Source organism: Microtus oregoni, unplaced genomic scaffold (genome assembly GCF_018167655.1).
Source record: "Microtus oregoni isolate MIOR12 unplaced genomic scaffold, Mior012 000005F_ref0000423, whole genome shotgun sequence".
NCBI classification, from domain to species: Eukaryota; Metazoa; Chordata; class Mammalia; order Rodentia; family Cricetidae; genus Microtus; species Microtus oregoni.
The window spans coordinates 22,517,694-22,652,763 of NW_024543064.1; the positions used below are offsets into that span (position 1 = coordinate 22,517,694).

Sequence of the window (135,070 nt, forward strand, 5' to 3'; positions counted from 1 at the left end):
TTCCCAAAGCCATCTCTCAGGCCCAGGATGGTTCTACTCTGGGGTCCCCATTTGTAGTGCAGCTGACTCCGGTTCATCTTCAGCATTTCAGCTGAGGCCTCACTCCTTGACCCTTGGTCACCCTCGGTGTCCCTTCTCTGGTGCATCCCAACCTTCGCTACCTCCATGATAGCTCGTTCAAGAACATCCTTTGCCTTTGTTTCCTGAAGGAGACTGGGAGCCCTGTGAGGACACTGAAGGAAGTCAGGACAGGAACTCCAACAGGAGGGGAACCTGGAGGCAGGAGCTGATGCAGAGGCCTTGGAGGGGTGCTGCTTACTAGATTGTTCCCCATGGCTTGCTCTCAACCTGCTTTCTTACGGAACCCAGGGCAACCAACCCAGGGATGGTCCTACCCACAATGGGCTGGGCTCTCCCCCTCAATCACTAGTTAAGAAAATGATCTACAGGTTTGCCAACAACCTGATCTTAGGGAGGCATTTTCTCATTGGGGTCCCTTCCTCTCAGATGACATTAACATAAAGTTGACATAAAATTAGCCAGCACCTGGGTCCCTTTCCAACCCTGGGTCTCAATAGGTCCCTTTTCTTTCTGAAGCCTGAGGTTCTCAGAAGGAGGCAACCCAACTGGACAAGCAGAGCAAGAGGTTCAGAACTAGGGCGGACATGGGGTGGGGGTGGGGCCTGCAGACGGTATCATGAGGGATGACTAACAGAGGCTTAGAGGAAACTGTGGAAAAGATGGAGCAGGACTCACAATGAAAAGGACAGCCATGACTCAGAGCCCAGCCACATTTCCTGAGTGTGAAGGCCGGATCCTGGTCAGGCCTGGAGGGAGGACTGGCAGATACGCTGGGAAGAGGGCACTGGGCAGTTCCCCGGCTCTAAATCAAGGCCAGGCAGGGGCTGTGGGTCTTGCCCTCTGACGATGAGAAACTGAAAGCCTTAGGAACATTTCTTTCATGATTTGGCTGAATGTTAAGCCCGATAACTCCCTCATGTTGGAGGGCAGAATCTGCTCACTAATTATAGCTTCTGGGACATTTTCTGTCACTAACCAATTCTTTAAACCAGCTGGGTGTCTGACGATTCCATTCAGTTATGGCTTGAACCACGTGGGACTATCACAGACCCCACCGGTGAAGGGCTCAGTCTCACAAGCTAGCACCCCTGCGAGAGACCAGTCCCAAACCTCTGTCTATCCTTTGTCCTGCTGGTGGACAAGCTGTCCATGGGGGCTCCCATGTCCCCCTCCTCACATGCCACAATTTGCTAGAGTTGACTTGCAGAACCCTGGCAGGTACTAGACTTACATGTGCTGGTCTATTATAAAGGATTCCAATGAATGGACAGATAAAAAGAGGTACCTAGGGTGGGATCTGATGGGGTCCTTGGTGCGGGCTTTTCTGTCTCTATAGGGTTGGTCTGCTCAGTCCGTGTTCATCACTTGGAAGAGCCAAAAGGAGCTCTTTGCTCAAGGCTTTGCAGATACCCCATCTCCAGTGGGTGAGGCTAAAGGTTCCAACCTGCTGATCATTTGACCTTTCTGATGACTGGCCCTCTTCTGAAACTACCCAGGGGCCGCCCTAGCACCTAGGACAGCTCTGGGAGGACAGAAAGATGCTTAGTGACTATCAAAAGATGTCTCTGGATACAGCCTCCCAGTACATCCCTTGTGGGAGTTTGAATGTCATTGGCTCCCATAATCTCATAGGGAGTGGCAGTATGAGGAGGTGTGGCTTTGTTGGAACAGGTGTGGTCTTGATGGAGGAAGTGTGTCACTGTGGGGGTGGGCTTTGAGGTCTCGTATCTGCTCAAGCCACGCCCAGTATCTCAGTTCACTTCTGGTTGTCTTCTGGTCAAGATGTAGAATTTTCAGCCGGGCGGTGGTGGCGCATGCCTTTAATCCCAGCATTCGGGAGGCAGAGGCAGGCGGATCTCTGTGAGTTTGAGACCAGCCTGCTCTACAGAGCTAGTTCCAGGATAGGCTCCAAAAGCCACAGAGAAACCCTGTCTTGAAAAACCAAAAAAAAAAAAAAGATGTAGAATTTTCAGCTTCTCCAGTATCATGTCTGCCAGCATGCTGCTATGTCCCGCCTTGATGATAACAGACTAAACCTCTGAAACTATAAGCTACCCAATTAAATGTTTTCCTTGTAAGCGCTGCCATGGTCATGGTGTCTCTTCACAGCAATAAAACCCTAAGACACCCCTCTAGGGCTGGAGAGATGGCTTAGAGGTTAAGAGCACTGGCTGCTCTTCTAGAGGTTCTGAGTTCAATTCCCAGCAACCACATGGTGGCTCACAACCATCTGTAATGAGATCTGGTGCCTTCTTCTGGGGTGCAGGTACTCATGCAGGCAGAACACTGTATACATAATAAATAAATGTTAAAAAAAAGAGAGAGGAAGTGCATTGTAAGCAACTTCCAAAATTCTAGAAATGATAGAGACATCTCGCTGCCTGGACAATCACCCAAAGTTCTTTTGTACCATTGGTGTATCCATCTTCAGCCTACAGGGCCATAGTATTCAGCAAACTTTTCCACAAAGCAATGGTGCCAAATGTAGTAAAGAAGCCATTTGTTGGTTCCTGGCAGCTAAGCCCAGAAATAATCACATAGAAACCATATTATTTAAATCACTGCTTGGCCCATTAGCTCTAGCTTCTTATTGGGTAAGTTTTACATATTAATTTAACCCATTTCTATTAATCTGTGTATTGCCACATGGCTGTGGCTTACCGGCTAAAATTCCAGCATCTGTCTCCTGCGGGGCTACAGGGCTTCTCCCTGACTCTGCCTCCTTTCTCCCAGCATTCAGTTTAGTTTCCCCACCTACCTAAGTTCTGCTCTGCACAGGCCTAAGACAGTTCTTTATTAACCAATGGTATTCACAGCATACAGAGGGGAATCCCACATTACCCTAATCCTAGCTCTCCAATGGAGGAGCCAAGATGATCGCAAATTCAGAGCTGATCTGGATTACACAGAATCAGCCTTACAGAGCACCTAAATGGGGTCCAGGGCTGTAGCTCAGTTGATAAGTGTTTGCTTTAGCATGCACGAAGTGCTGGGTTCAGTCCCTAGCATCACATAAAGCAGGGTTCAGCAATGCATGCTTCTAATCCCAGCTCTCTGGAGATGGAGGCAGGAGGATCAGACATTCAAAGCATCCTCTGTTATACAGCTAATGAGAGACCAGCCTGGAGTACATGTGACCTTGTCTCAAAGGGTGTGGGGGAGGCTGGTGAGTTAGATGAGTAGGAAAAGGTACCCATCTTTAAGCCTGACAACCTGAGATTGAACCTTGGTACCCATATGTTGGGAGTGGAGATCTGACTCCTGCAAGTTGTCTTCGTGTAAGCACACACACATGCACACATAAAGAATAAATACACGCTGAGAAAAAAAATCCAGAAAACTAAATAGATGGACTTGGTGACACTTACTTGTCTCAGCCCTTGAAAAACTAAAAACAGGAGGATTGAGTGGAGTTTGGGTCCAGCCTGCGCTAAATAGTGACTTCCAATCCAGCCTGGGCTATAAAGGGTAACCCTGCTTCAAATAACACCAAATAAAAATTTAAATGTAAGTAAAGGACATTCCTGATGTTAAAATGCGTGTCTAGCATGTACAAGGGCCAAGGTTCCATCATCGGAACAAACCAAAGATCCCGCTATCATTTAAGAGCCTGAAAGGCTTTAGTGGATTCAATGCCAGCCACTAAAGAATAAACTGAAACCAGGCGGTTGCGGCACACACCTTTAATCTCAGTGCTCCGGGGGCAGAGGCAGGTGGATCTCAGGGAGTTCAAGGCCAGCCTGGTCTATGAAGTGAGTTCCAGGACAACCAGGACTATTACACGGTGAAACTCTGCCTCAAAAAACAAATCAGGGGGCTGGAGAGATGGCTCAGTGGTTAAGAGCATTGCCTGCTCTTCCAAAGGTCCTGAGTTCAATTCCCGGCAACCACATGGTGGCTCACAACCATCTGGAATGAGGTCTGGTGCCCTCTTCTGGCCTGCAGACATACACACAGACAGAATATTGTATACATAATAAATAAATAAATATTAAAAAAAAAACAAAAAAAAAAAAACAAATCAAAACCAACCAACCAACCAACAATAAAAACAAAAACCCAAACAAACCCAATCAAATTATTACACCTCAGTAGCTGGCTCTATAGTGGAATCATATTAAAAAAAAAGAAAGAAAGAAAGAAAGACATGGGGTGGGATGGAGGACAGGGCAGGGCTGTACAGAGATGGAAGGTCAGGATCCTAAGTGGTGCTGCAGAAGTGACCTCTTCCGGGCTGTGGAGCCCCGAGTCTCCCCGAGTCTCCCGCACAGAATCTGCTGACAGCTGAGACAAATCTCCTCTCCCACCAGCCCTGGGAGGACACATGGGCTTTCAGCTCAAGTAGGCCCTGAGACCAGCTGAGCAGGGACATTGAGGGATGAGGTGAGGCCCTCTCCCAGCAGCCCCGCACTGCTGCTGAGCCTTCATCGTGCTGCACCGAGCTGTCCCAGGGCCAAGAGCAGAAAGCCAGCAGATGGAGTCAGCTCAGGCCAGGCCCTCTCTGATGGGATTCCCGTTCCCTGCTGGCTGGCCACTGCGTGTCATTTTCTGTCACCAGGTGTCTGTTCTTAGCAGTCTGTCGGAGCCTGAGATGGCCATCATAGGCTCTCAGGAAAAGCACTGAGTGCCAGCACTGAGAAGGCCCGGATGGCTCCCTGAACAGTTCTATCTGAGAGCATTTGAACACCCAGGGCCTTTTCAGGGGGTTATTTGACATAAAGTTCCATAGTCTGCCGGGCAGAGATGACCATGCGCTTCTATGGCTAAGCTCCTGAATTTATGTCCAACCAGGGGCTTTGATAGACGTTCTAGAGCTCACGTAGCACAGGGGAGAAGCCAGTGGCTTTCTAGCAAGACAGTGGATAACAGGGTGTTGTGTGTGTGTGTAGGGGGGGGTTGCCGGTTTTATGCTGCCCTCTGGTGTAGTTACAGGACGGCCAGCACCAGTGTTCTCAGCTTTGATTGTCCATTGGAGCCGCCTAAGGAGCTTTCCTGAGGCCCATGGCCAAGATTCAAGTTCAGTTGGTCTGGAGCTCAGCCTGAGTCTGGGCTTTTAAAGGCTCCCCGGGTGATTCCAGTGTGCATTCAAGACGAGAAGCAGCCATTAAAGTCCACACTGCGGTGTCTGGAAAGGATCCAGCTGGGTTAAAAGCCGGCTGCCCTCGTACTACTAGCGGGATGATCTTGGGTAAGTAACTTCCCTTCTTTGAACTTATTGCTGCTTCATGGGATAATGCAACGCACAGCGTTGAGCCTCAAAGGCCAGCGGATGGTGATAGAGTAAACAGGAAAAGCCTCTGCAGTGGCCCTTGGAAGGATCAGAAAGATTAGCGCTTTCTGAATACAGTGCTTCTCAAAGGTAAAGCAGCTCCACCAGGATGCTGCGGGCTGGGAAATTTATTTCAGCTGAACGCTTGCCTAGCATATGAAGTCCGAGGTTCAATTACCAGCATTACAAAGAAATTACAGATTGTTGAACATCACCTTCTCCTTAAGCTGCTGCTGCTTCTTCTTCCTTCCTTCCTTCCTTCCTTCCTTCCTCCTCCTCCTCCTCCTTTTTTTAGACAGGATTTCTTTGTGTATCCTTGGCTGTTCTGGAACTCACTCTGTAGACCAGGCTGGTCTTGAACTCACAGAGATCCTCCTGCCTCTGCTTTCTGAGTGCTGGGATTAAAGGTATGTGCCACCACTGCCTGGCCTTTAGAATTTGCATTTTTAAGAAGTTCTGACTGTTGCTGCTGTTGCTGGCCCAGGAAAGCCCACTTTTAGAATCACTGCCCTATGGTTATAAAATACTTCATAGCAGGGCTGGAGAGATGATGGCTCAGTGGTTAAGAGCACTGATTGTTTTTCCATAGGACCTGGGTTCAATTCCCAGCACCCATATGGAGACCAGTTCCAGGGGATCTGATATGATACCTTCACACCAATGCACATAAAATAAATTTAAATAAATTATTTAAAAATATTTGCATAGCTGGGCGATGGTGGCGCACGCCTTTAATCCCAGCACTCGGAAGGCAGAGGCAGGTGGATCTCTGTAAGTTCGAGACCATCCTGGTCTACAGAGCTAGTTCCAGGACAGGCTCCAAAGCCACAGAGAAACCCTGTCTCGAAAAACCAAAAAAAAAAAAAAAAAAAAATTTGCATAGCATTCCTGAAGCCCCGACTTCAATCACCTCTATGGAAACAAAATGAATAAAAGACGCGGAGAAACCCTCTCTTGGAAAACCAAAAGAATGAATGAATTTCACTGTTCTAGAGCAGGTTTTCTCAACAGCATCACGAATGACTTTCTGGAGCAGCAAATTCTCTGTGTGGCCTTGGTCTCTGCTAGACACCCACAGGGATCTTCAAGCTCCATCAAATGTCCCTTAAGGGACAAAATTGACCCAAGTTAAAGAATAATGCAAGAGGGCTGGAGAGATGGCTCAGAGGTTAAGATCACTGACTGCTCTTCCAAAGGTCCTGAGTTCAATTCCCAGCAACCACATGGTGGCTCACAACCATCTGTAATGGGGTCTGGTGCCCTCTTCTGGCATGCGAGCATACATGGAAGGAATGTTGTATACATAATAAATAAATAAAAAAAAAAAAGAATAATGCAAGAGTCCAGATGAGCTTCAGAGTGGAATGAGAAAATACCTGAAGCGTAGTCTGGTCCAGCCCAGGGCTCAATACAGAGGGTAGGGGTTCACCCAGGATGCGGTCAGAGGTCATTATATGTGCGAGGTAGCTGATGAGAACACGGGCCTTTACTTGGTCCCACAGAAAGAGGGTCCAGCACACTTTGGCCTGGGATGTTAGCTGTCCAGTTGGTGCTAGGGATCAAACCCAGCAAACCCATCCAAAATTCTCTGGAAGGAACAGTCCTGTCAAACCAAGTTTCCGACAGTGTTCCCCTAAGGCTCAACTTCTCACAGCCGACATTGCTCAGGAATTCTTTTCTTACCTCTGCCTCCCCACCTCTACCCCTTTTGGGAAGAAGCAGACTCTGGCCTATTGGTTAGCAAATACTGTTTTGATTTTTTTTTTTCAGTTTTTCACGACAGAGTTTCTCTGTAGCCCCAGCCATCCTAGAATTCACTGGGTAGACCAGGTTGGCCTTGAACTCACTGAGATCTGCCTGCTTCTGCCCCCAAGTGTAGGGATTAAATGTGTGCCTCACCCAGCTTGTAAATTCTGTGGCTTTGATGTGAAGAAACAACTGGCAGCTGGCCCTGGGTAAGTCAGCTCTGCCTGTCATCTGACTACACGGGACAAAGGATGACTGGGTCTCCCTTTGGGGACTCATCCCTGGCTGAGGTCACTGCCATCACCGGGGATTCTCTTCTCTCTCTCCCCCTGGAAAGCGCCAACTGTCTCTGAGCAACCAGGGGAAGTAGGGAAGGAAGACAGAGGCAACCCGTGCTCTCATGAGCTGTTTGCAAACCAGCTGTGGGGGCACTGGGGACAGACGGTACGGGGGCCACGGGCTAGAAGAAATAATTGTGCCGATGTGCGTTTGTGTGCAGAAAAAAATGACTTAAAAACCCACCTCCCTCACAATTCAGCTCACAAAAAGCCACCCAGTGAAAAAGAAGTTTGGCTTTAAGTGCCCGCAGTATTAAGTGCCGAGACTGAAGTCATAAAGGGAAATTAACTGAAAGCCAGAGATGCCATTACTCATTCGGGAGCAATCTATCTCTCCCAAAGTGAGGAGACAATTTTCACCCCCTGGAGATGTTTTATGCTTAAATCTTTATTCCCAGGCTAGGGCTTCTGTTCTCTTCAATCCTAAGTGGTATGGCCATTTCCTGCTAATGGCTCCTACTCAGCCCCGTAAGAACTAGGAAGGACTGAAGGGGCTGAGGAAAACACCCTCAGCCTCCGAGCCCTTCCACCCTCAGTCACCACTGACTCTTCAAGGGACTGGGAGGCCTTTGAGAGCACAGTGCCAGAGTCAGGTGACATGGCTCCATGGGGAAAGGCGTTGCTAAGCCTGACAAATGGGGTTCAACCCAAGGGATCCACATGGCCAGAGAGAGCCAACTCCAGGTTACTCTCTGACCTCCACATGTGCGTAGTGGTGACTCATGGAAAGGTGGATGCAATCAACTCCACTAACCTGTCCCCTTCACACGTGACACAGCACAGGTCCCCACACATACACAGCATGCTTACACACACAGTGGGGTGAGAAGGGGCTGGACTGAGGCATGTGGATCTGGTGTTAATAAGGGTTAAAGAGGGCTGGAGGATGACACTGCGGCTAAGAGCATTTGCTGTCTTTGAGTTTGGATCCCAGCACCCACACCAGGTACCTCACAACTGTGTAACTACAGCTCTCCCAGGATCCGATGCCACCTCTGGCCTTTGTGGGTACTGCATGCACGTGAAGCACATACATACCATACATACATATATACATACATACACATAAACAGACACATACACATAGACTAAAAATTAAAGGCCTGGAGAGATGGCTCAGAGGTTAAGAGCTCTGCCTGCTCTTCCAGAGGACCTGAGTTCAATTCCCAGCAACCACGTGGTGGCTCACAACCATCTGTAATGAGATCTGGTGCCCTCTTCTGGTCTGCAGGTACACACACAGGCAGAACACTATACACAAGAAATAAATCTTTTTTAAAAAAATCATATTTAAAAAGGGGTGTTAAAAAGCTAGTTGTAGGCTGGAGAGATGGCTCAGTAGTTATGAGCACTGACTGCTCTTCCAGAGGACCCAGGTTCAATCCCGGCATCCACATGGCAGCTCACACCTATCCATAGTTCTAGTTCCAGGGGATCCAAATCCCTTGCACAAACATACACGCAAGCAAAACACTGGTGCACGTAAAATAAAAACAAATTATTTAAAAAAAAAGCTACTTGTGATTTCTGAGGAATGAAGATCAGGCTGAAGACATTCGGGACCACGTTTCTCCTGGAGAAGGTCATTATAGCCATATAGGTAATTAATTAGTGCCAGGCCAGATGACAGCCACCATTCCTTTCTGAGACACACGCCCCTGCGTAGTGAGTTCCTTTCTTCCACTTTGTTACTGTTTTGAGGCAGGGTTTCTCGTGTCTGTCACGCTGTGAGGGTTCATGCCAGTTAGCCTGTGAGCATCTGGACAATCCCCATCCCCAGCTCTCATCTCGGTGTGCCAGTGTTTGGGATTATAAATGAGTCCCACCGCACCTGGATTTTTAGTTTTTTTTTTTTAATATTTATTTATTTATTATGTATACAATATTCTGTCTGTATGCCTGAAGGCCAGTTGAGGGCGCCAGACGTCTTTACAGATGGTTGTGAGCCACCATGTGGTTGCGGGGAATTGAACTCAGGACCTTTGGAAGAGCAGGCAATGCTCTTAACCACTGAGCCATCTCTCCAGCCCCCCGCACCTGGATTTTTATTCAGTTTCTAGCACCCGAACTCAGGCTGGCCTCCAACTAGCTATGTAGCAGAGGATGTCCTGTCTCTGGATTCCAAGGGCTGGGATTACAGTTGCGTGCCCTGTCCTGATAGCACAGTACACACAGTACTCTGTATGGTAAAGGCTCAAAGTAATGAAACCAGGTTCATGTTGTTTACCGCTCCCCCCCACCCCCCGCCATCTTTCCCAAATATGTCAGACGAGGGGATTCTTTAAACTCAGAGTATGTCAAGTCTGTGAAACACACCTTGGGGGACTTCACTCTACAGGCTCAAGTATGCGAAGTTTCCACGCTATGGGATTTGCTGCCCCTGTCTCCAAGCACACTTCTCTGGCTTCTGAGACACCCCCACCCCCTCAGGTTTGTGTCTGGTTTTAGACAGCCCTCCTTGTTTGCTGTCCATACGCAAGCATAACCACAGCATCCAGGATGCTTCTTTGTTCTCTCACAGGCACGATAAATAGCTTCCCCCCTGTGTTTCCAGTGTGCTTTACTCAAACTTCATTCACTGTATTAAAAGTAATTGCTCTGAGAGCTTTACTATCCTGCTGGCTTCTTCATTAATAAGTTAAATAAATCTCGGGCATGTGCTCAGTTAAAAAAGAAAGTAGTTTATTTCCAACAATATTTTCTACTGGTTTGTGCACTTCTCATGAGGGCAAGGACAAGACCTTTCCCATCTCTGTCCTCAGCAATGATGACTTTGCCTGTCACATAACAGGGCTTGGTGGTGTTGAATGACTATGTTCTAAACCCACAGCAGCATCCTCTTTGACTTATGAGAAATATGATTTAAGTTCATGAGCCCAAAGTCTAAGCCAAACATGCCCAGAATTATTGAAGATAAGAAGACTTTTGCTTTGAGATAGAAGGTTAAAAAAATATACATTCTACTTCCTTGGGGCAGATGGATTCATTAGTGCCTGTCTGTGTGCTGGACAGTCAACCAGAGACCCAAGGGAGGGAGGAACCTGTCTTAGTAGAAGGCACATGACAGCGTTTCTCAACATCCCTGTCAGATCAGCAAAGTCAGACAGGTAAACAGGATCATAAAGAGCCTCAGAAAATGCCACGGTCAAAGCCTAGGAAAACACCCATCTCCCACTTGGGCTGCTCATGAAGCTGCATTCTGGCCAAGGGCCCCGACTGGGGCTGCCACAGCTCTGGTTCCCCAGGAGCCCCGAGCACAGGACTGCTGCTAAGGAAAGGGCTTTGGGCAGGAGGCAGAGCAGACAGACCCAGAGCCAGGCCCTTCTGGACCTCATTCATCACGTTCTGGACGCTGTGCTCGTAATTACAGGAAAGTATCTGCTACTGATAATTACACCTTGTCATTTTCACAATAGTGAGGAAACCTACAACAGAAGGGGGTGGGGGACTCCAAGTAAACAGAGTCACTGAAGAGCAGGTGGATCGTATCTACCAGACATATACTCCTCTGACTTACAGCAATCAAGCCTCAGAGAAAAGACAGCAAGAAATAAGAAATCTAAGCCACAAGGTTCTTGTAAAAAGGTTATCTATTTGGATTTTTAATACAAAATGACTCAAACAAGAAAGAAAAATATCATACAAGCCAGTTATTCAATTTAAAATAAACAGAAAACAAATTCAACAAATTTCAACTGACATTCCCTGTCTCCAGCATAGGTTAAAAAACAGGAGACCTCAAACCAATGTTTGTCCCTCTGAAGAAGTCTTATTTTTTTTTTTAAGAAAAAGAAACCAATCCCTGAAATGTGGCAGGTAGTACCAGAGGCCACAGCTGTTCTGTAAATGGGGTACAAATGGTTGCTGGAGTACGACCATCACCTCCAGCTGCTTGCTAGTGACGGTCATCTGAAGGCAGGTCAGCTTGGACACCATATGACTCTGGTCATAATGTAGCATGAGCCTCAGGTCACACAGCCGGGGAGCCTTCCATCCTAAATCTTCACTGAATCTCACCCATATACAGCCTCTTGTCACTGGATGCTGAGAGGACTAAGGGAAAAAGAACAAGACAGGAGAAGTGAAGGCTTGGGAACCCTTGGAGCTCAAGGGCCCTGTGTCAAAAGACAACTGTGACATGTAAGAGCATTTGGTTTTAGCTTGAATTCTCCTAAACACACACACAGGAAATTGCAGCCTGGCTTTTCAATCCAAGCCCCCTTGAAGCCCCAAGGATGGCTATGCTATGGGAACCTCATGCTCTTCTAAGTCAGACACACAAGGTGCAGGAGTATGCACATGTTTTTGGGCTGAGGCTTTCTCAGACAAGGTTCTCAGTCTCTTTATTCACTGGGCTGACCTAGAGCTTGTGATGTAGACTGGCTAGCCGCAAACCTCTAGGAATCCTCCTGCTTCTACCAACCCAGGGTGGGATTACAAGTGTCCATCCACTCAGTCAATATGCTTCTGCTTGGTTTTTTAAAATCTATATATACTCCTGGAGAAAGGTAACATGTTCTTTCTTTAAATTTAAAGCTTAACTAATCAAATTTATTATAATTTTAATCTACACATTCACAAGTCATTCTTGTCTACAGTCTCTGCCACTCCAAGAGAGTAAATTATGGAGAGAACCTGAACTGAGAATGTCATAAGAACTCAGTCTTTTAGGCAGCCTTTTCTGAGGTGAGAACTGAAGCCAACCATCATCTAGGACTGCAATTCCAAGATTGGCCTATAGATGGCAGCAACCCCCGGAAGATGCCTGCATTCCCTTTAGGCCTGTTAGCACCCCACTTAAATGCAGAGTAAACTTTTCTGAAATAAACTCCAACACTACTACTGTTTCATACTGACTCTCCCTGAGATCTCTTCCTGTGGTTTATGTGCTGGGTTCCTCCGAAGAGCCCAGTATTTGGGAAACTCAGGTAGGAAGATTCCCTCAAGTATGAGATCAGCAGGGGTTACACAATGAACACCAGCCAAGCCAAGGCTACATAGTAAGATCCTAGCTGGAAAAAACACACTTTTAGTTTTGCCTGGTGGTGGTGGAGAACACCTTTAATCCCAGCCCTTGAAAGGCAGAGGCAGGCACATCTCTGAGTTCGAGGCCAGCCTGGTTTACAGAGCTCCAGGAGAGCCAGGACTACACAGAGAAAACTGTTTGGAGGCTGGAGGCTGGGGGCGTTTCCAATTTCATCCGAATCTTAGTGTAATAAGAAAACCCTAGGTTGCTTTAGCACTGGCATCCCCCTTTATGCTGACAACTGCCTTCTCTTATGGCCAGCTCCCCACCCCAAAAACAAAAACACCAGACCAAACCAAACCAAAATAACAACAACAACAAAAACCCAACTCCCCACAAAAAACAAACAAAAAACCCCAAACCCATGAAAACCCCACACCAAAATACCTCAAAACCCAAATTAGCACTGGATTCATACAACAGCCCTGCCTGCCTCTGTCCCTCAAGTCCCAGGGAGAGAGGCTGCTTTCTCTTCTGTAGCAGTCAGGGCAGATGTGGACTTACTGACAGGCTCATCAGGGTGGAACGCCACTTCATTGATGGAGCCAGCATGGCCAGGCAGCTTATACAGGATCCTCCTGCTCGTAGTATCCCACACGTACACAAACCTGCAAGGGGCCATAACGACAAGTGCAGATCCCTTAGAGGTCGGTGAGGACACTGGGTATCGAAGTGAAATGGGAATGTTTGTTTATTGAACTATACTCTGGGTTTTAGAAACTAAGACTCTACCAAGTAAATAAAGACTATCTGGTGGCCGAGCGGTGGTGGTGCACGCCTTTAATCCCAGCACTTGGGAGGCAGAGGCAGGCGGATCTCTGTGAGTTCAAGACCAGCCTGGTCTACAAGAGCTAGTTCCAGGACAGGCTCCAAAACCACAGAGAAACCCTGTCTCGAAAAACCAAAAAAAAAAAAAAAGAATATCTGGTGGCTGAAAACCAACCAAATCCTGAAATTATAGAAACATAAACATATCCATGTTACTGGTACAGCTTGCTCGTAATAAGCTGCAAACGCAGAGGTAGGGGAAAGCCACAAACCTAGGTATACTTTTATACTTTTACTCTAAGACCCACACAAGCTAGGCACGGTATGTATACCTGCAATCCTGCCATGGGAATAGGCCAGCCCAGGATATGCTGTGAGATGTTCCAGACCCTCTACCTGTTGGGGACTGTGGACCACCAGGCCCCGAATTTCTTGTAAACAACTTGTTTTCCTCTGCTCTGAGCAGCCTGCAGCTGCTCTGAACACGAGACCCTGATGGCAGGGGAGTGGGTTTTGGTGAGTCTGCAGCTGAAAGATATCAAGAGCTGGGGCGTGGCCAGAGCCCTATATAAGCTGCCCCTGAGCTCAATAAAGTTTTTTGTTTTTTTTTGAGACAGGTTTCTCAGTAGCTTTGGAGCCTGGCCTGGAACTAGCGCTTATAGACTAGGCTGGCCTCAAACTCAGAGATCCGCCTGCCTCTGCCTCCCAAGTGCTGGGATTAAAGGTGTGCGCCACCATTGCGCGGCTAAAGTGGGCATTCTTCTTTAAAAAATATTTATTTATTTATTTAATATGTATACAATTAATGTGTATGCCTGCAGGCCAGAAGATGGCACCAGACCTCATCACAGATGGTTGTGAGCCACCATGTGGTTGTTGGGAATTGAACTCAGGACCTTTGGAAGAGCAGGCAATGCTCTTAACCTCTGAGCCATCTCTCCAGCCCTAAAGTGGGCATTCTTGTATCAAGGATGAACCATGTCCCCATGTCTCTGTCTGTCTGTGTGCGTGTGTTTTTAAGTCTACAGCACGGTTCCCAGCTCACGTACCGTCTCATAGTGCAGGCGCTACATCTACCCTCTAAGTAAACAAGGCTTATTAATTATACCTCACACCCTCATAGTCTAGGCTCAAGAGCAAATGAGTAAAAGCTCTTGAGTAGTTGGGCATATTGGTGCACACCTATAGACCCAGCGCTTGGGAGGAGCAGACAGAAGAAGTCAAAACCATCCTTGGCTACAGCAAATTGTTCTAGACAGGAGGCAGAACCCTACCCTTCTCTGCCTCTTAGCTGGTGCTCATGCCCTCTTTTCTGTCATGCACAAACCACTATCCCTCGTGCCCACCAAGGGCAGAGTGGAAGGCTGACAGCACTGGAATCAGAGAAGCTGGGATGACCTCCAGGGCAGATTCACTAGCTAAGTAATCAGACAACTGTGATGAGGAATCTCTGCCAACCAATTAACTTTAAGAGGAGGGACCAAGTTAGGGTGTGGCTTTCTGGGACCTGGTGCGCCCTCTCTGTGAGGTTTCCTCGCAGCATATCCGAGTTTGGATTTCTTGTTCCTATTTCATGAGTTTGCCCCTTACAATAAATAAATATATAACTGTTCTATCTTTTAGCTACCTTGTTTATTTCTCGAACCAAGATAATTCAACACAACTGCTTCCTTTTTCTTTTATAGTGATGGAGAAAAAGTGAATTTAAAGCTTACTGAGAAAAATAAGAATATATGCAAAGTATCTGGCACACAGAACTAATGACTGCTGTTATTATTATGAGTACATGTGTTATAAAGCTAGAGTCACATGAAATCAGCAGCCTGGCTAGTGTCTGAACAGGGCTGTGGAGGGTTAAGTGCACACAAGGAAGTGATCTATCTGTAGGCAGAAAGGGGAAATCTGCCAAAGCCAGACTCAGCTGGAAAGCGGGTTTCTGAGGTGGATATTATCTCTCAAGTACACAGAAGCTGACAGAAGCCTGGATCTCCAAGGGTTTACTTTAAGGCCTCACTCTTCATGGATGCCAATTACATGCTAAATTTAGAGGGTTCCTTGTCCTCTCCACATTTGGGCATGTCAACATTTGGTAGAAACCAGGTTACTTATGTAATAGAACTGCTTGCTTACTTCAGGCTAACTGTCGAGGTGGACTGTGAAATCCTGCCCAGCCCAACAGAGTGGATAGGCCTTGCTTCTGACCAAGCCATGCATCCTCATGTAAGGAATGGTGAGAAGGAAGGGGAATGAGAGGACACTGTAAAATGGAAAATGTGTGCCGGGCATTGTGGTTCATCATCCCTTTAGTCCTAGCATTTGGGAGGCAGAGGCAGAGGCAGGTGGCTCTCTCCGAGTTCCAGTTCAGCCTGGTCTACAAAGAGAGTTCCAGGACAGCCAGACCTACACAGAGAAACCATGTCTTGAAAAACAAAACAAAGACACAATTCGGGGCTGGAGAGATGTGGGTCAGTGGCTAGAAACACAGGCTGCTCTTCTAGAGGACTAGGGCTTGATTCTTAGCACCCAGATGTGGCTTACAACCATCTCTAATTCCAGATTCAGGGAATCCAACATCCTCTTCTGGTTTCTACAGGCACCTGACATACCAGTGGTCCACAGACATTCATGAAGGCAAGACACCCATATAGGTAGATATGGCTAGATAAATGCTTTAAAAATCTTTCAAAAAAGATAAATAAATCTAAAACAATTAAAAAAAGATACAATTATAAGGGGAAACATACCATCTCTACAGAAAATGATACAAAAATACTAAGAATGCTTTCCACTCTGTGAGAATGCAAACTTCTTGTACTTTTGTTTTTAAAAAGACAGAGTCTCGCTATACTCGCCAGGACAGTCTCAAATTCTGACCCTGGATTAGTCTCCTGAGTGCTGGGTTACAGGCAAGCACCAGGCAAGGCTCCTTGGACTATTTCCTAAGTTTCTGTGTGTCTGTTTTGTTTTGTTTTTTCTTAAAATATTTATTTATTTATTATGTATACAATATTCTGTCTGTATGCCTGAAGGCCAGAAGAGGGCGCCAGACCTCTTTACAGATGGTTGTGAGCCACCATGTGGTTGCTGGGAATTGAACTCAGGACCTTTGGAAGAGCAGGCAATGCTCTTAACCACTGAGCCATCTCTCCAGCCCCTGTTTTGTTTTTTTTGAATGTGCCCTAGGCATGAAACAGCTTTGGCCACTAAGTCAGGCCTCTAGCTAGGATGAACAAAGGACTGCTACCTGCTCTGCCCTGGCTGATGTGGGAACAACACCACCAGGGAGACGTCTCTGCCCATTGCCAGGGGGTAGGGTTAAGTTTTCTTTATCTTAATAATAGAAAATCTCTGAGATTCTTCATGGTAGCTTTTTAAACCTCTGAGACTCAAACCATTAATATAGCACTCTTTCCCTTAGCTATCCACTTGCCCCAAACACCCTGAATACTTGTCCAGTTTTCCTGACATTAAATTTGATCGGGAAAAAAAAATGACTTAAAAATTTCCAAGCATGGCCGGGCGGTGGTGGCGCACGCCTTTAATCCCAGCACTCGGGAGGCAAGGCAGGCGGATCTCTGTGAGTTCGAGACCAGCCTGGTCTACAAGAGCTAGTTCCAGGACAGGCTCCAAAACTACATGAGAAATCCCATCTCGAAAAACAAAAAACCAAAATAAAACAAAACACACAAAAAAGCAAACAAACAAACAAACAAACAAAAAAAAAAGAAAGAAATCCAAACACAAGCCAGATCAGGTGTAGTGGTGCTTTAAACTCAAGTACTTGGGAGGCAGATGCATCTTTGTGAGTTCAAGGGTGGTCTGGTCTACAGAGTAACTTCCAAGACTAAGTAAGAGCTACATATGGAGATCACATTCTGAAAAAACAAAACCAAAGAAGTTTTTAAGCATGTCTCCATAGGGAATCCTAAACTGTGCTGAAAGCTATGAGCCAGGGCAGAACCCTGCTTACATGCCCCTACCACGAGTCTCCAGAGTTCCCACAAGCCCAGTGTCCTTGGCCCTCAGATTCCCTACTCCACCTGATTTCCTCCCAAGTACACATCACCAGGGACAATTAAAAACAACAGCATCTGATGGTGAATTCTCTCCCTTCTCTCCCTCATAACATATGGCCCTGAACCAGTTTAAATTCACATGTAAAAAAGTCCTGGTTTATTAATTTGGCGGAAACATCAGCCCATTTTGCTTAGCAATGCTGGTACTTTCCACTGAGCTCAGATATGACTCTAAATCATCATCCGTACTGGCAGCTATGACCAGATGCTGGGCTGAAACAAAGGCGTGTGGCCAGAGCACTATATAAGCTGCCCCTGAGTTGGTTTTCTTGTATCAAGGGTGACCCGTGTCCATGTCTCTTTCTGTCTGTCTCTGTGCGTGTTTTTAAATCTCCAGGCCCAATTCCCGGCTTGCGTACCGACCTGTAGTGGCACGGAGCTACAGGAGTAGTACTGTAGAGAGTAGAGTGGACGCTGTGCTTTACAGGGCACCCCTTAGTCACGTGGGTAAAGACGCCTGTTGTCTTCACACCCACACTTTAAATGCGAGACCCGAACAGCCACATCATTCTCTACCTTACTCCAGGAGCCCTTACCTGTCCGCTGAGCCAGCAGCTATCTTGCTTCCATCAGGTGACCAAGAACACCGCAGGAGGTTCTGTAAGGAGAGGGATGTACAAGACAGTTAATAGGCCAAACTCCTCTTGCTATACTAGGAGTCAATTGACTTTAAATTTTCTACTAGGCTTTGAGTGTCTCCCCAGAACAAATATCAGCTAATATATTAATCCCTGCTCAGAACAGCATGCTTTGTAATTTTACTTATTCTTCTTTAAATACTTATCTCATTATTCTATGTGTATTATTTTAGGTGTTTGGTCTGCAGGTATGCCTGAGGTATGCCTGGTCACTGAGGAAGCCAGAAGAGGGCATCACATCTCCTGGGAATGGAGTTACAGACAACTGTGAGCTACCAGGCGTTTGCTGGGAGTCAAGCCCTGGTCCTCTGCAACCTCTGCAAGAGCAACCAGTGCTCTTAACTGCTGAGTCAATTCTCCAGCCTGCTTTGTAATTTTATACCACACAAAAAACTAGATGCAGAAATGCTTAACCTACAGTTATTAAGAACAAACCTGGCAACAAAAATTTGTTCTGTCTTTAAACAAAGGCTCCCTTTGCTCCACTTATCTTGATCCTCATTAAAACGTTTTAAAATTTAATCTTTTTTTTTTTAAATTCTTTTGCTTTATCTTGAAGAAAAAAAAACCCAAACCCAACAAAAATAAGATTTGATTTATAGGGTAAAACAATCTCAGTGAACTCTCAAAAGAAAATCATTAATCTCTTTTAAGAAACTCAATGCTAAAAAAAAAAAAAGCAGCTTCCAAAAGAGCTGATCAGATACTTGAGGATTTGAGAAAAATTCTCTTGGACTCAGGCCATCGTGATTACAAGGGGAATGGGTATGAACCCACAGCTCTAACAGCAGGTATCTGGTAACAGCAATGGGAGTCGGGGTCCACAGACACTGATTTACAGGGTTGAGATTCCTAAGGAATAAAAGGCCAGGATGCCCTGTTAGGGAGGGAGGCATTGAAGTCACAAGTCCTACAAACTTTGAGGCAGATGCGGAGCCTGCTCCTGGAAGAGCACAGGGACGCTGAGGCAGAAGAGAGGGCAGCTTCGATGATGATGGTTACCAGACTTCACTCATTCTCAGAGGGCCAACAACTCTTCACCCTTTAGCATCACTAAATAAATGTTTCTTCAGAGCAAATGGACAGGTACCAACCCCGTGGCAGTTGCCACTCACCTTCTCAAAGTTGTGCACATTTCCTTGAAATATCTTCACACATCTTTCTTTGGGAGCAAAGGGCCGGACATCCCAGACACGCACTACAAAGCAAAGCCAAGCCAATCAAACAACAAACATAACTACAAGCCAGCAGCTTCCATGTCAGTAACAAATACTGTCTCCTGGTTAAGGAGGTCCAACATGACATAATACTAATTACTAAGGTTCTTTTTGACTTCTTCCTTTTTTTTTTTTTGAGACAGGATTTTTCTGTTTAACAGCCCTGACTGTCTGGCAATTCACTCTGTAGACCATGCTGGTTTCGAACTCACTGAGATCCGCTGGCCTCTGCCTCCCAAGTGCTGGGGTTAAAGGCGTGTGCCACCACCACCCGGCAGATAAGGCTCTTTCACTCTTCCAGTGGGGTCACCAATGATCATCTTCCTCATTAAGCTGAGGGCACAGAGGAAGGAGAGCCAAGGACATAGAAACTGCAACGATGTAGTTAAATCTTCCTGTGTTTGTCTGCCTTTCACACACACACCCCACAGGCATTTTGGGGGGAGAGTGAGACAGATCATAAAACATACAAAATAAAAAAATATTTTCCAAATGATTCCTCTGCCAATTCAGAATTACATCCAGCAAAGTTTCAATATGACAATGATTTTGTTTAATCTAAAAAATTTTTTTGGAGGCTTGAGAGATGGCTTAGCGGTTAAGAGCACAAATTCTTGCACGGGACCTCAGATCAGTTCCCAGAACCCATATGGTGACTCACAACCAACCACCTGTAACCCCAGTTCCAGGAGAGCCAATGCCCCTGAGGGCACCAGCATGTACAGTTCATACACACACACACACACACACACACACACACACACACACACAGGCAAAACATTCATATACATTAAATAAACTTTTTTGTGTGTGTGTGTATGCAATGTGCGTGCATGCTTAGTGTGCATTCATGCTTGGATACCAGTGGCTAACCTTTTTCTCTTTCTTTCTTTTCTTCCTTTTTTTCGTTTTTGAGACAGGGTCTCATTTTATAGCCTTCCTGGGTCTGGGACTCTCTATGTAGATTACTCAGGCTGATTTTGAACTCCCAGAGATCACCCTGCCTCTGCTTCCCAAGTGCTGGGATTAAAAGTATGAACTACCATGCTCAGTTTTTACCTTATTTTTTGAAACAGGGTTCACTAAGTCTAGCACTCACCGATTGGCCAGTGAGCTCCATCCTAGGGTCACAGATGTCTGGATTTTACATATGTCCTTTATTAACTGGGCCATCTCCCCACTCATAAGAATCTAAACACCACTGACTGCTGTGATGCGCATCTGCAAAGACTCAACCTTTCCTTCAATTTGACGGGTGCTCTGACAGTCTAAACTTGAATAATATAGCAAGAAACCTCCACAATGAGAATCAGGACACACGATACTCTCCTCATGATATCCACATGTCCACCTCCAGGATATAGGAACACCCCCATCCACAGGGCACACAAAACTGCCCCCCAACCCCAGGACATACAATACTGTCCCCAACCTCAGGACATATGAACACTGTCGCCATCCTAAGGTCCTGGGGATTTAATCCAGGCTCTCACATATGCTAGGTGAACGTTCTACCACACATTCTTGCCTTGGAAAACAGAAACTCTGAATCTAATTTTGTAATGGTAATGCCAGGTTAAAATGAGACTATGTCTTGGCTTCCTGTTCTGTAAAACTAAGAAAAACAACAACAAAAACATCAGTTGTTTTTTTTTTTTTTGGATACAGTCTTGTGTAGCCCAAGCTGACCTTGAATATGCAGCTGAGGTAAACTTTATTTTTCTTCCTTTTTAAAAATTATTTATTTTTAGTACATTGGTGTTTTGCCTGCATGTATGTCTGTATTAGGGTGTCAGATTCCCTAGAATTGGTTACAGACAGCTGTGAGCTGCCATGTGGGGAATTGAACCTGGGTCCTCTGGAAGAGCAGCCAGTTCTCTTAACTTCTGAGTCATCTCTCTAGCTCCCTTTTTTTTAAAAATATTTATTTATTTATTTATTTATTAAGCATACAATGTACTGCTGGCAAGGAAGGCACCAGGTCTCATTACAGATAGTTGTGAGCCACCATGTGGTTGCTAGGAATTGAACTTCGGACCTCTGGAAGAGTAGTCAGTGCTCTTACCCTCTGAGCCACCTCTCCAGCCCCTCTTTTTTTTTTTTTCAACACAGAGTTTCTCTTTGTAGACCTGGCTGTCCTTGAACTCAGAGATTTGCCTGCCTCTGCTACTATCACTAGCCTTTAGGTGGATCTCTGTGAGTTAAAGGCCAGCCTGGTCCACAGAGTGAGTTTTAGGACAGGCTCCAAAGTTACAGAGAAACCCTGTCTTAACAAAATAAAACAAACAAACAAACAAACAAATAAATGCTTCATTTGGTGCCTCACATCAGGTGCTATGTGTATTGAGTCTTTCTCTGTCCCACAGCCAGCTCCCAAATCATAACAAAGAGACTTCTTATTAACCATGAAGGCTAGGCTAATACGTTAGGCTTGTTTCTAAGTGGCTTTCATAACTTAACCCACTTCTATTAATCTATGTGCTGCCCCAAAGCTCGATTACCTCATCTAAGCATCATCCTGCTTTCCTGCTTCCTCCTCTTCTGCCATCTCCGCCCTTCTTCCCAGAGTTCCCTTTGCCCGGAAAATCCTGCCTGGCTACAGGCTGTTTAGCATTTTTTAAACCAATCACAGTGACACTTCATCATGGTGTACAGAAAGACTACTGCACAACAGCAAGGGAAAATCCAGCCCTCTACCATTTTACCTACATAGGAATGCCTGAATCCCAGGGAGGAGAAACTCTGTGTGTACAATCGTTCAGACTACACAGGAGCTTTGGGATTAGAGTCCTGGATTCTAGATCACCTCACCTCAACTGTCTTCTAGCTGACAGTGAAATGTCAGCCTCCCTTTGTCCTGGACTTTCATCTAGTCTAATATACACTTCCCTCTAATCCTTCTGTGTGGCTGGAGATTGTGCCCAGGGCTGCATGCATGCTAGACAAGCACTCTCCCACTGATTTATCCCCCAGACTCCTGATCAAAATAATTTTTTTTTTTTTTTTTTTTGGTTTTTCAAGACAGAGTTTCTCTGTGGTTTTGGAGCCAGTCTTGGAACTAGCTCTTGTAGACCAGGCTGGTCTTGAACTCACAGAGATCCGCCTGCCTCTGCCTCTCAAGTGTTGGGATTAAAGGCGTGCGCCACCACCGCCCGGCTGTGATCAAAATATTTTTTAAAATATTTATTTATTACGTATACAATATTCTGTCTGTGTGTGTATGCCTGCAGGCCAGAAGAGGGCACCAGACCCCATTACAGATGGTTGTGAGCCACCATGTGGTTGCTGGGAATTGAACTCAGGACCTTTGAAAGAGCAGGCAATGCTCTTAACCTCTGAGCCATCTCTCCAGCCCCTGATCAAAATATTTTTAACAGCCGGGCGGTGGTGGCGCACGCCTTTAATCCCAGCACTCGGGAGGCAGAAGCAGGCGGATCTCTGTGAGTTCGAGGGCAGCCTGGTCTACAAGAGCTAGTTCCAGGACAGGAACCAAAAGCTACGGAGAAACCCTGTCTCGAAAAATCAAAAAAAAAAAAAAAAATTTTTTTAACAGCTTTATTTATCTAGTGTGTGCAGGTGAGGGAAGGAGATTGAGCGAATAAGTGAGGGAGCGCACGTGCTGTGGGATGCATATGAAAGTCTGAGGACAACTATGGGAACTGACACTCTCCTTCTTCCCCGCACCCCAAGACAGGGTTTCTCTTTGTAGCCCTGGCTGTCCTCAAACTCTGAGATCAGCCTGCCTCTGCCTCCCAAGTGCTGGGTTAAAGGTATGTGCCACCACTGCCCAGCTGACTCTTTCCTTTCAGTACGGAGTCCTAGGAGCAAGCTCAAATAATCTAGTCTAAACATAGGTAGCTTAATTAGCTGAGCTATATCACCACTTCCCAATACACATTACTTAATACTAACTCCTGTGGTGATATTTTGTCTGTGGTCTGACAGCTTTCTGAAGATCAGAATGTGGAGCTAGTCATACTAGTTAGCCGTAGAGGCCAGGCAGTGCCCAGCACACACCTTTAACCCAGAGGGAGCTCTGTGAGTTCAAGGCCACCCTGGGCTACACAGGATTGAATCTGTCTAAAAGAGAAACAGAGCTCAAATAAAGGGGATCCCAGCACTTGGGAGATGGAGACAGGAAGGGAAATGGCTGGGCAGAGAGAGGAATATAAGGTGGGAAGAGATAGGAGTTCAGAGTATTCAGTCCGAGGATTTGTAGAGGCAGGATCTTGCCCCCTTCGGTCTGAGGATTCAGCGGTAAAGTCTCTCTAGTGGCTGGCTCCGTTACTTCTCTGATTTTTCTTTACGCTGATATCTGACTCCAGATTTTTATTATTAAGACTAATTAGAATCTGTGCTACAACCCCCACCCCCACTTTTACGGTCAACAGACACTAGTCCCAGAATATCTTTGTTCTCCAAAGTTACCTGTATTGTCCATTGCATTGGACAAGAGATAAGATCCCTCAGAACTTAAACTCAAGCCAGTTACAGAATCTGCATGGCCTCTCATGGTGTAGGTTAATTTGTTTTGACGCAGGTCCCAAACCTGTAACAACACAAAACTGCACTCAGGATTCAAACTGAAAACTAGCAGAGAAATGCCAGGTGTGGTGGCAGAAGCAGGCAGATCTTTGTGGGTTCAAGGCCAGTCTGGTCTACAGAGCCAGTTCCAGCACAAATAAGGTCACAGCAACAAGCAAATGAAAAAGCCAAACACATCAGAGTCTAGAGAGATGACACAGAGATTAAGAGTATTTGTTGTTCTTGTGTAAGATCTGGGTTTGGTTTCCAGCATTTACATGGTGGTTCACAACTGTAATTCTAGCTGCAGGGGAACAAGTGCCCCCTTCTGACCGCTGGCACCTGGCACACATGTGCTGCACATATATGTGCACATGCAAGCAAAATACTCATACACATCAAATAAAGTGAAAAATAAAAAAATAAAAAGAAAGAAAAATAACTATATAAACCAGATGACAGGCTTACTGGTCTATGTCTAATTTGAGTACTCAGGAGGCAGATGAGGAAGGATTTTAAACCCGAGGTCAGCTTGAATAACAGAGTTCTAGACTAACTTGGCTATGAGACCATCTCAAAAAAATCATAAAGGCCAGGCGGTGGTGGTACATGACTTTATTCCCAGAACTCGGGAGGCAGAGGCAGACAGATCTCTGAGTTTGAGGCCAGCATGGTCTACAGGATGAGTTTTAGGGCAGCCAGGACTATACAAAGTAACCCTATCTTAGAAAGAAAGAAAGAAAGAAAGAAAGAGAGCCAACGGCACCCCTGAATTTTAGCACTTGGGAGGAGAAGCAGGAAGATCAGAAGTTTAAAGATACCCTTAGCTATATAGTGCATTTGAAGCCAGAGGTCTCAAAACTAAAAATTAAAAAAAAAAGTAGACAAAGCTAATTACAGTGATGTATGTATATGAGAACATCACTAGAGACAGGCAGGATTGCTGCAAGTGCCAGGCCAAGCAGGGACACAAACAAAACAAAATGAAAACAAAGCCCAAGATCATATATAGTAAACACGAAACTGGAAAACAGTTAAGATTTTTCATCTTATGTTATAATATGTATATAGAAACAATGCGTATGTACTTACGTATGTATGTAGGTATGTATGTATGTTTAGAAAAAAGAAAATGAAAAGCGTATTTATGCAAAGAGCCCTTTGAGCCTCCTCTGGAAGACAAACACAAGAGTATCTGTCTAGGAGTTCTGCCCTTTGTTGTTTGTTCATCGTTCAAGTTCAAGTCCAGAGCTTTGAGTGCTACCATTGATGACATCACCAGCATATTTTCTGTCCCTTTGTCTTTTATACTTTTAGTAATGCTAGAGATTGAACGTAGGGCCTCAAGCACACTAGGTAAGTGCTCTGCCGTTCTGAAAGATTACAAATAGGAATGTTTTGAATATGCCTGGTACATGGCAGGCTCTAAATACTATTGAGCAAGTTCCTAAAAATAACTCTAAAGCCAAAATATAAAAAATTTACATAATAGGCGATTAAGCAAATATGTAATAATAAACATTATCAGGAACAGAAATAGTCTGGATGTCAAAAGGAAAAAGATTAGCAATTTTGTGAAAGTCACTGGTATTATAAAAAACTTCATTTAATACTGCCATGTAATTTTTCTAAATAAATAAAATATCTGATGTCCTCTAAAGCATGGCATTTTTTAATATTCAGAAAGGAGTTAGGTGCATGCACTGATGTGAAAATTTGAATACTAGGGCTGGAGAAGTGGCTTGGTGGTTAAGAGAACTTCCTGCTCCAGAGTAGCTGATGCATAGTAACCTTGTTCACCCACAGTGGGTGGCTAACAACTAACATTAACTCAGCTCCAAGGGACCAGACACCCTCTTCTGCCTCCTAAAGGATGTACACACATGCCCCTAAGAACAAAACAAAACAAAACCCCACTTTGAATGGATCAGATACTCTCTTCTGCTTCCTAAAGGATGTTATATACACACACACACACCTTAAAAAACCCCACTTTGAATGTCTAAATACATGCCTACAATGCCAGCATTCAGAAAATTAAGATGGAAGGATGATAAGTTTGAGAACCTACCGCCCAAACAAACAAAACAAGCCAGGTGTGGTGGTACACACCTTTAATCTCAGCATCAGGAGGCAGAGGAATACCTGTGAGTTCAAGGTCAACCAGAGCTACATATACAAAACAAGAGAACTCCAAACCAAGACTTATTTTAGAAAAATGAAGGCTGCAGGGTTATGAGAATCAGGACACTTTCCAAAAACATAGGAAAGAATATTTTAGAATACAGAGCTAAATTTAACTACAGTATTCATGGGGCTATATTTATGTTTCTCATATCTGAGATAAGTTCAAATTTCAGAGTAAAACTGGTATATATTAACATACAATGGCTAGGATTTATTCTCTGCAGAGACCCCGCCCTAAGAGGAGGGATCATACACGCCTCTGAGAAGACAGTAAACTACACTACACAGGGACCAGGTAGACCTTCGGACTACATTGCACTGTGATGCACAGAAGGCCCAGCAGCAGCATCCAGACTGTTTGTGTTAAGAACCCTTCTTTCGGTCTGTCTGACCTGTGGTGAAGACAGGAGAATCAAATTCTCACAATTAAAAAGAAGTTAGTTCCCCAAAAGCTACACACTCATATGTCCCCAACATCCTGGAAAAGGAGCTACAGGACAAAGAGTTCAATGGTTGATAGACATCGGAGATGGGGCTTGGCACAGAGGGCAGCTCTGGGTGGCAGCGGGTGGCTGTCAGCAGCACGACCTCTGCTCTGGAAAGCACTGTACTAACTGTTAAGAGTGATGAAGCTGGCTGGGGGGTGTTGGTGAAGGCCTTCAATCCCAGCACTCGGGAGGCAGAGGCAGGCGGATTTCTGTGAGTTAAAGGCCAGCCTGGTCTACAGAGAGAGTTCCAGGACAGACTCCAAAGCTACAGAGAAACCCTGTCTCATTAAAGCAAAAAGCTAAAAACAATCGTCAGTGTCTTCTGTTGGGTGAGAAGGTTCAGCAGATAAATGTATTTGCTACCAAGACCAACAGCATGAGTTCAACCCCTGGGACTCATAGGACAGGAGAGAACTGATTGCAAATTCTTTTCTGACCTCCACTCACAGAAATAAATGTAATTAAAAATGAATAAACAAATACCTAGTCAGGGCCTAACTACACTCTGTATTCTTTATTTGAGAAAGGGTCTGTGTGTAGCTCCAACTGTCCTGGAACTGACTCTATAGACCAGGCTGGCCTTGAACTCATAGTGATTTGCCTGTCTCTGCCTCCAGAGTGCTGGGATTAAAGTCGTATGCCACCAAACCTGGCCATATTCTGTATTTTCACAGCTCCCCTCTACCCATGGATTGCATATATCCATCTGGCCCTTGATGGCATTTATATGAGCCGATATATATTTATATGTAACCTTTGATTTAGGAAGTAATCAGAAAAAGACAAAAAAAAGTAAGTTTCAGGTCACTATCTTCTTTTTAGTTGGCATTAAGTGCCAATCTTGTACAATCTCAAAACATGTAGAAAGATTAGCTTCTGATACACGAATGGTAAATATAAATATAAACAACCATACCTTGATATCATTGTCTATTCCACCAGAGATAATCTGATCGCTTGTGTCATTGAAGGTCACAGCCAGCACCTGGTAAGTGTTCTGAAATGTCTGGATAGCTGCTTTCTTGCGGATGTCCCACAGCTGAAGAAAACAGGCAGCATCAGTAACATCCTTCTCAGGAGCAATCACACAGAACACCCCCACACCTACCGTCAAAGCAAAGGAAACACCGGGCTCTTGCTACTGCTCAGCAGTTCAGCTATTCCCCACCTCAAACTTGCTCACTCAAACTCCAAGTTTAGGGCATCAAATTACGAAACAGCTGAGTTTGCCTACAAGGCTACACACCTGTTGATAAGCTTTAAAATAAACAGGATGGGGTTGGAGAGATGGCTCAGTGACTAGAGTACTGGTCGCAAGCCTGATGACCTGAATGACAGCAGAGAACTGACTCCCCATGCTGTCCTCTGGCCTCCACATGCTCATCACGGTGTGCACATAAACAAACAGGTGAAATTTAAAAAAGGAAGGAAGGTGCCAGCGAGATGACTCAATTGATCAAGTATCTGCTAGATACCTGAGTACCTAGTTCAGATAGATCCCCAGCACCCACGAAAAAACTGGCACAGCATATGCCAGTTTACCTACAAGTCTAGTGCTGGGGAGGAGGAGCCTGGCTTACATAGTGATTTCCAGGACTGTCAAGGCTACATAGAGAGCCTGTTTCAAAAAGTAAATAGAATAAAAAAAAAAATCAAAGCAAAACCAAAAGCCACAAACAAAACACTGTTGCTCATTAGAATAATGATATTTTTTAGGGACAGGGCCTCACTATATAGCTCTAGTTACCCTGGAACTCGCCATGTAACCCAGGCTGCCATGCCTACAATCTCAGCATCCAGGAGGCTGAGGTAGGCAGATCACTTTCAATTTCAGGCTGGTCTGTACTACACAGTAAGTCCCTGACTGGAAACCAATCAACGCACCAACCAACCCCAACAAAAAGAGCCAGGCACTGTAGCACACATCAGGAGATCAGCTTGGCAACATGGTAAGACTCAAGTCTCAAAACACACACCTGAAATTCCAGCATCCAGGAGGCTTAGACAGGAGGCACAAAAGTTCTGAGAAGAGGCTTGTCTACACTGGAGGTCTGTGTCTCAAAAAACTAAACCAAAAAAACCCCCCATGAGTTCTTTATCTTCCTGATTCCCCCGCAACAAGCACCATGACCACAGAAATGTAGCACCACATTCATCTGCGAAAAAAAGTACATGTTGTAGTGTGTGCCTGTGATGTACAGTCATAGTATGTGTGTAGTGTGTGCCTGTGATGTACAGTCATGTATGTGTATAGTGTGCGCCTGTGATGTACAGTCATGTACGTGTGTAGTGTGCGCCTGTGATGTACAGTCATGTATGTGTGATATAAAAATCTTATGAATGTGGTTGTGGGAGTTGAAGGCTAACATGTGCCTCCTCCCCCTTACATATTGAAGTGGGGTGTGGAATATTTCTTTACACTGTGTGAATATATGTCACTGTGATTCGTTTAATAAAGAAGGTGACTGGTCAATAGCTGGACAGGATAAGGTTAGGGGGAGAGCCAAACAGAATGATGGGAAGAAGAGCGGAGTTGGCGGAGTCAGGAGTCACCACCATATGCAGAGAGAACCAAGAAGAGCACTAAGCTACGTGGTGAAGTGTAGATAAGAAATATGGGTTAAGATGTGAGGAAAAGAATGGGTTAAAATAATTGTAAGTTAGCTAGTAACAAGCCTGAGCTACTGGCCAAGCATTTATAATGAATATTAAGTCACTTCCACCTACAGTGGGGTCTCTAACTAAACCTGGAGTTTGTCATTTCAGCTAGTCTCACTAGCCAGCTTGTTCCATGGATTCCCTGTCTCTACTGCCAGTGCACTAGGATTACAGTAGGCCACCAGGCCCACCATCTTTTTCACTTGGGTAGTAGGTACTTTTTTTTTTTTTTGGTTTTTCGAGACAGGGTTTCTCTGTGGTTTTGGAGCCTGTCCTGGAACTAGCTCTTGTAGACCAGGCTTGGTCTCGAACTCACAGAGATCCGCCTGCCTCTGCCTCTCAAGTGCTGGGATTAAAGGCATGCGCCACCACCGCCCAGCTTCACTTGGGTAGTAGGGAATCTAAACTCTGGTCCCCATGCTTGGACAAAAAGCACTTTACCCCTGCCTGAAAAAAATGAGACTGTTTTACCACGTGGCATTAATGTTAAGTTAAATTGGTACACTGTAGTGTACTTGAGGAAAGTGGACTCCAGGAGAGGAGAGGTTCTCTTTTGTCTCCTTCAAACCCTAGTCCAGGATCAAGCTGGCTCTGTAACAGGGAGACAGGGAAACAGCAGCAGCTAAGGGACTTAAATCCCATGCCTTTGAGAACTGCTAGAAGGTAACCAGTTCCAAAAGAGTCACTATGATCCCACGACACAAAAGTGCCTGCAGTGGGAGTGAGAAGCCAGGGAGAAAGCTCAGTGTGGCACTCCGGCAGAGTGCCTCTACTTCCCCAGCTGATTTCTGCTGGGTGGTTTTTTGTTTGTTTTTTCCCCAAGACAAGGTTTCTCTATTATAGCCCTAGCTGTACTGCAACTAGCTCTTGTAGACCAGGATGGCCTTGCACTCAGAGATCATCTGCCTCTGCCTCCCAAGTGCTGGGATTAAAGGCGTGTGCCACCAATGCCTTGCTTCTGCTGGGTGTTTGTGTGAACTCTGATTTGATACTGTTACCTTTGTCTGCTTTCTCAAGCAGGCTACTTCTGGCATCTCTGCTGCCCATTAGAAACTAATTTGAGGATGTTTTGCTATTTGCACTACTTTCTATTTGTTCTTTTATACTTGCTTGCTCTGTGCTTAATAAATTCACTCATTCAAAACCAAGGTATAGCTGCCATAGATCACTCTCCACACTGCACAGAAAAGTAGCCCAGGCTGGCCTCAAATTTGAGACTTCCCCCAGACACTGAGATTGTAGCTTGTCTCATTTTTATTTGTAGGGAATGTCCAGAGACACAGACAGCCTAGAAGCTGCCAGGGGCTGGAATATAGGAAGGAAACAAGAATGACTTCACTGGTTTCTTTGGGCATGAGGAGATGTCTGGGTATCAAAGTCACTTTAATTTTGATTTATTTAAGTGACAGAGCCTGAACCAAGGACCCTGTGCATGCTAGGCAAGGGTAACACTGAGTTACAGCCCCTGTCTAGCTTTTTAAGATTTCAGTGGTGAATTTAGATTTTATCTTAAGTAAAAGAATCTACAGGAGAGTCACCTGAGCAAAGGGTGCTTCCCTTTTCTTTTTAAACAGACACTAGCTGAGCAACCTCCAGAACACACCCAGACATCCCACCTACCCCTGCTCAGGGACATTACAGGTGCAGTTCACTCTCTCCTTCGGCCCCGAGGACACAGGCCTTCACCTGGACACTTCCAGATCTGGAAGCCAAGGCCTTGATAATTCAGCTTCCACATATACGATGAAACTTTGTCTCAACAGATAATCTTTACACAGATCAAAACAATCTTTGTCCCTTATTTTTGAGGCAGAGATTCACTATTTAGCCCAGGCTAGTCTGAAACTCACCATTTTCTTGCCTCAGCCTCCTGTGGACTGGGATTACAGGCGTGTGCCTCAACGCTTGGCGCCAATCTAAAAAGGTATGGTAGCCACTTAAAGCTTGATTAAAATAATTAAAAAATTTTTGAAATAATCACAAACTTCCTGAACAGTTGGAAAAGAATTTTTTCTTTTTCCCTAAAATCATTTTAGACTGAGTGCTGACTAGTGCCTCATCTCCCCAGCACCTCCTAATGTTTGTCCACACAGATGTTTCCTTGGCGCACCATCAACAGGAAGAAACCACCAAGACTCGTGTTTGCCAAGGCACTCAAACACCACTCAAGCTTAACCACTACCCACTGATCCTTTTCAAAAAGACACCAAAATTCAGTTTGGAATTCTGTGTTAAATTTGTCATGTCTTTTTAGTCTCTTTCAGATTTTGCTTGAGCTCTGTGACCCTGGCACTTGTAAAAACCACAGGAATGCTTCTCTCTGCGCTTGCATTTGTCTGGCATTGCATCAGCGAGACTGAAGGTTTATCTTTGGTAGGGGTATCACAGAAATAGTAACATCAGGCACTAGCGAACAGCTCACAATTCTGTCTCATTACTGATAACATTCAGTTGCAGCATTTGCCCAGAAATTTTTGTACAAGATGTTCTAAGCGCATCTTAAAGTACTTTTCTGGACCAGGCCTAATGTAAGAGCCTTAGCTTTGTTTAGTGGCAAATGATATTTAAAGACCAAGACATAATTAAAAATAAATAAATAAATAAATAAACAAATAGATAAATAAATAAATAAATAAATGTCAGGTGTGGTGGCGCTTGCCTTTAATCCCAGCACCCAGAAAGCAGAGGCAGGTGGATCTGAGTTCCAGGCCAGTCTGGCCTACAAGAGAGTTCCAGGACAGTGAAGGCGACACAGAGAAACTTTGTTTCAAAAAACAAGATATGAAGCTGGGATATGGCTTAGAGCTGAGCACTTCCCTAGCATGCTTGATGCCCTGAGTGATTCCCGGTAGATCAAATAGGGTTTTCTAAGCCTTCTCAGTATAAAGCTATGCAATATGTGTAAATTTCAGAACATAAATGCCTGTAAACACACAGATCCCCTCTCCCCGCTTTTGTGTTTTTGAAACAAAGTCTGATGTATCCTAGGCTGGCCTCAAATTGGCCAAGTACCTGATGATGACCTACAATTCTGATCCTTCTATGTTCATCTCCCACATGCTAGGGATTACCTGGTTTATGTTGTGCAGGGAACACATGGTGGGCAAGCCCCACACCAACTGCAGTATATCCCTAGTCCCATGTCCACTCCCGCAACATACCAAGTGATATTGAATCACTCAAGTTCTGCATCTTACCCAAAATGTTTTTCCTGAAATAAGGACTTAGTTTAGATTATCAGCTTATAAATCAAAAATGAGAGCTCACACCGATTCTTCTTATCTGAACCCAGCATTACAAGACTCGTTTAGTTTTCTCCCCATTTTTGTGTTGAAAACTCCATTTTCACGAGAGTAAGAAATCTTATGATACTAAATACTTTTACTTAGTTGCTTAGGCTCCCTATAACTGATTTTCCAAATTATCTTTAATCCTTTACCTTCGTGGGTATTTTCCTTCCTTCCATTGTGCTCTCACCCCCATTTTGGTTGGCCTTATGAGTGTATGAGTATGAACATGGTATAAGGATATACATGTACGGGGGCTGGAGAGATGGCTCAGTGGTTAAGAGCATTGCCTGCTCTCCCAAAGGTCCTGAGTTCAATTCCCAGCAACCACATGGTGGCTCACAACCATCTGTAAAGAGGTCTGGCGCCCTCTTCTGGCCTTCAGGCATACAGACATAATAAATAAATTAAAAAAAAAAGATATACATGTACAAAAGTCTCACAATGAAACGCACGAATCAGTTCATACTATGAAGCATGCCTTGGGGATCACTTGATTGATGTATTTAGTTTTTTGTCTTGAAATAGAGTCTTGCTAGGCAGCTCAGGCCATTCTCTGAATTCAACAATGCTCTGGGAATTTTTATTGTTATTATCTGTCTTTTGAGATTGTCTCACTACACAGCCAAGGTTGGCCAGAACACCGGCTCTACTGTGGGTGTTTTTAGTAGGTTCTTCAGGTGATCTTAACACAGATAGCTCGGAAATCATCACACTAAATGATCTGTAAGATCCCATCCTAGGCCACTGAGAGCATTTGCTGAGCTTCTTAGACATCTGCGACTTCACAGCAACCTTGTAAGACTCTTATACTACTGTCACAATTCGAAAGGTTAAGAAAATGCACCAGGTAGTGGTGGCACACGAGGCCAGCCTGGTTCACTAAGGGAGTTCCAGGACAACCAGGGCTATACAGAGAAACCTTTTCTCAAAGTAAAAAAAAAAAAAAAAAAAAAAAGATTAAGGAAGCGAAGCTCAGAGATTGAACTGCTCAAAGACACACAATCCGTAGCTGAGCCATGAATCAAATCCTCGCCGTCCATTAATTCCAAGTAGCAGTACATTCTATGGTTCTAATAGAATTTTGTAGGGCATTATTTCAACTGGTAAAATTCGAGGGGGCTGGAGAGATGGCTCAAGTGGTTAAGAGCATTGCCTGCTCTTCCAAAGGTCCTGAGTTCAATTCCCAGCAACCACATGGTGGCTCATAACCATCTGTAATGAGGTCTGGTGCCCTCTTCTGGCCTGCAGATATACTACACACAGACAGAATATTGTGTACATAATAAATAAATAAATATTTAAAAAAAAATTCGAAGTATGCTTTGGAAAATGAGTTAAAACTAAGAGAAGAGCACAATATCGGTAGAAAGACAGGCTAGAGTTTACATCATGCCAACTCAACTGCAGCACAGACAGACAATACCTACCTTAACTGTGCCGTCATCGCTGCCAGTGCAGACGAGCTGGGGGCCCCGCCGGGCTGGGTAACAGGAGTTCACAAAGGACGTATGCCCCTTCAGCCTCTTCACCCTCTCGCCTGTTTCACTATCCCACACAGCCACCGTCTTATCTGTCGATGCTGAGAAGAGCATGCTAGAAGAACATAATAGATATGAGACAAACGCTAGGGGCTGGAGACAGCTCAGTGGTTAAGAGCACGGGCTGCTCTTCCAGAGGACCTGGGTGTGATTCCCAGCACCCAGATAAAGGCCCACAACGAGCTCTAACTCTATTTCCAGAGGATCTGATGCCTCTTTTGGTCTCCACAGGTACTACATGCATGTGGTACACAGACACACAGGCAAAATAACATAAATAAACAAGATAAATCTCAAAAAAGGAAAAAAAGGGGGGGGGTATGACAAAAATCTCTTTCTCACTTGCCAAAATGCGTCAGATTTGTCCCGAACACTGCCTGCTGCACTGTGAATTTAGCTCATGAACCCAGGGTGCCTCCCTCGTCCTGCTGTTGGCAATTCTATTCACCTTCTGGATTCACAATCAGGTTGATCCACACTACACAACCAATATAGCAGCTTTTTCAATCAATCTTTTCCTTCTTTGTGATATACCTGGATACCAAACCCTCTCACACAGAAGTATTTAAGTTCTTCCTGCTGAGGTGGAGGAGAGGCTGATTGTAAAAATTCTAGATTTAAGAGCTGAGTAATTCCAACGCTTTGCTCTGTCTCTGGGAATGATTTCTAAGTTAAACTTGATCTTATAATGCCCTCTTTTCCCTTTGATACAGGGCGGTGTTATGTAGACCAAGCAGGTCTTGAACTCAAGATACTCCTGCTCTATCACTGCCCGAGAACTGAGATTGGAGCACGTGCAACAGTGCCCATGATAATGCTGAAGAAAAATTCTACTTTATGCAAACAGGCGTGGAGCTTACACGTTCATGTCATATATGTGCGATGTTCAGAGGGCAGAAGAGGGAGCACTGGATGCTCTGCAGCCAAAGTTACTGAGAGCCACTGGCCAGAATGTGGACACTGGGAGCTGAACCTGGGTCCTCTGTAAGATCAGCAAGTGCTCTGTGATGATTTGAATGAAAATGGTTCCCACAGGCTCATAAGGAATGGCAGTATTAGGAGGCGTGGCCTTGTTGGAGTAAGTGTGTCACGGGGTGGGCTTTGAAGTTTTATATGCTCAAACCAGGTTCAGGATCATTCTCTCTTTCTGCTGCCTGCTGACCTAGATGTAGAACTCTCAGACACCTCTCCAGCACCGTGTCTGCCCCTGTGGCCACCACAACAGTAATGGACTAAATCTCTGAACTGTAAGCCAGCCCCAATTAAACGTTTCCCTTTATAGAGTTGTTATGGTTGTTGGGCAATGGTGGTGCACACCTTTAATCCCAGGACTCAGGTGGCAGAGGCAGAGGCAGAGGCAGTTTGAGCCCAGTCTGATCTACCTACAGTCCCTTGTAATGCTTTCTTAATTTAAAATGTTAATGATGAAACACTAAAATTTGAGAACAGAAATGTAAAACAAGCCAGGTGCAGTGCCATATATCTATAATATCAATTATTCAGGAGCTGAGGCAGGAGGACTGCAAATTCAAACTCAGCCTGAATAAATTACCAAGATTCAAAGAAAACAAAACAGGGTCTTTGGAGATGGCTTATCTGTTACAAGAACCAGAGTTCAAAGCCCCATGTAAAACACTGAATATGTCCATGCATACCTGTAACCCCAGCTCTTTGGTGGGGCAGAGACAGGAGGATCATTGGGGTTTGCTGCTCACCAGCCTAGCTCTAGACTCAGTGAGAGACCTTGTCTCAAGATACTAAAATACAGGGTGGGAGGAGGGGGAGGGACATGGGAGGCTGGGAGGAGGCTGAAAATTTTTTTTCCTTTTCTCAATAAAAAAAAAAAAAAATTAAAAAAAAAAGATACTAAAATACAGATTAAAGCAGACACCCGATGTTCCTCTTTGTCCTCAAATGGACACACACACAGGCACTTCACCCCTAAAATGATACCATATACAATTACTATAATGTATTTCTTAGAATACAGGGATATAAACAAGTGACAATAAAACATCTTGAAAAAGAAGAAAGAAGGAACGATTATGGCAGGATGAGATTGCTCAGAGAGTAAAGGTGTCCACTGCCAAGTCTGCTCGGTGATGACCCACAATATAGAAAAAACCGACGCCCAAAAGCTGGCTGCTGACCTCAACAACTGTGTCACATGTAGTCATAATACACTATTTAAAATGTAATTAAAGAAAAAAAGAAAATTAGCTTGGTTCAATCTTCAGTGCCATAAAAAAGAAAGCTATCAAAATATGTAACAATAAGATTGACTTGGTGTAACTAAATATCTGTAGCACACACACACACACACACACATATCCTAAAATTACACAATATTAATTTTTATAACATTTGGTAGGTTAAAGCAAAAAAAAAGTCAGTAGACAAGATTGTAAGCTTAGTTTACATTATGGATATGCTAAAACTCAACAATTTTGGTAGAAAAGGACTTTAGCAAAGCATATAACAAACAGTAATTGGAGAGGTAAAAATATGAGTACTTTTTCCATCTACTTGCCTTTTTTGTTTGTGTTTTTAACATAGCTTATTACTTTCCTGTGAGATCTCTTAGCAAATACAGGCACTTGCCTGACTCCAAAATCCATATAAAGGCAAACAAGGAAAACTAGCTCCACAAAGCTGTCCTGACCCCTACACACGTACCCCTCACAGAAACATCACGTGCACACACAATAACAGGTAAATTTTTTTTTCTTTTCTTTCTTTCTTCCTTCCTTTTTTTTTTTTTTTTTGGAATGAGACAGGACCTTACTATGTAGCTCTGGCTGCCCTGGAAATCACTATGTAGAGCAGCTGGCCTTGAACTTAGAGATCTGCCTGCCTTTGCCTCCTGAAAGCTGGCACATGCTACTATCCCTGCAATAAAAATTTTAAAGAGCCAATTTCAAATTACACTTGCCTTATGGCAGTGGTGGTGTAATGCCTTTAGTCCTAGCACTTGGAGGAAGAGGCAGGTAGATCTCCATGAGTTTGAGGCCAGCTTGGTCTACAGTGATATTTCCAGGACAGCCAGGGCTACACACACACACACACACACACACACACACACACCCTGTCTGAAAAAACAAACACCCTCCCTCCCCCAAAATTGGCTTTACGTCTTATAAAAACAAAAAACCCCACTGGTCTGAGTACTGGCATATTACAAGATAAACGATGATGAGCTTTCAATGGTCTACTGCATTGTCCATGAAGGCCTTAAAATTGTGATCCTCCTACCTCAGCTTCCTCAGTGCTGATGTTATGGGAGTACACCAAACGCCTCACCAAAACGTAGCAGTTTTTGACTGGATCTCCCAAGAGATGAAACTCAGGGCTGAAGGGTAAAGACATTAAGCAGTAGTATGGGAAGCCATCGTCAACCTATTATGCAGAACACTCACCTGCCATCTGTGTTATAATGCAGTTCCATCACTGCGCCACTGTGTCCCTTCAATGTAGCATAGTTATCACAGTCACCATAGACATTCCACAATACTGTTAAGAGGAAAAAAAAACCCATCACCAGGCAGAGAATGGCTAATATAAAATAATCAGAAAAATACTTCTGAAATTATAAGACCATAGAACAACACTGGCTCTACCAATGAGACCAAATCTCGCTACGCTAAAATTGCTGTGTGCATGCGGTCACTCAGGTATGTATGTGCATGAGTGCACACGTATGGAATGCCGAGGACAACTGTGGCTGCTGTTGATTAGGCATCATCTACCTTTTCCCTTTTGAGACAGACTCTCTTCACGCCCAGGAACTTGCCTAGCAGACTAGGCTGGCCAGCTGATGGGCCCCAGGGGTCCACACCTGTCTACCGCCGAGGATGAAAGCACAACCACGCTACCTGGCTTTCTACTACCCTGCTCTGTATGAGTTCTGCAAACTGAACTCAGGTCCTAACTGACTGAGCTTTGTTTTCTCAGCCTTAACTTATTAGACAAGATTTGTTTATTTTTATTTCATGTGTTTGAGTGTTTTGCCTACAAATATGTATATGCATCGTATGCATGCCTGCCTATGAAGGCCAGAAGAGGGAGCTGGATCCTGGGGATTTGAAGTTAGAGATGGCTTTGAGCTGCCACGTAGTTACTGGGAACCGAACTTGAGCCCTCTACAAGAGCAATAACTACACTTAACTGCTGAAATATCTTTCCAAAACCCTCAGGTTTAATTTTTAAAAAGTTAGTACTTTTTCTTATATGCTCAGAGTCTGCAGACAGCCTGAAAAAGGAATCATTGAGCTATATCACCTCAGCTTCATTTTTCTATTTATTTTTTTTAAAAAGGTTTATTATTTATTGATGTGTCTGGAAGTGTGCATGCTAAGACACCATCAGAGGTCTGAAGAGAGCACTGGATCCCCTGAACCTGTATTATAGGAGTTACGAGCCACTTGATGTGGCTGGGAACTGAACTCAGGTCCTCTGGAAGAGCAGCAGTGCTCTTTTCGCCTTTTTTTCCCCCAAGACACGGTTTTTGTGTTCCCTGACTGTTCTGGAACTCACTCTGTAGACCAGGGTGGCCTCAAATTCAAAGATCTACCTACCTCTGCGTCCTGAGTGCCGGGACTAAAGGCACGGCCACTCCCTGCTAACAAATGTTCTTAACTGGTGAGCCATCTCTCCAGATTGTACTTGTTTTTTTCAAACATGGGCATTCCTAATGAGTGGCTGAGAACCTGGTAGCAGATGATTTAAGTGAGTCACCACTTGAGGATCCAATCTTTCTCCCTCATACACTAGGATCCTGGGTATGGATTAAGGTCTCATGTTTTTATGAGTAGAGAAGTTCTCTTTCCTCTTAACTTTCAGGCCTGTAATCCCAACACTTGGGAGGCGGAGGCAGGAGGATTAGAAGTTCCAAATTTATTCTCACTACGTAGCCAATTTGAGGACAGCTGGGGCTACACGAGAGTAATGGAGGAGGGAGAAGAGAGAGACTATATAACTCCAACCAAAGCAATCTACTTTCCAATTAGCAGCATGTTTCTTCTTATTTACCATATGGACCTACATACGGCTTGACCTGAATGACTGCTCAATATTTTGACACCTGTTTTAGCATGCTATCACTATAATTTAACTTGCATATTTAGACTGATGCTTGATGCCTTACATAGCACCCAAAATTAAAAACAACAACAACAACAACAAAACATTATTTAGAGAGAACAGTAACTCCAGAGTCAAAAGCTGTGCCTTACATATGAGTCGGTCAAATCCTGACGATGCCAAGGTGGATCCATTGGGGTGAAACTTGCAGCAGTACACTTCTCCTTCGTGTCCCGAGAGCAGCATGATTGGGGCTTGCAGGGACGAACACCTCGGAGGCCCCTAAACCAAAGACAAGTGTGATCCGTCACTGTACACAGGCAAAGGAAGCTGTAAAGTTGGAGCAGCGCATTTCATTTGGGTTAGGGAATGGCACCTCTGCTCACAGAACTCCCACCTCTCACTATAAAATCCCTTGGACATTCCAGTGTATGCCCACCATACTACTCTCTTCCCTAACTCTGCTTCTGTTCCACAGTCAACTGTTGACTGCTGAATCATGCTTGACCTCATTTATGCCTCAGAATCTTGGCATGAAAAGATGTCTCCCATAGAGCTCTCCTCCTAGTGACTCCTTTTAAATACTCATCCCAGAGTCTGTTTGTTGTTGTTTATCAAGACAATTTCTCATTATAGTCTTGGCCGTCCTGGAACTCACTCTGTAGACCAGGCTGGCCTTGAATTTACAGAGATCAGCCTCCCGAGTGCTGGGATTAAAGGCGGGCGCCACCACCGCTCGGCAAGTCTGTCTTTAACACTCACACTCAAGTAGCAGCCACCTCCCCCGCCTTCCAGCCTTCCATCGGGCCCACAGCACTCCGCCAAAGCCCCATCACTACCTGACCTTACCTTCCTCGTGCCATTGCTGACATGCTTCTTTTTCCCCAAAGAAATGAAGCTCCGGGAGTGCAGGAAGAACATTTCCCAGACTCCAGCTCACCCAACTAGCCTTTGAAAAACCCTGCATGGTACAACTTATTATACAAAATAGATTTTTGGGGTGTGAGCAGGGTTTTGATATACAGTCCAGGCTAGCCTTAAATTTTCAGTCCTCCTGAGTGCTGGTATTAAAGTGTGTATCGCTATGCTTGCTTTGGAAAAGTAGTTTCTGATTATCGTTCTGGACACTAAAACTAGGTTTGGAAATTCTTCCAACTCTGGGCTGACAACCTTACTTGTCAAATAAGAGTAAGTGTACTACTAATAATCCTGAAATCTCGTTGGTAGATTCCAGTATACTAACTTATTTTTATTATCATGTATTAACTATACAAAGTAATGGGTTTCATTATGAAATATCCATAAATGCAAATAATGTACCACAATCATACTCATCCAGCATATTTATTCAAAAAATAGTACATGTGGGCCACAGAGATGGCTCAGTGGTTAAGAGCACTTACTGCTCTTCCAAAGAATCTGGGTTCGGCTCCCAGCACCCACGGTAAGCAGTTTTCACGTGACTTGTAGCTCCAGGTTCAGAGGATCCAACAATCTCTTCTGGCCCATGAGGGAATCCACACGCACGGGATAGACGCGCATACAGATACACACACACAGATAAAAATAAATCTAATGTGTTTAGGTACCGGAGAAAGAGAACTCAATAAAACCATGGACCTTGCATTCTAGTGGAAAAAGAGTGAAGGGAAGAGAAACAAAACAAACAAGTCAAACACCTCACGTTGTGCGCAATGGACAGAAGTAATATGGGTTCCAGAGCAGGGTGTTTCAACTGAAAGTACAGTGGCCAGGAAAGCCCCACTGAGAAACTGGTATCTGAACAAAAACTTGAAAGAGCCAACAGTTAACCACGTGGGCATTTGGAGTAACACCCCAGCAAACACAACAGTAACAACAAAATGTAAGGACTCATACGTCGGTGCTACTTGAGCATGACATGCTAGAAAACTGGTCGATGAGCATGGTAAAGAGGGGAATTATTACAGAGAATTTGACATTTTTTTTTAACTTCAGAACTAAACAGAAATCCAACAGAATGTTTTCACCAGATAATCATGTGATTTAATGTTGTGATGATTCCTCTGGCTACTGGATTAATTACTGATCCTTAATTCAAAGACAAAACCAGAAACACTAATTGAGCCCCACCTGCAATGATGCCAGATGACATAAAGATGGTTTGACTAGGAGGTAAGGATTGTGGTTACGTAGTTCTTTTTTTTTTAAAATTTCAACAGAGTTCTGCTATAATAGCCTATATTGGTTTAAAACCCTTGATCCTCCTGCCTCAGCTTGAGTGATTATAAATTTATGTGTCCAACTTTTTATTTATTTACTTTGGAGACAGGGGGATCTTGCTATGTTAACATCCTGCTATTTTAAAAACTAAGTTAGTATACTGGAATCTACCAAGGAGATTTCAGGATTATTAGTAGTACACTTACTCTTATTTGACAAGTAAGATTGTCAGCCAAGAGTTGCAGCCTGGCCTCCAATTCCTTCACTCAAAATTTTGTCAACCTTCTGGGAAGATACAACTACAGCCTCACGCCACTAACTTTATTTATATATTTTAAGGACCACACCAGCAGACTTTAAAGAGTTGCGGCAGGAGGCACATTTATTTTCTTCTCTGAACCTCATAGGGAAGTATGATCACTCTTTTACAAGACATGCCGTTAGGAGTACAGGTTCCAACTCAAAGAAGTCTGTTTTCCCCATTTGCAAAATAACAGTTCCTTTTAGGCTGTTACCAAGATTAATGGAAATTTCACATGCAAAACATCTAACACAAGAGTCAACGGATGGCTGGGCGGTGGTGGCGCACACCTTTAATCCCAGCACTCGAGAGGCAGAGGCAGGTGGATCTCTGAGAGTTCGAGGCCAGCCTGGTCTACAAGAGCTAGTTCCAGGACAGGTTGCAAAGCTACAGAGAAACCCTGTCTCAAACAAACAAACAAACAACCAAAAAAGAGCCAACGGATGTTAATTACTGTTAGTAATGCAAATTCAGAGAAAGAGAAAAGTAAATTGTACCAGGTAGCAAAGCGAGCCTGTCTCATTCATTTCCCTTGCTTCCCCTCTCACTCACTCACGCACTCATTCACTCACTCACTTATCTATCCATTTTCCAAACTTTTCTGAATGTTTCATTCACCCATTCTGCAAACTTTTCTGAATGTTTATTTGATGCTGAATCCCTGAAGATTTAGGATGCGGAAGTTTGGATCTTGATTTTGAGGACAAGTGTTTAAAATGGTTTAGTGCTACTTCACAGGGTGACTGAAAGGCTGAAAACAGGCGTCCAACAAGGAAACACATATGAAACAGACGCAGAACACAGAGCAACTTTACAATCCTGCTTGGACATCAGGTTCAATGTCTTTCCGTTCCCGCTGCGCCGGTACGGTCCGTGGCGAGAGGAGTGGAGGGCCAAGTCGGGATGCCTCCCACTTACCGCTTGTAGCAAAGCTCCCGGAGTCGCCTGCTGCTGTCCGGCTCCGGGGCCGGACCCCGCCGCTCCCAACAGCAACTCATGCCGCGGCCGCTTGACAGGAACCAGTGGTAGCTCCGGGCCTTTGCGCTTCGGCTGCTCGATCATGGCGGTAACCACTATCCTCGGAGCCGCCACTGACCGCGCCGCCGGTCGCAGGCACCGGGCGATTGGTTCCAACTGAGTTCTTCCTCCAGAACTTCCGGGGAGGAACAACCAATCGGCTTCCATTATTTCCTTCTGCAACGCCCTCTGAATACGCTCTTGCGATTGGTCCCTTCATGGTGACGCCACGAGGGCTCGACTCTGGGATTGGAGCGCGGAGCTGGAGTCCCTCCTAGGCGCGCCGTGCATTGTGGGTTGGGAACGCGCTGAGCAGGTTCGGCACTCCTGGCGATGCTGCGGCTCCCGGGCTAGGAGCCGGCGCGGAGTGAGTGTGTGGGGAACGAGGCGGGTGGCTGTTCCAGTGTGGAAACTGCGACTAGGTGCTAGGCCTGAGCCTGTCCTTCTCAGCTGACGGCCTTGCCATGGGGGTGGGGGTGGGTCCCCGGAAAGAGTAGTCCCTTGGCAGGCTAGAGCGGAGCTTTAGGATCTCTGGCCGCCGGACTCGAACCCTAAGGCCGCTGTCCCTTGACAGCTGCTCTGGACAACGCCGCTTTTGCGTCCAGGGCTGTGCTAGCGTTCCCCGGGACTGATGCCCGACTCCCGGCCTCCCTGCTTCAGTGCCGGGTTTGGTTGAGGAGGCGGACTTAGTTTATATCACCGGTTCAGCCTTCTTTTTTAAGGGCTGAATTAAACAGAAAGCGGTGGAGGAAATATCCGATGGCTCCTCCAAAGTACAATTTTGTTGAGAAATCTAAGATTCATGCTTGTGTATCGGGCCTTCTCGTAAGTGGTACAGTGATATTTATTGTGCAGATCGTTGAGGAGACACTGAAGAAACATGGTCCCGAACCTCGGGACTTTAGGGTCTCTTGGGGTGTGTGTGGCAAACATGTTAAACAAATTTCACCAGCTGATTGGAAGACTTAAGAGAGCGATTAGTTATGAGTAACTAATAAGGCTGAAGGGTTCTCAGAGGAAAAGATGTCCGAGCTGTTGCTCTCTGATGGGACATTTCTAAACGGGAAGAGAGGAAGGCAGGACGTTCTGCACAGAACAGCCTGTGCGGTGGTGCCCTATCATTTGGGAAAATGACTAAGAATCACAAAGAGCCAATGTGCTGAGAGAAAGCTTGAAGGGGGTATGGTATGAGATGAACCTGGAAGTCATGAAGATTTGCAGGAATTTGTAGCGTTAACTTTAAAATTAATAGGAAAGCAGCGAAAGTTTTGTCTCCCCTCCAGGGTGCGGAATGTGGGGGAGGAGATGGTTCATTCCTTCAGCCTTAATGGTGTTGAGATTGGAGAGATGAGGAGAGGTTTACTGGAGACCACGATGTGGGAATGCACAGTAGTTCTGATCTTCCATGCCAGTGAGAACCAAGCTGGAGATGAGACTGAAGACAGTTTAACAGTATCTCGGACAGCTGGGAAGGAAATGACATAGGATTTGGTGATGGACTGGATACAAGAGAGGATTATGGTCTTAATGCCAGCACTGGAGGCTGATACAGGAGCATGGCTACAAAACCAAGCCTAGCCTGGGCAACGCTATGGTTTCCAACCCGTACCAGGCTGCTGGAGTGACACGTTTTGTCCCTCTCCCCACATTGCATGGGGACTCAGATATGCTTCATGCCTGGGATACCAGCACAGGGGAGTAGAGTTTGAGTTGAAGCCAGCCTGGGGTACATAGCGGTAGTCTTTTTTCCTTTTTGATGTTTTTAAAAATTTATTTGTGTGTGTGAGTGTTCTGTCTGGTTTCATGTCAGCTTGACAGAAGATAAGGTCATCTGAAGGGAGGGAATCTCAATTGAGAAAATGCCTCATAGACAAGTTTTTAGGGCATTCTCCCCCCGCCCCCCCATAGGGTATCACTCTGTAGCTTTGTCTGCCCTGGAATTCACTATGTAGATCAGGCTGGCCTTGAACTCAGAGATCCACCTGCCTTTGCCTCCTGAGTGCACATACGTATATGTATTTGTACCTCATGAATGCCTGGTCCTAGCAGCAGTCTGAGAAGGCATTGGGTTTCTTATGAATGATTGTGAGCCACCTAGAAACCCAAACCCTAAGTCCTCTGAGAGAGTAATGTGTACTCTCAACCTCTGAGCCCTCTCTAGCCCTTACATAGTGAGATTCTAGCTTTACAAAGCCAGGGCCTGGGGATGTAACCTCTGCTCAGTCCTTAGTACTGCAAAAAGAAAAACAAGATCCCCCCCCTCCAAAAAAAAAAAAAACAAACCAAGCTTTAGGCAGAGTTTGGGTTGCACACCTTTAATCCCTGCACTCAGGAGGCAGAGGCAGTGGGTAGCTGTGAGTTTGAAGCTAGTGTGGTCTACATAGAGTTCCAGGATAGCCAGGGCTACTTAGAATTTGTCAGAAAGAAAAGAAAGCTTTAGATGATGGTTCTTCATACTCTTACTTAGAATTTTTTGTGTTTTAGAATTATCATTTTATGTGTATGAATGTTTTTCCCAAATGTATGTATGTGCTTCATACATGTGCCTGAAGATTTCAGAAAAAGGCATCAGATCCCCTGGGACTGGAGTTACATACTGTGAGCCAGCAAGTGGGTGCTGGGAATAGAACCTGGCTCCACTAGAAGAGCAGCCAGTGCTCCTACCCACTAAAGCTGTCTCTCCAGCCCTCGTCACTCTCTCACAGCCTAGTTCTGCAGAAACAGCTTAGCTCTGTTTCCTCAGGGATCGCTCCTTCCATGGCTGTGTGGAGAGAAACTTTGAAACAGGAGGAATTACTGTGTCTGCCCTCATTTTAGATGTCCCAGTGCTATTACAGATTCTATATTCACTAATTAGTTTTCCAAATGTTGTAGGGATTAATGAAGGTCTCTTAATAGAACCATAGAGTTAAAATTACTAACACCTGTCCTGGCATGTGAGCCAAGGGATGCTGGGTAAGAAGAAGGGCAAGTCTGGGGATGAGACCACCCAGCTGGAAATAAGAGAGGCGGGATTCAATCCGACTATAAAATTTAAAAATAACTTGTTTATAAGTCATTTCTCAAGAACAGACAGATTAGCTGCCATCCTATGTATTTTTATTTGTGTGTACATGTTTTGTGTGCAGGTGTGCATGCATATGTATGTATGGAGATTGATGTCTGCTTTATTGAGACAGTATTTCTCACTACATGTGATACTCACTGATTCACCTAGATACTAGGCACCGTGCCCCAGGGACCCTCCTGCCTCTGCCTTGCAGGTGCTGGAGTGCTGGCATGACAAGCCTGCATATTTGTGCCTACCTTCTTTGCTTGGGTGCTGGGGATGATGAAACTTAGGTTCTCATAATTGCATGGCAAGCACTTTATGCCCGAGCCGTCTCACCAGCCCCTAGGGTGTATATTTTAAGTTTAAAAAGCCCACAGAGGGTCTGGGAACAGCTTTCTTGCTGCTCTTCCAGAGGACCAGGGTTCAGTTCCCGGCACCCACACTGGGTGGCTCATAACCAATTTTAACTCCAGCTCCCGGGGATCTGATGCTCTCTTCTAGTTTTTGTGGCACCTGCACAAACATACATAAAATAAAAGAGAGATAAATTTTCCTTTTTTACTGTATTACCTTGATTGGCTTAGAGCTCAGTATGTAGGCCAAGCTGACTTCAAACTCAGAGAGCTACCTGCCTCTGCCTCCCAAGAGCTGGGATTAAAGGCTTCTCTTTTTAATATTTTTCAGATTTATGTCTAGCATACTGACCAAGATCATTAGACTCTGGGATCAAATAAATTTGACCGTTGCTAGGTTTGTTTGTGTGTTTGTTTCTGACAAGGTCTCACTCTGTATTTCAGGCTATCCTCGGACTTCCTGTTCTTTTTCCCCCACTTCAGTACTCAGACATGCTAAGCAAGTACTCTATTATTGAGCTATATCCCCTTCATAGGCCTCAGACTTTGTGTAGCCCAAGCTAGCCTCAAACTCATGATTGTCTTTTGCCTTAGGTCTCCCAAGTGCTGGGATTATTAAAATTACAGGCAGGAACCATTACACCCAGCTTCGTTGCTAGGTTTTCAGCCTAAGCTTAGCGATCTAAGCTTAGAAGCTTTTCATCATGCAAGTGCATGATCAGAATAGAACCTCTGTCTGGAGACATACTGTGTTCTTTTCTTATTACCGTTCTGACATGTGTGCCTTTTGTTTTGTTTTGTTTCTCAAGACATGGTTTCTCTGTGTAACCCTGGCTGTCCTGGAACTCACTCTATAGACCAGGCTGGCCTTAAATTCAGGGATCCATCTACCTTTGCCTCCCAAGTGTTGGGAGTAGAGGTGTGTTCACCATGTCTGGCTTTTGTTTTTTGTTTTTTTGAGACACAGTCTCAGTGTATAACCTTGGCTGGCTTGGGGTTATTATAGACCGGGCTGGCCTCAAACTCAGAGATCTACTTCTGCCTTCCAAATACTAGGATTAAAAACATCCCTCACCACTGGCTTCTTTCTGATGTTTTTCAGATCTAGGCACACATACTCTTTCTTCCAAAAGTTTTCCCCTGATAAACAAATAACAACAGTAGTGATAAAAAGAATGAAGCCACCCAGGTGTGATGGCCCATGCCTGTAGTAGTTATTTGGAAGGTTGAGGTAGGAAGAGTGCTTCATCTCAGGAGCTCGACAGTAATCTAGATGTAGCCTGGGCAATGTAATGAGACCTCATCTCAAAATAGTGGTGACGGGGTTAGGGAGGATGCAGTTCAGTGGTCAAGTCTTGCTTAGCCTGTGCAGAGTTCTAGATTTGTTATGTCTTACCATAAATGAACAAGCAACTATCCTGATCAAAGCCAAGCGTGGTAGCTCTGGCTTGTAATTCCAGCACCACGGAGGCAGGTGCACAAGTTCAAGGACAACCTGAGCTAGTTAGGAAAACTCTTGTCTCAAAAATCAAAAAACTAGACTAGGAAGATGGCTCAGCAGCTAAGGATATTTGCTGTGCAAGTGTGATGACGAGGGCCTGAGTTCAAAACCCCCAAGTCCACATAAAGAGCCAACTATGGCTACTTATGTGTATAAATCCCGTGCTGAGGGGAAGGAAGCAGGGCTTACTGGGGCTTGGTGACTGCTACCCTAGTTCTAGGTTCAGTGAGAGAGCCTGTCTCAAGGAAATAAGATGGAGAGTGATAGAGCAGGAACCTGACATCTCTGGCCTCCATGAACACATGTGGGCATGCACACTAATACATAGGCATGCCCATACACCACATGCAAATAAATATAAATAAAATGGAAGCAATGACAACATCCTAGATAAGCTAACCAAACAAACAAACAAAACTTCTACTTACCTGAAAATCCAATACCTTAATGACTTTGGTTAAGTAACAGGTCAGAAAGAAGGGCCATCCAGATTCCCAGATGCCACAAGTAGGATACTGAGATATGGATGAGAGTGCATGGTGTGTTCTAACAGCATTATTTTTTGCAAGTTATCCATGCAGACTGTTTGCACATTTCTTTGTGTTTCTGGGGATGACTTACAGTTTCATGCTGCATGTTAGGGAATTTCTCTGCCATTAACCCCCATATCCAGCCCCATTTGTTATTGTGTGTGTGTTATATGTATGTTCATACAAGTGTGTATGTGGGTGTACATGCGTGTGTGGAGGCCAAAGGTCAGTGTTTGTCTTCCTTGATTACTCATCACCTTATCTTGTTGTTTGTTTGAGACGGGTGTCATTATATATCTCTGGCTACCACAGAACTCTTTCTGTAGACCATGCTGGCCCCAAGGTCACAGAGATCTACCTGCCTCTGCTTCTGGGATTAAAGGTGTGCACCACCATTCCTGGCCCCTTTACCTTTTGGGACACAGTCACCCACTGTCTCAGTTTGGGTTTCTGTTTCTGTGAAGAGACACTATGACTGCAGAAACTCTTATAAAGGAAAATATTTATTTGGGACTGGCTTAATGGTTGAGAGGTTCAGTCCATTATCATGGTGCGAAGCATGGCAGCATGCAGCAGACATGGTGCTGGAGTAGGAACTGAGAATTCTACATCATGATCTGCAGGCAGCAGGAGAGAGGAGAGCCACTGAGCCTGGGCTTGAGCTTCTGAAACCTCGAAGCCCACCCCCAGTGACACACTTCTTCCAACAAGATCATACATACTCCATCAAAGCCATACCCGCTATAATGCCACTCCCTATTTGCCTATGGGGTCATTTTTATTCAAACCACCACACCCATTGTACCTAGAGCTCATCAGTCTATCTGGTGAGTAATCTCTTGGGATCCATTTGTCTGTCCCCTACCCCTGGGGTTACAGTCATGTACCTCTGTGCCTGGCTTACTGTGGATCTAAACTTAGGTCCTCGTGCCTGTGCCGTAGACTCTTTAATGGTTGAGTCATATCCCCAACCCCTCATTAATACAGATGTCTAATTGTTGTTTCTTTCTGAAAGGACGTTTGAATTAGCTTTAGCAGAAGAGAAATGGAGGAGCCGTAGAATATTAAGGATGAATTCAGGAAGGCCTGAGACCATGGAAAACTTGCCTGCACTCTATACTATTTTTCAAGGAGAGGTATGTTTTGCGCTTTGAAACTTCCGTTTTGGAGTGTGTTAGGAACATACTGAGGGAGGGAAGCACCGGGGTTATTCTCCTGTCTGCCTGGAACTATTTCGCATGGGAAGTCCACTGGACCCTCTAGTGCACATCTACCTTCCCTATGCTACAGACTTCTGTGTGCTTGATACCTTCATTTTGGTGCCTGAAAGCATCTCTAACTTAGATTTTAAACTTTTTTTAAACCCCACAAAATAGGTTTTTTCACCAGTCCTATTCCATTTTAGCAGATGGAATTGCTATCCATTTGGTGCTAAAGCTAGAAATCTGAAATCTGGCCATTGTGCTTGTTTCCATCCTTTGACTTGGTCTTGATTTTCTCTGTAGTTCCTCCGTGAGTCTTAATTTTATCTGCAGTCTGCATGCTTATTTATGCCTTTGCCACCCCTTAGTCCAAGCTCTTTATCTCGTGCTTGGCTCTGACTGGAATTTCTCACTTCTGTTGCAGCCTCTCTCCAATCTGTTCATGACACTACACTCAGAATAATATTTCAAAAACAGATCATAGCTAGGAATGTGACTGAGTTGGTAGAACGCTTGCCCAGCATGCAGGACGCCTTTGGGTCTGTCCCTAGCACCACGAAGACAGGGTGTGGTGATGCAGCCCTGCAATCCTAGCACTGAGGAGATGGAGGCAGGAGGATTAGAAATTCAAATTAGGATGTTAAGCTTGGTGGCAAGCACTGTACCTGCTAAGCTATTTGCCAGCCCTGATTTTGGTGAAGTTTGAGATTTTGATCCAGGGTCTCACTCTATAGTCTAGACTGGCCCCAAACTTACTTTGTAAGCAAGCCTTGGCCTCAATTATAGCAGTCTTCCTGTATCAGCCTTCCATGTGTTGGAATTACAAGCATGAATTACTATACTTGGCTGGGGTTGAATGTTTTCTCTGTCCCGCTGGCCCCCTGAAGTGGTTTCCTGCTCACGGGTTCCTACAGCCACTTGTGAAATAATACTCTGAGGCTTAATATCAATTACAATTGTTTGGCCAATGGCTCAGGCATATTACTGGCTAGTTCTCAAAATTAAAATAACCCTTTTCTATTAATCTGTGTATTAATGCCACATGGCCGTGACTTACCAGTGATGCCCTGGTATGTTACTCCTTTGGTGGTTACATGGTGTCTCCCTGACTCTGCCTTCTTTCTCTCTGTATCTTTGTTTGGATTTCTGGCTCTATTCTGCCTGGCTACTGTCTGAAACAGCTTTATTTATCAACCAATGAAAGAGACACATATTCACAGCATACAGGACATCCTACATCATCTTCCTTTTTTCTGTCTAATTAAAAATGGAAGATTTTAACTTTATTTTTTTAAATATTTATTTATTATGTATACAACATTCTGTCTGTGTGTCTGCCTGCAGGCCGGAAGAGGGCACCAGACCCCATTACAGATGGTTGTGAGCCACCATGTGGTTGCTGGGAATTGAACTCAGGACCTTTGGAAGAGCGGGCAATGCTCTTAACCTCTGAGCCATCTCTTCAGCCCAGGTTTTAACTTTAACATAGGAAAATTACATATAACAAAACAGGTATCAAGCAAGAATTACAGTTGCAATATCCAGTTTCTTTATATTTGACAAAATTAAAGAAAATACTCTGTCATCTATCTTATCTTTGTTAACCTAAAGTTTCATGTCTAATTTATCTTTTATCATAACTAAGGAAAGCTATAGTTATAACTATCTAGTCTTCAATACCGCCAAAGACCCCAGAAGAATATAATGTTACTTAAGTAAACTGGAAGTGCATTATAAGCAACTTTTAAAACTCTAGAAATGACAGAAATATCTGGACAGTCACCTACAGTTATTCTGTAATGTTGGGTCATCCATCTTTAGCCTATAGGCGTAGAGTGTCTACCAGACTTCTCAGTGAAACAGGAAATGTGAAACTGTCCCATCTGTATTTATAGTTTGCCAGTCAGTTTCCTCTGTGCCCTGCAGAATGTCTGGCAGACCCTTCCATGAAGCAGGAATCCTGAAGGACTGTCCCATCTTCAAATTCAGCACTCACTTTCCCATGGGTCCCGCTTATCCAGTTTATATAGCATACAGTCAAGCAGTGCAGGCAAGAGCAGTTTCTTGCCTAAATGGCTAGCCTTGCCCCACTGAAGGAAAACTCCATAATGAGTTTCTTCGATGCCCATCCTCTTTGAAGTAATTGCTGCTGCCAGGAGCACATGTGTCTCACTGTTGAGAAAAGTCTAAATCCTTAAAACATTTTAAATGCCATATTTTGTAGGTCTTTGAGTTTTTGAAGATTACCTATCCATCTGAAATATATCTCTGCATATCTAGAAAACCTAATTAACATGTCTATAAGTTTGACTATTATAGATGACTGGTACATTTTTAAATGAACTACATAAACATAATTATTTAAACAAGAGTAGAAATATACATATAGTATAGCAAAATTGATCTTAAATTTGTATCAATAAACCAAAATCCATACCAATGGAAAGTATTAATTTCTATATCATCCCCCTTGAACAAATCACTTAAAAGAAAAAACAAGCCAGGTGTGGTAGTGTACACCTTTAATCCTAGGGATGCAGGGGCAGGTGGATCTCTGAGTTTGAGATCAGCCTGGTCTACAGAGTGAGTTCATCCGCTAATATTTACATGGAGAACTAGTTGATTTTTTTTTTTAGCTTTATTTATTATATACAGTGTTTTGTCTGCATGTACACCTTCAGGCCAGAAGAGGGCGCAAGATCTCATTACAGATGGTTGTGAGCCATCATGTGGTTGCTGGAAATTGAACTCAGGACCTCTGGAAGAGCAGCCAGTGTTCTTAACCACTGAGCCATCTCTCCAGCCCAGTTACATTAAGACTGAAAATAAAGGCCAGATGTAGTGTCTCAACCTTTCATTCCAGCATTTGGGAGGTAGAGGAAGCCCAATCTCTGAGATCAAGGCCAGCCTGGTATACATAGTAAGTTCTAGGCCAGCTAGAGCTACACAGTAAGACCCTATCTTAAAAACAAATAAGCAAACAAGGAAAATTTAAAAAAAAATCAAACTCCTAAAGTGTGTTAGCACACACAGACACATGCACATGCATGTACACACACTCTATATCTCTGTAAAACGAATTCCTTTTAGAGGCTAAGAGACTCTTAGAAGCTAAGTAACCACCCAGTGATTAATGAATGACGAAGCTGGGGTTTGAATCTTCTGAGTTTGCTCACTGCTGGGGTTGTGCGCGTGCACTGAAACATATGGAGGAAGCAGCAGCTGCAAGAGAGCAGTGTTTTCAGTGGGTGGTAGTGGGTAGGTGGATGGCGGGTCAGGGTGTTTGCGTGCTTCTGTTACAGCATTTACACAGTAGTAGTTTCACGTCACTAGCTGCTTGTGATGGTTTATTGTGAGAATCCAGATTCTTTTAAAAAGACAGGTTAGGCATCTGTATTTTATAAGTTGGTTTTTGTTTCTTACTCTGGCTTGGTACCTGCCACACATAGCTGCTGTATAAATACTGGAATACGACTGTGCCTCCAGCTGGCAGGACGAGTTGTCCTTGAAGAATCTGGTCCAGCTTGTGTTCTAGGATTCGTCTTATGGGCTTAGTAGGGATGGTAGCAGTGTGCAGACTAAATGGAGGAGAAGCCAGTATCCATTGTCTTCTCATCCTCTGAGACCTCACTCCCAGTGTCTGTTAAACGTGGGAGTATGAGGATAGCAGTGGGAGCCAGGGTTTGTCATAGACTTGCCACAGACAAAGAAATGCTTGAGGGTGGTTAGTGTTGGTGAGGTAGAATGTCACTGGAGTACAGTTAAAGATGTCTGTTGTGTGCCTAGATGTGCTACTCTCTAACTTTGGACCAGGATCTCTGAGCCTCAGGTTCCTCATTGACATTATGAGGAGAACAAATTTCAAGGCCAGTGCAGGCTCTTGTCTAAAGATGGAAATTAATTTTACCCACGGCCTGAGTTTCAGCTGAGATAATTACTGAATTTCCCCTTTCTGCCCTCCTGAGTCATCTGAGTGACGATTCTTGGGACCCCAGGAAGACTGTATGCTCATCTAAGGCAGGTGCCATCCTGTTCATTTCATCTCTGACTGCACCCTAGGAGACACAGTGATGGAAGCACCTGGTGCTGGAAGTAGGCTAGAATACCTTTTCCTTACTCGAGAGTTGACTGTGTCTGTTCTGAAGCCCATTAACCTTCCCTTTTGGGAGAGGCAAAATTAAGGTCTGTTATTACCTCTAACGACGATAATGTGGCCCTGGAGCTTCAGGATTGAGAAGTTATTTTGTCTTAATTTACAGCAGCAAGGTGGTTTGAGCCCTAACTTCCAGATGTTGTTGTTAAGTTTTTCATATAACTATGCTCCTTAATAATGCCATGCAGTGTGTGATTGCTCAGCCTGTTTTGTGGTATCCTGGAGCAAATGTCAATCAAAGTGCCTTAGGTGAGACAGAAAGAAAACATTTGCTTTTATTTTTATTAAAAACAGAAAGTCTTGGGCTGGAAAATTGGTCCAGCGATTAGGAGCACTTGGCGTTCTTACAGAGGACACAGGTTCTTTCTGTGGTGACTACGAGGTGACAGATGATCATCTGTGGCTCCAGTTCTAGGTGACCAGTGTCCTCCTTTGACCTGTCAAGGCACCAGGCATGCGCGTACAGTGCATGTACATCAAGCAACACACCATTCCTAAAGTAATGTAAAATAATTTTTTAGAAAGGGAATTACTTCATGTGGGACCATTTTCACAGAGAACAAATTTTTTTGTGGACTTGGTTAAGTGCTTTCTATCTCTAGTCTTCTCTCATCTCATTTGAAAGATGACAGGCTGGGGCCAGCTAATGTCTTTGAAGTTGGACTCATGCTTACTCCCCATCCTCCTATTCCTCATGTTAGATCTGCAGGTGTGCGCCACTGTGCCTGGCTGGACCACTAATATCTAACATCTTTCTTTTTAAAAATATTTATCTTTATTTTGTGTATATGGGTGTTTGGTTTGCATGTTTCTGTGCCACAGGCCTGTAGTGCCCTTGCAGGCCTGAAGAGGGCACTGAATCTCCAGGAACTGAAGTTACAGATGGTTGTTACCCCCTGTGCTGGGAACAACAGCTGTTCCTAAACACTGGGGCATCTCTCCAGCCCCTTTAATATCTTTCTTAAAGCCCTTCTGGCTCCACCTTGTCATGGTTTGGTAATTGTACTATTTTTTTGTTTGCTTGTTTGTTTTTGTTTTGGAACTTTTTGATCCTTTCTTTCTCATAGCTTGTTCCTCCTCTGTATACCCCAGGAGTATAGAACTTTAGGTTTATAACCCTTCCTTCATGGTGTAGCATAGAGAATTAGTTCAGGTATCCTGTCCCTGTAAAAATGAGTAGAGAGGGGCCAGCAAGATAACTCAGTGGGTAATGGCACTTGACACCAAGCCTGACCACCAGAGTTTGATCCCTAAAATTAACTGATGGAAGGAGAAAACGAACTTCTCAGAGTTGTTTCCCGACCTCCATACACACGTGATATGGCACATGTGTACGCATAACACAAAATAAGTGGGTGTTTGTTTGTTTTAAATGCAACGGGCTGGAGAGATGGCTCAGTGGTTACGAGCACTGGCTGCTCTTCCAGAAGACTCAGGTCTGATTCCGAGCACCCACATGGTATCACACAACCATCTGTAATTCCAGTTTTATAGGATGTAATACTTGCTTCTAGTTTCTGTGGGCTCTGCAAGCACATGGTATACAGACATAGAAAACCTAAACCATACACGTAAAAGTAATAAGATGTTTCTTTTCTAAATGTGAATGTCTTTAATCCCAGCACTCAGGAAGCAGAGGCAGGCATATCTCTGGCCTACATCATGAGTTCCAGGCCAGCCAGAGCTACAGGGTGAGACCCTGCCCCAATAACACACAGAAAGCCAGTTATAGTGACTCGTGCATATATTCTAGCACATGGGATTCTGAGCCTGGGGATTGCCGTGAGTTTCAGGTCAGCCTGGGCTACAGTCTGAGACCCTGAATTGAAACAAAACACCAAAAATATAATAAATAAACAATGATAAATAAAGAGGAGAATGAAATTCTAAAAATATTTATACCATCTAATATTGAAGTGAGTAATACTGATGTTTGGTGAAGCAGGAGACTTGGGGCTCCAGGGACCCAAATTCTACCCCTAGCTTGGTTCTGCCAGTCTTAGTCTTCCTGTCCTTCATCATCTTGAGTTACAAGGCATCAAAAGTGACACACTGTTGAATGTGCGTCCTGTGCTAGACTCCAGTGCCAGGTACACAATGCTTATCTTTTGCTACCTATAACAGCAATTGGGAACAAATGGAGTTTGGGCCCCAGGTAGGAAATGGCAAAGTTAGGATTAGAAGCCACACCTGCCACTGCAAAGCCCTCACGCTTTCTCTTGTCTCCCCTGCAACATAGGATGTTCCCATTCCTAGTTGTTGCCAGGAGAAAACAGGATGTCAGACATTGCAGCTGTCACATTGCCTTTGGCCCTTACAGCTTCATCACGAGAAGGAATCCAGGAGCAACTCTGGTGAAAATTAAGAATGAGTTCAGATTCCAGGGCTGGTACTCAGGAGTTCTGGGCTGGGTTAGTCCCTCCGTGCATCCGCTTATTCTCTGTCGTATGTGAATGACAGTGTCAACTCTGTACAGTCATGAGGGGTTTTTGAAGTGTTTGTAGTGAATATGGAAATGTTAGTGAGCATCTTGTTGAGTCCTTTTGTTGTGATGAAGCTAAAACAGTGATTGCCTGAGGTGGAGGGATAAAAGGTTCTGGAAAGAACACAGTTTAACTTCATGCTCGGCCTTGTCCACACAGTGAGTTGGAGGCCAACCTGCATTACCTGAGATCCTCTGTCGAAAATATAAAGAGGAAAGATTGGTTCTCAGTTGTGCAACATTGATTTTTCATTTTGTCTTTATAGGTTGCTATGGTGACAGACTATGGAGCCTTTATCAAAATCCCAGGCTGTCGGAAGCAAGGTGGGAGCCCATAATGGGGAATTCAGCACTTCCATTGCACTCATTCCACTGTGGTCCCACCACATTCTCACTAGAGGACTTCAGGTTTTCAGATAGTCGCTGGCTTTACTTTATTTTCAGTGTAGCAGTAGGGATAAAGAGTTCTGTGTTCATGAGTTCTGTGCCTATGTGTGTAGGTGCACTGTACGTGTGCCTTGGTCTCAGGCTTACCAAGAGCACCTAACTGAGCACTAAATTGACGTTTGTTCTTAAAGACTGGAGAAGCATTTTAGCAGTATGTAGTGGCCCAGGCTTGTAATCCTAGCACCCAGGAAGTAGAGGAAGGAGGGATGCCACAAGTTAATGAGCAGCCAAAGACTTCATAGTGAGACTCTGTCTGTAAAAACAAACAACAGCAGGAAAAGGGAACTAAGGAAATGGCACTGAGAACCTGAGGAATTGAGCCCAAATCTCCAGAACCCACATCAAAAGCCAGGCACAGCATACATTCTTGTAAACCTAGCATTGGAGGGCAGAGACTGGCTAGCCGATCTAGCCTGAACTACAGGCACCTGTTCAGTGAGAGACCCTGACTCAGGGCACTGCAGCAGAGAGTGATAGAGTAAGACCCCTGATGACCTGCTGTGACCTCTGCATGCACATGTGCACCTGCACACAAACTGCCACACCACCATTGCAGTGGGTCTGAAACCAGCTGGGGCTACAAGACCCTGTCACAGAAACAAAAATCAGGGTCAGTGAGGTGGCTCAGTGGGTAAAGGCAACTGCCACCAAGCCCTCTGGAGGACTTGAGTCCAACATCCTGAATCCGCATGGTAGAAGTAGAGAATTGACCCTTGCAAGTTGTCTTCTGACCTCCATAAGTGCCCCACACACATAAAAATTAGTAAAAAACATGTAGTGTCGAAGGCCCCGCATTGGGCACCATCTGCCGAAGACCAGCTTCAGTGAAACTCATGTTCCAGGGTAGGAGCATGAGGATTAGAATATTAAGCAAAAGGAGCAGAGGTCTAAGAGAAATAAGAAGCAGAAACACAGAACAGCATTGGGAGAGGCCTTCAGTGCGTACTGAATCTGCTTTGATTATTTTCCACAGGCTTATATACTTCACTCCTAAAGGGAAGGAGGGAGGCCACGGACTTAATTAACATGATATAAGGAATAGACTTGAATGCACCAACTTTGCTCCTGGTGGAGCGTATCCACCTCTAACACGAAATGCTAACTAACCACACCCTAGGTCAGAATCTCTCCTGTGTAGCCACGGCTGTTGTCAGTAACTTTGAAAGCAAAAATAGGCTCAGACTTTCTGACTTCCAGTCAAGGTGGAGCAGACGCACATCTGTGGGTCCCCACAATGTATTAAAAACAAATCAGTAAAAACTCTAAAGCTGGGCATGGTAGCATACACTTTGACTCAGCATTCATGAAGCACAGGCCATCCAAGGTTACGTAGTGAGAGACCCTGTCTCAAAAAAATCAAACCACAAAAATGCATACATGAGACAAGGCAATCTCAATTTATTGACGTGGCAAGATTTCTAAATTACTAAGGATTTTCAAAACCAGCTTGTAGAGTATTTGTGTGAGGTGCCCCTCCCTTACCCTTTTGAAGAGGATGTACCCATGTCTCTGTATTTTAAGTGATTGTGTGTGTTCAGAAGACTGTTGAACAAACACCTCCCAGTGCCCTCCTGTGGTAGTTGACTTGCTGAGAAGAAGGCACAGGAGAGGGATTTTTCACTTCTTGGAGTCTTTATAGTTTTTTTCTGTCAGAAGGCTGTGTAGATCTGTGGCTCATAAAGCTGTGCCGTTAGCCTTGGAGCCCACTGTTCTGGGCATCCCATCCTCACAGTAAGTGGCTAACCAGTGCTTTTCAAGCTGGCAGTCAGCGGGCTCTAATTAAGTTCCTGTTTTATGCTGCCTGGGACTTAGTGAGGTGGAGCTCGCCCCACCCTCCAGGATCACACCTCTGTCTGTCTAGAGACAAATTTTCTTGTTAGTGTACTCCGTCATGGCCGCTAGTGCCAATTTTATGTGAGCCTTTATGTGACACTTTGGGGACTTTGTGGAGATGAAAAGCCTGCTACCTTTCAGCAGTCAGTTTTCACCTCGCTTGTGTCTGTTCCCTGTCAGATAATGCCTGTGATAGTGGCTGACAGCTTACATGTGGATCTGTCGGTCTGACAGCTGTGGCAGTCACAGCCAGAGCTCAGGGAGCCAGATAATGAGGAGGGAACTGGGGGCTTTAACTCTAGCATTTTGTGTAGGCTTTGTGGATAACTTGAGCGGTTGACTCCCCTACAGTGTGTCTAGCGTTGCAAGGGAGGATATCATTAGGTCCCATCGTGAAAGGATTGAGCAATGAAGTAGCTGTGGTCTGATCAGAATGTAATGCTTTAGTTTGGGGAGATGCTAATTTGAATTATTTTCTGAGAACTCTGTAACCACAGTTGAGTTGAAGACCTCTTCCTAATAGCCAGATCAAACTAAGTTTTCCATTATTTTCTTTTTTTGGTTTTTCAAGACAGACTTTCTCTGAAGCTTTGGAGCCTGTCTTGGAACTAGCTCTTGTAGACCAGGCTGGCCTCGAACTCACAGAGATCCGCCTGCCTCTGCCTCCCGAGTGCTGGGATTAAAGTCATGAACCATCACTGCCGGCCAAGTTTTCCCTCTTTTTTTTTTTTAACATTCATTTGTTTGTTCTGTGTATGCAAATGTGGCTTTGGGAACATGCCATAACTTTATGTCAAAAACAGAGTACAGCTGGGGATGCTCTCCGTCTGCCCTGTGGGTCCCAGGTTTGAACACAGGGCATCAGGCTCGGTGGCAAGCACCTTACCCACTGAAGCATCTTTCTGGCCCTGACCTTGGGTCTCTAGTGTTCCTCGGAGCACTGTATGTCCTAGTGGTAATGCTACAGATCTGTTTTCTTTAATTTTCTCACACATAAAATTCTCAAAATTTTCTAATTTTGCATTTCTCTGGACACCAACAAGATATCCAGCAACTTTCAGTTCAATTCTGACCTTATCAGCCCTGAATTAGTATCAGATCCCATAGTTAAAGGGGCTCTGTCCCACAAGATGGTCACCCCTCAGGTGCTCCTAAAGATGACCAGCCAGTTCTAATTTGGAGATTTCCATGACTGTTGTAATAGGAGCGGCGCGCTACGTTCCTGGCACCCGGCCGCACGCACGGCTAGCTTTATACCCAAAATAATTACACGGAAATTGTATTCTTTTGAACACTGCCTCGCCCATTAGTTCCAGCCTCTTATTGGCTAATTCTCACATCTCGATTAACCCATTTTTAATAATCTGTGTAGCTCCACGAGGTGTGGCTTATCAGGAAGATCTTAACCTGTGTCTGTGTCCAGTGGGAGAATCATGGCGACTGCCTGACTCGGCTTCTTTCTCCCAGCATTCTGTTCTGTCTACTCCGCCTACCTAATTTTCTGTCCTATCAAAGGGCCAGGGCAGTCTCTTTATTTAACCAATGAAATTAACACAAAACAGAAGACTCTCCCCATCACATGACCCTCTCCTTAAGTTTGGTAATTTACTAGAGTAAATTTACACCACTAGGTGTGGTGTATACCTGTAATTCCAGCACATGGGAAATAAAGGCAGAGGAATCAGAAATTTGGGCCAGCCTTGTCTACATAATAAATTGGAGGGCAGCCTGGGCTATCTGATACCCTGTTTTAAAAAACTGTTGAACAGAGCATGGTGTGGCACTCCTTTAATCCCAGTGCCACTCAGGAGGCAGAGGCAGACAGATCTCTAAGTGTGAGGTCAGCCTGAGCTGCATAATAAGTTCCAGGCCAGCCAAGGCTACATAGTAAGACTGTCTCAAACAAACAAAGGCCCAAACACCAAAGCAAAAGTTCACAGAAATCAGGAAAACAGTTTCCTTCCTGTTGCTGTTTGTGATGAGATGAGAAGAGTTCAGTAGCAAACAATGGAAGGGACACGTAGGACTGAGCCGAGTGGGGTGACCGTGTTGGTGCTCTCGATGTCTACCCAGCCTTGCACACTCCTCACCAGCCCCAGCACTACACAGATCTCTGCAGGGCTCCCTTGCTCCCCCATTCCCTAAGCAGGACTTCAATGGCTGGGGCTGAATGTCCCAACCTCTAATCACTTGATTCTTCCCGTGCATCCCCATCCCATCCAGAGACTGTCCAGGGACCTGCTGCTCTGTCACCGTATTAGCATGAACGCCAAAGGGGGATTCTTATAACTAGTAAAGGTGTTCCTGTTACTAGATAGTCATGTTTTGTGGGTTCTTTGTTGGAAACAAGGACAAAGACCAAAACAATACACACTCACATACATATACACTCACACTCACTCTTAAGCACACATATACACAGACCCAACACATATATACACACATACACATTCTATTCACACATACATTCAAATGTGTACTTTTTATTTTTATTGACATACATGGGATATCGGTGCACATGTGGAGGTCAGAGGACAGGTTTTGGGAGGCAGTTCTCTTTTTCCACCTTACGTTGTTTCTTATTTCTGGCTGGCTGCATCCTGTTAGCTTCCAGGCGACTCCAGTCTCTGCCTCCCATTGCATTGTGGGAGTGCTGGGATTACAGGTGCGAGCCGCTGCATTTTGGCCTTTTGTGTATGGGGTTCGGGGATGGAGCTCAGGTCCTCAAGCTTGTGCCATTTGTAATTTTGTGAGGCTAGATCTCACACTGCCTGCTAGGATGGCACTCACAGTGGTCAGCCTACATAGGCTACAAGGGATGTGTTTTTTGTTATGCGCTACCCCACCCAGCCAAATGTATTTCTATGTTTATGCTTGTGCACTCCAATTCAGGAGTTGCTGACTTTTTATTTTAACAATTAAGCGTAAAATAGCTATGCTGCTGGTGACTGTCATAGTAAACAGTGGAGCCTTACACACCTAGACGTGGGAGTAAATTAAAGCAGTGTGTAAGGCAGTGAGGGAGACAGCCTTGAATTCAGCTAGGTCATTCAGATACAGTGGACAGTTGATAAGACTTACTGCATAGACACATGAATTCAAGTCCCAGCTCTGCCATTTACTGGTTTCTTGACCTGGGCAAATCATTTGGTTTTTTTACTCTTAGTTTCTTCATCTGTGGAATGGAGATGATGTCTGTATTTTAGACTCTGGTTATTTGATTGACAGAACCGTCTTTCATTCTTCCTGGGATCTATTTTTGCCTGCAACATAGTGTTAGTAAGTGTTTGACTGTATTCTAATCCCAACAGATATAGGCATGAAGCAGTACTTTCTCTGCTTGTGTTATTGTCATGTGCTGGAGGTGATTCACAGAAAATTCTAGAGAAGGAATGTATAGACCCCAAAGATAAAGGAGAACTTTCATTTTGCCGGTTTGTTTTTTGTTTTTTTGCCATTTTATGCATCCTCTCCTGGATTGACAATTTCACCTTCTTGCTTTCTATACAGTTGAAGTCGTAAAGAGATTACTATTGAGCCTGAAGCAATGGGGAGAGCATCCTAAGGGGCGGCAGTAAGCTCTCTCTTACATAGTGATTGAGTAGTCAGCTCCTCCAGGTATCGGGGTTATGTTATTTTCTTCCTTTACTGACAGACATTCAGTTGGGACTCATTCTGTTTAAGTGTCATGTTGGGTTTATTGAACATGATGATGGATTTCATACGCCCTTTGGGCATTTGTGGCTCCATTTCAGAAATCCAGGCACAGCAGCAGAGAATAGAGCTCAGTGGTACAGTGCTTGCCTTGTACGCACAGGGCGTGGGATTCAGTCTCAGGAGAGCAAGTGAAACTGTGTGTCTCTGCATCTGGAGCATCTACTGGAGTAGAACGGCCAGAGTCCACTGCCCGTAGGCAAACCACTCTTTCTGCTTTTTAGTACAGAGGGTGCTGTATCTCAGTGATAGAAAATAGGGATATGTTTTATGGCGTGAGGGCACTGATAGGCTCGTTCAAATTCATTCCATTTCTGTTATAGTTGGTCCTGTGTCCATGGGCTGTGTTTATGGATTCAACCAACTTTGAATCAGAAGTATTTGGGTGTGTGTGGGGGTGCACAAAAGCCTAGATTGGAAGCACACTTTTACAATCCCAGTCCTGGGAACAGAGGCAGAAGGAGTATAGGTTTGAGGCCAGCCTGGGCCTCCATACGAGACAGGAACCATATATGTAAGGAGCATGTGAGATCTCTTCTTGTCCTTGTCCTAAACTACAGCTGTAGTGCCAGTCTCACCCTGCCAAGGCAGGTGTGGACAGGTGTTCCTTGCAGGCACTGAGGATTCTTATTTTTTCTTTTAGGGTTTTTGAGACAGGGTTTCTTTTGTGTAACAGCCCTGGTTGCCCTGGCTGTCCTGGAACTTTGTAGACCAGGCTAGCCTTGAACTCACAGAGACTCAGAGATTCGCCTACCTCTGCTTCCTGAGTGCTGGGATTAAAGGCCTGCGCCACCACTGCCTGGCTGGTTCTGAGTATTCTGACACAAATATAGCCTGTGTACCTGTCCGGGCTACTTTTCTTCTGCTATGCTAAGACACCATGACCAAGGCAGCTTATAGAAGAAAGAGTTTTTGGAGGCTTACAGTTTCAGAGGGTGAGTATAATCGTTTTAATTTGTTTCCAATTTTTCACTTTTTATACTGCCAGAAATGGCAGCCATCTCCTGGATCAAAAGCCTGTTGATAACGCTTGATGAGAGGAGGACACACTGTAACTGCCAGTGTTTCCTTGTAGCTTCCAGTAAGTAGACCTTTGGCTTTAGGGAAGAAGTACAATGCTCTGTCGGGTGTCTTAGGCACATTAATTTCCTTTACATTGTACATTAATGATGGAGGAATGAAATGAATTTCATTAATCTGAGGACTATTGTAGCCAAAACTGCCAAAGTGTGAGGTTTCCCTTTTCTTCGGGGATCTGAATTTCCTCTTCAAACTTTTCAGTTAGGCAAGACTGCTTATTACATCAGCATGGTTGGGGGATAAAACCCCAGATGCATGAGTTTTACTCAATTTGGAGATAACATGATGACCTAATTAAAAACTTAATTTATATCTATATATTTACATATTAAGCATTTTGGAGATAAAATACCGATCTGTAGAATCAACTCTCTTACATATGAGACCCATTGACCATGGATAAAGAAAACAATGGCTCCTAATAGGAGCTCCAAACAGAAGGGATAAATACATTGAATTTCAGGCTCATACAAACACTCATGTGTATGCACCCAAGTTTGTGAGAGAGGGCGCTGATTCTTCAGCAGCCAGATGAAGAAGTGCATGCTTCTCAGTTGAGGCAGCCTCACAAGTTTGAGGCTGGCTTAACCTGAATAGCAAGAATCTGTCTCAAAAATAAAACTAAAAAGGTCTCTCAAATTTCCTTGAGAGGGCAGTTATATTAGACACAATTCCTAGTTTATGTCTCAGAATAATTTATTTTCATTTTCTCCAAAAGGAAATCTCCAAATTTTCTTTATTATAAAATATTTAAAAATTAGTGAAAGAGTTCATCTATAATACTGTCTTCAATGAAACAAAAGCAACTTAGGAAGGATTTGTTTTGCTTTTTGGTTGTGGTAGTTTGAATATAATTGACCCCCATAATGTCATAGAAAGTGGCACTATTGGGGCTGGAGAGATGGCTCAGAGGTTAAGAGCACTGCCTGCTCTTCCAAAGGTCCTGAGTTCAATTCCCAGCAACCACATGGTGGCTCACAACCATCTGTAATGGGGTCTGGTGCCCTCTTCTGGCCTGCAAGCATACACACAGACAGAATATTGTATACATAATAAATAAATAAATATTTTTTTAAAAAAAATAAAATAAAAAAAAAAAGAAAGTGGCACTATTAGGAGGTGTGGTGGCTTTGTTGGAATAGGTTTGGTCTTGTTGGAGGAAGTGTGTGACTGTGTAGGTGCTATATATTCAAAATACCACCCAGTGTCTAGTCTCAAACTACTTCCTTGTTGCCTCTGAGTCAAGATATAAGGACTCTCAGCTCCAGCACCATATCTGCCTGCATGCCACCGTGTCTTACCATGATGATAATGGACTAAACCTCTGAAACTGTAAGTGAGCCACCACAATTAAATGTTTTCCTTTGTGAGAGTTGTGGTCAGCCAGGCATTAGTGGCACAGTCCTTTAATCCCAGTATTTGGGAGGCAGAGGCAGGTGGATCTCTGAGTTCGAGGCCACCCTGGTCTGCAGAGTTGGAATAGAAACCCTAACTAAGACATTAGTTTTTGGTTTTTTGAGACAGGATTTCTCTCTGTGTAGTAGCTCTGGCTGTCTAGAACTTGCTTTGTAGACCAGGCCATCCTCAAACTTCAAGACCCACCTGCCCTTTTCCTCCCAAGTGCTGGGATTAAAGGCGTGTACCACCACCACCCTGCCAGGAGATTATTTCAGTTTACAACTCCACCTTTGAACTCCAGCAGGACCCTGGAGGCCAGTATTGAAACTGAAGCCACGGAGGGGTGCTGCTCACTGGCTTGCTCCTCATGGCTTGCTCAGCCTGCTTTCTTATAGTGTCCAGGACCACCTGCCTGGGTAGAAGTCCCTCTTCCAAAGTGACTCTAGCTGGTGTTAAGCTGACATAAAACTAGCCAGCAGAGATACTACACCCATGGTCAGGGTTTTGGGCCAAACTATATAATTTTATGTTGTACTATTCTTAACATGGAAAACTCTAGATGTGCACAGAACTAGACAGATTTTACTACGAAATGAATCACTGGCACGTTTGACTGGCTCTCCTAGGTTGAAGTAATTGCTGTACTTGTGCTGAGTGTTAGGTTGCTTCTAAGTTCCCATCTGTATGCGTGTGCCACATGGCAGCATTTGTCTGTAGCCCCAGCTACTCGGGGCTCATGCAACTAGATGAGTCTGCTCCCTGGTCAAGATGAGCCTGGGTGCACAATCCAAATTGATTTCTTTAGGTCGGTTTCCTAGAAGTGGTTATAGAGACTGCTCGCCAGACTCCTGGTGCAAAGGGACAGACACATGGTTTGGGCCATTATGGCTGGGGACTTCTATTTCCATCCTTGGTTAGTGTCAGATGTGTCAGGTGTTTGTGTTATGTTTTGCTTTTAAAGAAAGGGTCTGCATATATAGCCCAGGCTGGCCTCAAGCTCCAGCCTCCCTCCCAGCTGCTTGGGTTACAGGTAGGTGCGACCCGACCTCAGTTATAACCCTAGGCTCTGTCTTCTTGGTTGCTTTACTTTCCTCTGACAGACTCTTGCCACCTGCTGGTCAAGATGGGTTTTGACAGCTTTTATAGTTGGAGTAGGATGAAGACATTGGTGGTTTCTTGTGTCTCTCCCTGAATCAGCCAGTTTCTATGGTCAGTAAGATGTAGGACCATGATTGACTGGACTCTATCTTGTGCCCACAGCTGGGGATTACCTTGGAATATAGAAAGAAGGTTGTTTTCTAAAGGAGTTCACCTTCAACAGTCAGGAAAGGGGTGATTTTTAATTACTATAAGGGACTGGAGAGATGGCTTGGCAGTAAAGAGCATGGATTGCTTTGTCAGAGGATCCAAGTTCAATTCCCAGTTGGTTGAGAAACAACTGAAATCCAGCTCCAGGAGATCTGACACCCTGGCCTCTGAGGGCACCTGCACTCATATCTACAGACACAATTTAAGAATAATTTAAGCCGGGCGGTGGTGGCGCACGCCTTTAATCCCAGCACTTGGGAGGCAGAGGCAGGCGGATCTCTGTGAGTTCGAGACCAGCCTGGTCTACAAGAGCTAGTTCCAGGACAGGCTCCAAAACCACAGAGAAACCCTGACTCGAAAAAACCAAAAAAAAAAGAAAAAGAAAAAAAAAAAAAGAATAATTTAGCCTTTAATCCCAGCACTCGGGAGGCAGAGGTAGGCGGATCTCTGTGAGTTCGAGACCAGCCTGGTCTACAAGAGCTAGTTCCAGGACAGGCTCCAAAACCACAGAGAAACCCTGTCTCGAAAAACCAAAAAAAAAAAAAAAAAAAAAAAAAAAAAAAAAAAAAAAGAATAATTTAAAATTGTTATTGTTGTTGTGATTTGTGTTTTGAGACAAGTCTCTATATACATAGCCCTAGCTGTTCTGGAACTCGCTATGTAGATGAGGCTGGCCTTGAACCAAAGAGATCCACTTACTTGTCTCTGCCTCTCAAGGGCTGGGATTAACGATGTGTGCCACTATGCCCAGATAAAGTTAAAACTATTTTAATTACATAATTTAAATTTTTTTATGGTGCTCAGATCAAACTCAGGACCTTATACATTTAGGCAAGTGTGTGTGCTGCTCCTACTCCTGTGCTCCTCCTACTGCTGTGCTCCTCCTACTGCTGTGCTCCTCCTACTGCTGTGCTGCTCCTACTCCTGTGCTCCTCCTACTGCTGTGCTCCTCCTACCTCTGTGCTATTTCTACCGCTGTGCTCCTCCTACTGCTGTGCTCCTCCTACTGCTGTGCTCCTCCTACTGCTGTGCTCCTCCTACTGCTCTGCTCTTTCTACTGCTGTGCTCCTCCTACTGCTGTGCTCCTCCTACTGCTGTGCTCCTCCTACTGCTATGCTTCTACTGCTGTGCTCCTCCTACTGCTGTGCTCCTCCTACTCCTGTGCTCCTCCTACTCCTGTGCTCCTCCTACTCCTGTGCTCCTCCTACTCCTGTGCTCCTCCTACTCCTGTGCTCCTCCTTCTGCTGTGCTCCTCCTACTCCTGTGCTCCTCCTACTGCTGTGCTCCTCCTACTGCTGTGCTCCTCCTACTCCTGTGCTCCTCCTACTCCTGTGCTCCTCCTACTGCTGTGCTCCTCCTTCTGCTGTGCTCCTCCTACTCCTGTGCTCCTCCTACTGCTGTGCTCCTCCTACTGCTGTGCTCCTCCTACTCCTGTGCTCCTCCTACTCCTGTGCTCCTCCTACTGCTGTGCTCTTCCTATTCCTGTGCTCCTCCTATTCCTGTGCTCCTCCTACTGCTGTGCTCCTCCTACTCCTGTGCTCCTCCTATTCCTGTGCTCCTCTATTCCTGTGCTCCTCCTACTCCTGTGCTCCTCCTATTCCTGTGCTCCTCCTACTCCTGTGCTCCTCCTACTCCTGTGCTCCTCCTACTGCTGTGCTCTTCCTATTCCTGTGCTCCTCCTATTCCTGTGCTCCTCCTACTGCTGTGCTCCTCCTACTCCTGTGCTCCTCCTATTCCTGTGCTCCTCCTACTCCTGTGCTCCTCCTATTCCTGTGCTCCTCCTATTCCTGTGCTCCTCCTACTCCTGTGCTCCTCCTATTCCTGTGCTCCTCCTATTCCTGTGCTCCTCCTACTGCTGTGCTCCTCCTACTGCTGTGCTATTTCTACTGCTGTGCTCCTCCTATTCCTGTGCTCCTCCTACTCCTGTGCTCCTCCTACTGCTGTGCTATTTCTACTCCTGTGCTCCTCCTATTCCTGTGCTCCTCCTACTGCTGTGCTCCTCCTACTCCTGTGCTCCTCCTATTCCTGTGCTCCTCCTACTCCTGTGCTCCTCCTATTCCTGTGCTCTTCCTATTCCTGTGCTCCTCCTACTCCTGTGCTCCTCCTATTCCTGTGCTCCTCCTATTCCTGTGCTCCTCCTACTGCTGTGCTCCTCCTACTGCTGTGCTATTTCTACTGCTGTGCTCCTCCTATTCCTGTGCTCCTCCTACTCCTGTGCTCCTCCTACTGCTGTGCTATTTCTACTCCTGTGCTCTTCCTATTCCTGTGCTCCTCCTACTGCTGTGCTCCTCCTACTGCTGTGCTCCTCCTACTCCTGTGCTCCTCCTATTCCTGTGCTCCTCTATTCCTGTGCTCCTCCTACTCCTGTGCTCCTCCTATTCCTGTGCTCCTCCTACTCCTGTGCTCCTCCTACTCCTGTGCTCCTCCTACTCCTGTGCTCCTCCTACTGCTGTGCTCCTCCTACTCCTGTGCTCCTCCTATTCCTGTGCTCCTCCTACTCCTGTGCTCCTCCTATTCCTGTGCTCCTCCTATTCCTGTGCTCCTCCTACTCCTGTGCTCCTCCTATTCCTGTGCTCCTCCTATTCCTGTGCTCCTCCTACTGCTGTGCTCCTCCTACTGCTGTGCTATTTCTACTGCTGTGCTCCTCCTATTCCTGTGCTCCTCCTACTCCTGTGCTCCTCCTACTGCTGTGCTATTTCTACTCCTGTGCTCCTCCTATTCCTGTGCTCCTCCTACTGCTGTGCTCCTACTGCTGTGCTCCTCCTACTGCTGTGCTCCTCCTACTCCTGTGCTCCTCCTACTCCTGTACTCCTCCTACTCCTGTACTCCTCCTTCTGCTGTGCTCCTCCTACTGCTGTGCTCCTCCTACTGCTGTGCTCCTCCTATTCCTGTGCTCCTCCTACTGCTGTGCTCCTCCTATTCCTGTGCTCCTCCTACTCCTGTACTCCTCCTTCTGCTGTGCTCCTCCTACTCCTATACTCCTACTGCTGTACTCCTCCTACTGCTGTGCTCCTCCTACTCCTGTGCTCCTCCTATTCCCGTGCTCCTCCTATTCCCGTGCTCCTCCTATTCCCGTGCTCCTCCTATTCCCGTGCTCCTCCTACTCCTGTGTTCCTCCTACTCCTGTGCTCCTCCTACTCCTGTGCTCCTCCTACTCCTGTGCTCCTCCTACTCCTGTGCTCCTCCTACTCCTGTGCTCCTCCTACTCCTGTGCTCCTCCTACTCCTGTGCTCCTCCTACTCCTGTGCTCCTCCTACTCCTGTGCTCCTCCTACTCCTGTGCTCCTCCTACTCCTGTGCTCCTCCTACTCCTGTGCTCCTCCTACTCCTGTGCTCCTCCTACTCCTGTGCTCCTCCTACTCCTGTGCTCCTCCTACTCCTGTGCTCCTCCTACTGCTGTGCTCCTCCTACTGCTGTGCTCCTCCTACTCCTGTGCTCCTCCTACTCCTGTGCTCCTCCTACTCCTGTGCTCCTCCTACTGCTGTGCTACTCCCCTCCGAGGCTTATAATTTTTAAGTAGTTATTGTTAAGTAACTTCTAAAACTTAACTCTTATTTTAATAATGTTTCTAATTTTTTGTTTTGGCCAATAATGGTTGTTTTCTAACCATTGCTGTCAATTTAATATGTTAAAAATAGTACTTTGGTAGGGTATGTGGTACAAACCTGTAGTTCAATCAGAAGTCCAGTCTTGGCTACATAGTGAAACCGTTCTTTAATTTTTTTTAAAATATTTATTTATTTATTATGTATACAATATTCTGTCAGTGTATATGCCCGCAGGCCAGAAGAGGGCACAGATCTCATTACAGATGGTTGTGAGCCACCATGTGGTTGCTGGGAATTGAACTCAGGACCTTTGGAAGAACAGGCAATGCTCCTAACCTCTGAGCCATCTCTCCAGCCCTCTTTAATTTTTTTTTAAATCTGTATTTATTTATTTGTTTCTTCAAGACAGGGTTTCTCTGTGTAGCCCTGGCAGTCCTGGAACTCCTCTGTAGACCAGGCTGGCCTTGAACTCACAGAGTTCCACCTGCCTCTGCCTTCGAGTTTGGGGATCAAAGGCCTGTGCCACCACCATCTGGCTGAGTTTGTTTCTTCTTTTTTTTCTAAGTACTTCTTATATATCTTTTTTACTTAACATTGACCATAATTATTTTCTGTAGTTAATTTAAATAGTTGCTTCTTTTTCCACTTGACAAATTTGCCATCATTTATCAAGATGTTTTCTAATTTAGTTATAACTAATTATAACTAAGCATATTTGGAGTTGCATTTTCTTTTTGTTTTGAGATTAGGTTTCTGTCTGAAAACAGGGCTGTTGTTTTTTTGTTGTTGTTTTTTTTTTTTTTCGAGATGGTCTCTCTTATGTAGCCCTGACTGTCCTGAAACTTGCTTTGTAGACCAGGCTGGCCTTGAACTCACAGAGGTCCACCTGCCTCTGCATCCTGAGTGCTGGGATTAAAGGTGTGCACCACCAACACACTGCTCAATTCTTATGTTTTTAACATTATAGATAATAATATCTCAAACATTTTTGCCCACAGGTTTTTTTTTTGCCTGTATTGCTTTTTTTCTTTGAACAGTTTCAATGATAATTCTTTTATCAAAGGCATGACTACCTTGACCACTCATAGAAGCATTTGCCTAGCATGTGCAAAGTCCCAGAAGGATAAGGATAAGCCCCACAAGAGGATAAAACCAAAGGTGTAACATCTGTATGCCTTTTCTTTTAAAGAACTTTACCAACGTATATATCTATACTGTATGAATGGGACTGGAAAGATGGCTAAGCAGTTATGAGCAATTGCTGCTTTGCAGAGGGCCTGGCTTTGTTTTCCATCACCCATACTGTGTTGCTTACAGCTTGCCTGCAACTCCAGCTCCAGGGGATCTAACACCCTCTGCTGGCCTCTGTGGACACTTTCATATACAGACAGACACACTGGCATGCAGACACACACACACATAATTAAGGATAAATCTTTTGAGGAGATGGGGAATATAGCTCAGTGGTAGAATGCCTACCTGCCATGCAGAAGGCTCAGGTCAGTCCCTAATATCACAGAAAGCAAAACTGGGCACTGTATTTATGTGGCTGTTTTTGTTTTATTGAATATTTATAACACTGAATATTGTTTCATTTGGTTTTTTTTCCTTTTCAATCATTTGGTGCTAGGAATTGAATCCCCAGCCTAATGCATACTAAGCACATGTTCTACCCCTAGCTATACCCCAGCCAAGCAGTTATTGAGTCAACATTTATTGGGGCTAGAGAGACAGCTCAGTGGTTAGAACACTGGCTATTCTTCCAGAGGACCAGGGTTTGATTCCTAGCATCCACGTGGCAGCTCACAGCTGTCTGTAACTCTAGTTCCAGGAGATCCAGCACCCTCTTCTGGCCCTCTGTGGCACTAGGTGTCAGATATATATGCAGGCAAACATAAACATACACATAAAATAATTTAAACAATGCTGGTTGGTTGATTAGGTTAAAAGGTGGTCTTAAATTGTTTAACTTTGTAGTTTTAATCTATATAACATTTTTATTGAAAGTTTAAATTTTTCCCTGTATTCCCCAGCTTCTATCTTTTTCCTACCCATACATTCAGAGTATAAATTTTTATTTCTCTTTCTTGTACCCAGGTCTGGTTCATCGAACTCACATGTCATCCTGCCGAGTGGACAAGCCTTCTGAGATAGTAGATGTTGGAGATAAAGTGTGGGTGAAGCTCATTGGCCGAGAGGTAAAGTTTCCTGTGACTTCATGTGGTTTGACGATTATAAAAAGCTGAGGTTTTATTGGAATTCTGTGATGGTGAGTGTGTAAATGTTCATTGTGGCTGACATTCTCGTTATTAAATCTTGTCCCAGTCATCTGTCTTGAGTTTGAGTTTGAATCTTCTGGTTGTCTGTCCTGCAGACTTAGGAGAAACAACAGGAAGTACGGAAGTGTGGTAGGAGTGTTCATAAAGCTCTCCTCCTGAGGTCCAGGAGGAGAAGAACCAAAGAAGGAGGTTGCATCTTTACCACAGCCCCAAAGAGTACTTGTCAGGTGCACTTCGGCTTGGGCCAGAATGGAAAGGACACACAGTTTACAGTCATTTTTCCTAGAATTGGCACCATCTCATGGAATGGACAGCGTAGGCATGGGAATACCATACCCTTTGTGCTCTACCAGGGAATGGCAGGCAGAAAGCTATGAAGCTCTTAAAAAACTGAAGGCTGTTTGAGTGCTTTCAGTGTATTATGTTTTGTAGATTTAAGACTGAACCAGAGCCGGGCGGTGGTGGCGCACGCCTTTAATCCCAGCACTCGGGAGGCAGAGGCAGGCGGATCTCTGTGAGTTCGAGGCCAGCCTGGTCTACAAGAGCTAGTTCCAGGACAGGAACCAAAAGCTATGGAGAAACCCTGTCTCGAAAAATCAAAAAAAAAAAAAAAAAAAAAAAAAAAAGACTGAACCAGAGCTGCGTGTGGTGGCATACTTTGTAATTTTAGCATTTGGGAGGCTGAAGCAGGGGTGTGTATGTTCTCTGTCTATCTGCCTATCCCTATCCCTACATGCAGGCCACGTGTGTGTGGAGATCAGAGGCCAGCTTGCTGGAATTTCTCCCTCCACCCCTTGTAGATCCTGGGACTCAAACTCATGTCATTAGCTTGGTAGCAGTCATCTTTACCCACTGAGCCATCTCACTGGCCCCTGGCCTCTGTTTTACCTCCAAGATAGGAATGGATAAAGGTTATATTCTATATCTCTTCTGCCATTAAGTCTGCCCTTTCTACTTCTTTTTACTACCAGTGTTCTTAACTTAGTACTTAGTCCATTTGATGTTTGTTATGATGATTGCAAGCTTGACTCTGAGGTATTACAAATTGGTGGTCAGGTACTTAAAGGGTTTGGAGGCCTGGGAACATAGCTTGGTTGGTAAATGCTTGCCATGCAAGCATGAAGACCTGAGTTCAGTTGCACTAGTACTCAAGCTAGGTGTGGTGATACATTCCTATAATCCCAGTGCTGAGGAGGTGCAGACAGGAGGAGCCTGACTGAATGGGTGCACTCCCGTTCTCAAAAAAACAAGGTGGAAGGCCCAGAGGGATGCCCCTCAGGTTGATCTTTGGCCTCTATACACACATGTACCCACATGAACACCACACACACACACACACACACACACACACACACACACGGATTTTGGTGACTCTTGTTTTGTCTTTTTCAGATGAAAAATGATAGAATAAAAGTGTCCCTCTCCATGAAAGTTGTCAACCAAGGAACTGGGAAAGACCTCGATCCCAACAACGTTATCATTGAGTAGGTAAAGGGTTCAGAAGAGCTAAAATCCCACCACAAGTACAGATTGCAGTAAATCACAGTAGGTTGGGACTGCTACCATCGTAGGCTGTGGTGATATTAATGAGTAGCACGGCATCAATGTCCTTTGGTTTTTCTAGGTGTAAAGCGTGCTTCTTGTCTGTGTTGAGGCAGGGTCTCACTGTGCATGCCGACACAGCCTGCCGTGTGGCACCAGAAGATGAAATGACTGCACACGACTCTGGTGCTGGAGGGTCTCGTCAGCAGTTTGTTTTCTTTCCCTTCCCTTCAGTCACTTGCCTCTCCGCGGTGACATCTGCCCTGGCTCTGAAGAAGGGTGGGGATGGGCAGTGCTAGCTTCCTGTCTTTGACCCCTGCACCTCCCATGGCCTTCTGAGCTTTCACTTCAGTATGGAAGGTTTTCTCTTTATCTAAGTGATGTCTGGAGATACAGGAAGCTTCAATCTGATTCAAATCCTTTAGTGAATTTCTTTTTTTTTTTTTGAAAAAAACCTTACATTCACTTATTTGTTGGGGGGCATTGTGGGGGTCAGAGGTCAGCTTGTGGGAGCATTTCTCTCCCTCTGCCATTTAGGCCTTGGGGTAGAGCTCAGGGCCTCAGACCTTATGGCAAGTACTTTTGTTTTGTTTCGTTTGAGTACTAACACTGGCACATGCCACGTACTAATTGAATTGCGTGGATTGGATGAAAAAACAGAAGCAAGGAGACCACTGAGAGAGTGAGCAACCCTTTCACAGGGGTCGTGACCCACAGATTGAGAACCACTGCTCTGTGTGTGCTGTGATGAAGCCTGAGCAACACAGCAGTGAGGGCAGAGAGTGAGAGCTGAAGGTGAGGCCCTTGCTCTGTGGGAGGACTGGTGGGCTTGGGGTGCCTTAGAATCCTAGAGTACTGGGGTTGACTCAGGGCCACTTAAAACTGCTCCTCAAATCAAGACACCTGGTTTGAATCCATAAGCGAGTGACTTCTTCTATGTTCCCGGATGCCTGTCTTGGTTTTTGTTGTTCAGGTTTTATTATGTTTTGTAAGGACCCATTTCTCTAACCCATACCAGATAAATGACTCTTTATGCATTTAACTTCTTCTGGGGCAAAGGCCAGACATTTGTGCAAACATTTTCAGAACTTAAATTATATCTAGGTAGCTGCGAATAACATGGGACTATTGAATGTAAGTTAATGAAAATTAAGTAAAATTTAAGAACTGGGTCTGATAGTGAAGACCTATAGCCCTAGCTAGCCCAGGCAGCTTAGTGAGACTCTTGGTTCAAAACAAAAAGTAAAAAGGGGCCTGGAGATGAAGCCTGCGTGCAGTCCAGTGCTTGCCTAGTGTGGAGTAAACCCTGGGTTCAGTCTTCAGTATCTCAAAAAGTAGAAATAAGCAAGTGACATTTAGTATCTTTTTTTCATTTTTATTTTATCTGTATAGGTGTTTTGCCTGCATGTATGTGTGTGTGCCACTTGTGTCTGGTGCCCTCAGAGTCCAGGAGAGGGTGTCAGATCCCCTGGAATTAGAGTTACAGATTATTGTAAGCCAGTATCTTTTTGATGCTGGGAATCAAAACCACAGTCCTTTGGAAGAGCAGCAGGTACTCTTAACTCATGAAAGTGCTTCAGCCTCATGAAGTTTAATATCTTAATCTGTTAGTCACACTAGCCACATTTTAAGTGTTTAATAACCGTATTTTTCTCTGGACGTGGTAACACATGCCTTCAGTTCCAGCAAAGGCAGGTGGATCTCTGTAAGGTCAAGGCTAGCCTGTCTTTGACAACAGCAAAATAATACCATATACCAATGAGAATAAATGATTCATAACTATAGACAACAATGTGGATACATTTCACAAAAAAAATTATACAGGAAGTCTGTGTGTGTGTGTGTGTGTGTGTGTGTGTGTGTGTGTGTAATATGTCTTTTGATACTAGAAGTTGGAACCAGGGCTTTTTGTATGCTAGGCATGTATTCTTAAAACTGTTAACATCTTAAGTACTCTACTGCTTTTATTTTGAGACAGAGCCTTGCTAAATTGCTCAGACTAGTCTTGAACTTGTAATCTTCTCCTTAGACTCCACAGTCCTGGGATTGTAGGTGTCTACCATCACTGCCAGCTACTGTAAAGAGAAAGTGGTTTTGTGTTAGAAGAACAGCGGTTACCCTGGGAGTAGGCTTGATGACTAGCAGTGAGCATGGATGACTGGTTTTTGTTGGTTGTTTGTTTGCTTGATTTTCAAGACAGGGTTTTTCTGTAGCTTCAAAGCCTTGCCTGTCCTAGAACTCCTTAGTAGACCAGGCTGGCATCGAACTCAGAGATCAGCCTGCCTCTGCCTCCTGAGTGCTGGGTGGGATTAAAGGCGTACACCATCACCGCTGGGCTGAGATGTCTGTTTTAAGAGAGGTTGTTTGTGTTATTACCAACCCCAGTGCTGGTTATATGAAGAAGTTCAGACTGTGAAAACTAAGTGCGCTATATACTTATTATAAGTGCTTTCCGTGTGTGTCTTTTATACAGGAAATTATGCTTGTTAAAAGTGTGACAGGATTAGAAACAAAAACCTCCTGTGCCCTAGGGATTCAGGGAATGAGACTTGAAGAGAGGAACCTTGGGTGTTTGGGGAGTACAATGTGGAGGTAGAGTAAGGGAGGCAGGGCATTTCAGAGTGGGATCTGCCTAAGGAGAGACACTCAACCACTGAGAAAAGGAGAATTGACTCGTTGGCCAGGGCCTCAGTAAATAAACAGGAGGCTGGAGAAGTCAGTTTGAGACAAACTGAAAGCTCCAATACTAAGATCTTGTAAGGAACTCGGACCTGATTTCTAGAAAGCCTGTAAAGGTGCCACCCCCACCTGGCAATTATACTTTCAAATATCTTTCCTGTTATGTTATTGAGGTTGAGGAAGAGACCTGGTCAGTCGTCCTCATCACTTTAGACCATGAAACCCAGTATGGACAAGTTCAGCAGAACCACCATATACGGCCTGCCCATGCATGCTTCAGCATTACCAGGGTATAAATTTCATTTAATTTCATTCATATTATTGAGGGGAGACCTAGTCTCTTTCATAATTGTTCATTCAAAGCCCTATTTGTACCAGGAAGTGGTGGTAAATGCCTTTAATCCCAGCACTCAGGAGGCAGAGGCAGGCAGATTGCTTAGTTCAAGGCCAGCCAGGGCCACAGAGAAACCCTGTCTAGAAAAACCAAAATAAAACAATAACAAAGCTTATTCTAAATGAGAGAGAGAGAAAAAAAGAGGGACCTATTTAACTGTCTCATTCTGCCCAAAGTTTTTTTTCCTCTTTCTTTCTTCCTTGACAAAAACAAAACAGAGAACCAACAAGCAGCATTACATTGTAATGAATCTGGCCACATCTCTGAAAAGTGCCAGTGGTCAGGATCTCTTTCATTACAGACAAGAAGAAAGGCGGAGACGCTCCTTCCAAGATTACACCGGGCAGAAGATCACCCTTGAGGCTGTCCTGAACACTACCTGCAAGAAGTGTGGCTGCAAAGGTACAGGACGTCTGCCATTCCTGTCTCCTCCTCTGTGTGCTCCCTGCTGGCTGAAGGAGACCATGCTAGTTTAGCTCGGTGTGTTTTTCAGTCGACCGCAGCCTGAGCTCACTCACGCTGTCCTCTGCCACACCTATCCCCATGCACAATGACTCTGCTCTAGAGACTACGTGACTTGAAGATACATTCCCTAAGGATCCAAACTAGATCCTTTCTGCTCCATCTTTAGCTCTTTAAGTTCAGAATTCTGAATATACTGTCCTTTTCTGAAATAAAGATAGAGGATTGTCACTTCTTTTGGCTCTATTTCCTCTGGTTTCTTCTAGTCTTACTCAAATATTAAAAGCTTTTCAGCCTGACTTCCCTTATTAGAACTATAACGAGAGAGATTGCCATCTTTTTATTTCCAGAGTGACCTCAATTTGTCCTCTCCTCCCTAGCTTTCCATCCATCACACTTTGTTCATTTTTCTGCAGTGACTGGCAGCAGATTTGTCCTGGTTGAATTTGTGGTTTGTTTTTTTTTAATTACTTATTTTATGTGCATTGGTGTTTTGCCTGCATGTATGTCTGTGTGAGAGTGTCAGATCCTGTAGCTGGAGTTAGAGATAGGTGTGAGCTGCCATGTGAGTGCTGGGAATTGAACCTGGGTTCTCTGGAACAGCAGCCAATGCTCTTAACCACTAAGCCATCTCTCTAGCCCTAAATTTGTGGGGGTTTAAGCCCCTGTTTTTTATTAATGTAGAGCGAGAAGGAGACTGTAACAGTGAAAGAAGCAATAGCCCTTGAGGATATCATGGTAATATTTGGATATTTGGTATTTAGATTATTTCCAGATATTTGGAAAACTTGTGTCCCTTCTCCAGACACCATCTAACTTCAAGGTTCAAAATACAAACACATTTACACATAGTTCTGTAGTTATTCCATGTACTTCTTTCCTACTCTCGAGATGAAGTGTCCTAGTAACTTCCTGTAGCTCTAGGTTCAGAAGATCAGACGCCCTCTTCTGGTCTCCTTGGGGATCTGCACTCATGTGTACATGCGTGCGCGTGTGCGCGCGCGCGCGCGCACACACACACACACACACACAGATTCACACATATATGCATAATTTAAAAAAACCCAAGCTGGGCGGTGGTGGCGCACACCTTTAATCCCAGCACTCGGGAGGCAGAGGCAGGCGGATCTCTGTGAGTTCGAGGCCAGCCTGGTCTACAAGAGCTAGTTCCAGGACAGGAACCAAAAAGCTATGGAGAAACCCTGTCTCGAAAATTAAAAAAAAAAAAAAAAAACCCAAACCCAAAATAAAACAAAAAACAACTTATCTTCAAAAACAGCAAAGAGATCCTCAATCCACCACAGGCTCAGTGTGACCCCCTTACTTATCTGATGCTGCACAGAGCAGAGAAAAAGGACAAGAAGTAGAGTTTGACCTTCAGGAAGAAGGTGCTTAGCTTCAGTGCATCAAAAGCAACATCAGAGGGAGAAACAGCCAGCCTGAGCTAAGTGTTTGCTTTGCTGCTGTGTGACCCTGAACTACTTAGTTCTAGGCCTTCATATCTGATGTGTTGGATTTCACGATCTCTAAGGCCCTTGCCAGACCTAACAGTCTGAGTTCTCTATCACCCTGGGCATCTGTGTCTGTCTGTGTGTGTGTTGGCTTGGATTGAGTGCCCACTTCCTGCCAGCTATCTTCCTTTAGGGCTTGGCCTGTAATTCAGTTCCCTCTGTTAAGCATTCTGCTTTCTGGAGCAACCTTTCATTGTCAGGAGTAAGTTCCAAAATAGATCTTTAAAAATTAATAAGCCCCATTGCTAAGGGAGGGTGGCATAAGCCTTCTTGCTCGTATCTTCTACCATTTCCGAAGCAGCACCAGTGTCTCCCGCAGCTCTAATACCAGCTGCTCGCCTGGCTCAGGTTGAATGAGCATTGCCACCTTGAGGTGGCAGAAACGTTACTCCAGATAAACTCAGTAATATCTTTGAAGCAGTGGCCCCTGCCAGGAGTCCCTGGGAAGCATCCACCTGAGAAGTGGGCGACTCTTCCCTCTCTAGCCTTTGATTTCTCTTCCACAGGCCACTTCGCAAAAGACTGCTTCATGCAGCCAGGTGGAACCAAGTATTCTCTGATCCCCGAGGAGGAAGAGGAAAAAGAAGAGGCAAAGGAAGAAGGAATTGAGAAGCCTGATCCCACAAAGAATTCTTCCAGGAAAAGAAAGAAGGTAAGGCTGGCTTGCTTTTATTTATCACATTTTTGAAGGTATTAAAATACAAAGGCTTTGTGTAAGCAATTTAGAAGCAGTGAAAAATGAAAAAAGCAAGCTCTCATAATCTTTGCAGAGAGAGTTGTATTGGTAGTTTTGGTATATTCTAACCTTTTTCCTAGCTAACAATACAAAGAGATGTATATACATACAAAATTATGATCATTGTAGATGTAGTTTATTCCCTACTTTTTTCACTTTTCTTTTTTTTAAGTATCCTTAAGTGTTCTTAAAACACTTGATGTTAAAAGCCACATAGTGGGCGGATCTCTGAGTAAGTTCCAAGACAGCTAGGGCTACACAGAGAAACCCTGTCTTGAAAAAAAATCCCACATAATATTTTACTCAATGGCTATGAATATTACTTGATTTAGTTAGTTTTGAGACAACTTATAGCCCAGACTGGCCTCAAACTTGCTAAATAGTACAGGATGACCTTAAACTCTTGATCCTCCTCTCAGGTGTGCTTAACTCTAATTATTAGTTTATTTAAATATTATTGGACACTTCACACTTCCAACTTTAACCCTGGCTATACCTCCTTACTTCTTTGGATATGTGTTCCTGGGTTAAGTTTACTGAGTTGAGACTGGGAAGATGGCTCAGTAGGTAAGAGCACTGGCTACTCCTGCATAGGACCTGGGTTCAGTTGTCCCTACTGAATGATGGCTCACAACTACCTGCTTCCAGTTCCAGGGGAATCTAACACCCTCTTCTGGCTTCCAAGGGCCATGCATACATGTAAGCAAAACACCCGTACACATAAAATAAAAAGAAATAAATTTTAGCAAAAGAGAGGAGGCTATGAAGAGCTGACTCGTGTGATAAGAGCTTGCATTGCTCTTACAAAGGATCTAAGTTCAGTTTCCAGCACCCATGTCAGATGTGACCTGCAGCTCTGGCTCCAGTGACGTCTAACACCTCTGACCTCCGTGGTCTGTCTGCACTCATAGATAGGCATACATTTAAACCTAATCTTAGCTGGGCGGTGGTGGTGCACACCTTTAATCCCTGCAGTTGGGAAGCAGAGGCAGGTGGGTCTCAGTGAGTTCAAGGCAGCCTGGTCTACAGAGTGAGTTCCAAGATAGCCAGGACTGTTATACAGAGAAACCCTCTCTAGAAAAAACAAACAACAACAGCAACAACAACAAAAAAATCCACATATTTTTAAAAAACAATAAAATTAAATCCTAAAAAAAGATTACTGAGTTAAGGGAACCACCTGTAATCTTGGTGTGGAAGGTGGATTGCCACAAGTTCAGGGGCACTGAAGGATGCACAGTGAGTTCCAGGCATTTGGGAGCTGCAGTCTGTGACTGTCTTAGGGGGGAAAAAAAGCCTGGTGGATCCCTGTGAGTTGAAAGCCAGCTTGGAGTACATAGAGAGTTCCAGGACAGCAGAGCTACAAAGAGAGAGACCCTGTCTCAACAGGAAAAAAGAAAACAAGCAAACAAAAGAAAATGCATTGAGTGGTCATTTTGTGTCAGGCATTGCCAGCTTCAGGGGTGAAAGGCTCTGGTGTAATCTTTCCCTCAGTGGCATCATCACAGAGAAGGATTATTCTAATTTTGCAGGTAAGGAAAAGGGTTAGAAGAATTAGCCAAGTAGCGTGAAAGTCACTGATTTGTATAGTCTCTCCATCTTCCTGACCTGGGGCCTCCCTAGTTCTTTAGACTTCGGCTTGAGTCTTCCAGACCTGTTTGAGGTCCTTGGGAACTGTGATGGGCTGTGTAAGTTTAAACTAACCACTGTTCTTTCAGCTGCAGAGTGGGATTGTTGTGATCTTTGGCAGTGTTCCCTATGGGGTGATGCCCAGCTCCTCAAAATAGAAAGTGATGACAAGTCAGTTCCTAATTGGTACTGACTGTTTTTGGAGACATGGTCTCATAGCTCAGACTGAGCTCAGACTTCAGTAGTTCAGGCGACCTTGAACTGATGATCCCCACCTCCACCGCTGGAGTGCTCCTTCACTACAGTACCTAGCTCCAGTACTCTTAAACACACCACCATAATCTCTGGGTTGGGGCAGGGGGGTTGTTTGACTTTATTGTTTATTGTCTGTGGGTGTTTTTCCTGCGTGTATGTCTGTTCACCATGTGTGTGCCTGCTGCCAGCAGAGGCCAGAGAAGGAACTGGATGCCATGGAGCTGTAGTACAGATGGTTGTAAACTGCTGTGTAGATGCTGGGAATTGAACCTGGATCCTCTGTTAGTAGTTGCCAGTACTTTTTTTTTCCTGTTGTTTTTGTTTTTTGTTTTTTTTGAGACAGAGTTTCTCTGTAGCTGGAGCCTGACCTGGAACTAGCTCTTATAGACCAGGCTGGCCTTGATCTCACAGAGATCCGCCTGCCTCTGCCTCCCGAGTGCTGGGATTAAAGGTGTAGGTGTGTGCCACCACCGCCCAGCCCTGAGTTGCCAGTACTCTTGACCAATGAACCATCTCTCCACCACTCCCCCTTCATCTCTTTTATGAGCTCTCTCTGACAACACACACATCCTTGTTTCTGGCCTTCTGTTTATATAACGTGTCTTAACAGCAATAACATCCTCCTAGGAGAGAAGCCATATGCCTTTATTTCATTCTCTGTCTCACGTTTTTAGTTCCTGGGTCCTGCCAAAAGCTCTCTACTATTACTAACGACTACTACTACTCCTTCCTCCTGCTCCTCCTTGTGTCTGCTTGTGTCCCAGGCTAGCCATGGACTGGTGATCCTACTGTTGGTGATCCTACTGTTGGTGATCCTACTGTTGGTGATCCTACTGTTGGCCTCCAGAGTTTTGTCGACATTGTAGTTGTGCCTGGAGAGGGCATTTTTAAAGCCCTCTTAAAATTTATATTGCTTCTGCCTCACATGTGTCCAGGAGAGTGTTAGTCACTTGATATAACAAGATACTAAGGTCATCTTTAGCCAGTTTGTTTGTTGGTTGGTGTCTGTGTGCTTTAAAGACGTTGAGAGTCCATGTCTGTGGACTCAGACACTGCTCTAGTCCTCAGTTCTGGGGCCACATGAAGAACTGAATAGATTGATCTGAAGGGCGTGCATTCAGCCATCCAAACAGGAATGACTGTGTGGTAGGCATCCCACGTGAAGTACAGGTCACAGCACTCAATCAGCTAATTGCTTAAGAACAGGCATGTATGGCAATAGAGGAGAGAAGCTAATCCCAAGGAAGTCACTGGCTCTCGAGGACAGGAGTGAGGTGTAGTCAAGCCCACTCAGGACTGCAGCAAGAATCAAAAACTGACGCTGTTGCACCTTACCTGTTTCTTCTCAAGTCTGCTTCAGTGTCTGGCTTCTGTGTTCTGGTAGGAGAGCATATTTAATACTAAGCTCAGAAGATTCCCGGCAGAGTCGAGGAAGGAGGAAGAGGCAGGGAGTAAAGATGCCGTATGTCACAACAATAAATATCTGGCATACAACAGGCCTCCTCTGACTTAGGGTAGCTAGACCCCATGTTTCTCCTTGGTCCCTCCCCTCAGTGTGGAGAGAGATGGATTTTGCCTTTGCTGCTGCTGGCGGGGAATATTAACTTTCTCCTACCCCCTTTCACTGAGCATACATGCCTCGCACTCTTGTCCTTACCCACACAGCCATCATGTGTCCGTTTAGCAGTGTGTTCAGGACAGAACATGGCAGTGTCTGTCCTAGTGTCTGAAAGCTGTGACTCATTTGCTAGACTGTAATTAGAACAAGAGGAAGCAAAGACATAAATAGAAATGGTTATAAAATGGTAAAATAAGAATTGGTTCTTATGATGAACCCATAAGGAGAGCCTTTGGGGTCCAGCCCCAAGACCCTCTTTAGGGTTCAGGTTGGATGCTACAGCAAGTGAAAGGGACTTTTTTCTTAGGGTATCTGAGGGTGAATGAACTCACCCTCTTTCGCTCTGCTTTTCTGAATCAGTCTCTTTATTGTTTTTCTTCTATCCTAATCCCCTACTACTAATTCCTCCTAGCTTCTTCCCTCCTAGCCTAAAGACTCTTCTTTTTACAGGAGCCTTGAAGTGATAAAAAAAAAAAATTATAAGAATTAGCTCTCATTGGACAAAAGTTCATGCCTAGGGCAAGCAAGTAAGGAGCTGAGCCATTGCCATGACAACCCAAGGTTCCAAAGTTGCAGGAGTAAGACCATGACCAGACAGGGGCGGGGGGTGGGCTACAGTGCCCAGTGACAAACTTTGAGACATAGGTCTATTGTCAGTAGACTGGCAAGAGAAGAATTTGCATGCCTTTATTAGGGTACTTTGTATTGCAACCTTGGTTGGACATCTGCGACTTTGACCTTGGACATAGCTGTACAGTTTTAAACTTATGATCTATTTGCAGAAAGCCTTTAGTCTAGTTTGAACTTGCTCGGAGGTGAAAGTGAGCTAATTGTGTGCAGTTAGTCTAAACAAAAAGAACAAGCGAGCTTTTAAGGGTCATTGTGGGAAAATAGATCTAGTTAGGAAGCATGTCCTAGTATATTTCCTGTATATCAGAATTATATAGCTAAACGACCATGCATAGATATATGTGCCCATAAGACTGAGATATAATCATGAGATAACATACACACATCACATGAGGTCGCACACTACAATGCAGGTATTGGGAGACACCAAGCTGCAACAGTCTCCAGAGTCTATGGTCCTGCAGGCTTTGTCTGGACAGGATTGACCTCCATCAGAGTCACTCCTCTGGTGGGCCGGCATCTGAATTCAATTGCCATGTGCTCTATATTTCCACGGCCTCTGACAAACCCATAGATAATCTTTTTTTTAAATTCTAATTTAGTTCATCATTTTTATTTTGTGTGTGTAAGTGAGGGTGCACACGTACCATGGTGTGTGAATGAGTGAAAGTGTGTGTGTCAGAAGACATCTTTTGGGATGTCTTTCCACCATGGGATTTGGAGTATTTTATACCTACTGAACCATCTTGCCAGCCCCTTCTTTGGATAATGTCCTCTCAACCTGCAGTCTGAGATTGCCATCCTCTTTGACTTACAGATCATCATGGATCTTTCTAAATTAGTACCAGATTATGAGGAAACACATACCTTAGGGACCAGGCTGCCTACTAATTATAGTAAAATGTAGCTATATTTAACTCCAGAAATGCAATTGCTGTCACCTATACCATTTACAGAAGAATGAGAAATAGGGGCATCATTGGCCATGCTATCCTACTATGTAGGGAACCTCTGGTGCCCATGTAGAATAGACTACCAAGTCTACCAGCACAGAGCTGCCCAGTGTGGTCTGCTCAGATACCATTGGTACTTCAAATCCTTTTAAAAAATGAGTTATTTCAGTGTACGCATGATGTATGAGAGCTGGCCTGTATATGCCACAATATGTGTTTACAGGTCAGAGGACAACTTCATGGAGCCAGTTCTCTCTTTCCACTTTTCTGGGGGTTCTGGGGATTGAACTCGGGTCACCAGGTTTGTACAGCAAGTGCTTTATCTGCTGAGCGCCCCCCCTCCCATGTGTGTGTCCTTTTATCTGGCCTCCAACTCACTGTGTAGTCGAGGGTGATCTTAAATGCCTGGTCTTCCTGTCTCCGTCTATCAGATACTGAGATTACAAGTGGAGCCTCTGCACCCAGATATTCTTTTTCCATTTCTGTTATATAATATCATCTTCCACCATTCTCTCCACACACATACTGTACTTCAGCTTTATGCACTAATAGAGCTTCTGTTATCTGTACCTCTCTTCTAGTTGCTGAGGTACAAAATGAAGAAAATGCATTGTGATCTAATGGAGGTGCCAGACAATGAACAACTGCTACACGACAGTAACATCAAGTAGTGCAAATGCCCTGGAGGAAATAGTTCTGGGGTTGTTTGTTTTGTGGCATTCACAAACCAAACCCAGCACCTTGTGCCTGGTGAGCAAGCGCTCTGCCACTGAGCTACACCCCAGCCTGTCTTGGCATTTAGATAGGGTGCTATTTGGGTAGGCCACTCTTAGGAACTATCATTGAAGCCGTGTGCAATGGTGTGCCCTTGTTATCCCAGCACATGAGGAGCTGAGGCAGGGGGATAAGTACGTTTATATGAAGTGAGGAAGCAAATGACTTAGATAAGTGGAGAGAGAGGACTTCTGCGGCGCAGTAGCTGGGTGCTGGGAATGAGCCTGACACACTTCTGGACCAGGGAAAATAGTGAGGCGGCCAGTGTGGGTAGACTAGGAGTGAGTGAAAGGAGCGGAGGTGTAGAGACCTCGGAGGGCCCTGGTGTGAGGACTCCAGCCTCTGCTTAGCTAGAGCTTTTCAGCAGAGCAATGACATGTACTGACTCTTGTGCCTCGAACTCACAGAAATCCACTTGCCTCTGCCTTTTTTAGAAGATTGTTCTGGCTGCTATATGGAAACTAACTGGTCAGAAAGTGAAGCTAAAAGCAGGCAGGTTGACAGACACCACCAACCCAGATGAGAGGCCAGTGGGGCTGATACAGCTGTAGAGATCATGAGAAAGGAGCTGACGGGGGAGGGGGGTGTTCTGAAGGGGCTGTTGGGGGTGTTCTGAAGAGAGAGCTGACAGAATCTGTTGAGAGATTAGATGTAAGGTAGGAAGGGACTGATAAAGATGGCATCATGAGTTTCAGACTGTAGCTGAAAGATCTGAGGTGAAACACTAGAAAGGAATCAAGGTTTTAGTGTGAGCCAGCAGTGTGGCATACACCTTTAATCCCAGCACTCAGGAGGCAGAGGCAGGTGGATCTCTGTGAGTTCAGGGCAAGTTTCAGGACAGCCAGGGCTACATGGCATGAAGAAACCCTGTCTTTGGAGTATGTGTGTGGTTAGTTTGAATTGCTGCCTATGAAGATGGGAATGAGAGCTGGACGAGGTTAAGTTTGAGAGAGGGGCTGGGCCTAGGAATTGAGGTGCCTGTTTCATACCTGAAGGGACTGTGGAATAGGTGTTTGATACACTTCAGGGTTCAGGGAGAAGCTAAAGTAAAAGATAGACATGTGGAAATTATCTGTGTGTTGATACTCTTCATGTCTGAAGTCGCCCAAAAGTAAATTAGTAGAAATGAGGCATGTGGTGTTGGGTGAGGAGTGCCCATTTGGCTGATTGATGAGATAAGTGAAATTCAAGAATTGGCCGTTAGGGTGTGCCAATAACCACAGCACTGGAGAAGCAGAGCTAAGAGGCTAGCCTGATCTACATCATGAGTCTCAGGCAAACCAGGGAAATTAGTGAGGCTCTCTGAAAATATAAAGGCTAAAATAAAAAAGCTGGCAGAGTATTATAGTATAAGGATATGAAAGCAGTATTATGCTTATCCTCCCCTCCCCAGGCTAAGCCAGACTGTCAACTCATTTACTTCCCAGGACTGTGGCCTGCCTATGGGACATACCTCACCAGGCTCTCAAGCCCACAGCATCCAGGAAGTTGCTAGACTTAAACTAAACCATGGACTTGCTACCTTTCTGCTCCTAGCCGTGGTTGTTAGAGTTTGGGAATGTAGGTCTAAAAGGCATTTCCTCTACTCTCTACAGTATTTATTGGAGAAAACTTTAACTTATTTGTTGTACTTATTTGCTGATACTGAGAAGACCCTGCGAGTTACTGAAATAAGAAACAGTACTTGTACAGCGGTGACGTAAGTTCATGGTAGAGCGCTTGCCTGGTGTGCACAGAGTTGTGGGCTCAGTCACTAGCGCTGGGTGGAAGGGGAACTGTTAGGTGTTGCTGGGCGCCGTGATGTGTCACTTACTCTCATAGCATCTTCTGGAGTAAGTATAGTTTAAACAAGTCCTTCGTCCCAGCTACAGGGCAACTCTAGTGGCGGAGCTAGAATTCAGCTGTCTTATTCTAAGATTGCTGTTCTGACCACCATACTGTGGGCCTCCTGTTGTGTTCGTGGAAGAGGGGCTGTGCCCTCAGGAGATACATCTTTCCATCTACAGGCAGATGGCAACCCTGTCACTATAATCTGGGACTAGTGCTTCCAACTTCTTCACACCATGGATACTGTCTCATTAAATATTCACAGTCATATGACATGGGTGCTATACTTACCTGATTTCCATTTGCAGCAGCTAGACTTCAGTGAGCTCCAAGGCTGCAGAGTAGGAAGTAGAACTCAGGGCTAAGTCTGCGTGACACCTGACTTGCTGTTCTTTCCCCCACAAGGCAGCTTGGAGCCCCTGGTGCATCACCCAGGCCGACAGGCTTGCAGGATGCTGGCCAGAAAGCCTGCAGGAGCCTCATTTTTCTGTATTCCCTCCCTCTTCCTGTGTCTCCTTTGGGGAATTTTGGTGAAACAGTGTAGATACTTAAACTTACACAGTCCTGAAGTACTACCCAGGTCACCCCTCAGAAGCCTAGGAACCAACCCTGGGTTTGTTCTGCTAGCTCTGGTGACATGGTTGTGTGTAGAAGTGTCTAACTTTAGGACCTCCCCCTGTGAAAAAAGAATGAAATGTCAGTTAGAATCCCTCTCTGATCCATGCTGATCCATCAGAGCGCTTGCCGTCTCTGTGTGAGTGAGAAAGTCGTCTTTTCTGCTCTGACTATGCTCCCTCCCGAAGCTCCTTCACATGTAGCTCAGGACGGTTATTACCCTCTGGGGTGAGGGAGGCCATCCGTTTCCATTGCCAGCACATCTGTGGGGCTGCTGTAAGGGAACAGTCTCCAGTCTATATTCTGGCAGCCTCCAGGGGCTCTTTGACTGTGCCTAACCCCTCTAGGGTTCTGGACCTCCCATGCCATGCCCTGTAGAGTAGGCTTCCCTATGAAGTTTTTGTTTGTTTGTTTTAATTAAAATGATAGTAGAGAGACCAGTGGTATTGTTTAGTGGATAACGGCAGCTAGTTGCCAAGCCTGAGGCCTGGCTGTGTTGAATCCCCAGGGGAAAGAGAACTGACTCTTGAAAGTTATGGAGTGCACGTGAACACTCATATAAATGATATAAAAATGGCAGGAAGAAAAGCCTGGTGTACCTATTTCTCCCAAAGAATCCAAAAGCTGACATAGTAGTACACTGCTGCATTTCCAGTGCCCAGGAGGCTGAGAGTCAGGAATAAAAGGATGGGCCTGGGCTGCTTGAGGTCCTGCTCCAAACACCCCACCCCAAATACTTGCTTTTCCTGTTGCTTTGACTGTTGGAAAGATTGACCTAAACTTATTTATCTATCATTTTTATTTATTCATTTTGAGATGAGGTCTCTCCTGGAACTCACTCTGTAGACCAGACTAGCTAAGAACTCACTGAAAGCCAGGCAGTGGTGGCACTCACCTTTAATCCCAGGATTTAGGAGGCAGAGGCAGGCGAATCTCTGAGTTCGAGGTCAGCCTGGTCTACAGAGCTAGTTCCAGGACAGACTCCACAGCTACACAGAGAAACCCTGTCTCAAAGAACAACAACAAAACAAAACAGAAAAAAACAGAAAAAAATCAAACCCAACTCTAGTGCTGCTGGAGTTCAGTTCCATACCACTGGTGTCTGTCTCACAGTCGCCTGCAACCAGCTCCAGATCCAGGAGTGTTCTGGGTACTAAATATGCACAAGTGTGTGTAAACATGGTAGCATGTCTATCTTGTACACATCATCACACTTTCAACACAGTTTAAATAAGATAAAATCTGCAAATGTTGAGGGTCCTAGTTCTCTCTCTCTCATTTGGATTTTTTTTTTTTTTTGCTGTGTCATGATGTCATCTGTTTATTTAAAATGATTTCCCAATTTGCCTAATGATTTAGCAGGCTTTCTTTTAACTTTCACCTCAAACAATCAACATACTTTTGTATTTTATTTTAACCATGTATGCTATTTTGACATTTTATTAATACCAGATTTCAGCACATTGTACAGATTTCAATTAGACCCTTGGTAGGCATGGTCTCATATCTGGATTCTTGGGATTTTGGTGATGGTGGTTCTTCCTTCAGGCCCTGTCTCCAACCTGCTGTAAGACTTAACCAGCACACATTCGAGGCCTCTTTTTTTTTATTTTTTTAAATATTTATTTATTATGTATACAATATTCTGTCTGTGTGTATGCCTGTAGGCCAGAAGAAGGCACCAGACCCCATTACAGATGGTTGTGAGCCACCATGTGGTTGCTGGGAATTGAACTCAGGACCTTTGGAAGAGCAGGCAATGCTCTTAACCTCTGAGCCATCTCTCCAGCCCGGAAGATAAGTTTTATCTTCCCAAATAAAATACTACATGGCTATCAGGAATTCAAGATTAAAGTTCTAAACCAGAATTTTAAACCTAACATTTTGTTGGCTCTGGGGGTAAATCACAGTCACAGCATGCTGGGTTTAATCCCCAGTACCACTTCAGGGAAGTGGGGATGACTTTTTCCTTTTTTTTTTTTTTTTTGTTTTTCGAGACAGGGTTTCTCTGTGGCTTTGGAGCCTGTCCTGGAACTAGCTCTTGTAGACCAGGCTGGTCTCGAACTCACAGAGATCCGCCTGCCTCTGCCTCCCGAGTGCTGGGATTAAAGGCATGCGCCACCACCGCCCTGCTGACTTTTTCCTTTTTTGGACAGAAACAGGATAGGGCATTTCTCAATAATAGTTTGCTAATTATGTAAGAAAAATTAGACATGCCCATTCCACCAGGAGTCAAATGAGCTCTTTCCATAACACTGTCTCACACATTACTAAAACAGTATGAAATATTTGGGCCAATTTCATGTTTAAACTATTTTAAATGATTAGTGTATGCAGAATTATTGGTGCTGAGTTATTTAAAACTTTTTGAATCATCATAATTCTATTTCCTTAGGCAAATCTGAGTGGCTGTTCTGACAGTGATGTGGTGAGAATACATGAGACCCTTGAAATTGTCCCTTTAAAAACATAATCTGTGTGACACAAAGTAGTAAGTAGCTCACATCTTACATCTTCTTAACAAAGAACTGTGTGCAAGCGTTAGAGAAAAAAACTAGTAACAACATGTACTGCCCGTTTCTGGAGCTCGCTGTGCACACCCCTCCCCAATCTGCCCCTGTAGCACTGGGATTATTATAGGCACGTGCCTCTTTGCCCAGGTTTCTTTTTGTTTTGGTTTGGTTTTTGAGACAGGGTTTCTCTGTGCAGTCCTCCTGACCTTGAACTCCTGATCTTCCTGTTCCTACCTCCAAAGTCCTTGAGATTGGTACAGAGTGTGGTGCATCTCACCTATTGGTCACCTATTGGTTTTGTTATTAAAGGAGATATACACACATATTGAAACTTTACATTTTCCTTTTAGGAAAAGAAGAAAAAGAAACACAGAGACAGGAAGTCATCTGACTGTGACAGCTCTGACTCTGAGAGTGATATGGGCAAGAAGGCAAGGCATGCATCTAAAGACAGCAAGGCTACAAAGAAAAAGAAGAAGAAGAAGAAGCACAAGAAGCATAAGGAATGAGGGTGGACTGGGCTGTGGCTCCAGCAGCCCTGCTCCTGGAAAGACTCAGTAGTGAGAATATGGCCTCTGACTTTGTCCCTGTGGTCTCAGATGGCTTCTCGTGCAGCAAGCAGCTTGAGAAGCTAGAGGGAAGCTCCCAAAATGTTTTTTCCTTATTGCTTCTGATCCCTTTGCAAGTGACCCCTGCAGCCATTGCATTCTTGTACACAATTTTCTCATTCAGCAGAAGGTTCTAGTACCGTCCCCGGCTGCCACTACCAGAGCTGGTTTCTTTGCAGGAGTCCAAGCTAGAGCCACAGGTGCTACTGTGGAGGTGAGCCTGGCTATTGTGGGTGAGCAGCCCGTCTGCCTGCTATTTGGGACCAGTTGTGGGTGGACTCTGCAGCCTCTGTTGGTAGCAGGAGGGAGAAGTGTTCCCCGGCTCCATTCCCTCAACTTGGGCCTGTGCTCAAAGTGAAAGCTGTGTGCAGTGACTGCTCAACCAGTGCTCTGAAGCCAAGGTCATTGCTCTGCTTTCTGTCCATCACTGTGTGAGTGACTCTTCCATTTCAGGTCTCTGCTTAAATTCCTGGCATAAATGGAAATGTGTTTGGTTTTAAACTTTCCAGAAGGCCTTATTCCTATAATCCTTCCTGAGTTACCTACAGACTTAGCACATTAGTTCACAGAATACACTTAATATGTCATCCAAGACCCTGGAAAGAAACCAAGGCCACTAGAAGTCACAAAGTCACAGCTTTTTTTTTGTTTTTGTTTTTCAAGACAGGGTTTCGCTGTAGCTTTGGAGCCTGTCCTAGAACTCTCTCTGTAGACCAGACTGGCCTCGAACTCACAGAGGCCTGTCTGCATTCTAAGTTCTGGGATTAAAGGTGTGCACCATCACCACCCAGCAAATCACAGCTTTCTTGACATTACTCTTGAGTCCCCTCTTCCATAGTGAAGACCTTCCATAGGAAGACTGTAACCTTGGGGGCTTGCTGGGGCATGAATGGGAACTTAGCAGTCTCCTCCCACCCCAGTGATCCCCTTCTCCTTGTCCTGAGTTTATACTCAGACAAGAAGAAGAGGGTGACCACAGCACACTGTAGAGTCAGTCCAGGTGTGTTCTGTGCATAGTGGGTGTGAAGTGGTCACTCAGAGACAGCTATCTGACCATGGCGAGCCAGGATAAAGGATTGTATAGAGCTGCTGTGCCCTCACCGGTGGCAGGAGACTGTCCACCTGGGCTCCTTACCAGTGCTGCTTCCTGGTGGCTTACAGGCTCTCATTTCAGCCTAGGGCACAAAGGAAAGGAAGACCAAAGGCAAAAGCAACTGGGTGGCCTTGGCTCTGCTTTATTGACCTCGGAGCACCCTTTGGGTACAGTTTTAAAAAATAAACCACATACACAATGGGAACTGGACTCCAGGCTGGTGCCCTGATCTCCAGAAAAATCCCAACCAATGTGTATTTATACAAAACACCAGAGGAAAAAAAATGAGGCAACGTGGTGCTGAGTCGAGGGGTAGCCAGCTGGCAGAGGAACAGTCCGTGACAGCCTAGCAGCCTCATGCCTCCTTCTCGTAAGTTCGGGTACTCACTACATTGCCGTGGGTGAGTGTCTGGAAGGAAAAACAGGGTCAGATGGGGCAGAGCAAGAGAGGGTGCTCCTCACTCTCTTCTTCCTAAACAGAACTTGAATACCTACTATGTGCCAGGAACTTGACATTTTCTGATACAAATCTTTTAATATAGGTGTTATAATTCCCATTTTAAAGATTTTGGGGGAAATGGGCCCTTGAAAGAAGAGGTGAATTGGTCTTTTGTGTTTAGCATCTGCCTTCTAAGGCGGTACCTGGCACATAGTAGACAAACATGTGAATAAGAAGATCCAGAGCCTTGAGAAAACCGCTAATCTACCAACCTTTCCTCTCTCCCCTAACTACCCATGATTGTGGTACAGTAGAGCCAAGCTGTGGTTGCCTTAGTCTAACTGCCCGGTGCCTATGGTCCTGAGCTAGGCACGTCACTCCTGACTCACTGGGGACCCCAGTCTCATGTGACTGAGATACAGTTAGCAGGTTCCACTGAGCCAGATGGGTCTGTGGTGCTGACATCGCACTCCATGCTTCTGGTGCACATGCCATCTACAAAGCTGCAGTCTCCTAGTGAAGCTCCCAAACCTGTCCCAGAGCAAATCTGCAGTCCTGGTGTATCCCCTATCTAGGCCATTGGTATTTGCAGGAAGCCAGACACAACAGACCCTGCTGCTGCAGATGTCCGCTGGCCACCCAGGAGAGGATGGGGTAGCCATTGCTCCTAGAGAGCCTGGGGCCAACTGGCCCTGCTTTCTCCCTCTTCCTGGGAAAGAGCAAGTAGGAGGAGGCGGCCATGGGCACCTGTTGCTTTCTTCCCACTTGGATGGTGCTTTTGGCTCTGAATACACTGTCTTCCCAGCAGCCCTCACGGTTGATGTTACTAAGGCAATGTGTCTGTCCAGAGTGGGGCGGCCTTTAGGCTGATACTTGAACCAAGGCTTGTGTGTAATTTCCACCCCTGCCTCTCTTTTCCTAGTTCCTCTGGCCCCCAGGGGAGGACCCACCACTGCCCATCTTACCAGGATGAGTTTGCCGTCACATAGCTCCCTTACAAGCGTAGACTCCTGTCCATCCCACTTCTGCACATGGACAAGTTTGCCTCCATCCAGTGTTACGGTTGACTGTGGGAAGAGGTAGAGCCTAAGCTGTGACCAGGGCCAGAACTGAAGGGCAAGACAGACCAGGAACCTAGCCAGTGCTGACCGAGAGGACCTCAAGTTGAGGTGTAGCTCAGTAGAGCCCAGTCCCAGGTCCTGTCAAGTCCATCCATTTCTCTGACACTACCCAAAGAGGAATCCGGAAGATCTTTCGAGTCTTGTGCATATCCGCGTCTAAAAGATCCTTGGGACGTATTGGAAAATTAGACTTCCTTTAGTTTATATCACGTGACCCCCTCAACTGGCAAAAGAGCAGCAATCGCAAGGTCCCAGGACCAGGTGTCCTTGCAGTGTTCTTCAACTCCGGCTCCAGTGCCCATCGGGTCCCCAGTGCTGCCAGCTTCTATCAGCTGGCTTCTGTCTGGCAGCTTCCCCAGGTCCCTCTTCTCTAGGAATTTGGGAACTCAGCAGGGTTTGTGGGGTACACGTCTAGAAAGGTGATGGCTGTATTTGATCGCTCATCTCTTGTTCCTTCTATATTCCACCTTCTGGATTATCTGCATTCCCCATTGGCTTTTATCAACTCAGTAGTTCGGTTTTGGCCCAAACATCCCAGCAGGCCACTGTTGTATTTCATGTGGGGTCTGGTCCCACAAAAAAGGTGTCAAGTTCAAGGATGTAGTTAAGCCTCCTTCATCCAAAATACATTGTCATCTCAGGCACCATCCCCTGTGCCACTGCTAGCCTGCTGTGTGGTCCTGGGCTGGGCTTCAGCTCATCTGCATCTGCAAGACCAGTACCTACCCTGTTCTTTCTGGAGGCAGCCATGTGGGAGAAAGAGCTAAAGAGATCAACTTAGGGTTATGATGCAAGGGATACTGGTATAGGGACAATCTGTAGATACAGATATTACAGATATCAACAACCCTAGGTTCTGTGCCTGAACCACTGCTGGGAAGTTTAGAGCAAGCTGCCAGGATAACCACCATGAGGCAACTGAGCAACGCTGGAGGTAGGTAGGTGCTCCTTCCCATACCCTGAAATCAATACTTGGAGACTACATGCACCCACAACATTCATGTTGGTGAGTGTCCTTCTTGGAGCATAGCCCTGGCTGTCAGCTGGTGTCAAGGGCAGTGGCCTAGCCTGGGGCGCAGAAGAGGAAACCTGTAAGTAGGACTCAGGCTTTTGTTTCCAGTTGCCTCCTTTGCTGACAGAGCCTGGATGACCTCGGTCCAGGGCACTGACTTCTGGGCATCATTCCTGAAGCACTTCAGGTCACAGCCATGGCTGCTGAAGTCCTCAGAGCTACCGCATACCTCGGTGCACAAGGTCACCCAGCTGGGGCTGGAGACACAAGGTCAGGAGAACATCTTGGCTCTGCTGCCCACTCGAGTGGCAGGAAGGCGAGGAGAAACTAGGCCAGAGTTTGTACTTAGCCCCTGGGGCACCCAACACTGAACAGGCTTTATGAACCTTGGTCTAAATCTCTGACAGTGTGCCTCTTGGGATACAAAGCCAAGGAGCTAAGAGAGGGCCAGCCTCTTCCCCTATAGTGTCTCAGTACCACCCTCCATCCCTTTCTCTGACTCACCTTGACCTTCCTGTCGTCTGCCGTCACCTCATCGAACTCCACTCCTAGCTGGAAGCTGATCTCTGTGTTCTTGAAGGTGCTGTGTGTCTTTATGACGAAAGTGTCCCCATTCTTCTCGATGATTGTGGTAGGCTTGGTCATGTTAGCCACCTGTCTGGTGGCAAAGCCCACACCTAAGGACAGGGGCAGATGGCCGAGAATTAGCTGGGGTGGAGAGGTGGTTGTACAAGCTCGGAGGCATCTTGGGGAAGGAGGACCATAGTGGCCAGTGTCTTTGTGTGGCCATTTTTTTTCCTTCAGTCTTTTCCTTAGCTCTGCAGCTGTTGGACTCACGTTAAACACTAGGAATGTTGATACAACAGTGGAAATCAGAATGAGGTCTCAAGGGGTATGAAATGCCTGTTTGGCCCCTCAGTCCTGTCCCTGCAAGGGTTTGTAGATGTAAACACTGTGATGGAGTTTAAGCCCAGGGTCACAAATCAGATTGAAGCTGCTAAGCCCTGTGTCAACCTCCAGGGCAGAGCAGCTACTGCCTCTGGCCTCCTGAACACTCAGACCACAGACTGAAGGAAGAAGAAATAGTCAACAGCCCTGGATAAGGCTAGAGTCCCCTGGATAAGGACTGTCTGCTGTTTTTCACCCTGAAGCCGAGGACATCAGTGTTCCACCCTCTGTGTGTAGCACACTACAGCTCAAGGCCTTCGGGTCAAAAGTAAAAGGGAGTCCTACAGACTTAAGGATTGAGCTGAAGTCCTGGGGAGACTCCTGACATCAGCATTGGATCTGAGACCTGGGCAATTCCCAGGTGTCCAGAGGCAGGTGAAGTACACAGACCCGGTAGGTCAAGTCTTCACCCTGCTTGGGTTGCAGCTTCCTTAGAATCTTCCATTGTTGACTCCCTGTCTTCTGGCCCAAGCACAGGCTGTGCTCAGGGGGTGAGGTAGGAGGCAGCCCAATATAGGGATATGGTATGGGGCCTCCAAATATCCACCTGGCCATGTGTATTTGCTGGAAGCTCTCCATGGACAGTCAAGTAATGCCCGAAACAGTTCTAAACATAGGTTTTACTATTCACAATTTACAAATAAGGCCTAGAGAGTGTGCTGTCTTATCCAAAGTCAAACAAGCCGAGCATGGTGACTCTTGCCTATAATCTCACTCAGGAGGCTGAAACAGGAGAAATGCCAAGAATTCAAGGCCAGCTTGAGCTTCGCAGCTCCAGAATGTGAGCTGTAGTGAGACATGGTTTGAAAAAGGCATAAACAAACCACTACCACCTACAACAAGCAAAAATCTCAGTGTTTAGTGGCCTAGATTCCCAAATTGTGCTAGAGTGACCTTGTGTACCTGTAGTCACTTATACTAGGCTGGCCTGCTCTGTTCTAAGAACCTGTTTCTGTAGGCTAAGGCTTTGCCTGCTGGTGTCTGAGTGAACTGGGCCTCAGCGGGGAACCAGTTATTTTCCGAGAACCCACCCACAGGTGTAGGGTGTAATGAAATCAGTTATTGGTTGAGAGCTGGGGTGAGTCTGCTTTTCTCTGGGCTTCTGCCCTTCTATATGTTCAGGCTAAATGAAGTAACAGAAGAAGCTTGCTTTGCTCTGTGGGTGCCCCTTGGGACGATCAAGTGCTCAGCCTGCTGGAGACCCTGAAGTCAACACCCCGAGCACAACGGCCTGAAGATGGCAAGCACTGAGGCACACCAAGGCTGGAAAGGAGGCCACGGCTGTTCCAGACTTAGCAGTTTGGCTTGGGGAAGCGGAACTAAACCTGGGTAATCTAGTACTCCCTACCCTATCAAGACCAGCCAACTAGCAGGGTGTGGGTGCTTGTCTGTCACCCCCATGTTGGGGAGGCAGAGGCAAGAGGACAGCCAGGGCTACACAGTGAAACCCCATCTCAAAACAAAAACGAAGCCCAGCTTCCAAACTAGAGGATGCAGGGCTCTCAGGGTAGGTGCTGATGGGAGCTCGTGCTGGGGCGGAGGTTCAGCAGTCATGGTGTCTGCTAAGCGTGTGCAAGGCCTTGGGTTCCACCCCCAGAACCAAAATGACAAAAATGCTTTGGGGGACCATTTCAGAAAAGATCCAGAAATAGGTGAGAGGAACCCCCACGCATCCCTCAACATGTCATAATCCAGCCCTCTTCTTCCGAAGGAGGAATCGAATCTAGCTCAGCCATGGCACAGCCTAGTTTCCCCATCCCAGCCTAGAAGACTAGAATGATATAGCCAAGGACTTCACAGGAAGGGGCTTTACCTAAGGCCAAGGCAAGAAAGGAAGGGGTAGGGCCAGTCCTGGGGGAGAGGGTCATCATCTCCCACTGGCAAGCCTATGTGGAGGTGCGAAGAACTCTAGGTGGTTCTGGCTTTTCAACTACTTGGAAGGTTGAGCTAGCAGCTTACAATTTCAAGGCCAGCCTGGGTAAGTTAGTGAGACCCTGCCTCACAAAGTAAAAAGGGAATGGAGGGTGTGTGTGTGTGTGTGTGTGTGTGTGTGTGTGAGATTCTGTGATAGAATGCCTGCCTGGAATGCACAAGGCTCTAAGTTGAGTCTTCAGTCATGACAAAAAGAAATCCTGGACATTCCCATCAGATGAGGAACTTGCTCGCCCTGGGCTGTTTTCCTAAGGAGTGGGGCTCTATTTTCACAGATCTTACTAAGGAGATTCTCCAACGCTTTATTCTTCCCTATCCCCAAACCACACTCCTCCTTCACAGCTCTTGACCTTGCTTTCTGGCACCCTCTGTTGTATCCCAGACAACAGCTTTCTTCACCCAGTCTTTGGCACTGAGCAGGTGGGAGACCAGGGCTGTGGGCAAGCCCGTGTGTGGCAGTGGTCTTGCCCTAGCCTACCAGGAGCGTGTCCGTCACTGATCGGGGAGCGGGTGTGATGGGGAGCGGGTTGCACACACCGCACGTGAACACACTGGTGAGAACCAGGGCACCTTCACTACCCCGACATGGAGGGGAAGGGACCGTGGCTGACTGCCCAGGTCTGTCTTCACATGTTCCCAGATAGAACTCACTGGTTTTCCTTGGTCTTCCTCGGGACTCCTAGGTATTTCCTCCTACAATACAATCACACCTGCTCTAGTCCCTTTCCGGATTCAATTAGACCACCCATGCTCCTGTTTGCTTCCTCCTGCTGCCAGCCTCCCGGGGCCTGCTGCTCTTTCGCTCAACTCCTCTCTCACCTCCAGATCGCACACCTTGCTTCCTAGAAAGCCCTCCCAGCCCGGACCTCTGCAGCTACAGCTACAGCTGCTTCCCCTTAGGCGCCTTCTGCCTAGACACCGCATTCCCCAGGTGAGTCGGACCATGACAACCCCCTCCCAGGAAGCCAGGATGCTCCTCCAGTCCACGCCGCCCTCGCGCGCGGGTGTTCCCAGCCTGGACTGGCAGGGCGCGTGCAGGAAGCACACGGGGCACTCCAGCTGGAACTCAGCGTTAAGACCGGCTTGATGGCCCTCCGCACCCGGGATCCTGCGCGCACAGTTCACTCACCGAGTGACTTCATGAAGTCATCAAAATTCTTGCTGTCCACTAGCTTCCAGGTGCCGACAAAGGCGTCCGCCATGGTGTAACGAGGAAGGAGACGTGCAGGCACCCAGAATCACGGCTCCCTGCCGGAGGGCCTCTTTAAATAGCCCTCGCATCACATGATGAGCGTGGCCCACACCCCTTGCTCCCGAAATAGGAAGCCCAGGTTTGCACTCCCGCTAGGAGCTGGTGCCCTTCCCCCGCAAACCGCCGGGCACCTGTGTCGGCGCCACCTAACCCGTCCCCTCCCCGGCTGCGGGTCGCTCCCCGCAACCCAAGAAGAGCAATCACGACCCACAGCCACACCGAAAGGAAACTCGCTCTTAAGCTTGAGAAACGCCGCCTGAACCACTTTTTTTTTTAATTCGTTATTGTTTTACATTTATTGTGTGCGTGCGTGTGTAGGCGCGCGTATTGAGGGGTACATTGTAGCTCGTGGGAGTCATTTCTCGCCTTCCACCGTGCGGGTCCCGGGTCATCAGGCTTGGCAACAAGTGTCTTTACCTGCTGACCCATTTCACTAGCCCTAGGTCATCTTCCTGTAGAAGGCCGGGAGACTCGGAGGGTGATGACGCGGTCACCATAAGTAGAAGCGAATTGGAGCCCAGACAGCAAGCATGGTCTAGTGGCCCCTGAGCCCGCGTGCTCCCCGCCGAGTGGAGAGGAGTCGCCCTGGACACTGGGTAGCTGAGCTGCACAGCGCCTCACCTGCATCGGGAGAACGTGACTTTGCTTCCCTCGTGCTAGCCCCACGCGTGCTTGCCCCTCCCTGCGGAATGTCTCCATCTGGTGCCCCTCTCCCCGGCAGTCCAGCTCCCCACCCTGCAAGCGCTCCAGGCTTTTCTGACCTCTGAGCTTGCGCTGGGGTCGTTCTGCGCTTACCTCCTTCAGAAATCCTGTCTATCCAGGCCGGTCTTCTGGCTGCGGCCACCTTAACTGCCAGAAAGCTGCAGCTCTCCGCGCAGTCAGTCCTTCCTCTGATTTCAGCCTGTCACCTTAAAGCACTTTATTAAATGAGACCCATGTTAGTGGTGATTGTCGCCTGCTTCAGGACATGGTTACACTGAACTTTTCCCTTGTTTGCTGGTGCTACCCCCCCCTTTTTTTTACAGGTGAGTAAAGAAAGCTCAGTGGAGCCCATTGCTCAGTTTGGCGGGTTCCTGTTTAATAATTACCAAATCTACATCCTGAGTGCTGCCCAGTTGACCTTGAACTAAAGATCCCCACCCCTGTCTCTTCCTGAGATTACAGCCAGGTGCAGCTGGCCTGGCTTGATTCAACTGTCCTTTAGGCACCTGGAGGCCAGAGGTTCCTGAGTAGGAGGCCAGCCTGAGCTACACAGGGCAGGATCCTGTCTCAAAAAAGTAAGTTCCAGGGCTGGAGAGATGGCTCAGCCGTTAAAGGCTAGGCTCACAACCATAAAAAAGTAAGTTCCAGGTTTGTCCCAGCCCTGCTTTGGAAAAGACCACAGGGGAGAAGGTACAGGCTCAAACAGTCCACTCAGGGGGAATCACACAGCTAATGACCACAGGCGGGGCCTGCCCTAACCTGGCCACTCAGAGGAAGGGGGCTTAAGTGAGTTTCTGAGTGTGTGAGGCCCTACACAGGGGGAGTGGTGTGCGCAGATCTTCAGCCTCTAGAAGGGGGTCCAGGGTATTCATGCAGGAACCATCACCGTGGGGCCTGTCCCGTACACCGGCTGTGTGGCAAGGCCTCCTTGGGCCTCTGTCCACCTGGAAGTCCCTTCCTCCCACCTCCGGGCTGTTCTGGGAAAGAGGCCAATGAGGAAGAGTCCTTTCACCCCTCCCTACCCCCAGGTCTTGATTCCTTTGGAGAGCCCAGTTGCCAGAAGGGTGAGAAGCCCAATTTTGCCAAAGCTACAGGGACAGGCCTCAGGGCTGGGCCTGGAGCCCTGTGACTTCAGCGCTAGAGCAGGGTCCAAGGGAGGGAGGACAGGGGTTGGTTTCTGATTCAAGGTTACAGGCTTTAGGGAAGGAACCTCTTCTGTCAAGGACTGAGAAGCTGGAGAGACCCAGGGAAAGGACCCTGGGATGCTGTGCTGTGACCGCTGGGGCTGGCTGACAGCGGCTGGCAGGAAGCCCTGTGTCTGGACCTGATCTCAGCGAGTACTAATTGTACGGTGTGACCTCCAGCGATTCACTTCAGCCACTCTGAGTCAATTTTAACTTTCAAATGGGAGATATTTGGGGATCATGAAAGAATATATTTAAACTGTGCTTTTTGTTTGTCATGACAGGATGGCTACATAGCCCTGGCTGTCTTGGAACTCACTGTGTGGACCAGGGTAACTTCAAACTCAGAGACTGACTTTCCTGTGCCTCCCAGAGTGCTGGGATCAAAGCACACAGCACCACACCCAGCTCTGGATTTCTTTCTTTCTTTTTCTTCTTTCTTCCTTTCCTTCTTTTTTTCTTTTGGTTTTTTGAAACAGGCTCTACTGCGAAGCCCTGGCTATCCAGGAACTCACCCCATAGACAAGGCTGACCTTGAACTTAGAGATCCATCTACTTCTATAATCACTGACAGCCAGGTGGTGGCTGCGCTGTACCTTTGATCCCAGCACTGGGGAGGCAGAGGCAAGCAGAACTCTGAGTTTAAGCCCAGCCTTGTCTACAGAGTGAGTTCCCAAACAGCCAAGGCTACACTGAGAAACACTATCTCTAAATAAATAAATAAATGTACGTCACTGAAAGCTTAGGAAGATAAGATGGCTCATTGGGTGCTTATAGTGCAACCATGGGGACTTCAGAACTGGGCCTGGTTGCTTTTGCCTGTAACCCCCTAACCACTGGTAGAGACACAAAGACAGGTGCATCATGGGGGGCTTGCTGGCGGGTCAGTCTAGCAACCACGGACTGGGAAGAAGGAGAAGAGGAGAGATGAGCCAATGGGATGGGCTGTGGCACAGGCTGATCCCTGAATCCATGGGGAGTGGGAAGAAGCACACTCCACGTCTCCAGCTGTTTCCTGGGCCTTCCTAGACAAGGATACCTCTACATGAGAGTGTTCACTAGCATGGGGGAGACCCTGGAGGTAGAGGCCAAAGAGGCTGAGCCAGGGCTCCATCAATCCAGAGACATGGAGAACCTCTTTCTGCCCATCCCTAAGCCATATAACGGAAGTTGTTACAGAGGGCTCGCTGTCTCTGCCTGTCACTGAATCTTTTTTTTAATATTTATTTATTTATTTATTTATTATGTATACAATATTCTGTCTGTGTGTATGCTTGAAGGCCAGAAGGGGACACCAGACCTCATTACAGATGGTTGTGAGCCACCATGTGGTTGCTGGGAATTGAACTCAGGACCTTTGGAAGAGCAGGCAATGCTCTTAACCACTGAGCCATCTCTCCAGCCCCCTGTCACTGAATCTTAGCTCTTTCTCCACTGTCCTGCAGACCCTCCTAGTGAATGGCTGTGTTCATTTTAAAAAGAAACACACTTGGCACATCCCAGACCTGCCCCTTGCTACCTGGAACACCGAGGCAAGCCCCTTGACTGCCAGGTCTCCTTGCCCCTCCATAAAGGAAGGCCTTTGGATTCTCAGAGCATGGAATAAAAGCAGAATGAATGGCCTCAGAGTATAACTCACTGGCAGAACATTTGTCCAGCCTATATGAGTCTCTGACCTTGATTCTTACATTGGAGGAGGTGAGAAATGAAGATAAATAAATAGAAATCCCAACACATTAATACCCAATGAATAGTAATTTCCTTTATTTCTCCCTTCCAGGACTCTCAAGGTACTTCTGGCCCTGAGTCAGTAAGAAAGGATGGATATACAGCGTTTGCCACTGAGGCCATATAGAATTGCGGATGAGTTTCCTCGTCTCTGCATTTCTCTCTCTTTAAATAGTCCTTCTACTACTATTCCTGGAGCTAAGCTCAGCAGGGACCCAAGCTCAGAGGAGAATAGCAACCACAACCTCCTGAACACGGGGACACACACGCACACACACACGAGAATAGAGGAACACAGCCATGGAGGTAGGAGAGAATGTTCCTTCTGCCACTAGGAAATCTGTTTCCTTGTTTCTTTAAGAGCTCTAGGTCTGAGAGGACAAGTGATGACAAAGGCACAGGTGTACTCAACACCAGCGTGCTTCTGAGAAAATTGTTGCTTGTGTCAGGTGCTTCCCGAGAAGAACAGTGTCCTTCCCTGTTCAGGGACACCAGCTCAGAGAAGAGGGACACTGTGTCTTCTGGGAAAACAGCCCGTCTCTTGGTGGCTCATAGAATAAAACCCAGACTCGTTGGCTTGCGCGCTCTCTCTCTCTCCTTTCTCTCCTTTCTTCAGTTAATTAATAAATCTTGTCATAAGAGTGTCTGAATCTGGAGAGATGGTTCATCAGTTAAGAGCACAGACTGCTACAGTCCACAACCCCAGAGAACCTAGACAACAAAGAGGACCCTAAGAGAGACACACATGGCTTTACATAGAAAGAAGAAAAAGACAAGATCTCCTGAATAAATTGGGAGCTCGGGGATTACAGGAGAGGGTAGAAGGGGAAGGGGTGGAAGGAAGGGGAGCAGAGGAAAATGTACAGCTCAATAAAACAGTTAAAAGAAGAAGAAAAAAGAGCACTGGCTACTTTTCCAGAGTACCCGGGTTCAATTCCCTGCACCCACATGGCAGCTCACACCTGTCTGTAAGTCCAGCTCCAGGGCTTCTGACGCCTTCACACAGACCTACATGTAGGCAAAAGAGCAAAGCACATTAAAAAAATAAAAATAATAAATACACCATTAAAAAAGATGAAGAAGCCAGGTGGTGGTGGTGCACACCTTTAATCCCAACACTCGGGAGGCAGAGGCAGGCGGATCTCTGAGTTTGAGGCCAGCCTGGTCTACAGAGAGTTCCAGCACACCCAGGAGCTACACAGAGAAACCCTATCTCGAAAGAACAAAACGACACAACAACAAAGAAGATTGTCCGTCAGAGTGGGGATGCTATACGGAGAGGATGAGTGCTTGGATGAGCGAGTGGGCAGGCGAGAGAGTGAAGCTAGCTTCAGTCAACACTCGCACTCAGAAAGAAGTGAGATTGCCGGGCGGTGGTGGTGCACGCCTTTAATCCCAGCACTTGGGAGGCAGAGGCAGGCGGATCTCTGTGAGTTCGAGACCAGCCTGGTCTACAAGAGCTAGTTCCAGGACAGGCTCCAAAGCTACAGAGAAACCCTGTCTCAAAAAATCAAAAAAAAAAAAAAAAAAAAAAAAAGAAGTGAGATGGCTTAATATCAGATATGAGCAACCATGGTCCCGGGAACATGGGTTCCTCTTACCCCAAATAGTATATTCCACCATGCGAGTAGTCATGTGAGTGTTTTCATTTTCCATTTTATAAATTGTTTTGTTTGGGGGTTTTGCTTTTTTATTTTATTTTATTTTTTTTGCTTCTATTTTTTTTATTTTATTTTTTTGGGTTTTGCCTTTTTAATTGTTGTTTTTCGAGGCAGGGTTTCCCTGTGTAACAGTCCTCCAAACTGTCCTGGAACTCACTGTAGACCAGGCTGGCCTTGAACTCACAGAGATCCTCCTGCCTCTGCCTCCTGAGTGCTGCTGGGATTAAAGGCATGTGCCACCACTGCCTGGCTTCATTTTTTAAAATTTATATTTACTTATTTGTGTATGATGTATGTCTGTCAAAGGACAGCTTTGGGGACGTCGACTCTCCTGGTTCTCTTGCACACATCCTGCCATGCTGTGCGCACCAGGCAAACCGGCCTGACACTTGAGGCTGATTCCTTGTCTCTGCCTTTTTCTCACCGTGGAGTGCTGAGATCACAGATCCCCCCGCAGGCAGGCAGACTTTCCCTGCAAGCACAGTTACTCACTTAGCCCCCTCCTCAGCCCTGCATGAACAGAACAAGAGAAAGTCACCACGATGTATTTATCAAACCCAAGGTGTGCGCTACAGCAGATGGGAGAGCCCTCCCTCACTGGAGGTCTCAGAGGGTGTCTCACAACAGCCTTTGGTGGAGGTTGGTGCTCAGCTGAGGGAAGACATTCCAAAGGACTTTTCCCCCCTGATACTTACAAAGATGTTAGGGACTAAAACCAGACCAAGATCATTTGGGCTCTGAGTGGGAAACATTCCAACTCTTCCGCAGTCACCAGGTCCACCAGTGTGGGACAGTTAGTCCGCAGTCTCTTCAGCAGGGGGTGTCCTTTCAGGGAACTTCAGCTCACATACCACTCTCCCTTTAGGGGCCCTAGAGGGAGACTGTTGCCTTCTCACATCTGTTACCTATGTGGCAGCTGGGTGACCTCACGACCTCCCTGGGTCTGGGTTTATTCCTCTGTAAAAGCCATCAAGCTCCCCAGGTGGCCCTCTGATTACTCAGAAGACATTGGGGAGTGTGGAACAAACGCCATCTTTAAGACTCTCTTGTTAGTTGCATAGCACAAGTCCCCTTGCTAGGGCCCCTGCTCACCTCCCCAGGCTCTCAACAGCCCAGCCCATCCCACCCTGTCTGTGCTGTGCCAGGGGTGGCATGCTTTACTCTGCAGCCAGCCTCCTTGCTCTTCCTGCCCAGCCCCTACTGTCATTTAGTTCAGACTCATTTTTCAGCTTAGCTGCCACATCGCAGCGTTTACCCCACTTTGATGGATCTGTGGATCTGTCTTCACTGTTCACTGGAGGCCATTCTCCAGCTGGGCGCGTCTGCTTTCCTCCCTGCTGTATCTGGGCCCTTCCTGGCCAACTGTTCGCATAACTGATGAACTAACCAGGGCAAAGCAAACCACTGTGCTCTTGGCTCCTCCCCTTCTTTTTTTCCTTTTCTTTTGGGACCGGCCAGATGACTCAGTCCTAGAGGTACTAGCTATCAAGTCTGGGACAAGACTAACTCCCACAAGTTGTCCTTTGACCTCTACACATGTGGTATATGTACCCACATACACACAGAGACACCAAGTTATTTTATATTTATTATTATTATTATTGTGTGTGAGCATGAATATGTGCACATTCATGATGTACATGTGTGCATAGCAGCATACATGTGAAGTTCAGAGGACAGCTTTGTGGGGTCAGTCTCTCATTTCATCCGGGTTACCTGGTTTGTGACATCAGACTTGCTGGGCAGCAAACACCTTTATCCACTGAGCCATCTGACTGTCCGGCTGGCCTTCTTCAGTATCCTCTCTGTTGGAACCTCCCACACCCCCTCTCAGCTTTCCTCCTGCCAGCTGATCTTATCTCCTGTCCTCCTTTCTCACCTCATCCCCAGGCCCCAAGTTTTCCCAGGTGAGAACTGCCCCTTGGGGCTGCTTGGCCAGTCTGGATATCAAAGGCTTCTTTCTTTAGGGACTGGCTGTCCCCAGAAAGTGGTGAAACGAGGTCTCAGGCTTGGGACTCTTGTTGATTCCTCTTTCTTTCACTAAACTCTGAAGTGAATAGATTTCTTCGGCAAAAATCAAAACCCCTGATACTGGTGTTGGTAAAGTAAGCAGAAAGGCAAATCTGCACCCAGACTAGAATAGTCTTTCAGCCTCCCTCAGAAACACATAGGCGCTGTGGTGGGCAGCAGTCAGTGCAGAGACTCATAACTGGTCAGCAGGTAAAGAATACATGACCGTGGAGTGCGTGAGTACGTCAATACGTGACTCCGCCCTAAATGGACATCTGTATCAGCCCCTTCTCCCTCAAGGCTCCCGGAACAGGGCAGAAGAAGGCCCAGAAAAAATGGAAGCACCAGAGGGTGGGGAGGAGCCATGAAGCACTGTCTTCTGGACCTGGTGTGGCCACTGCACTCACAAACCCACAGCGCAGAATCAGGACGGACACCATTGAGGCCTGGGTGGGGGAGGGACACATGAGGCTCCGCCCTGAGCTGAGGAGCCAGTAGCAGTAGCAGTTGGTGAATGCTGGGGGAATGGGGAGCCATTTTCTTTGGGGTTTGGTAGCTGGTGGGTTGCTCATGCTGGGATGGATGGCCCTGCCCCCATCGGCCTGCAAGCAGCACTGCCAAGTGGGCTCAGTGGGTTAGAAAAAGAGGTGAACAGGCATACACACAGACAGAATATTGTATACATAATAAATAAATATTTAAAAAAAGGTGAAGGTGGAAGTGGGGAGCGTGGGGCTTCTGGGATGGGGATTTGGCTTGACTCTGACTAAGATACATTGTATACATGTATGAAGTGGTCAATAAAGTCTAGGTTTTTCACATAGGGAGAAAAGTAGCAAATGATTTATAAAACAACACCTCTTGGCTTGGGTGTGGTGGGGCATATCTTTGATCCCAGTGCTCAGGAGACAGAGGCAGGTGGATCTCTGTGAGTTCAAAGCCAGCCTGGTCTACATATTGAGTTCTAGGCCAGCCAGAGCTACATAATGAGACCCTGCCTCAAAAACAAAGAAACAAAAAATATGTAACACCTCCCCTGTCTGTGGCCCTGTGGCCTCCATTCCTGCTGTTCTGGCTCCTTTCCTGGCACCGTATCTCAGTGTCCACATCTCAGAGTGCATTCTGTTCCGATACAGGCTGCCTGGGGTTCTGGAAGAATCACGGAAGTTCCAGGAGGCTGTTGAGCCTGGCTCACAAGGACAAGTGATCATTGTGTTTCCCTGAGTGACAGGGGACTCAGCAATCCAGGGTCACATATGTTCCAGGAAACAGATACAAGGCCAAAGCTGGCGTCCATTGGGCTGCCCTGGACTCCTTGGTTGGCTGGAGGCCTGTGCGGTCAGCTTGCTGGGGCTATACAGTCAGCAAGGACATTGGGTATCCAGAGGAAGGAACTTGTTCCCGGGCAGGTCTGGGCCAGCTGGGGACGACACGCCTGGAGCGCCTGGAGCCCCTGTAGAGACGCCCTCATCTCCTATAACAAGCATGCCTAACAACAGTGTAGCAGCCACGTTGGGCCTCTCATGTGTGCTCACAAAACAGCCAGGATTTAGACTCATCAGATGGGCTCTTGAGCTTGTGTAGCTCGGCCACTGTGTGGCACTTCTCCCTCCTGCCTTGCACTGTGACCTTGGGCCCGTCTCTTTCCTTCAGTGCGCCCAGCTCCTTGGAAGAGTGAACCTGATGATCTCTTAAATTCTTCAAGCTTTGGCTGCTGATGACTCAGGAAGATCACATCCAAGTAGAGGAGAGGGCAATACGGACCGGAGCACAGAAAGGACAGCTTTTTCTAGTGTCCCCGTCTTTAGTCTTCACCAGTGGACAGCCTGGCAGGCTCCCCTTTGCCCTACAAGCGCAGCCAAGAGAGCAGGTGATGCTCAGGCCCAGTCCAAAATATTCTCTGGTCATTGGGGTCACCAAGGTCTGGATGCCAGCACTGCCTGCAGCAGGCAGGGCCCATCTGCCTTGACTGACAGACCCAGAGGCCTAACGGTCCAGCCTGTCTGGCCCATACTCCACCCTAGTCTCCACCCTCCTACACAGTATCTGTTTATCTGGGCACCAGGCCTGGGCTGGAGCTTTTTCTAAACGTTTTCCCTGTCTCCTTGGCCTGCATGCATACATGCACACATGCATATGCAAACGCACATGCAACATCTCTCTGCCCATTCTCATCGAACCCGACTGCCTGTCGGCTTGGTGCTTGGCATATGACCCAGACTTGGCCCTGTAAGAGATGTAAGGAGTGGTCACATCTGAGGCTGTCACTAACACAGAGGGCTGCAGGTGTGCCAGGGAAGACCGGAAGAGGAAGCCACTCACTCTGCCAAGAGGGTCAGTACCGCTTCACATGGGAGCAACCGACAGGCTAGCCTTGAAGGACACATAGCTGCCTATTAAGGGTGGGCGAGGAACTAGGGAGGCAGAGAAACAGGTTTTGCAGAAAATGAACTTATTCTGACAACTGACCTGGGGATGAGGGCAGAGGAGAAAACCGGTGAGAGGTGAGACCAGAAAGAGACTCTGGGGAAAGATGGAAGCCGCCTTCCCACAGTGTTAGTTCAGGGCTCTGCTCTTCTAAGAGCTGTCACGAGCTGTTAAGGGTTTGGGTGGGGGGGTTCTTGGATCTAGCTATCCCACAGCAAGAGCGTTCTGACTGTCTCGTGGGACTGGATGGGAGATGGTTAGGAGCTGCCGTGGCTGTACAGTCGGCATGGTCCAAATGCTTCACTGAAGCCACACCCACGCATGCCAGTCAGAGGGGGACAGTCTGGAGAGAAGTCGCCGCTGGTTAAAGGGGCAGGACTGGTAGGTAGACACACACACACACACACACACACACACACACACGCATGCGCACACATCTCTTGGCCACAGACTAGATAGAGCTTTTCCTCTAGAACAAGGTGGTCAGGGGACAGGCAGCCTGACACGCTTTCACTGTTTTTCTCTAAAGACTTTCCTGAACTGCAGTCTTAATTTAGCACTACCGGCAGGAAGACAAGTTGCTCACCTTCTCTGTGCCTCAGTTGCCTCACTTGAGCGCTCAGAGAGAGCCTGGGACACCGTGAGGGGCCCAGGATGTTTTGGGCTTCATTGTGTAGTCCTCACTATCGTAGAATTCACTCCGTAGACCAGGCTGGCCTTGAACTCACAGAAGTCTGCCTGCCTCTGCCTCCTGAGTGCTGAGATCAAAGGTGTGCACTGCCCCTGCTATTTCAGTTTCTAGGACACTGTTATCTGAGGTCCTAGGGAGAATTGAGGCAGCCACACAAGGCAGACAGAAGCTTGGATCACCAAGTCCATGAGATGTGCCTTTGAGCCCCTTCCCCAAAATCCCATGGTTTGAGGCTGAAGATGACGGTAAGAGGACATAGGAGGGGTCCCAGGAGGAGAAAGGAAGGTTGGTTTGGCGTTCATGCTCGTGTGTGTGTGTGTGTGTGTGTGTGTGTGAGAGAGAGAGAGAGAGAGAGAGAGAGAGAGAGAGAACAGATGGTTTCCTGGACTGGTTAAGAGCACTGGGTGCTCTTCCAGAGGACCTGGGTTTGATTCCCAGCACCCACACAGTATCTCACAACTGTCTGTAACTCTAGTTCAGAGGATCCAACACCCACTTCTTATCTCCTTGGGCACCAAGAATGTATATGGTACATGGATCCACATGCAGGCAAAATACCCATACATATAAAATAAAATAAGTAAATTTAAAATTTAAAAAAGAGTGATTTCCATGGCTACGGCTATGAGATGACTCGGTAGGTGAAGATACTTGCTGTCAAGACTGATGGTACGAGTTCAGACCTTGGGACACACCCACAGGGTGGAAAGACAAAACGTGGTAGAAAGAATTTTTGGAAGCTGTCCTTTGGTCTCTACACGTGTCACCGCTGTTCCCCCTCCCCCACATTAATACAAAAATGTAAAAAGTAGGGGCTGGAGAGATGGCTCAGTGGTTAAGAGCAGTGTCTGCTCTTCCAGAGGTCCTGAGTTCAATTCCCGGCAACCACATGGTGGCTCACAACCATCTGTAATGAGGTCTGGTGCCCTCTTCTGGCCTGCAGACATACACACGGACAGAATATTGTATGCACAATAAATAAATAAATATTTTTTTAAAAAAAGGAAAAAGTGATTCCTTTGAGCTCCATAGCTTGAGGCAGCCCAGCCTTGAGTCCCTTCCCTTATCCTGTTCGTAGGGTAAGGCAGAAGTGGGTCTCTCAGCAGTTGTGAGTCAAGGTTGAAGAGGGGGTCGGACTCAGAGCTTCAGGAAACCCCAGGCCCCCGGTCACTACTGGCCCTCTGGATCTCGGTCCTTCTAGCTGGAATCTGTCATTTGCTTGTCCTTGCCCTCTTGCCAGAGGATATGAAAATCACAGGGCAGGAGTGGGTGTGGAGCTGCTCACCTTTAATCCCAGCACTCAGGAGGCAGAGGCCGGCAGATCTCTGAGTTCGAGTCCAACCTGGTCTATATAGCAAGTTCCCAAGCCAGCTGAGGCTCCTTAGTGAGACCTTGTCTCAAAAAATCAAACCAACCAACCAAACAAACAAAAGAGCAGAGCAGGCGCCAGTCCTGGCTCTGTAGTAGAGTGATAGCATCTTCCCAGCAGAGCATCTCCGGGTGTTCATGGGCGACGCGCCCCCTTCTGGAAAGGGAAGACATTGCAGCCCAGTCCTTCTGAGCCGAACCCTGCTGGTACTTTCCTTTTTCTCCTTTGTTTTACCAGTGACTCAGCCTTCCCAACACCAGGACCCTTTAATACAGTTCCTCAAGTTATGGTGACCCCCAAACACAAAGCTCTTTTCATTGTCACTTCATAACTAATTTTGCTCCGATTATGAACTGAACTCTAACGTAAATATTTGTGTTTTTCAATGGTCTTAGGCAACCTCTGTGATACACCCTGCCAAGGGTTGCGACACACAGGTTGAGAACCGCTACGATCTTTTCCCTGATTGTAACAGTGAGGGACCATATTAAAGTCCCTACAGACTGCTTTCTTGACCTCAGTCGGTCAGGCTGAGGATGGTGATAGTGGAGACGCGAAATGTTGTAGGTTCAGAGCCAAAATTACCATGAACTGTCTTGATTCCTTTAGGACAGGATTACCAGGAGTTACCAGGAGCCGTCTTAATCCCTTAAGATAAAACGACAGCAGGCAATCTTGATTCCCTTCCAATAAAATTATCACAGGCTATCTTAAGGATAAAATTACCACCACCCCCCGCCATCTTGACTCCTTCAAGAGCCCTTGTTAACTTGCATCTGACCTGACATCTGATGAATAATAGATAAATTTCTCTGCAGACCTCCCGCCTGCACCAGCCCTAAGGCTAAGAAGCTAAGAAAACAACATCTGAGCCCCAAGAAGAGATTTCCCCTATGCGCTACAGCCTGCTCCTCCTTATCTGCGGCTCTCAGCCAGATAATTGGTAACTATGTTGATGTGTAACTTTGTTTTTACAACTGAAAGAGAACATTCATTATTATAACCCCTTCCTTCCATGGTGGAACTTGTTCAGGGTACAGTGAACTGGTGTTCTTGTGCCATAGTTACTTATATTTGGCTCAGAAAAATACTTCTGTTTTATTTCTTTCAAAACAGAGTTATTTCACCTCGACATGGAGGGTGTCTATGGGGGAGATGACTTGGTGGGTCATGTGTTTTCTACACAAACATGAGTTTAGGTCCCCAACACATATGTAAAATCCAGCATAGCTGTTATCCCAGGGCTGAGATTGGTGAATTCCAGGGTCTTGCTGGCCAGCCATTTTAGCTAAAATGGTGAGTTCCAGACATAGAAAAGCAATTCAGGAAAAGAGCCTGCAGCTGGAGAGATGGTTCAGTGGTTAAGCACACTGACTCCACTTCCAGAGGACACAGGCTCAATTCCCAACATTTACATGGTGGCTCACAACCGTCTGTACCTCCAGTTCCAGGGAATCCAATACCCTCTCTGGCCTCTTAGGGGTACATGGCACACATACACATCAAATCAAATCAAATTAAAAATCAAATAGGGCATAATAAAAAAGGAAACAAGCTGACGTCAACCTGTGGCTTGCACGTGGACACACACCAAAGAAAATTTCTAGAAGTGACTTTGGGGGATCAAGTCTCCTTATGTTCAAGCCCAGATGGGGAGCTTGCTGAGGACAGCAGTGTGCCTTATCACCTGTGACCTTTTTCAAGACCCCTCAGAAAACAGATTCAGCTCCCGTGGGGGCGTCAGGAAGCCTCCCCACTAGCCCTCTTTGGGGGCTTTCCCTGACACAACTGTTAACCTATAGTGAAGGCTTGGTGAGCAGCAGCACTCTTTATTAGAGACTCTGCAGGCTGACTGTGTCTGGTAGAAGGTTATAACGGTGGATAGATGCCAGGCACCGTGTGGGTCAGACTCCGCCATGACCTTTAGCCCTTTTAACAGGTATTTATTATCAGCTAAGGAGCTTATCTGGCAGTTATCCCTCTGATAGCTTCCTAGACAAGATGTGTTTTATTATGGAGTCTAGCCTCTTCATAATAAAACACTTCTTTGCATATGCCTTGTATATACAGCTCCATCCTTCTTCGCTCTCCTCCTGACCTCCCTGCACGGATAGTTGTGGTGTTTTGGTGCCTGCGGATTGATTGCCTCTTCGTTTGCTCTTTAGCTTCCTTCTTTCTTCCGCCAGGTTGATCATCTCTGCAGTAAGCCACGGTGTTGCCCTTTTTGCATAACCAAGCATCTCCTTTGAAGTCTCCTGCATAGCTCTTTCGATTTTTTCCCCATTTGCTTTCTGTATTTGTAAAGGGTTGTTTAATGATTTCCCTCATCTTACACTATCTCTGATATTCTCTCCGTACAGCTGGATTCATCAGCTGTTTACGATCGATCTTTCCAGTTCGTCTTGCCTGGCATGCCTCTCCTAAGTTTCAGTTGACTGTTGGCCCAGAACAAGTTGGAGATCTGACCCTAAGTCAGCACTAGGAAACGATCGGCTGTTTTGGATGCTAGCTAAGAGTTTCCTGCTGACCAGAATGTAGTCAAACCGGCTGCATGTCTGTTCGTCAGGGGATTCCCACACCCAGCATCTTGATGGCTTGGCCTGCTTGAATTTTGTGTTGATATGTACAGATCATTTGCATAGCAGAGATCAAGCAGTCATTCCCCTCTCTCGTTCCTTTGTCCAAACCCACGTGTTCTCATGACACCATAGTCCGTTCTTTCTCCAGTTCCCACTTTTGCGTTGAAGATTAAAGATGGGCAAGGTCATTTATTAACAGTAACAGGGGGCCGGGCAGTGGTGGCGCACGCCTTTAATCCCAGCACTCGGGAGGCAGAGGCAGGCGGATCTCTGTGAGTTCGAGACCAGCCTGGTCTACAAAGCTAGTTCCAGGACAGGCTCCAAAGCCACAGAGAAACCCTGTCTCAAAAAACCAAAAAAAAAAAAAAAAAAAAAAAAAAAAAACAGAACCAGGGGAAGTAAAGCAAAGATGGAGATACTGTGAGATAGTGTGACACCTGTACAATGATCCTAACGCTGTCAACACAGAGAAACACGTCAGCAGCCACTTGGACACCAGGGACGATGAGGAAATATTAAATACTGACAGGAGCGAGATAGAGGAAGCTATCAAGAGAGCAGAACACAGGAAGGCCCCAGGAGTGGATGACATCACAGTGGCGAGGCTGGAGGTGGCTACAATAGGCTCAGGGGCCACGGTGCTTCTCAAGCTCTTCAGAGAGATATGGAAACAGGAAGTGATCCTCACAGAAAGGAAGCACTCAGTCGTAATCCCCATACACCAGAAGAAGGGCAAGCTGGACTGCTCAGATTGCAGGGGCATTAATTAGTTTGTTGTGCCATAGCAGCAAGGTCTTCTCCTCCATTATCCTGCAAAGGGTCAAGGGCAGAACAGAGACAATTCTAGCAGAGGCCCAGTGCGGATTTAGAGCGAACAGGAGCACAATTGATCAGATCTTCACTTTGAGGCAACTGGCAGAAAAATATGAAGAATTTGGAAAAGACTTCTGTGTCTGTTACATCGACTTCAGGAAGGCATTCGATAGCATTTGGAGGAAAGGATTTTGGGAAACAATGAGGTTCTACAGGTACCCAGAGAAAAATCATAAGAATACTAGAAAATGCCCACAAAGATATCTTTGCATCAGCCAAAGTCTGTGGAGAACTAAGTGATCAGTTGAAGACAATCGTAGGAATGTTGTAGGGATGTGTCCTCTCAACCCTACTCTTTAATATATTCCTGGAGTTAATAATAGCAACAGCCCTGGAGGATGAGGAGATAGGTGTGCAGACAGGTGGTGAGCTAATCAATAACTTGAATTTCACTGAAGATACAGCACTACTTGCTGAAAGTCGAAATGAGCCGCAGGCCTCGGCAAACAGAGTGGTGGAAGTCAGCGAAAGCCTTGGTGTGAAAGTAAGCACCGAGCTGGGCGGATGGTGGTGGCGCACGCCTTTAATCCTAGCATTCAGGAGGCAGAGGAAGGTGGATCTCTGTGAGGTCGAGGCTACCTTGGTCTACAGAAGCGAGTTCCAGGATAGGCTCCAAAGCTACAGAGAAACCCTGTCTCAAAAAACCAAAAAAAAAAAAGGGGATTGGAGAGATGGCTCAGTGGTTAAGAGCATTGCCTGCTCTTCCAGAGGTCCTGAGTTCAATTCCCAGCAACCACATGGTGGCTCACAACCATCTATAATTAGATCTGGTGCCCTCTTCTGGCCTGCACACTGAATACCAAGAATACTGTATACATAATAAATAAATAAATCTTAAAAAAAAAAACAAAAAAAAAGAAAGAAAAGAAAAGAAACATCAAAACATCTCTATCTATAGAAGAGAGTAAGCTACAACATATGGCAACGGCATTTGAGATACTCTGGCCATGTTATGAGAATGAGTGACGGCAGATACCCGAAGATAACACTGCTTGGAGGAGTGCACGGGACAAGGCAAAGAGGAAGGCCCCCTACAACACGCTGGCTAGACAGCATAAAGGAAGACTGGAACCTTGGGTATGTCAATAACACAAGCATCTAGGACTGCCCAGGATAGGAACAACTGGAGAATCGCCATAAATGGGCCGCCCACGCATGCTTGAGCATTGCCGGGGCATAGATGATGATGTATAACTTTGTCAACTGAGGTATGTGTCTTTTTTTTTTTTTTGAAGCAGAGTTGGAGTTTATTTATTTATTTTTATACATTTTTAATTGATCTTTATTGAGCTCTACATTTTCTCTGCTCCCCTCCCTGCCTCTCCCCTCCCCCTTCAACCCTCCCCCAAGGTCCCCATGCTCCCAATTTACTCAGGAGATCTTGTCTTTTTCTACTTTCTACTTTCCATGTACTTAACATCCTCATGACTTTCTCTCTCTCATTTTTCTTTAATGTAAACATTGCACTTATTGGCCAATGTGATGGTGGCATGGACTTTTAATCCCAGCTCCCCAGAATGTGTGTGTGTGTGTGTGTGTGTGTGTGTGTGTGTGTTCAAATGGAAGTCAGAGGACAACCTGTGGGGGTTTGTCCCCTCCTTCCATGGTGTGGGTCCCTAGGATCTAACTCAGTTCTCAGGCTTGGCAACAAGCACCTTAACCCCCAGGGCCATCTTACCATCCCTCCACTTGACTCTCTCATAAAACTTTGGAATACATCCCTAAGCCTGACTGATCTAGTCCTTACCAAGGCCATAGTTAAACGTGATAAAGACAGGCTGCGCCCACATCCTGTGACTTTGCCCCTTGCTGTGCCTGTTCTCACCATGGCTCCTCATATTTTAAGACAATGTCTCTTTATGGACCACAAACAAGCCTGGAACTTACTGTGCAGCCCAATCTGGCCTCAAACTTAGGCTCCTCCTGCCTCAAGTTCCCAACTGGGTCTTCCCGTTGACGTTTTGTTGCTTGTTTGGAGAGCACGTCTCACTCAGCCCACACTGACCTCACACTGGACAGGTAGTGTCAGAGGACCTTGATGGCACATCTCCCGCCTCCACCTCCTGAATTTTGGTATTAAGAAGGTGTGTGCCACCACATTTTGGGTTTTAATTTTAAAATTACATGTATTTACTTATTTTGTATGTGTGAGAGAGAGGTATGTGGGTAGGTCAGAGGACAACTTGGTGACGTTAGCTCTCTCTTTCACCTGGATGTGGGCTTGGAGGATTGGACCCAGGCTACCTGTTTGTTGACTTTTTGTTGTTTGTCCTTTAAGGTTTCTTTATTTTATGTGTCTGGGCATTTTGCCTGCCTGTAGGATTATTCAGCCTCTTCATGCCCGATACCCCAGGAGTCATCCCCTGGAACTGGAGTTGCAGATGTCTGTGAGCGTCCATGTGGGCTTCAGACCAAACAAGGGTCCTCTGCAGGAGTAGCAAGTACCCCTACCCACAGAGCCGCACCTGACTCCAGCTCTGCCCCTTCCACTGAGCTGTCTTGCTAGCCTACCATCACCAGGTTTTGTTTGTTTGTTTGTTTCTTCCTGACAGGTTCTCATGTAGCCCCAGAATGGCTATTAACTATCTTTGTAGCTGAGGCTATCCTGAACTGCCTGCCAAATGCTAGGATTACAGGCTTGTGCCACCACTAAGGGGCTGGAGTTGGTATTCTTATGTCAACAGCATTCCACTGAGGAGTCCGTGGTTAGTCACAGACATTTCACATGGTGGCATGTTACCTGGTCTGAGGGACTTTCTCAGTGGCAGAAACAAAGCAAACAGTGCCTTTTTAATGTGCCTCAGTTTTGATCACCCTCATCCCTTCCCAGGAGGTGTGGCCCTGAGACCCACCTGGTGGAGTGGACTTCTCAATGGCTGTCCCCCCTGTCTCCAGGACTGATCCAGGAGCACCTGATCTAAGCAGGCCAATGAGGCCCCACAGATTTGTTCCTGCAGATCAGAATATGTTTGTTTTTCCTTATTAGATCTAGACAGACCTGCCTTACCTCAGGCTATGTACCCCCTCCCCCAGTCACCATCTTCTCCAGCTGTGCACCCATATACCCCCTGCTTCCACAGCACCTCACAATTACACACTTACCCACACCTACATAAGCAAAAGCAAATTAAGCTTTATGTCTTGCAGGGTCTTTCTTTCTTTCTTTCTTTCTTTCTTTCTTTCTTTTTTGAGACAAGGTTTTTTCTGTGCAGCCCTGGCTGTCCTGGAACTAACTCTGTAGCTGGTCTGAAACTCACAGAGACCCACCCGCTTCTGCCTCCCAAGATCTGGGATTAAAGCTGTGCCTTACGATACTTGGCCTTATGGTTTTGTTTTGTTTTGAGACAGAATTTCTTTGTGTAGCCTGGCTGTCCTGGAACTCCATCCGTAGACTAGGCTGGCTTCAAACTCAGAGATCTGCCTGTCTCTGTCTCCTGAGTGCTGGAACTATAGGTGTATGCCACCATACGGGGCTTTCTTAATTATTATTATTATTATTATTATTATTATTATTATTAGAGCTATGGAGTCAGTTCTGGAAATTGCTCTATTGACCAGGCTGATCTCAAGCTCACAGAGATCTGCCTGCTTCTGCCTCCCGAGTGCTGGGATTAAAGGTGTGTGCCACCTCAGCCCAGCAATTATTTTTAATGGTATCAGTGAATAATTGACTATAAGTCCTAACCCCTGGACTGCTCCTGTTTTGCTCAGACAGAGGGTCTCTAGTAGCCCAGGTTGACTTTGAACTTTGTATGACTGTGAGCTTCAGATCTTCCTGTCTCTGCTCCTGAATTCTGGGATCACAGGTGGGTTTACACAGTGCTGTGGAACAACCCAGACTTCAGGCGTGCTAGATAGAAGCTTCACCATTGAGCCACCCCCTTGGGCTCATCCCCCTTATGCCCTTCTAAGTGTTAGGGAAATGGGTTCAGAAAGGGGATGGAGAGTAACTGACAGGGAAAGACCTAAGGTTTATTGGGGTGATATTTTGTTTGTACTTTAACAGATAAAGCTTGCCTGAAGATCAGAGTGTGGAGCTAGCAACATTAGTTAGCCACAGAGGTCAGGCAATGGTGGCTCACACCTTTAATCCCAACACTAGGGAGGTGGGAACGAGAAGTGATATGGCTGGGCGGAGAGAGGAACATAAGGCAGGAGGAAATAAACAGGAATTCAGGATTCAGTCTGAGGATTTCTAAGGATAGGATTGTCCCTCTGATCTGAGGATTCAGTAGAAGTAAGAACTAGCCAGGCAGGGGTGGCGCACGCCTTTAATCCCAGCACTCAGGAGGCAGAGGCAGGCGGATCTCTGTAGGCCAGCCTGGTCTACAATAGCTAGTTCCAGGACAGGCTCCAAAGCCACAGAGAAACCCTGTCTCGAAAAAACCAAACCAAAACAAACAAAACAAAAAAACCCCAAAAAACTAGGAGCTGGCTGCTCTGCTTCTCTGATTTTTCAACTTTCACCCCCAATATCTGACTCCAGGTTTTTATTATTAAGATCAATTAGAATTCGTGCTACAGGTTACTCTGGCACCTAGACCTCCTTCTTTTCCTCTTGAAATCGGGAAATGAGGTGCACAGACACCTGAGTTTCTCCAGGACCAGGAGGTACCTTTCTGGAGGCAGGGGGCATCATGCATCAATATGCCCACTAGAGGGCACCAAAGAGCCAGGTTAGGAGTAGGTCTGTCCTGCAGGAGATCCCCCCCCCCCCAACCCCCTACCTCCCCCACAGTTCATCCTCACTTGGGCCAGACTAAGATTCTCGCTGAAGTTCACCCTGAGAACTAGGTGTAGAGTTGCCTTTTGACACCAGTCAGCCTTATGTATATTCTGGGTGGCTGACAGTGTCCCTACCAGTAAGACGCTCCTGGGCCAAGTTTCTGGTGAGGCCTGCCGCCTACCCCTGGACACTGACGGTCACTGAACCCACATCCTGCCTCATTGCTGCTCTGCTCTGAGAATGTCCTCAGGTCGATGAGGATAAACATGAAAAGGATTCTCCCCTCTCCTCATGCTTAGATTTTTGAAACAGAGTCTTGACGAAGTTGGTCTTGAACTCTTGGCATTCCTCCTGCCTCAGTTTCCCAAGTGCTGGAATGGCAGTAGTAGACCACCGTACCTGACTAAAAATACTTTCTTGGGCAGTCCCGGTGGTGATCAGAGGCACAGACATGGAAGGTTTGCAAAAGGAATTTCTCATGGAAGATGCGGTGTGAGGCTGTTGTGAACGCTTGGAGCAGGTGGCCAAGGATACAGTGTAGGCGTCTGACGCCACCTTCAGCCTGCAACTATGCTCAGGGAAGATGATGAGCAGTGTGGTGGCTTGGAAGGTCCCGCAACAGGAGAAAACAGGGATGTCTGGCCTTGCTTACATCGGCCCTTCAGTGTGTGGTGAGCTGCAGGAGTGGGCATCAAAGACAAAAAAAATGGAGAACAAGGCTTCAGTTGCCTGTTGATTGACAGTAACATAGCTAAGAGGAGTCAGGTGGTGGTGGTGCACGCCTTTAATCCCAGCACTCAGGAGGCAGAGGCAGGCGGATCTCTGTGAGTTCGAGGCGAGCCTGGTCTACATAGAGAGTTCTAGGCTAGCTAAGGGTATACATACAGTGAGGGGTGGTGATGGAGAGAGCGAGTGTTCAACTGTTTCGGAAGGACTCAGGTTCAGTTCCCAGGATTGAACTCCAGTTTCAGGGGATCCAGTGCCCCCTTCTGGCCTCCCCGGCACCAGGGCACATAGGTAGTGCACACACATACATGTGGGGAAACACTCGTGCACATAAAATAAAAATCTAAACCATAAAAACAAAGAAACAAAAAGCCGTTGCTCAATCAGAAGGCCGTTTTGGCTCTGGATGAGCCACTTCCTGGGCCTCTGATTGTTTCTAATGTTTCTGTTTACTTGAGAACCAAGTAACAGTGGGCAGCAGGCTTCCACATGGCCCATGAGCTATGAATGGGTTTTAGTAAAACAACAACAACAAAACATTATTTTGATTTGTATTTTAATTATGTGCATGTATGCGTGCCTGTGTGGGGTGTGTACACCTCCACACCTCCAAAGGTGTTCTTGGAAACCTGAAGGTGTCGGGCACCCTGCAGTTACAGCATTTGTGAGCTCCCTGCCATGGTGCTAGGCTCTTAACTCTGGTCCTCATGTTAGAGCAACAGATGCTCTTATCCCTGAGCTACGTCTTCAGCCCCTGGGTTTTCCTTTTTCTTTTTCACAGCGCTGGGGATGGAGCTGTGGAGAATCTTGCAGAAGCTAGGCAAGTCTGACACTAATCTATACTCCTACACCCTTTAGAAAAAGGTTTGTTTTTATTTTATGGGTGTTTTGCTTGCATGCTAATCTGTGCACCACATACATGCAGTTCTCACAGAGGCCAGAAGAGGGCGGCAGATCTTCCGGAACTGCAGTTATAGACAATTGGGTGCTGTCATGGTACTGGGACTCAAACCCACGTCCCTTAAAGAACAGCTAGTGTTCTTAACCGCTGAGCCTTCTCTCCTGCCCCCTTTTGTTTGTGTGTTTGTTTCTGACACAAGGTCTCCTTGGATCCCAGGCTGGCCTCAAACTCACTTGATAGCTGAGGATGGCTTTGAACTTGTGACCCTCTTGCCTCAGCCCCCCCAATTGCTGGGGTTGCAGGCGTGTGCCACCATGCTCACCATCCTTTTTGGTTTTGCACAGGGTTGCACTAGGTTGCCCACACTGACCTTGAATTTACTTCGTAGCCCAGGAATGCCTTGACTTTTGATACTCCTGAGTCAGCCTTCCAAGTAGTTGGAATTACAGCCACTGGGTATCAGGCCCTGCTTGACACTATTTTTGTCTGTCTGTCTGTCTGTCTATCTATCTATCTATCTATCTATCTATGTGCCCATTCATTCATTCATTTAAAGCAGAGTCTTGGATGTTGCTCTGGTACCTGGATCTGGTGCTCACTATGTAGCCCAGGCTGGATTCCAGTGCCTAGAAAACATCTAGCCTCAGTCTCAAGGAGTAAGGTCAAAAGTGATACAAGAGAACACTGGACAGCTCCTCTATGCATCCCGGGGTCTCAAGTCTAAACTACTCCTGGGCCAGGTGATTCTGATAATAGCTATACTCAACCTCTCAAGAGGCTTGCGGCTATCTTGGCCTCTTTGTACCTGCTGGGCCCCGCTGACGTCTCAGTTCATAAACCCTAAGAGGTCATTACCGCCCCATCCCCACAGGCCACTGGGACACCCTCTGCAGGAGCCATGCCAACCCCTCACTGGTTCTTCCAGTCCCGCGTCCTGAGGACCACCCAGGTTCTGGGATGGGGAGTTGGGAGGCCAAGATCCGAACGAGATGACGGTCTGGGCCCCGGGAGACCCTCGCAGCTGATGGGGATTCAGGGCGGAGCTGCTGACCCAGCTTTGATAGGTCATTCAGATGACCATGCCCTGGAGGCTTGACTGGGGCCAAGCTATCCCATCAGCCCCCTTGACTTCCCAGCCTGACCTACTGCCGGGCCTCTCAGGGCACTAATTAGTGCTTTGTCCTCAACATCTGGGCCTTTCTCTCGACCCTGAACCAGGGAAACAGCTGTCCTACCTCTCCTACCTCATCACATCTGGGGTTTAGCTGAAGCCAGTGCATCATTGGGGCTCTGCCCAGAAGGTTCTCTGTCGGGAATTTTTTTTTTTTTAAGATTGCTTTGCCTGTGCTGTTCCTTCTACCTCACGATGCCCTGCCAACTTCCGTTTACACTGAGATTCCGACTACCCTGCTATCCGCGTTCTAATAGGCTCCTTCTCTCCTCCCTCCCCTCCTCGTCCATCCTTTCTTTCTTTTCCCCCTCCTATCCTTCCATTCTGCTGCCGCAAACTTCCTTTCAGCCATGCATTTTGAGCATTCATTCATTCATTCACTCATTCTCTTTCCATCAGGCCCTGTGGTCTGAAGGGGACCAGGACACCCCTGAGGTCAAAGAGCGCACCGCGCGGTGGGTGTGAGAGGCAGAGGGCAAAGCGTGGCCTGCCCCCTAATTGGCAGGTTCCATCACAGAATGACAACTTGGTGACCCTTGTTTAACCATTACGATGCCTCTCAAGAGTGACAGTAGAGTTAAGGCAATAAGAGCTCTTCCGGAGCAGAGATTCCTCTGTGGAGGGGGATGCTGGCCTTGCTAGCAGGGACTCCGCAGAGGTGGGGGTGGAAGTGATGGGGAGTTCCCTGGAGCAGAGATCACAGCCACACTGCCAGAGCCAGGAGAGAGGATGCACACCTATTTTTGGAAACTGGAAGTTCCCAGAAAAAGCACGAAGAGAGAGAAGGGCTACGAACAGCTGCAGACCTGGGCCAGTCGGGGATGACTTTGTGTGTGTGTGTGTGTGTGTGTGTGTGTGTGTGTGTGTGTGTGATGGGGTCTTGCTATGCAGTCCAGGTTGAACTTCAAGCAGTTCTCTTGCTCAGCCTCATGTGCTGGGACTGCAGGTTTGCATGACCGTGTCCAGGGGCAGGCGGGTCTTTAATTGGAATGGAAGCACAGCCCCAAATGCTCGCCGGGTCTGATCACGTGATGAGGTTTATTTGCTTGTTTGAGACAGTTGTCCTCAGGAGCTCAGTGTGACTTTGAGTTCACGCTACAGTCCTGCTCAGCCTGAGTTCTAGGATTGCAGGCATGCCATCATGCCGTGTGTGCGTGTGTGTGTGTGTGTGTGTGTGAGAGAGAGAGAGAGAGAGAGAGAGAGAGAGAGAGGGAGGGAGAGAGAGAGAGAGAGAGAGTAAAGAAGTTGATGCCAGGCTTCCTCCCTTCCTCCCACATTACTGTTGAGGCAAAGTTGCCCACTGAACGTCACAGGTTGTGGCTGGTCTAGCTAACCAGCTTGCTCTGGGGATCTTCCCAAGTGCTGGATTTACAGGCTGCTTAATGCCTTCCTGGTTTTCATGTGGATGCTAGGGATCTCAAACCCAGCCCTTAGAGCAAAATCAGGAGCAGGGTTTGCTGCAAAGGACGAGGGAAACGTTCCTGGCAGTAGTGGGTCCTTCCCACGGCATAGTTCTCTGCCGGCCATGATGCTGTCAAAGCTCAAAAGTGAGCATGACACCAGTGTGGCCGAGCAGGCTTTTAATCCCAGTACTTAGGAGGCAGAGGCAGGAGGATTTCAGGGAGTTCAAGGCCATCTAGAGCTACACAGAGAGACCCAGACTTTTAGTCTTTTATTTTTAATTATTAAAAAGGTGAGAATCGTAAGTGGCTTGGGAAGCTTGCTTAAGAAACAGGTGCGTGTCCTGGCTTCTGGGGAGAAGTCCCAGGGTGGGAAAGTTTCTCCCTGTGACATCCCAGTTGCTGCAAGTCCATGGGGAGACAGCTTTGGAAAAGTCCGGCAGATCCTCAAAAGTCAGGCAGAGGGTTCCAGATGACCCAGCAATTTCCCTCCCAGGTATCCCCTAGAGAACCGACAACTGTGTTCACAGAAACACTTGTGTTTAAACTCTCACAGCAGGCCAACGGGACACACTCTGCATGCCTATCAACGGGTAAAAACACAGGACAGAGAGGGTAGGAGTGGTGATGGCACACGCCTTTAATCCCAGCACTCGGGAGGCAGAGGCAGGCGGATTTCTGTGAGTTCGAGACCAGCCTGGTCTACAAGAGCTAGTTCCAGGACAGGCTCCAAAACTACAGAGAAAGGGGCTGGAGAGATGGCTCAGCGGTTAAGAGCATTGCCTGCTCTTCCAAAGGTCCTGAGTTCAATTCCCGGCAACCACATGGTGGCTCACAAACATTTGTAATGAGGCCTGGTGCCCTCTTCTGGTCTGCAGACCGAATACTGTATACATAATAAGTAAATAAATATTAAAAAAAAAACAAAACTACAGAGAAAACCTGTCTCGAAAAAGCAAAAAACAAAACAAAACAAATAATTCTAGCACTTGGGAGGCAGAGGCAGCATTTCTGAGTTTCGGGGTCCACTTGGTCTACAGAGCGAGTTCCAGGACAGTCAGGGCTACACAGAGAAACCCTGACTTGGAAAAAAACAAAACAAAACAAAAGCAAACAAGCAAACAAAAACCACAGATAAGAAAAAGGGCATCTCCAAACAACAGAGTATTGTTTGGCAATAAAAGAATGTTGTACTGATAGAAGCACCGATGTGGATAAGCTTTGTCAACACTGTTAATTTAAAAAAAAACAACCTAAGTGAAAAGGAGAAGCTAGGCATGGTGTCGGATGTGTGATCCAAGCACTTGGGAGCCCAGGGCTATGCAGAGAGATTCTATCTCCAAAACCAAACAAGCAGAACAAATTTTTTTTTCTTTGGGGGGGGGGCAGTTACAAAATGGGTGGTGGGGTGGCTCAGTGGATAGACAATTCCCACCAAGTCAGACTGCATGAGTTTCCTTAGGACCCACACGCAGAAGGAGAAAACGGGTTCGCTCAAGTCGTCCTCTGACCTCTATACACGCGATATGTAGTTCGATTTTTCTTTGGGCCGCCAGCACACAAAAAAAGACACAGAGATTTATTATTAATTATGAAAGTTTGGCCTACAGCTTAGGCTTGTCCCACTGACTCTTATAACTTAAATGAGCCCGTTTATATTAATTTAGATTTTTGCCTCGAGGCTTTTTACCTCTCTTCCATCTTGTACCTCCTGTTTCCTTTCTCTGTCCTCTGGCATCTTCCCAACCTCAGCCTAGATTCATCTCCTTTTCTCTCTCTCTCTGTCCGGAAGTCCCACCTAAGCCTAACCTCTTCCTGCCTAGCTATTGGCCATTCAGCTCTTTATTAAACCAATCAGAAGGTGCCTTGGCAAAGACGCCTCTTCACAGAATACAAAAAGATTATTCCACAACAGTTCTATGGCACATGTGCCCTGCCTCCCACACAGATAAATAAATAATTGGGGAGAGAAGAAAAAGCAAACAGATCACATGTTGTTTGATTCCATTTAGATTAAATATCTAGAATAGAAAAACGCAGAGAGTATATGTGGATGGTGTGTGTGTGTGTGTGAGACTGCTTACTGGTTGGGTTATAGGGGTTCTGCCTGGAGTAATGGAAAGTTCTGGAACTCCCTAGTGGTGGTGAATGCACAACCTCTCTGACGGACTAAAAACCGTTGCTCTGTGCTTTTCTTTTTTTTTTTTTTAAGATTTATTTATTATGTATACAACATTCTGCCTCCATGTATGCCCGCACGCCTGAGGAGGGTGCCAGATCTCAGCACAGATGGTTGTGAGCCACCACGTGGTCACTGGGAATTGAACTCAGGACCTCTGGAAGAGCAGCCAGTGCTCTTAACCTCTGAACCATCTCTCCAGCCCCGCTCTGTGCTTTTCTTTTGAGATTTTTTATTACTTTGTGTGTATGAGTGTTTTTGCCTGTGTGTATGTTTGTGTACCATGTGAGCACAATGCCAAATTTTTACTTTATTTCTATTTATGTATACTTATGTGTCTCTATGTGTGTGTGTGTGTGTGCCACACTTGTGTGTGGGGTGCCTGAGGAAGTCAAAGGTGTCAGATCCCCTAGAGTGGGAGTTACAAGCAGTTGTGAGCCACCATGAGGGTTCTGGGAATCAATCCTGGGTCCTTTGCAAGAGCAGCAAGTGCTCTTAACTTCCAAGCCATTGCCCAAGCCCTGGTTTTGGTGTTTGGAAACAGAGTATCATGGATCCAGGTTGGCCTAAGTAGCTTTGTAGCTGACCCTTGAATTTCTGAATCTCTTTCTCCCACCTTCCAAGTGCAGGGATTATAGATGCGCATGGTCACATCCAGCTCATGATCACCACGCTGCACAATGAGAAACGAGGAATACCCGTCGACCCACGTACCCTAATTGCCTCTGCCTGTTAACCACCGGTCTCTGCTCTGCTTCCATGAGTTAATAACTTCAACAATGTTTAAATGTTTCTATTTATTGTGTGTGTGTGTCCAGTGTGTGTGGTGGAGGTGTGGGGACATGCCACAGCAGCTGTGTGTAGAGGTCAGAGGACAAGCTACAGGAACCTGTTCTCTCCTTTCACCATGTGGGACCTGGGCCAAACACAGATCCTCAGGCTTGGTGGCCTGCACCCGGATCAGCCATCTCTCTGCCCAAAGTTTATCACTTTTAGCTTTCACATGCGCGATGAGACCATGAAGTGAACCCGAGAATGCTCGCTCACTGCTTCGGCATACTGAGTGCTCTTCCTCCTCCTCCTCCTCCTCCTCCTCCTCCCCCTCCCCCTCCCCTTCCTCCTCTTTCCTCTTTTCTGGGTCTCAATATGTAGCCCCGACTGGCCTGGAGCTCCTCATACACTCCAGACTTGCCTCTAATTTAGCATCTCTCTCTCAGACTCCTAATGCTGGGATTAGAGACATACACAGCCACCCCAGCGGACACACTGACTTAACTTGCTTTAGGTATACAGTTGCCCCTCAGTATCCATGGGGAATTGGTTCTAAGACCCCCATGAATGCCCGATCTGAGAGTAGTTGCACACGGCCTGTGCATTCCTCACAGGTACCTTACGTCATCTCTGATCAAAACTTAGCACAAGTCTGGTGTGGTGGCAAACACTTTCAATTCCAGGCAGAGGTGGGTGGATTGCTGTGAGTTCGAGGCCAGCCTGGTCTACATAGCAAGTTCCAGGGCAGTCAAGTCAACAGAGAGGATCCTGTCTCAAGAACAAAAATAAAAAAATAAAACAAAAAATAAAAAGCCTTAACACAACACACCTGCTTTGCAAGCAGTTGGGAGACATTGTTGTCCTTTTCATGTTGAGTCTGTTTTATTTATTTATTTATTTATTTATTTATTTATTTATTTATTTATTTTGTGAGACAGAGTCTCACTCTGTAACCCTGGCTGTCCTAGCACTCACTTCGTAGACCAGGCTGGCCTCGAACCTACAGAGATCCACCTGCCTCTGTCTCCTAAGTGCTGAGATTAAAGGTGTGAGCTACTACGTCCAGCTTCATAATAGTTCTGGTTTTTGTCGTTGTTTTGTCTTGTTTGGTTGATTTTTAGAAACAGCACTTCTCTGTGCAGCCCTGGCTGTCCTGGAACTCACTCTGTGGACCCGGCTGGCCTGATCCACCTAGTTCTGCCTCCCAGTGCTGGGTACTAAAGGTGTGTGCCACCACGCCTGGCTTTGCCACAGGTTCTTGACCACAGTAACAATGCCTGCTAAGGATTCCATCGATGGAGCAGGCTTTTTTTATTTTATTTTATTTATTTATTTATTATGTATACAATATTCTGTCTGTGTGTATGCCTGCAGGCCAGAAGAGGGCACCAGACCCCATTACAGATGGTTGTGAGCCACCATGTGGTTGCTGGGAATTGAACTCAGGACCTTTGGAAGAGCAGGCAATGCTCTTAACCTCTGAGCCATCTCTCCAGCCCCCTGGAGCAGGCTTTAAATCCAATTAGAAAATGCTTGGTTACTCCTATAAAATTCATGCCACTTTTTTGCACCCGTGGGCGTATCTTGTCAGGTCAGTCGTTGCGGTAGCTCTCTGATGTTTGGGTTTCTCTTCTAGGAGCATGGCTAGCCCTTCACTTGCCAGCACTGGGAAGGCTTAGCCAGGAAGTGCAGATTCCGGCTCGGTATCTACTTGATTTCTCCGTGGTAATGACTCAAGTATGCTGTGTCTTCAACAACACGATCTTGTTATTGAGTTCTGGGGGCTAACCAAGAGTACTAGCAACAGCCTATAGAGTTTGGGGTCTATGGGACCTCACTGGCCAACAACTCAAAAAGAGGTGACTCATTTCTGGTTACTAGGGTTCTTCTTTACTAGTATGAGGTATCAACTTGAGGTTTTGTCCCCTGTTATAGGGTAACTCCAAACTTATTACATATATATATATATATATATATATATATCAATCACACACACACACACACGGAAGTATCTACACTAGCAGGCTCCCATACGGGATTTTCAAAGGTCTTTAGTGCTAGCTCTCCCCATACTCCCTCTTCTACGCTACCCTCCCATCCCCTACCCCATTTAATTCTTCCTGCTCCATTTTTCCTCTCCCCCCTTTACAACACTTCATTCCTTCTATCTCCCCATGTTTTGAGTACCCCCTCCAATCATCTGATAGTTCTATTTTTAACGTTTTGAGGAACTTATACACTATCTTCCCTAATGTCTGCTCTAATTCAGATTGTTAGGGGTTCCCCTTTCTCTACATCCTTTTTTATGCTTGTTATCTTGTGGCTCACCACCCCGCTTTTCCTTCTTCTTTTTAATTTTTTTTTCTAAGACAGGCTCTCTCTGTGCAGCCCTGGCTGTCTGGAATTCACTACGTACACCAGGCTGGCCTTGAACTCACAGAGATCTGCCTCTGTTTCTCCAGTGCAGGGATTAAAGGTGTGCGCCACCATGCCTGGCATCCTTCTTTTTTTAAAATGTACATGTAGAATGTGTGTGTTTGTGAGTTCACAAGTGTCCAAGTCAGGGCATGCATGTGTGGAGGTTGAGGACAACCTTGGGTGCCTGTCCTTGCTTTCCACTCTGAGACAAGATCCCCGTCATCACGGTATAAGCTGGGTTGCCTCTTGAACTCCCGGGAACTCTCCTGCTTCTGCTTATCATGTAGGCACACTGGGATTACAGATGTGCACGACCACATCTGGCTTTACTTGGATTCTAGGGTCCAAACTCTGGTCCTTGCACAGCAGACACTACTGAGTGAGCCACCTCAGCAGCCCCTTTCTCTTTGAGGTGGAATGAGAGCCCATTGTGTGGGGATTGTAGGCTCCTCGGAGACGTTCCCTTGGGCTGACTGCTGCCTGGGTTTAGAGTGGGGGCCTTGGCTTCAGATAGACTGTCCTCCCACGAACTCTGAGTGGGTCTTCCTGGCATGAAAGACTTTGGCTAACTACCTGCCTCCTTCTCTGGGCCTTGAGTGCCTGGGTCACGGCCTGGGGCTGAGCAGGTTGAGAGGGCTAATGATGGCTTGCCCTGAGCCGGGTTGTCCTGAGGAGATGGGTGGGTTCTGAGGCTGCCTTGATTACAGGGAGCTGGGGCTTTCTATCCCCAGGCTCAGGAGCCTCCCGGCAACCCTGGATATCCAGCTGTTCTGGAGCAGCTGCGGTGACAGGGGGGCCTCAGAAATCTGGGAAGCAGCTTCCCAGATGCATTGGTCATGGGGATCTGGGACCGTGGTGGATCTGATTTGTGGTGAAGCCCGCGAGTTCACAGCACTATGGTGGTGGTGGGGCTGGTAATAACAGCCATTCTTGCTCAAACATTCATTTATCCATCTATTGATAAGATCTCCTGCTGCAGTCCCAGCTCCCTCCTGTATCCCAGGCTGGCTTTGAACTCACAGCAGCCCTCTGCCTCAACCTCCATCTTAAGAGCTGGGATTACAGGCGCGTCTTTCCATCTCAAGTCTCAAGCTGTTCTTCCCTTCTTTTTTAGAACATATTATATGCATGTGTGGAGCTCTGAGAACTTGGCAGCCAGTTCTCTCCTTGCACAATGTGCGTTCCAGAGACCAAGCTCAGGCTGTTAACTTGGTGACAAGCACCTTACCTGACGAGCCATTTTACTGGCCCACAAACTGTTCTTTTTACCAATGGACACTCCAGCTCAGGCGGGGGTAGGGTAGGGATGCCTGGGGATTCTAGAACAAGAATCCAAGCCATATGCTGCTTCTGCTTTCTTTCTGGCTTAGGTCCTGTGTGTGGCCTATGGGCAGGAAGGTATTCCGTACCTCCTCCCTAGGTCTGGGGTACCTGGTCCTCCTACTGTGCCCCCAGGCTGTGGGCTGGTGCTGCTCCTGACTAGCTGGGCAGCCTCAGCAACCCCATTCTCCCAGGCCTCGTTTTCTGCACATAGTGAGGGCCTGCTGAAAGCTTGGACCCAAGTCACAGAACAAAGAAAAATGATGGACAGGGCAGGAGATAATGAATGTGTGGGAAAGAGGCAGAGGCCACTGCTCCACGGGGCTCTGCACACCTGCTTTTGGTCTGACTTCCTCCAGGAAATACTGGGGTTTCAGACACCCACATTCCTGCTGCTCACCAGAAGACGCCGCTTGGTCAGAGCGTGTCCAAGCTGTAGATGACAAAGTTCCTGGTCTCCATGGCTGGCTGCCCTGGGGCTGGTGGCTGCCTTTCCTCATCCCCAGTACATCCTCTTTACCCAAGAAATGGTACTGACTTCACAGAGACTAGAAGACTTTATGGACATAGGAACAGGCTACGCCAAGGGCACAGGTAGTCCCTGCGCATCGGCCTGACTTCCTGTGATTGCACACCTTCTGCCCAGTGCTGGGGAATGTAGCTGTACCCCACCAAGCCTGGATTTTTAACTTAATTTAACATGACAGTGTAGCCCAGTCTTTCAGTAAGTTATGGAATGTTTTGCTTGATAAGTTAGCATTTCAAGTGCATTCTCTCTCCCTCTCTCTTTCTCTCTCTCTCTCACGCACACACACACACACACACACACACACACACACACACACAGAGGGGAGGCAGCAAACAGTGAAATGGAGAGACTCACAAGATTATTATAGAGAACATTATTTTAAAAACTGGGTTTATAGCTGTGTTCCAACATATGAAAATAGAAGTTGGGTTTAAAATTGCCTCTTTTGGGTTCAATTCTTTCCTTGTCCATGGTTCTCTTGGAGCAGACATTTAACTCACATTGTGTGTACATTTCTGAGAAAGGCATGTTTGTTTATTTGGGGTGGGGAGCAGGCCACAGGGTCCGTGTGGAGGTCAGAGGACAAGTTACAGGAGTCAGTGCTCTCCTTACAGCATGTGGGGCCTGGGGAATCAAACCTCGGTCGTGGAACTTGGCAGCAGATGCCTTTATTTGCTGAGCCATCTTACTAGTCCCTTGAATATGCATTTTATTATAAAAAATCTTTTGACTGAGCGGTGGTGGCACACGCCTTTAATCCCAGCACTTGGGAGGCAGAGGCAGGTGGATTTCTGTGATCGAGGTCAGCCTGGTCTCAGAGTGAGTTCCAGGACAGGCTCCAAAGCTATAGAGAAATCCTGTCTCGAAACAACAATAGCAACAAATCTTTCAAGCATCCAGAAAGTTTAAAATAATTCTGCACTCTGTCTGGGCATAGTGGTACATATTTAGCGCTTGGGAGGTGGAGGCAGGAAGACCAAGAGATCAAGGCTAGTAGCTTGGGCTCCATAGCAAGTTCCAGGCTGTGAGAGGCTACACAGTGAGACTCTGTCTCAAAAAACCAACAGCTACAACAAACAAACAACAAAAAGAAGAAAGAAAAGTATCTACACGCTCACGACCTGGAGCCCACGATGAGTACCATTGAGTATTTTTGCTGTATCATATATCTGTCCTTCCATCCATCTCTCTATCCATGCACCTACCCATCCGCCACCAACCCACGCCTTCCTCCATCCATCTCCCTATCCGGTCCATCTCCTGCAATGAATGCGGAGGCTGAGCCTAGTAATACCTACTTTCTTTCTTTTGCCCCCACACTAATATATCCTGTTCTACACATGCACATACCAACACCCACACACCCACATGTGATACCCACATGTATACATGCTGCATATGATTTATTAACACCCCAAATTCACACGGGCACTCTTCATGCATATAACCACATACGTCCTCATGGCAAGCATCGCCCGGCCCTGTGCAACACACCTTTGCTCACCTGCATTCAGGGAAGACTCCCTATGTCGTCGAGGGAAACATCTGCAGACCCTGGCTGGTTGTCTTCACCTCTGATAGAACCCCTGTTTGCCTGTCTCTTCCACCTTCACCAGTCTTTTCTTTCTCATCCCAGACACTTTCCACTCGGGAAGCCAGAGCCCTCTAGAGCAGGGAACACAGCCCACTAGGCATTCTCTCTACCAACAATGACTATTAGCATAGTTGCTGCTTCATCCTCAGCATCCAGGCCACACTCCGCCCTCTGTGACCGATGGTTGAGAAAAGGTCCTAAAGTGGTCCAGAGGTGTGTATGCCGGACATCGGCACTTGTATCTGCATGAATGACACCATATGTGTATTCCCACACATGTGTTGAACATGGACTGTGAATACACACCTGGCTGTCTCTACACTTCCGGATGTATTGCCAGGTTAGAGTCTGTCTTTTCCTTCCTTCCTTCCTTCCTTCCTTCCTTCCTTCCTTCCTTCCTTCTTCCCTCCCTCTCTTCCTTTTTTCTTCCTCCCTCTCCTTTCCTTTTGTCTTCTCTCCCTCCCTCTCTCCTCTTTTCCTTGTCGCTCATCCTATTCTTTCTTTTTTCTTTCTTTTCTCCTTCTTCCCAACCTCCCTTTCTCCTTTCCTTTCTTTTTCTTGCTTTTTGACTTTTTTTTTTTTAATATGGAACGCTTCACGAATTTGTGTGCCATCCTTACTCAGGGGCCATGCTAATCTTCTCTGTATTGTTCCAGTTTTAGTATATGGGCTGGCGAAGAGAGCATGCTTTTTGATTTTTTTTTTTTTAGACATGATCTCACTCTGTAGTCCAGGCTAGCCTCAAAATCATGGCAACCCTCCTGTCAAGTACTGGGATTACAAACATGAGACATCCTGTTCATGAACCTTCTTCAAAGACATGTGATGTCCAGATGTGGCTCTAAAGACCATGTGCAGTGTTCTCAAGCCGAACACCTGGCAGCAGGGTTTAAACACGCCAGCTCATGATGCTCTGGAAGGACCTGGGTTCCATACTGGCTCTGCTCACAGCCACTGGGTACGTCTTACCCAAGATTTTCTTTGCCAAGTGACAGCAGCCATAGGTGCCTATGAGCAGTTAGTGTCCTTGTTGAGTTCGCTGCTTCAGCTCCCATGCACCTTTGAGGGGAAGGACAGTCCTGGTTGGGAGTTTGTATGGCGAGACCAAGGTACATAGTGATTATGCCTCTTCCCAGGTGCTCCCCCAATCCCAAGCCCTCATTACCCTACATGCATATTCATAAGGGATGGCCTCATCCCTACTCTGTAAATGGGTCATAAGCAGGAAGTAGAGGCCAGTGCAGAGATCTGAGGCCCAGGGGACAGGAGGCTCAAGGCAGGAGTGCGTCTGAGTCCTCATGGACGGGAGGCTGGTGAGAGGACTGGGTACCACTTGTGGGAAGTTAGGTTCCATTGAGGGCTTGGGAGGGCTTAGGTCTTTGTTAAGATTTGTTCAGTAATGACAGTATGTCAGAGACCCCTGGGGCAGATGGCTTGTGGAAGCCAGGGCTTTCTTCCTATGGGGATTAGGGAGTTGAGTGGGTGACAGGCACAGGGGGATGGACCATTTTTTCTCAATGAATTCAGTTTCCATGTCATTAAGTGGAGAAGCTAAATCTGCGCCCTCGCACTCCCGTGAGACTCGGTAAGGCTGGGTGACTTGTCACAGCCACGCCACACAGTTGTGATCTTGTCTTTGGAGGTGTGAGAGACGGTTATTCTAGTCCCAAATGGGAGGCTAAAGGCTGAGAGAAAAGCTGAAGGGCTGAGGTTGCCAAGCAATCAAACCTTGCTATCCCCTTCTTCATAGCATGTCCTCACCAGCCCCTGAGATAACCCATGCAAAATGATTGTTTCCGTTTTACAGATGAGAAGCGTGAGGCTGAAGGAGGAGGAGGTGGCCAGACAGGAATACACAGTGAGTAGTTGGCACAGGGTTGGTCCTTCCTCCCAGGGGACTACACAGTGAGTAGTCGGCACAGGGTTGGTCCTTCCTCCCAGGGTGATGCTGAGGACTACACAGTGAGTAGTCGGCACAGTGAGTAGTCGGCACAGGGTTGGTCCTTCCTCCCAGGGGACTACACAGTGAGTAGTTGGCGCAGGGTTGGTCCTTCCTCCCAGGGGACTACACAGTGAGTAGTTGGCGCAGGGTTGGTCCTTCCTCCCAGGGTGATGCTGAGGATCCCGGAGCCTAGCTGGCCGTGGTCTCAGGTGTGGGTAAGGCCAGCACCATGACAGCACAGTATTCTGTCATGGAAATTTCCAGCCTAAAACTTAGGAGCTCTTTCTGCACTGCAGCCATATTAATGCCCTCTCTTCTCAGAAAGCAGCTGCTCAGCCGGGTGGTCATGGTGGCACACACCTTTAATCTCAGTACTCAGGAGGCAGATGCAGGCGGATCTCTGTGCTTTTGAGACCAGCCTGGTCTCCAAAGCAAGTTCTAGGCTAGCCAAGGCTAGACAGTGAGATCCTGCCTCAACTACCTCACCACTCAAAAAACCAACTACTTTTAGACTGTGCTCTTGGATGCTCCTACCTGCTTTGTGGGGTTGAGCAGAATAACCAGCCTTACTTCAGAGAAGGGTATCGAAGCAGAGGAGGTGAAGTGTCCCCAGGATGGCATAGGCTCTGGGAGGCTGGGGCAGCCTAGGAACCTCAGGTGTCATACCTCTGTGTCTTGGGCATCCTACTGTCCTGGGTCATGGAAAGGGGGTGCTGTTGGTAGAGTTCATGGGGACAGGGGTGACTGGGGGAGCAGATACTGGGATGGGCACAATCGGAGGGTGGGTGGCATTTCAGGTTTAGAGAGCAGGCATATGAAAGGTGACTGTGAGGGGCTGTGGAGTCAGGATGTTGTCACGGTAGAATGAGGAAGCAGTTTGCGCTGAGAGCTCACTTAGCCTGCCTTGCCGCATCTCCTCCTTGTGCAGCCCTCACAGAAAGAGAGAGTACAGCCAAAGATGAATCGGGGCAGGGTGATGCTTTCAATCACTTCCAGTCTCCAAGAGAGGTGCAGCTGGCCAAGGACAGCCCTTGAGGATCTGAGGCCAAGGCCACACTTGGTGGCTTCCTAGCACTACCCCTTTCGAGTTGTGCGGACCTCAGTAGCAAGAGCAGCAGTTTCTGTGACCACTATTAGTGTCTGGCCAGGGCTAAGGTTACCTTGAGCCTCAGTTTCCTCATCTGTGAATCAGGGTAGGGAACAAATCTACTTCTCAGGACAGACACGGACTCAGATGGCGCCACGAAAGAGCGTGGCTCTTGCTTGAGCTCTGGCAAGGTGAATGACGTGTGACTGTCTATTGTGCCAGAAGCGCCAGGGAAGTGGGCAGAGCTTCATTTATTCCCCGTCAGGCTAGGTTGTAGGCTGGTGGACATGGTTCTCTGCATCCCGAAGATGTGGGGTGTGAGCAAAGCTTTGAAGACACCACTGGTGGGATAAAGAGAAGGACTTTCAGGAGGAAGGCACCGCACGGGCTGATGGGTGGAGGAGGGAAAGTGCAGGGTATTTGCGGAACAGCCCCGGCACAATTACCGGCTCAACCAGGTGCTGTGTGAATCACCCAGGGAAGCAGTTGGGCAAGATTTTTGGCCCCTGGGGCCAGCCAAAGCCTATACACTTCACTCCCTAACATTATCTGGTCTAGAGTCGATGGGGAGAAGGTTTGGGGTGAGCTACCATAATTACCGACCTCTGCTGCACCTGATCGTGGGGATGACCTGCCAGGATGCCCTCCCCCCAGTGACCTCCTTAGCTGGGAGGTCTGGCTGCAGTGCCGAGCAGTCTGCCTGCATCTGTGTGTCTCTGTGGCCAGAGGCAGAGCCAGTGGTTTGAAGAACAGGTGGATGGAGAGGAGGTGGTCTGGACAGATACGAGGTTGGGGGCCTTGGCGGGGACTGGATGATGAGGGGCCTCTATTCCTTGGGCACTTGCTGCATGTTGTAACAGTGCCACGGGGCAAGCACCTTTACTTCAGTAGGGGAAACTGAGGCTCAGAGAAGTAAAGTAGCCTCCTCCAATCTCCACCTCTCTGTCTCCCTCTCCTTCCCTTCCTCCCTCCACTCCTTCTTTCCTTTCACAGAATCTCACGTAGCCCAGGCTGACCTAGAAACTGCCTATGCAGCTAAGGATGATCTTGAATTTCTGATTCCTGACTCCCGAGTGCTCCAATTACAGGCATGAGCCACCATGTCGTTTTATGTGGCTCAAACCCAGGACTTCATGCATGTAGTCAACTCAGCTACATTACCACCTCTCCTTTTCATCCAGTAATTTATTATTCAGCACCCATAGATCGAGCAAAGG

General features: G+C 46.4%; 3 protein-coding genes, 1 long non-coding RNA gene and 2 other non-coding genes across 9 annotated transcripts; 1 reads left to right on the forward strand and 5 right to left on the reverse strand.

Annotated features, from left to right (window-relative positions):
- Positions 1 to 11,020: 11,020 nt before the first annotated feature.
- Positions 11,021 to 42,530, reverse strand: Snrnp40 (small nuclear ribonucleoprotein U5 subunit 40). The gene is made up of 10 exons (XM_041652044.1): positions 42,345 to 42,530; positions 39,076 to 39,205; positions 37,261 to 37,354; positions 33,734 to 33,899; positions 27,275 to 27,397; positions 23,588 to 23,708; positions 19,058 to 19,140; positions 17,841 to 17,902; positions 12,965 to 13,068; positions 11,021 to 11,487 (listed from the first exon to the last, which is right to left on the reverse strand). Exons 1-10 carry the CDS (start codon positions 42,486 to 42,488, stop codon positions 11,438 to 11,440), a joined length of 1,077 nt encoding a protein of 358 aa, XP_041507978.1. The 5' UTR covers positions 42,489 to 42,530; the 3' UTR covers positions 11,021 to 11,437.
- LOC121448967 lies at positions 16,399 to 16,539 on the reverse strand. The gene has a single exon (XR_005974435.1). It is a non-coding gene; the product is annotated as a small nucleolar RNA SNORA48 (small nucleolar RNA).
- A 174-nt stretch (positions 42,531 to 42,704) lies between the features above and the next one.
- On the forward strand, positions 42,705 to 90,569 carry Zcchc17 (zinc finger CCHC-type containing 17). 4 transcript variants are annotated; one of them, XM_041652027.1, is made up of 8 exons: positions 42,705 to 42,810; positions 48,895 to 49,015; positions 55,983 to 56,040; positions 71,141 to 71,241; positions 72,715 to 72,806; positions 76,239 to 76,339; positions 78,417 to 78,562; positions 89,811 to 90,569. In XM_041652027.1, exons 2-8 carry the CDS (start codon positions 48,950 to 48,952, stop codon positions 89,967 to 89,969), a joined length of 723 nt encoding a protein of 240 aa, XP_041507961.1. In that variant the 5' UTR covers positions 42,705 to 42,810; positions 48,895 to 48,949; the 3' UTR covers positions 89,970 to 90,569. The 4 variants fall into 4 exon arrangements, with proteins under 4 accessions (XP_041507961.1, XP_041507962.1, XP_041507964.1 ...); XM_041652028.1 differs by lacking the exon at positions 48,895 to 49,015 and having other exon boundaries at positions 42,720 to 42,810; XM_041652029.1 differs by lacking the exon at positions 55,983 to 56,040 and having other exon boundaries at positions 42,800 to 42,810.
- Positions 90,570 to 91,283: 714 nt separating this feature from the next.
- Fabp3 (fatty acid binding protein 3) lies at positions 91,284 to 97,886 on the reverse strand. The gene is made up of 4 exons (XM_041652032.1): positions 97,743 to 97,886; positions 94,238 to 94,410; positions 92,566 to 92,667; positions 91,284 to 91,570 (listed from the first exon to the last, which is right to left on the reverse strand). Exons 1-4 carry the CDS (start codon positions 97,813 to 97,815, stop codon positions 91,517 to 91,519), a joined length of 402 nt encoding a protein of 133 aa, XP_041507966.1. The 5' UTR covers positions 97,816 to 97,886; the 3' UTR covers positions 91,284 to 91,516.
- A 224-nt stretch (positions 97,887 to 98,110) lies between these two features.
- On the reverse strand, positions 98,111 to 98,894 carry LOC121448210. The gene is made up of 2 exons (XR_005974350.1): positions 98,661 to 98,894; positions 98,111 to 98,486 (listed from the first exon to the last, which is right to left on the reverse strand). It is a non-coding gene; the product is annotated as an uncharacterized LOC121448210 (long non-coding RNA).
- A 32,509-nt stretch (positions 98,895 to 131,403) lies between these two features.
- On the reverse strand, positions 131,404 to 131,508 carry LOC121449002. The gene has a single exon (XR_005974461.1). It is a non-coding gene; the product is annotated as a U6 spliceosomal RNA (small nuclear RNA).
- Positions 131,509 to 135,070: the final 3,562 nt, after the last annotated feature.

Coding starts and splice junctions, on each gene's coding strand:
- Snrnp40 (XM_041652044.1), bottom strand. CDS start 42,488: ATGATCGAGCAGCCGAAGCGCAAAGGCCCGGAGCTACCACTGGTTCCT. Junction 37,355..39,075: donor AGGATTTGACCGACTCATAT/GTAAGGCACAGC, acceptor TCCTCTTAACAG/TATTGTGGAATGTCTATGGT. Junction 17,903..19,057: donor ATGTGCACAACTTTGAGAAG/GTGAGTGGCAAC, acceptor CTCTCCTTACAG/AACCTCCTGCGGTGTTCTTG.
- Zcchc17 (XM_041652027.1), top strand. CDS start 48,950: ATGAATTCAGGAAGGCCTGAGACCATGGAAAACTTGCCTGCACTCTAT. Junction 71,242..72,714: donor TGAAGCTCATTGGCCGAGAG/GTAAAGTTTCCT, acceptor TGTCTTTTTCAG/ATGAAAAATGATAGAATAAA. Junction 76,340..78,416: donor CAAGAAGTGTGGCTGCAAAG/GTACAGGACGTC, acceptor TCTCTTCCACAG/GCCACTTCGCAAAAGACTGC.
- Fabp3 (XM_041652032.1), bottom strand. CDS start 97,815: ATGGCGGACGCCTTTGTCGGCACCTGGAAGCTAGTGGACAGCAAGAAT. Junction 94,411..97,742: donor TGACTTCATGAAGTCACTCG/GTGAGTGAACTG, acceptor CCCTGTCCTTAG/GTGTGGGCTTTGCCACCAGA. Junction 92,668..94,237: donor CAGACGACAGGAAGGTCAAG/GTGAGTCAGAGA, acceptor CTCTTCCCACAG/TCAACCGTAACACTGGATGG.